General features: G+C 37.2%; 2 protein-coding genes across 7 annotated transcripts; both read left to right on the top strand.

The window, feature by feature from the left end:
- Positions 1–4,331: 4,331 nt before the first annotated feature.
- On the top strand, positions 4,332–56,078 carry vps13c (vacuolar protein sorting 13 homolog C). 5 transcript variants are annotated; one of them, XM_079867193.1, is made up of 85 exons: positions 4,332–4,574; positions 6,609–6,652; positions 7,002–7,044; positions 9,233–9,328; positions 11,113–11,214; positions 12,630–12,692; positions 12,939–13,007; positions 13,186–13,295; positions 13,427–13,486; positions 13,595–13,654; positions 13,760–13,840; positions 16,134–16,191; positions 17,182–17,309; positions 17,939–18,045; positions 18,128–18,299; positions 18,544–18,606; positions 18,690–18,825; positions 18,923–19,017; positions 19,392–19,534; positions 19,679–19,871; positions 20,097–20,211; positions 20,321–20,457; positions 20,545–20,677; positions 20,756–20,873; positions 20,944–21,079; positions 22,497–22,581; positions 22,782–22,882; positions 23,118–23,271; positions 23,375–23,454; positions 23,569–23,628; positions 24,022–24,172; positions 24,493–24,609; positions 24,749–24,852; positions 24,937–25,104; positions 25,386–25,418; positions 27,144–27,448; positions 29,202–29,349; positions 29,465–29,573; positions 29,647–29,774; positions 29,914–30,070; positions 30,211–30,290; positions 31,180–31,239; positions 31,320–31,473; positions 31,560–31,679; positions 32,004–32,107; positions 32,277–32,444; positions 32,524–32,828; positions 33,030–33,177; positions 33,902–34,052; positions 34,133–34,260; positions 34,388–34,548; positions 35,070–35,323; positions 35,825–36,048; positions 36,220–36,312; positions 36,785–37,240; positions 37,364–37,519; positions 38,012–38,270; positions 38,639–38,799; positions 38,941–39,062; positions 39,652–39,949; positions 40,801–41,190; positions 41,366–41,470; positions 41,912–42,073; positions 42,158–42,283; positions 42,371–42,504; positions 43,533–43,659; positions 43,741–43,976; positions 44,120–44,264; positions 44,348–44,488; positions 44,582–44,663; positions 44,770–44,839; positions 46,587–46,698; positions 46,896–47,009; positions 47,926–48,059; positions 48,179–48,260; positions 48,367–48,480; positions 48,697–48,772; positions 48,866–49,029; positions 49,150–49,195; positions 49,408–49,531; positions 51,661–51,775; positions 53,552–53,643; positions 53,736–53,859; positions 53,994–54,077; positions 54,362–56,078. In XM_079867193.1, exons 1-85 carry the CDS (start codon positions 4,475–4,477, stop codon positions 54,458–54,460), a joined length of 11,262 nt encoding a protein of 3,753 aa, XP_079723319.1. In that variant the 5' UTR covers positions 4,332–4,474; the 3' UTR covers positions 54,461–56,078. The 5 variants fall into 5 exon arrangements, with proteins under 5 accessions (XP_079723319.1, XP_079723321.1, XP_079723320.1 ...); XM_079867195.1 differs by lacking the exon at positions 25,386–25,418 and having other exon boundaries at positions 22,500–22,581; XM_079867194.1 differs by lacking the exon at positions 25,386–25,418.
- Positions 56,079–56,913: 835 nt separating this feature from the next.
- On the top strand, positions 56,914–107,687 carry rorab (RAR-related orphan receptor A, paralog b). Of its 2 annotated transcripts, XM_079867201.1 has the most exons (11): positions 56,914–57,236; positions 86,175–86,204; positions 97,983–98,068; positions 99,757–99,898; positions 100,749–101,165; positions 101,682–101,803; positions 102,575–102,707; positions 102,827–102,934; positions 103,028–103,138; positions 104,291–104,403; positions 106,015–107,687. In XM_079867201.1, the coding sequence occupies exons 1-11, from the start codon at positions 57,077–57,079 to the stop codon at positions 106,177–106,179; spliced, it is 1,587 nt and encodes a 528-aa protein (XP_079723327.1). In that variant the 5' UTR covers positions 56,914–57,076; the 3' UTR covers positions 106,180–107,687. The 2 variants fall into 2 exon arrangements, with proteins under 2 accessions (XP_079723327.1, XP_079723328.1); XM_079867202.1 differs by lacking the exons at positions 56,914–57,236; positions 86,175–86,204 and adding an exon at positions 92,144–92,353.
- Positions 107,688–113,769: the final 6,082 nt, after the last annotated feature.

Raw genomic sequence — 113,769 nt, 5'->3', positions numbered from 1 at the left:
AGGCACATTTAGTTAAAAAAATCATAAAAATGATCAGTAAATAATACAAAATTTCTTAAGATGCTGTAAATGAATCTGTATATTACACAATTCCATTTGAAATAATGTCATATTGTAAAAGAATGAGCTAATTTTAAGTATCACATTGAAACCACGGGTGTGGGACATGAGCAAAAATGGTGTTTGGACCTATAAATGCTTCATAATTTTACATTAAATCATTGTTTATTCATTATTTTTTATGTCAAGGTGTGTATTGAGACTACGTTTATATTTATGAAACATCAAATGACAAATTTTAACATAAATCTAAAATTTCACTCCTGGGACTTAAAAGTGCCCGTAGTTGCAGAAACACCCATATATAAAGTATATTCTACTCTGAACCTTCACTCGTCACATTTCTCAAAGACCATGTGAAAAAGATCTTTGCATACGGAGGCAGAACATTTCACATTATATTTGCACCTTTCTAAGCATAACTTTTGGGTAGACTTTGCACCGCTTCCTTTGTTTTTGCCATCAGCTGTCCTTGTAGCTTTTCTTTATATGCATCTGAAATTGCATACTGTCTGAGTAGGTTCTTCATTTGAGAACTTTGTGAGAATCGTGACTGTTAAAAAAGTATTCATGTGTAGGCCGACAGTATGAATAAAGTATTATCAAGCATGAATGTTTATAATATGAATGCATATCTGATGCTACATCCGCTATGTTAGCATTGTGATCATGAGCTATAGAATGAGTTGCATTGTTTCCCTACTCATTTCCCATAGTCATGTGTAAAGTGTCCATTAGATGTGAACTTGAGAATCATGGCAGAAGCAGTAGTTCATCCAGGTACTTTTTTGCCTATACTGTTTTACAAGTACTGTGAATTCAGACATACTTAATTTCAGATACAGCTTTTCAGCTGCTATGCCTAGTAAGGAGATAGGCTATTCATATTAAGACACAGGATTGGTATCTGAGGCAAATTCTTGGCTCAGAGCATTTTTTTTAAGTAATCCATAAAGTTTCAAGAAAATAAATATTATTATTGACAAAAATGTATCCAAAAATACAGTCAAAATTCCATAGGAAATGAATACAAGTCAATTTGACCCCCTTTAAGCATTCTTAGAGTAGGTTAGTGATACAAAAGTTATTTTCCCCCAGTCTTGTCTTTCTCTTTCTCACTGTATTAGGCCTACTCTCTGTTTTTGATGTACAGTTGTAAATCATCTGCTCAGTTTTAGAGGATCTAGCCTCAAGCAGTCATGGATTGTGTGGTCAGTCACCTGGAATGTGTTACAGAAGTGTTGACCCAAAAAAGCTCAAACAGGGGTGAGCCCACAACAGCATTCCACACATTCTATGGAGAACACCTATCCGGCCCTAAAAACTCAAAATTCCTCTCTATCACCCTTTTGAACACTCTATCACGCTCTATCATGAAATATGTGGCTTTCAAAACAATACTGACAACCTTGTAGGAATTTCTGCTGATCCTTATCTCTACAGTATAAAATGTACTTTGAATCCCAGACCATTAGACCACTTTAGTTTGTGTCTCTTAGTGCCTAAATGCTGCTCTCTATGGATCAAAGTGTTGTATTACAGCAAGGGTTTTTGTTTTTCTTATGACTTTACCATGGTGGTCAAGGCTGTGCAGGCAGCTTCATGGTCTTTCTACACCACAATTCTGAAATGATGACTAGTATGAATTTAACACAGGAAATAATGTAATTTCTCAATAATCAAACATTCAAATTTAGGAATATTTAGGTGCAGATGCCTGGTTTATGACCCCTTATGCAATTTAATAACTGTGTTGCAGGAAACAGGTAGGCCTACATCTTTGACTTCACCTTCCTGAACTTGGAATAACTTTAAAATTACTTTGTTTAATATGACTGTCAAAAATTGTGTAGCCAGTAAAAAAAACAAAAAATACATAAGGAGTATATTCAGGGCCGGATTAACCATTAGGGCAACTGGGCACTTGCCCAGGGGCCCATGACATCTAGGGGGCCCTGACAGGTAGGAAATACACAGAAATTTAATAAAGTTATCAAACTCTTTACAGTCTTCACTGCATAAACTGCATCTACGCGGGTTCACGCAGACTTTCCTCCCTCCCCGCTGAACGCCAGCGATTACTAATTCGTGAAATGCACTCCCGCTGGTTGAGCGCGGTAAAGTTCGTTTCAGGTTCGATATTAGCCGGAAATTTGTTCTACAGGGTCGGTAGTCTAACAAAGATATAAATAGCAAGCATAGTTTTAACATTATGTGACCATTGTATATCGACATGATGAAATATTCGTTCAAAATCATTCATGCATTAATGCTGCATAATTATACCTGACGCGTTTCCACAGCGCACGATGCTAAAAGGGAACGTCTGCCAATTCCACCAACTGCGTTAAACGTAGTCTATAATTTGTATTATTTAAAATTACTTTTAACATTTAAAAACAGACGTTTTCAAATCCCAAAGCTTGCAGAAGGTTCCTAATGACAATACTGACTTAGGCTACAGCTTTACTGGTAGTCTTGAGTAAATTAACATGTCTAAGAAAATTATTCATAAAACGTATAAATATCAGTTGAGCCTATAGGCTCTGACACAGACGAAAATTAAAAGACTATCAGTCAAAGTTCAGCTTTAGGAGAGGTAGAAATAGGCCAGGATAAGAATACTGAGAGAATAAGAAATATGAAGATGAGGAGAGAGCAGGTATTGACAAATAATCTAATGACAAGGTTTTAAAGCTAGCCTATTTCTTATAATTTTTTGGCCTTCAAAAGTCCTAAATTGCACATATGTAGGTCAGAGAAATCCAAATTTTCTCGGGGGAGCATGCCCCCCCAACCCCGGGGGGCCTTGAGTCTGGTTGCCCAGGGCACAGGAAATTCTTAATCCGGCCCTGAGTATATTTGTAAAATGATGATGTGATTTTAAGACAACTTTAAATAATTCTCCAGTCATTAAGAATTGTACTCAAATGAATGTCCAACCCTATTGTAACTAGTCATTCTCTTACTTTATGGCATCGATATTTTAGAATAAAAACGTAAAATTTTAAATGTGTGTCTGAAAATGTACAGACTAAACCCCTGGTTTAGTGTTTTTATTTTTCAAACTTGACCGAAAAGGCTCTTACATCCATTCACCCGTAGATGGGGCTGTTGCTCTCATCTTATTCTTGAATAAGGAAGCACCAACTGTTATTTCCATTACAATGAACTTAGTGGTGGGGGAGAATTCATTTAATTAAAGGTGTGGATTTGTTATTTGTCATTCAAAGCCCCACACAGATTATTTTCATTGTAGCATATACGTGGCTTGTGGGTGGGGAAGCTAAACGAAACACACAAACAAAACAAAACAGTGGAGCAGAAAAGAACAGGCACAGAGACATTATATAGCTAAACATGAGAACATTTTTCATTATCAGGTAAAACTATAACTTACATTTGACTTTATTACCTGATAATGAAATACTTTGCTAATATATGAAATCTGTGAGAAGCTGTTCATTAGTAGTTTTTCGTGCATTGTTTGCCAACATTCTGCATACCCTAATGAATTTTTATCTTAGGAATAGTTATTCATGCATTTGTTAATCGGATGATTAATTATTAAGGTCTGTGCCTAAATTAAATTTTGTAATTGAACATCTGTGCATGCAATATGGATACCAAGTCTGAAGTCTTGTTTACAGACAACAGCTTACAGTGTATCTTTCAGTATACTGTTACAGGTTTGAGATCCTAGACAACATGTTTGGGGCTAAAAGATTCAGCACAAAGACAAAAAGCCTCTATGTGCTCAAACATCATAAGATCAACTTGCAACCAGATTCCCAGAGGACCACGTGGACCAATCTGTCTGAAGAGCCTGGAAACTTCCCTAAGGAAAACCACAGCCAGGGGACAAAGGGGAGTTTGATGGATAGGCTACATGTGAGGTGGGAAAATGCCATCACAGTTAGGCTACAGTCAGGCCGCCGCCCCTCCATCTTTATTTCAGCTAACAAATTAACTATATATGCAGGCTATATCAAAGTATTTCCTATTAATTCAGTCAGTAAATGTAAATAGTTAATGATTAATACATGTTTTCATATTTCAGAATATATTTACATTTAGGTAAATTGAATAATATGAATGTCCCACAGAGACAAATTAAAGTAAACAGTAATTTTATATCTTGCTAATCTTCTTTAGGCGTCTCTCATTTGGCATACAAATGAACATTAGTCACCAGTACACTTTCACTTTGCAAACATTGTTCTACAATCAACTAGCCGGCCTGTTTATAATGTAATCGCGCGACCCCAGATGCAGACAGTGTGAGTGGATCACCGAATGAGTCGATCTTGGTGTAAACGCCTGTCACACAAGGAGGGAAGTAACCTTATCAAATGCGTATTGTGGCATTTTAGCGTGTTGTCTGCGACAGTGTCGCTGTCGTTCTCGACTCACCATGGTGTTTGAGTCTTTAGTCAGTGATCTCTTGAACAGGTTTATTGGAGATTATGTGGAAAACCTGGACAAGTCGCAGCTTAAGATTGGCATATGGGGAGGTAAGCGTGCATTCGTCAAACAGCTCGTCAACAACGAACGCTCGTCTTTTCCTCTGGTTTGTTTTCTGTTGCAAAACGTCCTATTCCGATATGTAGTGCAAGCTAGGTGTACATGTACTGCAGTGTCCATTAATGCCATTAATGTTTGATTGGTTTCTGTTCTGTAAGAATTGGCAGTCTGTCAAATTGTTTGGACGGAGGCGATGAAAACAACCATTATTTATACGGTTTACTTATATTATTCATAGAGTTTCCGCCCTATTATGTAGTATGTATCACAGTCATAAACATTATTTAAGCCTGTTAATTTCACATTATGTATGCTCGCGCGCGTCACACACACACACACACACGCGCGCGCGCGCACAGTTGTCTTATAGATAAGACACAGAAAATGGTTTGAAGTGCACCTTTATAGATAGATAATAATACGTTTAAACGTAAATCATTTTCCTAAAAACTTTTGTTCTTTTAATTTTGAAGGGGCTGCTTTACACTTACTCTGCAAAATTCATACTGAGTGGAATTCAGTATTCAATTCAGAGTGTTACATTGTAGGAACAGATTCAAAATATCTTGGAAAAATTCCAAATATCTATTTGGAAAAACCTTGAGCACTACATTTCACTACAGATAAACATCAATGGCTCTATGACCCAAATCACTCCTATCATTACAATACTAATGATTCCACTTTAGAGTTTTAGCATGTAAACTTTTGTACATTATGTACACAATTTACTGTACAATTGGTTGTATATCTTAAAAATAATAATAATAATAATGACCTAATTTTATTTATTTATCCACATTTTCAAATATTGCAGCTGTGGTTCAAGTGTAACATTTGCTATAATTAATCAAATCAATGTGCAATAATTATTCAAAATAAGAATTAATTAGAAATATTATTGGTGGGGTGAGGTCCATCTATTATTCCCATTACCACTGATGGAAACATGACCCTCTCAATTCCCATAAAATTCCCATCTGTGCTTAATCTTTCTTTTTGTGGACAATGTATTGTTAATATCCTGTAGGTTTTGTGCAAATATGTGTGTTCGTTCAGTTGAGTTAATCTTTTAGTATATGCTTTGAAAGGAGTCATATATCAAATTTCTGTCATTCTGCTGTGTTATTATAGTCACGTTACTGGATGTGTCACTCCCGGAACAACTCCAACTAGATTCTTTCAGTTACATGTATATCTTATATTTAAAAATAAATAAAAATCACCTGGCAATTTTTAATCAATTTCATTACCGGATCTTCCGGAAGAGTTCTCTCTGGTGACGTATGCAGGATTTCTCCAACCATTTAGTCTGCTTAAACTGCCGCCCCTGCAAGCTGACGTTCATCTGCCACAGTTTTTGAGTGCAAAAATTTTAACTAACAACCAATGCATAGAAGAGTCCCTTCCCTACGTTTTTTACTTTTCCGATAATCCGTTAGAATCTGATTTACGCCCCAATATGGAAATAGTAGAAGTATATCTGTTGTTACTTTCATTTTATTGCAAGTTTAAAATTGTCAGCTGTTTTTAAAAGGAGAGAAGGAGAGGAGGGAACCGTTTTACTATATTAAACAGTCAGCTTTCATAGGTGTGAGAGACTCCACAGGGGTTTAGACAATCCTTGGCCAGATCAGGATGGGTGCCCTGTTATTTTGTCTGCATGCCGTTTGATAAGGTGACATCTTTATCCCAGCACCAGATAGGCTGCTCTGGTTGACATTTATTTATTTTCTGTGATGCTAGTCCAATTAGCGTCAATGTAAAAAGTGGCCATTCATATCTGGATTCATTTATTTATGTGTTCCGTGGTAGTGTTTCTTATCTTTGACACTGGCAGAGTGACGAGGTTCTGGTATTTCGGTGGATGGATATACTGTATTATTCCATAAAAGTCAAATTGCATTGTCAAAAATTGAACACAGACCACATAATACAAATACAGTCTGCAATACACATGCCATTGAATACCTAAATATATAAAATGTACAATAAGTAATTTTTCTCTTTTTTTTTTTTTTAAGGAAATGTGGTGTTGGAAAATCTGAGGGTGAAAGAAAATGCTTTGGTAAGTTTGTATTCGACAATGTTAACCTCATTCACCAAGTTTAATTACTTGTTAGATATAATTTGTATGTTATTTATTAACAATGTCATGTCTCAAAACTTAAAGGATATAGTAAAAAACATGAAAGAACCAGAGAGCGTTTGTGTATGTAACACTGTGGTCACCTCTTGAGCGCCTGTGGCTTCTGCTAAATCAAGAGTGTTAACACAATGAGATTTGCTGATGTTTCCACAACTAAATTATAATAACTAGAGTTTTTATATGTATATGTGCACAAAATGGTGTTTTAATATTGTTTGCTTGAAATATGCATTCAAACCCATTTGCCCATTTTATCTTTGTTCTTTAGAGCGAGTTTGATGTCCCTTTTAAAGTGAAGGCTGGTCAGATTGGTGAGTATTCAACTTTCTCTTTATCAGGGATATTGTGCTGTAGCATGTGTTTTGTTATGAAAAAAGTATGAAATTTGTACTTCCTAATATTCTGCCTTGCGTGTTGATAACCTGTAACCAAGGAGATTGAAGTAGAAAAAAAGTTGCAGTGTTCGGTGTGATGAATTGCATTTCCCATATTGTGCTACTCAAGACTGAACTTTGCAATAAAAGTCAAATAAAAGTGAAAGTTTAAAGTTTGTGGTCTGCTTTCACAGTTTTTTTTTTCTTCAACAGATTTGTCTGTTGAGTTGAATCAGTTTTAACAGATAGGCTACTTATAATTCAGCAAACATTGCAGCACAGATGCCTTGCCAATAAGAAGGAGCTTGTTAAAACAATCATCAGTTCATGTTATCACATGATCCTGTCAGATGACTTTAAACATCTGCTGGACAGTGTGCCTAGATGTCAAGTTGTAAAAAGTAATTGGTTAACAAGGACAACATGCTAGTCTGAGAATTTCAGTGAAATTCTCTGCATATTTACTACATTTAAGAAAATCTTAAAGGGTTAGTTCACCCAAAAATGAAAATTCTGTCAGTAATTACTCACCCTCATGTTGTTCCAACCCCGTAAGACCTTCGTTCATCTTCGGAACACAAATTAAGATATTTTTTATGAAATCTGAGAGCTGATCACTCCTCCATAGGCTTCTAAGGGATTGAAACTTGCTGGCCCAGAAAAGTTATTAAAGAGATCGTTAATATAGTCCAAGTGACTCCAGTGGCTCAATCTTAAGTTTATCAAGCGACGAGAATACTTTTTGTGCGCAAAAACAAACAAAAATAACGACTTTATTCCACTATTCATTTCCTTCTCTCTGGGCCTCGTAGTGTTTTTGCGTAGCGCGTCTGTGTTGCACGTCATCACGTATCACACACATGACAAGCGTCGACCAATAGTGAGCCTACGTGGTGACGTGCAACACAGACGCGCTACCCAAAAACACTACGTAAACTAACTCGAGGCTCAGAGAGAAGGAAATGAATAGTAGAATAAAGTCGTTATTTTTGTTTGTTTTTGCGCACAAAAAGTATTCTCGTCGCTTGATAAACTTAAGATTGAGCCACTGGAGTCACTTGGACTATATTAACGATCTCTTTAATAACTTTTCCGGGCCAGCAAGTTTCAATCACTTAGAAGCCTATGGAGGAGTGATCAGCTCTCAGATTTCATCAAAAATATCTTAATTTGTGCTCCGAAGATGAACGAAGGTCTTACGGGGTTGGAACAACATGAGGGTGAGTAATTACTGACAGAATTTTCATTTTTGGGTGAACTAACCCTTTAAATTAAAAAGGTCTATTCTGCTTATTATATGTCCTCGTTCAAAAGATTTCTAGACATGTCACCCAATAATCCAACAACTTACATGTTTACATTTTTCGAGAAGGAATCTATGATCAACTGCTCTTGTTATTTTTAACTGACTCTGATTCTGCCTAATAACCATGTTTATATTGTTTAATGTGTGTCATAAGGCCACCATTACATCTGGTCCCTTCACGTCACGTGTTTTTACTGATCGGATAGCTATCTGATTTGTTAAAATTGCTCCATTGACACTTGGCCACATAAATATGTCTCTGCAAAACATATAAATCTGATCTTCGATCCCCACGCTATTTGCAAAAGCAACAGATATGAGTTGCTACTGCATTTTATTTATCATCAGATAATTTCAAGATCAAAGACTGCAATAGGAGAAAGAGCAGCATCAGCACTGGTACTTTTAATGAAGATGATTGTGTGCCTTACTTTCACTTTCATTTGTGTCAGTTTGTGCGTTGGCTTGCTGAAGAGCTACTCATCTGCGGCGATACGTTTTGCAGTAGCCCTTGTCATATCTGACTAACATGTCATATAGCCACGCTCTCACACGTACATTTTTTAAATTTAGTTAAAATTTACATATGTGGTTTCAACACCTAGATGCATTTACACTTGTCAAGTTTCATTTGGAATGCGTCTCAAACCACATCCTGAGTCCTGAAGTGGCTTGAGTGATCGGATTTAAATCCGTCTTGAAAGCGTTTCAGAGGGGATTTACTCCTGGTCTTTTTCATGATTGGATAGCTAGGTGACAAGGTGTAAACAGGCCCTTACTTTTAACTGAAACATTGAATTGCAAATGTCTGCTCTTTAGGTAAACTGACTCTGAAGATCCCTTGGAAAAACCTTTACAATGAAGCAGTGGTGGCCACATTAGATGGATTATACCTTCTGGTGGTTCCTGGTGCAAGTACGTGCTTATAGTTTTTTGTTTTACTTAAAATGTTCTTAATGCAACGCATCTCTTAAAGTGGAAGTTTAAATGTTTTATATATCTAGGCTGAAGCATCATGCTGTTTATTTCATGGCACTTTACTGCAGTCATTTGCATAATTCTTTCATTTCTTGTTATAACATCTCCTCTTTAGAATAATTGCATGATTTATTTATAACCTAGATGGTTTCCTGCCTTTTAACAGAGGGTGTATACAGTTACTGAATTCGGAACCACATACTAGTATAATGCTCTTACTACTTTTACAATTTCTATGACAGAAGTAGTAGAAGTAGTATGCTAGTTTATGGTTCTGAATTCACCAAGCGTCTTGCATTATACACTACTTTTCACTGAACAAAGAAACTTTAATTATTAGTGAAGATTGTATTAATGAAAACTAGACACAAAATACTGTATACTTATACATTTGATATTTGTAATCAAATAATTTGGGGTGTTATCCATTGACAATGAACAATGCCTAAAAACTCTTGAACCATTTTACTATCTAAGACTCATTTAAAAACTGTGGATGTTATTTTAATGCCTAATAAAGCAGCAGTTACAAACATACTGAATAACTGAATTTCTTTTTATACAGTATATATCTTCTATTTCTACTGAGCTGCTTCAACTGACATTGTCTTTTACATGTTACAGCTGAGTCTAAGTTATTTTCCTCACCTTACAATGGTAAGCCAGGTGTAGAAGGTGGGTAGCAGGGTGGTGGTTTGGGACCCGGACCAATAAGCTGCTCTTGTGTGTATCTGACTCTTTGATTATTGTGGCAAACTTTATTTTTTACCCGCGGTTACAATGTCTAATCATATAAATACAAGTGTTTGTTTTGGTGAGCCTTTGATAGCATGTATTGAAAGTCTCTTAATCAAGTGGTCAAATTTTTTACCCCATATTTCTTTTGTGCTCTGCTTTATCTTATAAACCGATCAATTGTGTATAATGCATGTAAGTAAAACGCAGTAATCAAATTATTTTTAAAGCATGAAAGTCTGTCTCTGTCTCTGGGAATGAAGACAGTCAAGTTCTAAATGCTAATCAAACGTTGTTGGTTTTTTAAGATATACATAAGCTTTTCTCTTTGGGAGCATATGTTTAAGCCACATACTCTAAACAACATTGTGGAAAGATGTGCTGTGAAGTTTGATCGCTTCAGAATGAGATAACAGAATGAATACACTATCTCTCTAATGGACTGAATTGCCTCAGGAACTCCTCAAACCCTTTTGGTCTGTCTAGAACAAAAATAAGCAATGGCATTTTTTCATTTTTTTTTTATCTAGGGCTACTTTGCAATTGTCTCTGTTATTACTCTAATGAAGAAGGATAAACAGTGCCAGCATGCACAAGCTTTTTGTTTCTCATCGATTCGTCTAAAACCAGTCTTTCCTGGTAGAGCTTTACGAGTGGTTGCCAAAGCAGAGAATATAGCCGCAATATAAATCTTAAGTCTGCTTGAATGAGCAGCATTGGACTTCAGCTACTTATGAGTCACAGTGCAAAGAGAGAGAGGTGGTCATTGTAAATTACTTTTCTGTTATTACATGGTTGACCGCTCACAGTGTGTGAATCTATACTTGTTTTTTTTCACGTGTACATCTGTGCGTATCTGAAGACAATGTTAGGTGGCAGTTGTAAAAACTGTTTAGTAATAAATGAAAGACTTCTGAGGTGTGAATGATATTAATGTTGTCTGTGATGTTCGTTTGCCTCTAACTGTGTGTGTTGTGTGTTTGAAGCGATTAAGTATGATGCAGTTAAAGAAGAGCGTTACCTTCAGGAGGCCAAACAGAAGGAGCTTCAGCGCATTGAGGAGACCCTTCAGCTGGTCGCTCGCAGAGGTGAGAAACCACTTGTCTGTTTGTTTACACCGGATGTAATAATTTCTTGAACTTGTGCATAGTCAATTTTTGCTAGCTCTCTCCTTATGGCTCCTTAAGTGTTGGACGTATAACTTCATTAACGGATGTTCATTAATTAATTTATCCCCATCCATCCATTCATGGTCTTCAGTCTTTTCAATCTCATTCATCATTCATTCATCCATTTATTTAAGGTTGCTCAATAAATGTGAATTGCTTCTGGCTGTTTTGAGGTTTATATCATCATCTAGCACCAACTTAAAGGGATAGTAGTAGTATATGGCAAACCTTTAAGATTGCTTTCTCTTTAAGATCACATGTAGAGGGAGTTGTTAGGTGTCTGTGCATAAAAATGGGTTGTTTATTTATTGAAGAAAAAAAAAAAAACATCAACAGTTATTAATTATTCTGAAATGTGCTTAAACTCTCTTATAGTTTTTCTGGGACTGTCTAACCAGCACCCTGGGGTCCCTATTATTAGCACTTATTTTTCCTAATTCAAACTGTATGTTCTTTTTTATAGCAGATTTCTAAATAAATATTTATCCATCTTTCATATTGAACATTATAATGTTATGATGTCTAAATAAAAGTATTTACACTAAGTTTGGGGTCAGTAAGATTTTATTAATGAATACTCTGCATGAAACGGAAGCCTTTTCTTCGCTATTGTGACCTATTTTCGAGTGAAACAGCTTCTCCAATGACAGTGTTGTGATTTGCTATTGGAGTGATCATGTGAGTGATAGGTTGTCCAGCCCTCGTCATCAGAGAAGAGATGATGCTGCTAGAGGGAGGAGAAGTTATTTTGATTAAAGAATATGAGGGCACTTGTTTTTAAAAAACAATGATGTGCACACTGCACAGATAAATTATTTATAATAATTACTGCAGTATTACAGGAAAAAATAAGAATTGTCCATTTTGAAGTCATGGCGACTTTAAGCAGCACAACTGTTTTAAAATTTCATCTTGCTATCACAGTAATGCATTACATTTTAAAATACAGTATATAAAAATAGAAAACAATTATTTTACATAGTTATAATATTTTACAATATTATGTTTTACTGTATTTTGACCAAATAAATGCAGCCTTGGTGAGATAAGAGACTTTTGAAGTTAGGTTTTGATAGTGTGTTTTTTATATAGATTTATAATATTGTCCATTTATCTGTGAGTGGCCACAGCATGACAGAATATCAATAGAGTTTCAATATCGGTGCATCCCTGCATTCATTGAATCACATCAATCCTTCAATCAATTCAACATCCATCCACCCACCCTTACATTCATTCATGTACCAATCCGTCCATCTGTCCGTCTGTACATTCAGATCTCTATACTTAACGGCTGTGTGTATTTGCTTTGTGCTGCATCTGATGGACCGCAGGCTCTCAGGCTGGAGAGTTTGTGTTTGATCTGGAGAATTATGTGTATAAGAATCCACCACGGGGTACGTACAGACCCATTCTTACAGCAGGCCAATCAGACACCCGTCTTCTATTCAAAGAGATATACTTTTTTTTTTTTTTTGAGTGTTTACTGAGGGTGTACATGTGTACATGTGCTCACTGCTTGGTGTGCTTTTGTGCATTTTAATGCAAGTGTGTGTTTATTGCAAGGGTGAGTGTTTATTGCTGCACTATGATTCTTTTCTACTTCACCAACTTTTCTCTCTCCCCCAATGCTGCGCTCTAAGACAAAGGACGTAAGCTTAAAAAGCATAAAAAACCCTTTAGGAGATCTAAAAAGTATGAACATAAAGCAGGTGGGTGGCCCGAAGCGACTGTGATCGACTCATCGTGGCAAATATGAGCAAACTTTATTCTGTTTGTTGAATTAAATATGTTTACATAAGTGTTGGAATAAGGGATTAGAATGACAAATAGGATGGGGTTAAGATAAACCCTTCATTCATGTTTACTGAATTATTTTTTTAATTTCAGAGAAGCCTCAGGAGGAAAAGAAAGACACGTTCACTGAGAAACTGGCTACACAAGTTATCAAAAATCTCCAGGTCAAAATCACCAGCATTCACATCAGATATGAGGATGATGTAAGTGTCGACTCTCCATACATGTCTTCAGTTACGTGTATTTTTGAATGCAGATGTGGCTTTTAATTGTGTAATTTAATGGTACAAGTTTGTTGAACTCATGTGTCATGCATTTTCTCGCTGTGCTTCAGGTGTCAGATCCACAAAAACCTCTTTCTATGGGCCTGACTCTTTCAGAACTCAGTCTACAGGTGCTCTCTCAAAATACTTTCATATAAATGTCACAAAGTGAAACAGGCTCTATTACAATTCATTTGAGCACACTCTAGTCTTTAAGTATCAGTTTTTCTCTCTTATAGACAGCAGATGAGAACTGGAAGACTTGTATTCTAAATGAAGCTGCCAAGATCATCTATAAAGTAAGCCAACAGTGTACATATCTTATATTCCATAATAATAAGATTTCACACAACAACTGTGGTTGTGTGTCTTATGTGTGTGTCTGCGTGTATTCTCTACATAAGCTGGGCCGCCTGGAGTGTTTTTGTGCCTATTGGAACGTGAACAGCCCAATATTCTACAGAGGCTCCTGGGAAGAGATAGTGGTAATGTGCCTTTCATATTTCATAACAGCATCATAGTATTGATCTAGTATTGAAGACTGCTATGTTGTCGTCAGGCATTGTAAATGGTGCATCATATTGAACAGTTTAAAATCTGATCTGATCAATCAGATTAAATTCTGATAAAAATTCTGTCATCAATTACCCTCACATTGTTCCAAACTGATAAGACTTTCATTAATCTTCAAAACACAAATGAAGATTATTTTTAATGAAACTTGAAAGATTTCTGTCCCTCCATTGAAAGTTCATGCAACCAAAAATTTGACACTTCATAAAGACATTGTAAAAGTAATCTTTTTAATAAATATATTGGTTTAATCCAAGTCTTATGAAGATATACAATTACTTTATATGATAAACAGATTTCATTTAGGTTTTTATTCAGGTATAAACATTGATTAATGCACATACATTGAGTGCATTAAATATGATAAACGGAAGCTCAGCTGTACTGGTTTGATGCACGATAATCAATGAGATTTGATCTTGATCGTGTCACGCAAGCATGTTTACAATTTCACAGTTACAGTTACACTCCCTTTTACCATATTTGATGTTCTTGACCTACGTGTGCTGATTTATATTTATATGTGAGTAAAAACCTGCATTAAATCTGTTCATCATATAAAGTGAGTGTGTCTCTTCAGAAGACTTTGATTAAACCACTGGATTCATATGAATTGTTTACAACATCTTTATGAACTTTTTGAAGTTCTTTTAGAGTTTCAATCGAGGGGCAAAAATATCTTGGGTTTCATTAAGAAAAATCTTCATTTTTGTTTTGACGATGAACAAAAGTGGAATGACATGAGGGTGAGTAATTGATGACAGAATTTCCATTTTTGGGTCTACTAAACTTTTAATTTAGAAGAAGCTCATGCAGGAAGCATGAATTGCATTCGGTTCTCTGAAATCTTGCCATTTATATTGGTTAGCAGTTACATTGTAAAACTGGGGCTGTACTGTAGGTATTATAAAAGAAGGACAATCAAAGTTGATAGTAAGAGTTGTTAAGACACATAATAAAATATCAAATACATTTGAACTTTTATTATTTAATAGTGTGACGAGTATTTATTTATGATCATATCAGGAAGAAAAATTGTCGATTGTAGTTTATCATGAATGTCTATACTGAAGATCTTTGATGTTGACATTAACTCAGCAGCTGAAAGCTCTTACGGTTAGTTTGTGAGTCAGTCTGAAGACTCTTTAGCTGGAGGCATTATTTGACTCATCTCTAACCAAGGCGTGTGACTTCTAAGTAAATGCAGTGATGGTTGAATTTGCTTGGATCCTAGCACTTTTTTATCTTTTAATCTCTCCCTCTCACACACTTTTAATCTCTCTCTTATATCTCTTAGTCTCTCAGAGAGGCAAAAGCAGTATTTGAACTTGCTCTCAGTGGTTTTTGCAATCAGCTTAACACAGACTGCCTCAAACATATAACAGTATAACTGACTCTTGTATGCACATGCTCTTTGTCTAACTGTCCAGGCCTGAATGTGCTGTCCAACTTCTATTAAAACCCCTACTACATAAAATGAAATCTAAACGTTGGTAATGTTATCTCTGTTTATCTGTATTAACAGTACTGTGTCCCTGGTCTACCTTTTGTATCTCAAAAGAGTCTGCTTTGAGGTTTTCAGCTCTGATTGCTTTAAATAACCTCTAAATAAATACATTTACTAATATATTGGTGTATTTATAGTTTGGTAATATATATATATATATATATATATATATATATATATATATAAAATGTATGTGTCTTAAAATGGGCACGAAACTGGCTTCAAAACCGAGTAGATTTGATCTAGTTAACTAAGCAAAATGGTGTTTATTAATCATGACGGTGGTTTCTAATGGTGTGTTTGAGGGTGTGGTTTGTATAATCTGTGGGAGATGCTATGCTCACTGGTAAAGAGGATATTCTCAGTTAGTAAGAGGCCTAAGTACACACTAAAATAATGTGCTGCACAAAAATGAGATTTCAGCTGTCATCCTTATTGTGTGAGGATGGCTTTTTCAGACTTAAAAAAATACATATTTATTTTCCCCCTCCTGCAACATACATGTGTATGCAGTCGAGACCAAAGGTCTGAGACAGCATTTAAAAAATCTGGGATTTTTTTTTTCTATCTAATCCTAGAAATAGATTCTGCACGTTTCTTAGTTTTATTCATCAATTTACATTTGTAGCTAATTTGTAAAAAATATATCTAAAACATATCTAAAATCACTTGATATTGTTTTTTTTTTGTGTTTGCAGGACAAGCTGAAAGCAGGAATCAGCTCAAAAAATGAGGAACTGCGAGACTATCAATACAGTATGTATTGTCGGTAACACTACAAAAAGGTTTCATTAGTTAACATTAGTTTAATACATTACACATTTTACATACATACATTTTAATACAAAACATTAGTTTAATAAAACATTAGTTTTAGTTAACATGAACAAAGAATGAACAATACTTCTATAGAGTTTTTTAATCATAGTGCATGTTCATTTCAACATTTGATGCAATATTTTTTAACATTAGTTAATGCACTGTGAACTAACATGAACAAACAATGAAAGACTATATATTTTGTATTAACTAACATTGACAAAGATGAATAAATATTGTATCAAATGTATTGCTCATTATTAGTTCATGTTAGTTAATACATTATGAGATTTTATTGATAAGTGTTACCGTATTATCTTATCCACAGAAAATACATGGCAAATTTATTATTATCTGGCCTTGAGCTGTTTAGTTTAGCTTTGCCAGTATGTTTTGGTGTTGTGCTCAACTGAAGAGGTGTTGAAAGAATATAAATATTAGACATGACAAGGCAAAAACGAACAACATGGATGTTGAAAGCCTTATAAGAGGTAAATGGTAAATTGTAAATTGTAAAAAATTTATATGGATAAATCATGTTTCACTGTTGCTAATCCTATTGTTTTCATGCTGATTTTTCTGGGTGTGTGTGTTACCTGCCACAGTTTCTTTTTGATTTTCTATTTAAACAGGCTATGTGATCTCAAACTGCACACATGACACACCTCCTTAAAGCACACAAACTCCAGTAATCACAATGTGTACTATTTCTACTACAGCCTCATTATTACAAGTACTAAACTTAATCCACAAATGTCAGAAAGAGTGGTAATACAGTTCCAATTAACATACATATGAATGCACTGAGCGTTTGCCAGTTAGACATAATGAAATTACTTTAATGGTTAAAGGATTTATGATCAACTTAGTGTTAGTATCATAAACCATGGCACTCATCATGATGAACTGATTTGTTTCTTCATACAGTTTTCAAACCCATTTTTGCCTCTGCAAGGATGTGCATCAATCCTAATGCTGAAGTTGAGCTAAAATCACCCAAAGCAAATCTGCACCTTGAGGTTCAGAACATTGCAATTGAGATGACCAAGCCTCAGGTATTGTCATGTGTCATATTGCGTACTCTCAAATTACCATTCAAAAGTTTTGGGGTCACTAAGATATTATTATTATTTTTTTAAAGAAATGTATACTTTCATTATGTAAGAAAAGATACAATTGTGCAAAAGTGACAGTAAAGACTTACATGGTTTAAAAAAATGCTGTTCTTTTGAACTTTCTTTCAAAGAATCTTGATAAAAATGTATTGCTGTTTCCGCAAAAATATTAGGCAGCACAACATTGATAATAATAAGAAAATTCAATTTAGCTTTGCCATCACAGGAATGAGTTGAATTTTTAAATACTGTATATTTAAATAGAAAACAGTTATTTTAAGTGTAATAGTAGTATAATAATATGTTTTTACTGTATTTTTGATCAAATCTTGGTGAACCTAAGAGACTTCTTTCAAAAACATTAAACCTAAACTTTTGAATGGTAGTGTGCTTGTTGGGAAATTTACAGGACCACTCTAGATACTGTAGATAATTACAGATATATAACATAAATACATGCAAATTGTTACTCAAAATATAAATGATTCTGTTGTATAATTGAATTGGGAGTGGTGAATTATCTTGGATCAAAGCCAAGATACAACAATGTTGTTTTGGGGTGATTCTAGTACCTTTCTATGGTGGATCTGCTGGAGTCTGTAGACTGCATGGTGAAGAACGGCCCCTACAGAAAATTTAGGCCTGATGTTCCAGTGCACAGAAATGCCAGGCAATGGTAAGTACTTTAGATCTTCATATGATGATTGGCTGATTAACTGGAGCTTGTTGTTTCTTACATGGCTCTTCTGATTGGTCAGGTGGAAATACAGCATCAACAGTATACTAGAAGTGCATATCAAGCGCTTTAACCAGATGTGGAACTGGGCCAACATCAAGAAGCACAGGCAAGCGCTTAAAGCTTACAAAGCAGCATACAAAGACAAACTTACTCAGGGCAAAGTCCGAGAAGACACAGAGAAACAGATCAAGGTATTAGCTACATATGAAACCAAATACTAACAAATCAGAAATTAATTTTCAATATAACTTTTCATAGAAGCTGTTATGCTGATGAAATAGTTTATAATGGTTGAAGAAAAAAAGAAGAAGAATATTTACAATAAATATTATATATGTTTTAAATAAAAAATAAAAAAAACATTTATTTTCCACTAACAGTCTCAGACTTTTAGACCAAACTGTATATACATTTATTTTATTGTGTTTCCCTCAGGAGCTGGAGAAAGTTCTGGATGTGTTCAACATTGTATTGGCCAGACAGCAGGTTCAGATGGAGGTATGACAACATTTACCAAAACCGAATTCTTCTGATATTTTTAATCCAGTGTAGTACTGTAAGTTCACTTTCTCTCTCCACAGGTTGTTCGGTCTGGACAGAAGCTGGTTGCTAAAAAGGCCACCCCTCAGAAACAGAGTGGAGGAGGTTTCTTCAGCGGTTTTTTTGGCAAGAAAGAAGGAAAGAAAAAAGAGGAAGAGGAGGATAAAGATCCTGAGAGTGAGTGTTTAATCTCTGATATATTTGCTAAACTTGCCTTTGAATTAATTATTTTTTTGATGTACATACATATTTATGTACATGTATTTATTATCAGGTATTGATTCCATCATGACTCCTGATGAGAAAACTAAACTCTACACAGCCATTGGCTACAGCGGGAGCTCACATAACCTTGCCTTACCAAAACATGTGAGTGGAAAATATACATTTACAACACTGTGAGGGTGCAGTCACATTTAACCTTTTTTCGTGAAATCTAACCATTTCAGCAAGAATTCATGTGATCAGTATTTTCGACTGAGGGTGAAAGATTTCCCAACACATATTTCGAAATGGATTCAATTTGGTCATGTGGATTCAGCGCATTGACCAACAGACACTGTTTGACAGTGATTTTTGTGTGCTAGACTATTGACGATGGATGTTTTTTTGGCTGCGAAACTTCACTAATGTGACCGCACCTTCATAAAACTTGTTGCGCAAGATGTTTCAGATATCTTATTTTAAGCATTTCCTCCTTAGCTTGGACATATACTCAAATATATTTATGTGCTTATGTGCAGTATGTAGCTGTGATAGTCAACTTTAAACTGTTGAGCACCTCAGTAACATTCAGAGAGGAGCCTGGCGTTCCAGAGATCCTCAAAGTGCAGATGATTGACCTCAGTACGTCCATCTCACAGAGGCCAGGAGCACAGGCCATCAGGTATGCATTACGAATACATACAGGGAAACCCTTTGCATTGGCCAACAAATATATATAGGGCCTTCTATAAAGTATACAGTGTCTTTAGGAGCTCAGTTAGTTTGGTCTTGCTGTGGTTCAGTGTGAAATGTGTGTGTTGTGTAGAGTGGAGGCTAAACTGGCACACTGGTACGTGACTGGTCTGCAGCAGCAGGGGGAAGTGCCGTCTCTCATAGCGTCAGTTGGGGGCTCTGACTCCTCTCTGCTCAGCGTGCTCTTTGAGCTCAATCCACTGGACAGCACAGCTGACCAGCTACTCAGAGTTCATTCACAGCCTGTAGAGATCATCTATGATGCTGTAAGAGACAAGTGCACGCACACTAATTAAAAATGATTGAGATTTAGATCATTCGATTAAATATAATGTATTTATTCATATAAATATGTATATATTTTGTGCTTAATTTTATGTAATGAAATAATATAATTAATATATTTTTTTATTTAGATAATTAGACTAAATATAATTAGAAAGTGGTTAGCCTTACATTTTTAGCGTACCATTCATTTACCTGTTTTATAGCTGACAGTCATCAGCATAGCAGAATTCTTTAAGACGGGGAAAGGAGTTGACCTGGAGGTCATCACTTCAGCAACACTCAGCAAACTTGAGGAGATCAAAGAGAAGACAGCCAGCGGTAACACTCTCCTCATTTCCAATCATACCCAAAGAGAAATGGTCACACTGGGAGAGAGTATGTCAGGAGCCATCAGTAATACTTTCCCTTTGTCTTTAAATGAATACAGGTTTGTCTCATATCATTGAGACACGTAAGGTGCTGGACTTGAGGATCGATTTAAAACCCTCCTACTTACTGCTGCCCAAGTCTGGGTTTTATGATGGCAAATCAGACCTCATGATTGTTGACTTTGGTTACCTACAGGTGAGGGAGGGAAGTAAAAGCATGTTTAAGAGAGAAATCTTTCTGCTAATAATGTCTGACTGTACATTTGTGTGCATGTGTGTGTAGTTGAACAGTGTAGATCAGGGCAGCCATCAGCAGATATCTGCAAGTTTCTCATCACTGGAGGAAATCATGGATAGAGCATATGAAAGATATTCATTGGAGCTTCGTAGTGTCCAGATACTCTATAGCAAATCAGGTAAACACAATGCAACACAGCAAAGAACTGAACTGCCTGAACAAGCTATTTTATTCACCCGGTGGCTCTTTTTTGAAGGAGAGAAATGGAAAAATGCTCGTCTTGAAGGCTTCTCCCATCAGCACATCCTGCAGCCAATGGACTTCACGCTTCAACTCGCTAAATGTATGGTGGACAAAGATTCCCGTATGCCCAGGTTAGCGTTCGCTCTCTATCGCATGTCTCTTTTATTCCTCACACATGCATTAATATCCGTTCCTTTCCAGGTTCAAAGTATCAGGGGAGCTGCCGTTACTTCATGTGAAGATCTCTGACCAGAAGATCCAGGGTGTTCTGGAACTGGTGGACAGTATTCCTCTCCCTCAGACTACCTCAACCCCTCCTAGCACTCCCACAAAAAAGGTCAGAAAACACGACAAATGAAAAAAGACAGTCTACAACAGTAGTCTCTCTGTACTGGCTATTGTGTTGCTTCATCTCACACTTAATGAGTCATGACTCGTGAATGGTAGTTTCTTGGTAGGACTCCACAGGGATATTATTGTCATTGCTGTTGTTTTTCTGAAAGCCATGAATATTTCAAGCCTCTTAAACTAAATGCAGTGTACTTATTGTTTTCAGAGTCATGTGCTATGTCATAATCCAAAACAAAGAGTTGCTTGCTTTCATATTTAGTTCCTGAATTTGCTCTGTGAGCGTGACAGTGCAGCTTCAGTCTCCACAGATTACACAACTCAGGAAAGACATTATCAACAATCAGCATCACTGTCTCTCTACCCAATGAGCCATGTGCTGTATCTTATTAGTGGACTTGCTGCCTCAACAAGCAAGAAAAAGCCCTTACTAGTTTACTTCACAAAATTAATGTTGAAGGATGTTCTAGATATCATCATCTAGATAAATATACAATAAATATGAATAATAAATATAAAATCTACACAACTATTCAGGAGTTTGGGGTCATTAAGATTTTTTTTAAAAATTAATACTAATTTCAGCAATAAAATTAAATTAATTCTTTTCATTATCAGTATTAAATTGATAAGAAATGACTGTAAAGATATTTTTAATCATACAAAAATATATTAAAATCAACAGTATATTAAAATGTATTAAAATAAACAACAGTTTATTTATATAATGTATAAAATAAACAACAGTTATTTAAAATTTTACTGTTTTACCGCATTTTTTATCGAATAAATGCAACCTTGGCTTGGATGACATAATAGACTTAATTCAAAAACAAACAAAAAAATCTTACCGACCCCAAAACTTTTGAACAGTAGTGAATTTTTTTGGGGGAAAAATATGAAAAAGAAAAATTTATTTTATTTAAAAAAAATACTTTCTCCTTGAAATACATTCTTACATAAATGTTACCAGTTGACTACAATGCAACCAAACATATCCATTTAATCAATTATGCACATTTTCCTCCAATGTTGCCACCGTTTAGGGCCAGATTTACTAACAGCTTGTGCCAGCGCAAACCCTTTTTTGGGATTCCCTTTCTGATGCAAAATTTATGGAAGGACAATATTTAAATGCACTTGATAGATTGCGTTGGTCATTATGGAAATGATCCAGGCTGCATCTGTGTACTTTAATTTGCGCATTATTAGTAGATCACGCGCAGAACTTTCCCTTTCCTATCGGCGCTTTTATGAGATTGCTAATTTGCTCTGTTTAGTAAATCTGGCCCTTAGTTTTTGTTGAGAGTATGAGCTTTCTGCACATGTATAGGAAGCAAACAAATTGAGAAAATATATTTTTTCACCTTATAATTTGTTTGTATAATAATGATGATGTTCTTCAGAAGGTGTTGGGGATGCCGCTGTCTGATGCCAGGCCAAAGGTCTTGGGTTTAGACCCCACAGTTCTATCCTATACTGTTGCGTCAGGTCAGAATTCATATACTCGCATGTACTTTCACACAGAAGAAATCACTTCTTTCATTTAGAAAAATCAAAACATTCTTAAATGAATGCCACACCAGTCTTTTGTTTTGAATTGACTCTGTTCATATAATTATACAGATTTTCTTACTGTTTATATGCAGATAAGTATCTGTCTGTGTGTCTGATCGTGCTTGTGTGTTTAGAATCTGAGGAAGACATCAGTGAGAAGTCTGTGGATGAAGAGACTCTCAGATCAACCTCAGAGGAGCTGACCGAAGTGCAGTTTCAGTTTGAAGTCAAAGAGGTACGTTCTTCTCATTACTTTGTTCACACCATAAAATTCTCCTTTTAAAAAGGCATACCAGTTCACCAGTGGTCACAAGAGCCCCACATTTCATAAAAGCTGTCATGATCAAAAAATCTGAATTCCACTAGTTGATTACAACTATTTTGTTTATGATTCCTGTTTATGTTTATGTTGACCATTGTGTGTTTCAGTGTGAAGTTATGTATATGTGTCTATATATGTGTATATGTAGGTGTTGTTGGAGCTTACGCGGCAGGCCACTCAGGAAGATGTTGTTTTGGCTCTCAGTGTGTCTCAACTGGGTGCTGAGGGCAAGATGCGAACCTTCGATCTCACTGTCACATCTTACCTGCGCAAGATCAGCCTGGATTACTGTGAGACAAAAGGTACATGCACATACATTACGTGTGATCAACGTTTAGTTGTTTGAAGTACTTCATGTTGTTTCAGGGATGCTGTCTCTCTCATTCTTGTGTGTATATTTTTCAGATTCGCAAAATCAGCCACTTCATTTAATTACCTCTTCAGACAAGCATGGCTCTGATCTATTGAAAGTAGAGTACATCAAAGTAAGCATGAGCATCTCGCTTATCAAGCACTCTATAAAAGACTCTCTTAAATGGGTTGTTTTAGCTAAGTGGTTTGATTTGTGCTGGTCTGCGTGGCCTTTTTGTGTCCTTTAGGCTGATGTGAATGGACCCAGCTTTAACACCTTATTTAATAATACAGAACAGACGCTGAAGGTATGTTTCAGTTTTACAGTTCCAAATAATTGAATGCCAATATTCATTCAATCATTCATTCATTTTATCAAGATAAAAAAGTAAAATGAATAAATATATTTAATGTAGTAAAAAAGTTTTTATTGTATGTATTTGACTATATATATATATCATATATGTATATATTCCAATGATATCGTTCCTCTGTGCCATTATTTGTTACAGTTGTAGTGTGGCTATTCTTTTACTTTTAGAATGATTTATAAAACTATCGTTATAGTTGTAGTCTTTGGTGTGAACAGGCCTTTAGTCTTTTTTTGTTTTTCTATTCAGAAACAAATACTTAATTATTTTTCTTTTGACAAAGCTTTATTGAAAAGTTAAATTAAGTTATTGATTTATTTTATTTCACAGGTGGAGTTTTCCTCATTGGACTTCATGCTGCACACTAAAGCTTTGCTGTCTACCATCAACTACATGAATTCGGCAATACCACAAGACCTTACAGCCTCTAAAGAAAGAGAAACCAAGATACGAGACCAGAGAGCGGCAGCAGGGAAGACAGGTGGGAACGCAGGCACACACACATATTGACAATACTTGAGTGAAAACAAATGCATTTTGCTTGTCAAACTATTAGGTTGTCCCTGAATATTCCTCATGCATCCATGTTGTCTTTGTCTCCACTTTATAGGTTTTTTCATGGGTAACTAATGTTTTTTTTTTTTTAACCCTTGCACTGGTCTTGACATGACATGTACTAACAGGAGTCTGAAACAGTATCTGTTTTGCTTGTGTTAAAGCATGTTGCAGACAGTACTGGTTTCAGATTGTCACACAGTGAGTTGTTTGAGTGTTTTAACTGGAGTTTCTATGTTTTCTTAGTGTCCAAGGGTTCGAAGGACTCTGGTGTTGTGAACTTTAAACTGTCTGCTGTGCTTGGCTCCTTCAGAGTGGCTGTCTGCGATGACAGAAGCAACATTGCTGACATACGGATCCAAGGTAGAAAAAACTAAAGTGTCTGTACATCAAAGTCAGCTTTTCTTAAAATGATTACATTGCATTATATATTAATTTAAAAAAGTTTCCATAAGAACATTTTATGCAAGTTAACAAAACATGGTGCTTTCATTTATGTCAGGCATTGATGCATCTGTGGTGGTCCAGGCCAAAGAAACAGATGTTTTTGCCCGTCTGCGTGACATTGTGGTTCTTGATGTGGACCCTAAAACCATCCATAAAAAGGTAAGAGATCAGTCATATTGTTTTTGGAAGATTTACAGATGCCGAGTTTCTTTGCTCCAGTCATATTTCTGTGAATACCACCAGGCGGTGTCAATTGTTGGAGAAGAGGTGTTCAGCTTCAAGATGACCTTGTACCCTGGGGCCACTGAAGGCGAAGGCTACACTGACACCTCCAAAGTGGATGGGAAAGTTATCTTGAGACTTGGCTGTATCCAGATTGTCTACTTGCACAAGTTCCTTATGTCTTTATTGGTGAGAATTAATGCAAATGCACTTTCATATATGTGCTTAAATGCTGTCGCCTGTATTACTCTGTCATCTAAAGTTAATACCGATAGATAAGTCACTTATTGCTAAAACAAACAGGGACAAAGCTTTTGAAAATCAGTATTTCTCAGTGTCTGTATGTATTTATTTTATTTTTTTGTATTTTGTCTGGACATTTATGTCTTTCCCCCCCCCTTTTTTTTTTTTTTTGCTCCGACACTTTCCCCCCCTCATTGTTTCTGTTAACTGTGTCTTCCTCTTTTCAGGACTCTTTTAGCTATCAGTACTCTGCTGATGAGGTACAGCCTTGGGCATGCTGCATTAAAGTCTTTTGCTTTGCAGCTTAACTTCAAATGCACCTCTGCACACATTGAAATATGTCTACACCCCACTAAACTGTACTGAATTTGTTGTGCACATAATTAAACCTTTAATTTGATTGTAAGATGGAAACATTAATCAGGTTAACAACATTCACAGCGATGTTTATGACTGCCTTTGTTTTGTTTCTAGTGCAGTGATTCTCAACTAGGCCTCAGCAAACTTTCAAGGGAGCAGCTGGATGACTTAAAAGTATTTAGATTTAATACAATTCATAAAAGAAATTAAATTAATAATAATCAAAATGTTGTATCTGTATATAAAAACGAAATATTTTACTATAATCTAAATTAAAATGCTAAAAAAATAATAATATGTAAGCTGAAATCATGCTGTTTTAATAAAAACTGATGTTTTTATTAAAAAACATAGTTCTTGAAACTTCTGGAATCACAAAATGAATTAATATTAATGAATAATTATAAATAAAATAATTTATAAAAAAGTTTGGGAAAAAAAGCAGCTTTGTCATTATTGCAGCAGAAATACCGGAAGTATTGGGTGGGGGACTTTGAGTCAAAAAGGTTGAGAAACACTGTTCTAGTGGCAGGTTAATACTAATAGTTAATACTGGTTAAAAAAATAAAGAGTAATATTATAGAAAAATATATATTCTGAAAGCTGGAAAACGCTATTTAGAGTTTTTTAGCTCTGCTACTTAGTCATGAGAATTGAATTAGATTTAAACTAAAAGCAGTTTCTTGTCACTAATATTGTTAATAATATTTCAGTATTGCTTGCATTACATTTATATATATCACTGATAAACTCTTTTATAATGGGTATGAATTTTTAGTTATGCTTTACTTTTCAAATAAGGGAGTTCAAAATACCACTAGAAAGGTTTGTCTTTTTGTGCATCTCTCAAAAGATTGCATCCATACTTGAGATTGTTTAAACATTAAAACTGCAGTTTGGAATCTCTGCACCTCTTTCACCTCTTTTCTGGCACCTGCAAATGCCAAGGCTTAAGTCAATATTGAGTCAGTAACAGTTTACAATTCTGTTCGCTGCTGCTAATGTTACAGAAATGACATACTGCAGCTTTAATGCTGTTTTGTGTTTTTTGTAATTAAGTATATTAGCATTCACTACTTAGTTTTAATTGTGCGGTATTCCTGTTCTAACTGTGAGATATAGTTAAAGAAGTGGACATTAAATTATGCATATTCACGCTATGGTGTTCTTTACATGCAGTAAGGCCCAGCATATTTAAATGACTTGATCACGAATGTGTGGATTTGCATGTCTGCTTGTATCTCATAACGCACACTGAAGTAGAAATCACTGAAATCTGAGATGGAATTTCGCACGATATGGATGCCTTTATTTTACTGGTTCTAACTTTCATTCTCGACATGCTTAATAGAAACAGCTCACCTGTCATACCCAGACAATATAATCATCAACTTTACTACTTTATCTCACAAAAAAAAGACTGTTTCACACCAGCACTGCTTTTTCCACCCCTGTTGAATTTGCAACTTTTTGTTGTAAATTTGGCTTTCAGGCATTTTAAAAGACAAGAACATCCCTGCATGAACTTTTCCTACTATGGATCCCAAGCTGTCACATTAAAACCTTCCCTCACATCCATGTCAAGTCACACTAAGCTGTAACTAACTGTTGGTTGTCTTCCATAGATGTTTGTGGATAACTTCCAGACAGCTAAAGAGGCTCTCAGTGCCGCCACGGCTCAGGCCGCGGAGAAAGCAGCTTCCAGTGTGAGGGATTTTGCTCTGAGGAGCTTCAGACTTTCCATGGACATCAGACTGAAGGCCCCCCTTATCATAATCCCTCAGTCCTCCACATCATATAATGCATTTGTGGTTGACCTGGGTCTCATTACTGTGGGAAACAGCTTCTCTCTGCTGGCAGCTGAGGGCTTCCCATTGCCTGCAGTTTTGGAGACCATGGATGTAAAACTCACGCAGCTCAAACTATCTAGGTAACAAAGAAAGCTGGAGATCTTCAAAATTAATTTATGTGATTTGAAGCAGATTTTACAATCAAGTTAAAAAATAGTGCATTATATTCAGGTAATTTTAGTCTTAGTGGCAGAATTATTTTAGTATTATTAACAAACTATTAGTATTTACTAAAGTATTACAAAAACTATAATACTATAGTATTTATAATGTGTGTGTGTGTATATATATATACACTCACCTAAAGGATTATTAGGAACACCATACTAATACTGTGTTTGACCCCCTTTCGCCTTCAGAACTGCCTTAATTCTACGTGGCATTGATTCAACAAGGTGCTGAAAGCATTCTTTAGAAATGTTAGCCCATATTGATAGGATAGCATCTTGCAGTTGATGGAGATTTGTGGGATGCACATCCAGGGCACGAAGCTCCTGTTCCACCACATCCCAAAGATGCTCTATTGGGTTGAGATCTGGTGACTGTGGGGGCCATTTTAGTACAGTGAACTCATTGTCATGTTCAAGAAACCAATTTGAAATGATTCGAGCTTTGTGACATGGTGCATTATCCTGCTGGAAGTAGCCATCATGGGTACATGGTGGTCATAAAGGGATGGACATGGTCAGAAACAATGCTCAGGTAGGCCGTGGCATTTAAACGATGCCCAATTGGCACTAAGGGGCCTAAAGTGTGCCAAGAAAACATCCCCCACACCATTACACCACCACCACCAGCCTGCACAGTGGTTACAAGGCATGATGGATCCATGTTCTCATTCTGTTTACGCCAAATTCTGACTCAACCATCTGAATGTCTCAACAGAAATCGAGACTCATCAGACCAGGCAACATTTTTTCAGTCTTCAACTGTCCAATTTTGGTGAGCTCGTGCAAATTGTAGCCTCTTTTTCCTATTTGTAGTGGAGATGAGTGGTACCCGGTGGGGTCTTCTGCTGTTGTAGCCCATCCGCCTCAAGGCTCTGCGTGTTGTGGCTTCACAAATGCTTTGCTGCATACCTCGGTTGTAACGAGTGGTTATTTCAGTCAAAGTTGCTCTTCTATCAGCTTGAATCAGTCGGCCCATTCTCCTCTGACCTCTAGCATCAACAAGGCATTTTCGCCCACAGGACTGCCGCATACTGGATGTTTTTCCCTTTTCACACCATTCTTTGTAAACCCTAGAAATGGTTGTGCGTGAAAATCCCAGTAACTGAGCAGACTGTGAAATACTCAGACCGGCCCGTCTGGCACCAAGAACCATGCCACGCTCAAAATTGCTTAAATCACCTTTCTTTCCCATTCTGACATTCAGTTTGGAGTTCAGGAGATTGTCTTGACCAGGACCACACCCCTAAATGCTTGAAGCAACTGCCATGTGATTGGTTGATTAGATAATTGCATTAATGAGAAATTGAACAGGTGTTCCTAATAATCCTTTAGGTGAGTGTGTATATATATATATAATTTAAAAAAAAAAATAATTAGCTTTTAGTTTTATATTTTTAGTTTTAATTTTAAAGTTTTATGCTTGGGTATTAATGTTATTAAGTATTATATTTTGTGGGTTTGTATATACAATTTTTTTTTTATCTAGATTTATTTACTTAGCAAGGCAACATTTTGAGTAAAATCTAAGTACTTTTTAATTAATAGCTTTAGTTTATTAACAATAACAACACTGATTTTCTGAACCTGTTTGGTGTTTGATTCAGATGATTTAGAGATGGCTCCTAACTTTCTCAGTCTTATATATTTGATCTTCTTTCTCCAGGACTGTTCTGAAGCATGATGCTGCTCATCTAGATATTGAAATTCTGGAGCCCATAAATCTCGAGCTTTTAGTCAAGCGTAATTTGGCTTCCAACTGGTACAACAAAATTCCTGGAGTGGAGGTCAAAGGAGTACTTAGATCAATGAACGTGAGTTTCTTATGATGTTTTGAAAGTGTTTAATCTAAAATTTAAAATGGGAGCCAAAGATGATTGCCTGGAGTGAACTAAAGACTAAAGATTAGTACTTTTCTGTTATCTGTAGATGGCTCTTGGCCAGGAGGATTTTGGGGTCCTCATGAGAATCCTAGCAGAGAACATTGGCGAGGGAAGCAGGACCACTGCGGTGGAGGGAACAAAAACTTCTGCTAAAGGTTTATTCTGTCACTAAACTTCAGTCAGTAAAGTTTCTTTGAGTACTTCATTTGACCCTTTTTTCCTCCACAGATGAAGCTGTTATAGATGAAGGATTGATTGTGACACTTCCTGTGGGGACAGGGCTTCAACCTGAATTGACCAATGGTGCTTTTACTGAGAATGTTGTCAATGTGCTGCTCAATTTTGAAATCAAGGAGGTGATTAACCTCACTTAATTTCTTATTTTCAGTTGTCTTGCAGTAATAACTTCAAATTTGTTGACTAGAAATCTGGTGTGGACTGAGAATCCTGTACCTTTTTATCTTCTGAGAATCCTGTATCTTCCCATTTTTGTAGGTTATGCTGAAGTTGAAAAAGTCTAAAAATGGGCAAGAGTCTCCCTTTTTGGTTCTCCATGTAGCTCAGCTTGGAATTGATACCAAAGTTCGAAAATATGACATGGAGGCCACAACATACATCAAAACCATTTCCATGAAGTGCCTAGAATTCCCTGGTTTGTAGCGCTTGGTTTAAAAACCTCACAGTGCAAATCAACACAATTTTATAAATTAGTAGAATTCATTTATATTTGTGAACCTATAAACACATATTTTAAGTATATAATATAAATAAATCTTCTTTTTTTTTTTGCAGATTCAAATGGAGAGCCGCTCTGTATAATCAGTTCTTCAGCAGAGTCTGGAGCAGATCTTTTTGAAGTCAAATATTTTAAGGTATCTATTTTTTTCTGATGTACAAATGTGAGTGCACAATTTCAATCATTGCATTAGTCTATAAGCTCTAACTTTAATGATCAAACTCCCTATACAGACATTGTTAAAAACCTCCTATATTGTTAAGTGATTGAAAATATAGTCACACCTATATTGTCAAGGGGTAATTCACCCAAAAATTAAAATTTTGTCATCATTTACTCACCCTCATGTTGTTCCAAACCTGTATGAGTTTGTTTCTACTGTTGAACAAAAAAGAAGATATTTTAAAGAATGTTGGTTGGAAGTTGATAGCACCCATTAACTTACATAGTAGGAAAAAAAATACTATGGAAGTCAATGGGTGCCGTTACTGTCTGGTTACCAATATTCTTTAAAATATCTTCTTTTTTGTTCAACAGAAGTAAGAAACTCATACAGGTTTAGAACAACTTGAGGGTGAGTAAATGATGACAACATTTTTTTGTGTTTGGGTTTTAATTCAAGTCAGCACATGAATTCATAGCTTGATCAAAGCATCTGGACAATTAAATCCAGCTATTAGCTATTATGCTATTTAGTGTTTATGGAGTGCCTTTTATTTAGCTCCTGATGGCCATTTCTCTGAATTGAGACTGTCATTCATGAGTATAGTGTTAAAAGTCCAGAGACATGAATGCATAATAAAGTTCTGATGAAATGCATAGATGTGTAAATGTATAGATGGCTATGTAATATTTTCAGAAACAGTGCTAATTGATCTTTCAATATTGATTGGATTATTTTTAATGTATTCCTAGAATTAGTTGAAATCTTCATAATGGAAGACAAACAAGTAGCAGGGGTTGAGAGGTTCATGCTCCATTGAATGCATGAATGGAGATCTTAAACTTGATCCCTGTCTTTGTAGGCTGATCGAAATGGGCCCAACTTTGCTAGCGTTTACCAGAATACCGAGCAGAAGATCAATGTAAGCATCTGTAAATAATGTCAAATAATATACAGTTTTGGAAATTTATGGTGTGACAGGCCTTTGTGTGTCTTTTTTAGGTGGTATTCTCCTCCCTAGACTTGATGTTGCATACTGAGGCTCTCCTCTCTACTATGGACTTCCTGTCTGCTGCCCTGTCCACCAGCAGTCTGCCCTCGCCTGAGAGAGAGATCAAAAAGAGTGACGACATGAGAACTACCTCAGCTAAATCCAGTAAACATACTCACTGAAACTGACAAACATTGAATTCTTTCACACATTTTAAGAATGAAGTAATGAAGAATTGTTTTTTGTCTTAGCTGCATTGAGCTCTCCCTCTGATGGTGACATCATTGACCTGATGGTGAATATGCAGCTTGGTGCATTTAATGTGTTGGTGTGTGACCAGAAGAGCAACATGGCAGACATCAAGATTCAAGGTTTCAATCCATTTCTTTTTTGAAAATTAAAAAACACCATGTGTTATATATTGTTATAAAGTTACAACATTACTGTTACTGTAAAACAATAATAAATTAATACAGGCTTTAAAATGTAAGCTTTTAGTACATCATTATTATTGTATTTAGTTTTTTGCCAGAAAATGTTATAATCACGTTGTATTATTATTTTATTTTATTAAATTGTTGTATTAAAGCAACTTGTTTATTTGTTTTCTGTGCATCATCTGCTTATATATATTTCTTGTTTATTCTAAAGCTGGTTTTGTTTGGTGGTTGATTATAAAACTGCTCCTCCTGTAGGTTTGGATGGTTCTCTACAAATGCAAGGAACTCAGACACACATATCCACACGTCTGCGTGACTTCATCGTCATCAATGTGGATCCTAAAACAATTCACAAGAAGGCAAGTTAGCCAGACAGTTAATCTTATAGACTTTTACCATTCATTTAACTATTTACTCTTTTATTTACAATGATATATTTTTAAGTTGGATTTTATTTAAACAAAATACAACTGAAGTGAAAGTAAAGTGAACTGCAATATCTGTTATTTGTTATTTCTGGTTCTCTAGGCCATCTCCATCGTTGGCGATGAGGTGTTCAGCTTCAGCATGAGTCTAACACCCAAAGCCACTGAGGGGGCTGGGTATACAGACACTTCAAATGTCGATGGCAAAGTGAAACTCAACGTGGGCTGTATTCAAGTGGTCTACCTTCACAAATTTGTCATGTCATTACTGGTGAGTTTGAATTGCACCCATGGCCTCTGCTAATTCAGGCACACTAACTTACCTTTACTTTCTCTCTCTCTCTCTACAGAATTTCAGTAATAACTTCCAGACGGCTAAAGAGGCTCTCAGTGCCGCTACGGCTCAGGCCGCGGAGAAAGCAGCTTCCAGTGTGAGGGATTTTGCTCAAAAGAGCTTCAGACTTGCCATGAACATTAGACTGAAGGCCCCCCTTATCATAATCCCTCAGTCCTCCACATCCCATAATGCTGTGGAGGCGGACCTGGGTCTCATTACTGTGAGAAACAGCTTCTCTCTGCTCCCAGTGGAAGGTTGTCCGCTGCCTGCTGTCATAGATAATATGGATATCGAGCTCACTCAGCTAAAGCTGTCCAGGTAGCCCACTGCCATGAAGCTTATCTAGGATTCTCAGACTTACTTTTCACAGTATAATTATATGCAGCATATGTCCATTTAAAGATCTGATAATAAACTGAACAGAATTCATTTCATGAATTTTCAAAGCCAGCATTCTAGTTGTCCATTATACAACTTTGTAGGTTTCCTCTTATGCATCCTTTTGTTCGATATCCTCAGAATTTTCATGGAGCAGGACTCAAATCAGCCTAGTTCAAAACTGTTGGAGCCAGTCAACCTGGTTCTGTCTGTAAAACGTAACCTGGCGGCATCATGGTACCAGAAGATGGCTGCCATAGAGGTGGATGGAGATCTGAAGCCCATGAAGGTCTGTTCACATACCACATGTATGATGGCAGAACATATTCTCTGCTTTTTAAAAAGTCGCAATATAACAGAAGTAGCAAAGTATATAGAGAGTGAATTATAATTTTTTTTAACCAGGTTATTGAAAAAGTCTGGTAATTTCTCTGTAAGATCTAGTTATGATATTTTTATTAAAATAACGAAGAAAAAAAATTATAATTTGCATCGATAAATCGTTCACTCTAACATCATTAACATGCAATTAGAAAAATAAATGTTTTTACTTCATGCATTTACTCACCCTCAAGTTGTTCCAAACCTGTTCTTGTGTTTTTTCTTCTGCTGAACAAAAAATATATATTTTGAAGGATTGTGGGGATTGTATCAATTGTGGGGAACCATTGATTTCCATAAAATGAAAATAATACAATGGAAGTCAATAGTGCCCCACAACTGTTTGGTTACAAACATTCTTCAAAATATCTTCTTTTATGTTCCACATAACAAAGAAATTCATATAGGTTTTGAACAACTTGAGGGTGAGTTAATCATGACAGAATTTTCATTTTTTGGTGAACTATCCCTTTAAATGGATCTAATGTCACTGTCTGTGGAAATTACTATTTTTATAAACTATAATAATTATTATAGTTTTGGCTGGTCCATATATTCTGGGATCTGGTTATATGTAATTATAAAATTGGAGTGATTGTTGGAAAATGAATCAAGATTCTCACATGTTCCAGGTGGCTCTGTGTCAAGATGACCTGACTGTCCTGCTGCGGATTCTGATGGAGAACATCGGGGAGGCGAGCAGCCTTCAATCTGACACACCGATTGGCTCAGAGTTAGCCCTCAAACAAGAGAGTGTGCTTGTCAGAGCACGTACAGCCACTGGTGAGAGAAAACAGTTACACACAGATGTTTTATATAATGATCTTGCTTAAGAACTCAACGGATGGCCTTGTTTTGTGTAGGCTCTGATATTCTTGTGGAGAAGCTGTCTGAAAATAAACTGAAGGAGACAGAGCTTCTGGAGAGTGTCAAATTCAGCTTTAATGTTGAGTCGCTTGGCCTCATGCTCTACAGTAACGACCCTGTACAGGTGTGTATAAAGCCTACAGATTGGTGAACATCAGTGACTGTTTACAGTTACAGTCCTAAAGTGAGCATTTAAAAAAAGCATTTTATCCCCCCCCCCCCCCTCTCTCTATCTCTCTTTCTTTCTGTAGCCCTCTGTACATCAGGAGCAATTGTGTTTAGGTGAATTTATGCTGCGTAAAATGAAGACTTCAGGCAAAATGTTTAGTAATGGGAATATGGAAGTCTCCACCATCCTCACCACATGCACACTGGATGACAGGAGGAGCAGCATTCAAAGAGTCACATCCAGGTGATTTACACATAATAAAACCTAATACAATAACAAACAATTATAAAATAAACATAATTATATATATATTATTTATAATTTACAATGTGTACTACCGGTCAAAAGTTAGCAATAATTAAAACATTTTTTTAAATGTTTTTGAAAAGATCATGTGACACTGAAAACTGGAGTGTGCCACAGGAATCACAGGAATAAATGACTTTTTAAAATATATGAAAATGGAAAACAGTTCATTTAAATTGTAATAATATTTCACAATATTGCTGTTTTTTTCTTTTCTTTATTTTGATCAAATAAATCTAGCCTTGGTGAGCACAAGATAATTCTTTCAAAAACATGAAAGGAAAAAAAAAAAGTTTTAAACACTTAATTACAACTAGGAAACACTTTTATTTAATGTGACATTACATCAAATGATTGACAGAGAGAGCATTTCAGAAGAAATAAACGTCTTTTTGTGCAGTCTTGTTTCTTGGCCTCATCCCTCTGGTTTGATCGCTCGATATTATTTTTACCTATAGGATGCTGGGAAGGCGTGATGAGGAGACAACAGATCCCATGATTGATGTGAAATATTCTCAGAGTGTGGATGAGCGCTCGGTGGTCGCTGTGCTGCAGAAGCTCTATCTGTGTGCTAGCGTGGAGTTCCTGTTGGCCGTTGCCGACTTTTTTGTGCAAGCCCTACCTACCAGTTCGCCTACACAGCAAGAGAAAACCAATCAGCTGCCGCTCAAATACCTCTCAGAACCCAAAATCCAGTGTGAACCTAAAGCAGGTGTGAATGCTAATGCTGAAAAAAAATTAGCTGTTGCATGTTAAAGCTAAAATGTTGTGTGAAGCCAGTATATTGTAGATTTACACTGTGAACAACTTTTTGTCATTGAGGGTCTCAGAACAATTTGGGTTAAACCTGTACTTGCAGTTGTAAAGGTTAAGTTTGTAATTTTTTGCTACCAGCACCGTCAAACAGAACTGCAAATTGAAAAAAAATTCATGTTTGTGTCTCACAGTCCTGGAAATAAGAAATGTCAGGGAATTTCAAAAGTGTGATTTCCAGACCTGGAAAAGTCATGGAAATGAATCAAATCTTCCTGGTCATGAAAAGAGTTATAGTCAATAATATGCATTTTCTTATCAGTTCTAAAGTATTTTGGCTAGAAATACTTGAGTACAATGTCTATAAATTAAAACAAAAATATTTATCTGATCATCATTCATAACTGGGAAAATCATGGAAAATTGTGTTTTTAAAAAAAAACTTTTTTTCTGTCATCAGCCCCAGCTCCGAAAACAAAACTGCGAGCAGTTGTGATGGACCCAGAGGTTGTGTTTGTGGCTGATCTGATGAAGGCCGATGCTCCTGCTCTGGTAGCCTCATTCCAGTGTAATTTTAACCTGCTTTCTGAAGACACCGGCCAGGCCATGAAGGCCAGCGTCAAAAGCCTCAAAGTGCTCGCCTGCCCCTTCATCAGGACGGAGGGTGACAAAGCCGTGACCACAGTATGTTTATTGATTCCTACTAATGTTTTTCTGTTTTAACTCTATTTTTACAACAGGAATAAAGTTTTATGTTTGTTTTTTTCACGAGGTGCAGTGAAAATATATTGCATGTTATGTAACTGCAGTTGTCTCTTTAATGATTTGCAAACTTTGAATTTGTATTTACTGCAGGTGCTGAGACCGTGCTCTGTTGAACTTGAGACCAAAATGCCAGCCAATGCCCCATTAACTGGCTCTGTAACTGTAGAGGAGGTCATAGTAAAAGTGGGTGTTATCTGTTTGCCATATTGATATCTTGTGAAATAAATAGAGGAACATATACACTACCGTTCAATAGTTCAAGGTCGATACAATTTTTAATGTTTTTGGAAGAAGTCTCTTATGCTCTCCAAGGCTGCATTTATTTAGAAGTTCAAAGGAATTCCATTTCCAGTAGTTGAAGTAGAAATTTACAGTCACATTTAATCAATTTAATGCATCCTTGTGAATAACAGTATTGATTTCTAGTGACCCCAAACTTTTGAACGCTAATGTATTTGCTCCCTAAACTGTAAAAGACTACACCTTTTTTTGTGTGTACAAAGATGCTGTAACTGTATGTCAAGATTATGACATCTGACCTCTCTGTGTATATGTATACAGTATTATGCAAATATCTTGTTTTCATTACATATCATTTGAGTATTTGCTAATCTGTGTTGAACTAACCTGCTTTTTCTCTCTTTTGCGGTCTCAGATCTCTCCTATCATTCTTAACACTTTCATTACCATCACGGCGGCCATGGCTCCCAAACCTAAAGAAGAGCCGTCACAGCAGACGTCCGATGACCTGAACAGTCTCTGGTCTTTGATAAAAGTTGCTAATGCAAACTACTGGTTCCTTGGTGTGGACATGGCCTCCGAGGTCACTGAGAGCTTTAAGGATGTGGACAGCAGTAAGGACGGAGAGAGTTTTAAGTTGAGCGTGAAGGTGGTGCAGGTCACGTTGGAGTCAGGCTTGGGGCATCGGACTGTTCCCTTGCTGCTTGCAGAATCATCGTTCACCGGTACTGCTCAGAACTGGTCGTCATTGCTTAGTGTCTCTGCAGATATGACACTGGAGGTGAATTACTTCAACGAGACTCATGCAGTATGGGAGCCACTGCTTGAGAGAGTGGACAATGGGAAGCAGAGGTGGAAGCTCAATTTAAACGTAAGTAGAATTTCGCTTCTTTTTTCACTTCTGTCTGTGTATAAACATGAATCCACGTTCCCACCCTATCAAATATCTTGAAGGTTGTTGTGTAAGTGATTATTTGTGTGTTTCTGTGTGCAGATGAAGAATAACCCTGTTCGAGATAAAAGTCCAGGTCCTGGGGAGGATTTTATTATGTTGCCAGAACCTCGCACAGCCATCACCATATGTTCCAAAGACACCATGAACATCACAGTGTCCAAGTGCTGCCTCGGTGTCTTCAACAACCTGGCTAAGGTAAACAAAAAGTGACATTAAATTCCTTTATAATGTTCTAAAAGATTTCCATTTCAAATAAAATCATGTTGTTGTTTTTTGTACTTTTCATTCATCCAACAATCCTGAAAAAAAAGTATCATGGTTTCCACAAAACTTTTAAGTAGCACAACTGTTTTCAACATTTTATAATAATAAGAAATGTTTCATGAACACCAAATCGTCATATTAGAATGATTTCTGAAGGATTATGTGACACCGAAGACTGGAGTGATGATGCTGAAAATTCAGCAGGAAATATAAAATATATTAAAATAGAAAACTGTTATTTTAAAATGTATTCATATTTCACAATATTACTGTTTTACTGTATGTTTGTTAAATAAATGCAGCCTTGGTGAGAATAAAAGACTTCTTTCAGAAACATAAAAAGAAAAAATCCAACCAAGTGTTTAGCAAGTGTATGCTAAACATATACAAATTAAACTTGTTCATTTATTTCTCTCTTGTCAGGCATTCTCCGAGAGCACAGCCTCCACTTTTGACCATTCTCTCAAGGAGAAATCCTCGTTTACCATTCGCAATTCATTAGGCATTCCTCTCATTGTTCAGCACAGCGCTAACCTGCGTTTGGTTGGCTCATCCACACCGGGAAAACTGCATGAATTGGCTGTGGATAAAAGTGTGGATTTAGACCATTCATCGTTTGAGCGTTCATCACGACTGTCCGCACTGCAGAGGCAGGAAAGCTGCTTATTCAATCTCAGCGTAGGTCAGTAACATGGATAATATACACCTTGTAAACTATTCAAATGCCTACGGTTGCACCTCAAAACCTAGTAAGCTGCCTACCTAGATAGCATTTTTGGGCATAATAAGCACTTAGAAAGTTCAAGCATGTCTATGATGCCCAAAAATGCTGTCTTGGTAGGTTGCTCTCCAAGTTACCCATACAAGCATATAGGAAGTCAGATCTGGTTATTCTGTTTGTTATATTACCTTGAAATTACCTTGAATACTTGAAATAGTTTATTTACTTAAATAATTTTTATATTATCCTATAATATTTGAGATAGTGTAATACTTTTTAGGTCATGAAAACCCTAGCCCTAATCCTAATCATAAATGTCCTCTGTGCAGTTCCCTCAGGTTATAGTGAGATTTCAAATATCCCGTTGGGTAAGCCTGGCCGCAGACTGTATAATGTCAGAGGACCCATGCAAATGGAAGCTGTGTCTGTGCTGCTTCAGATCGATGCCAGCGAGGGCAACAAGGTCATCACAGTACGGTCCCCCCTACAGGTTCGTCTGCTCACTTTTACCTGCAGAGAGCGTACATCTGTCCACCTGTCTCGATAAAGAAATAATCATTCATGAAAACGACCTTGTTAAAATCACGGTGACATTGATATTTTATTGGACGTTAACTGTTTGTGTTAACAGATAAAGAACCATTTCTCAGTGCCTTTTGCCATTCTGAAGTACTCTTCTGAACTTGGAGTGATGGTGAATGTAGGGGTTGCTGAGCCTGAGAAGGAGTGTCATGTGCCCCTAGAAGCTTACAGGTATGGGAAAAGTGTAATTCCTTACTTTGTTTCAGTGCATTTTGAATTCACATGAGTTAAATATCATGAGTGGCAACTGCAAAGAAGATCTAATATAGTGATCTAATATAGTGATCGAATTGTAAATATGCATGATATGTAGCTACATATCATGCATATTTACAATTCGATCACTATACCAGGGGTGTCAAGTGTATTGTTTTCATGCACCAGGGGGCTTTAGATTACATTTACATATAAAATCGCCAATTAGAGAATATTAATCAAACAATCATCATTTGACAAGAAAAAGAGAAGCAACATGCTGCTCTTAGCTGGATAACTTAAGATTTAATTATACATTTCAGAGTACAAAGCGAACAAAAAGACAACCAAAACAACACATTAAAGAGTTCTGTTCTTATAAAAAATATAATATATTACAAATATACAAAATTGTAAATGATCACAAACATTTCATTCTTTTTTTGCATAATTTAGTCTTTTTTTTATCTTGAGCTTGACACCCCTGCAATATACTGTCAAATAAACTACCTGTACTTTTTTGTACTTTATAATGTAATTTTCTGTGCTATATGTATTCCATCAGGAGTCAGCTGTTCTTGCTGCCTGTTGGTCCTTTAGAAGATCTGTATCGCGCATCGTCCACATGCATCTCATGGAAGGAACAGGTGCACCTGAGCTCCGAGGTTCAAGCCGTGCTGCAGTGCCCTGCCATAGACAGCAGCTTCCTGCCACTGGTGGTGAACACACTGGCTGTTCCTGATGACCTCAGCCACATCGCCAGCCACGGGGAAGGGGACTGGGACCCTGCTTATGTTATTCACCTGCACCCAGCTGTGACTGTCAAAAACCTGCTACCTTACTCAATACGCTATCTACTGGAGGTGCGGAATATTGCAGTTTCAATACACAAATGCTAAAATCCATTTGACATACACTACCATTTAAAAGTTTGTGGTCAGTAAAGGTGATGATACACAGGGCAACTTTTTGAGCAATGTTGCTGGGCAATGTTGCCATCAACGGGCAACCAGATGAGACACAGGGCCCACGACCAATCTAAATGATCCAGATAGAAATTTATTGCCCATTTTCAATGGGAAAGTGCCCAAGCAACAATCGCTCGGCAAGATTGCCCAGCAACATTGCTCAAAAAGTTGCCCTGTGTATCATCACCTTAAGATTTGTTTAAATGTTATTAAGTCTCTTATGCTCACCAAGACTGCATTCATTTGATCAAAAATACAGTCACAACAGTAATATTGTGAAATATTATTACAATTTAAAATACCTTTTTCGTAATTTAATATATTTTAAAATGTAATTTATTCATCATGTGATGGTAAAGCTGATTTTTCAGCAGTAATTACTCCAGTCATCAGTCACATGATTCTTCAGAAATCATTCTAATGTGCTTATTTGGTGTTCATTAAACATCTGCTATTATTATCAATGTTGTTTGGAAACCATAATGCTTTTTTTTTCAGAATTCTTTGATGAATAGAAAGCTCAAAAGAACAGTCTTCGTTTGAAATAGAAATCTTTTGAATTATAAATGTCTATAGTGTCACTCTTCATCAATTTAATTTGTCCTTGCTGAATAAGAATATAATAAAAAAATCGTACTGACCCCAAACATTTGTGTATGACACGTTCATATTAAAAATCAGTATGATTTATTACCTATTTCATATTAGCCAACATACATTTATTAACCTCATCACGTCTCTCATAGGGCTCTGCTGACTTCTATGAGCTTCAAGAGGGCAGTGCGGCGGATGTGCTGAATTCGAATGTTGGCGGTGAAATAATGGAACTTGTTTTGATCAAGTACCAAGGTCGCAACTGGACTGGGCGTATGAGGGTTAGCAGAGACATGCCTGAGTTCTTCTCCGTCTGCTTCACCTGCGACACCACAGAGGGACTGACCTTGGACGTGGGTGTGCATGTGTCTCACGTGAACAGCAAAATGATCCTCTCTGTTTATAGTCCATACTGGATCATCAATAAGACGTCCCGCGTGCTGCAGTATCGTGCCGAGGATACCTGTGTGAAACACCCATCCGACTTCAGAGACGTCATTCTGTTCTCCTTTAAAAAGAAGAATCTCTTCAGCAAAAATAAGGTTGGATTGTGCTCTTTGGCAGTGTTTGAACGAAAAATCTGCACAGCTATTAGCCAAATCATGAATAAAATTGTGTTTGGGCTGTCATGTTCAGAAAGCCATGTTTTACCTGTAGATTTGAATACAAAATGTTCAGATATTCCTTTCTAAATTAACATGCTGCTCTTCCTTTCAGGTGCAACTCTGTGTGTCCACCAGCTCCTGGTCTGATGGCTTCTCATTGGACACTGTTGGCAGCTATGGATGTGTGCGCTGTCCAGACAAAGGCGGGGACTACCTGGTAAATGCTTTGAACATTTAAATTCAGCATGAAACGGTTGTTGCGATAATCTTTTCTTCCATTATTGTGACATATATCCGAGTGAAACGGCTTCTCGAACTAGAAAAATGTAGAGCGGACTTGATTTTGTCCATCTGGAATTGATTGGGTTGTTGTTGTTTTGTGGATCATAGTAGTTTGCTATTGCTGTGATGTTATGTGAGTGACAGGTTGTCCATGAATCGTCAAAGAATTTTAATATTGGTGCATCTCTCTTATATTTAATTATTTTCATGTTATGGCTGATTAGAGATGCCCGATATTAAAAATCTATACACTAAAATACATAAAAAATACAACACTAAAAACTAAAATCAATCTTTTTAAGTGCTACTGTACATGTGAATTTAGACACAACAACATTATAATGGACAGTATGGAAAATCTCATTTGATGTACCAGGTTGGGGTCAGCATCAAGATGAGCAGCTTTAATCTGACACGAATTGTTACCATGAGTCCCTTCTACACGCTGGTCAACAAGTCTTCGTTTGAGCTTGAGGTTGGAGAGGTGCAAAATAACAATGTTTTCAGCAACAAGTGGCACTACATCTCCTCCACTGAGGTCAGAGATGAATTCATCTTTTATCAAAGGCAGCAGTATGCACTCATTGTATTTGTGTTGACTGTACAATTGTGTGTGTTGCAGTGTTTGCCTTTTTGGCCTGAGTCCAGCACAGGGAAGCTGTGTGCACGAGTTGTGGGATCTGAATCTACCTCCAAATCGTTCTTCTTCAACAAGCAGGACAACGGGACTCTGCTGCGCATGGATCAGGTGAACATGCTCTGAATGTAAACAGGATGCTAAACATACTTTATTAAACCGTATTGAGCACCTAATTCTAATCTTCTTTTCCAACAGTATGGTGGCGTTATAGTGGATGTGAATATCTCAGACCACTCCACTGTCGTCAGCTTCACTGATTACTATGATGGAGCTGCACCTGCTTTGGTTGTGAACCACACGCCCGCAGCAACTGTCAACTTTAGACAGAGGTCTGACCGCTTTAATATTTTACTTCATATGACAGATGAATGAAAAGTCTGAATATGTCTGATGAGAAAGACCATGAAGATCTAATCTTTCTAAGTCTAGAAAATCTAAATCTAATCTAATCAAAGGTCTTTTGTGGAAACTAGGGTTGTCACAATACCCAGGTTTCAGTAGTCAATAAGACCAATACCATGATTTCACAAATCTCACAAAGTAATTGTTATACCACAGCAAAAACGAATTGCTATTGACAACACTGTTTTATTTAAATGTTAAATGTTGATATAAATATTAACTTAAGAGCGATGTTTACTTAATTGAGGAATACTTGAAGACTACATTCTGTTGTTTTAATTGAATTAAGCCAGTAGAAAAATAAAGACAAAAGAAAAATTACAAACAAAACAAATGAATATAAATAAATAGAATACATTTGTGGTTTGTGGTTATACTTTTATTAAGCAAGGATGCATTAAATTGATCAAAAGTGAAGATATTTATATTGTTACAAAAAATGTTCTTTCTATTTATCAAAGAATCCTTAAGAAGCAGCTATTGCAGCTAGTGTTTTAAAATATATTAAAATAAAAAAGTTGTTAAATTGTAATCATATTTTACAACATTACTGTATTTACTGTATTTTTGATCAAATACAGTCTATTGTATAGTATATACAGTGATAAATAATAATAAACTAAAAAATATAATGTTCAAAGAAAGATCTGTAAGATCTCATTTAAACTGTTTAATGCACAGATCCAAATTATTATTATTATTATTATTATTATTATTAATATTTTTACCTGGCTATTTACATAAATTCAGTTAAACCAAACCAATCGTCAAGACAAGGAATTTGATTACGAAGTGCCTTTCACATGCGAGTTGTGCACAAGTTCTCCTTTTTCGACTGTGGTACCAAAAGTACTGGTACTTTTTTTTTACATTTGTATTCTCTTATTGAGTGTTTTGGAGTGTGTGAATATGTTTCCTAACTCTAATCGGTGTCTGTGTCTCTGTGCTTGTGCAGAGGATGTGAGGAGTCTTGGGCACTGAGACCAGGTGAAGCTCAGCGTTTTGCATGGGACGATCCAGCAGGGGAGAGGAAGCTTTGCTGGAGCTGTCAAGACCACAGTGGAGAACTGGACCTTGTCAAGGTTAGAGAAGGATTCTGGGTCAGTGAATCTGCTGATCGTCTTATGTTGCTGCTCATGTCATTCCCATGTTATTGTCTTTAGGATGAGTGTGGGCAGTTTTCTTATAGCAGCTTAGTTCAGACTCACTGGGTGTCTTTCCTGGACGGCCGCCAGCGGGTGCTGATCTTCACCGAGGATGTCGGCATAGTCACAAAAGCACGGCAGGCGGAGGAGCTGGAGCAGTTTCAGCAGGAAGTCAACATCTCATTACAGAACCTGGGCCTGTCACTCATCAACAATGACATCAGGCAGGAGATTGCATATGTTGGTATCACCAGGTAAGTAAACCCACACCCTGCATTCTGTAGTGTTGTTGTAACACTAATAATTTAAAATGCTTCTAAGACTTTTAAAAGGGGAACATAAATTCCATTTGACTGTCAAGGTGATTTTTGATGATGGATTGAATTGTCTTTTTAAGTTCTGGTGTGGTTTGGGAGATGAGACCAAAGAACCGCTGGAAGTCCTTTAACAACAAGAACATCGGACTGTTGGAGAAAGCCTACCAGAACCACATCAGCAGCAAGAGTGAACCAGTCTGGACTAGACTAGAAACTGGCCTAGAGGTAATAAAGGACTTTACCAGGAAAACTTTGATTAATAAGATTGTCTATGTTGTTAGACTTTATAGTATTCTTTATTAAAACAGGTCAACTTTGGGAGATTGCCCATGTTGATGAGACAGCCAATATCCTGCCATATCAGGAGAAACTTCCTGCCAGGCATTCATGTTGAGTTGAAACAGTCGCCTCACCAGAGGAGTCTACGTGCACAACTCTATTGGCTACAGGTAACACCCACACACAATGTACTTGTTGAATATCACACTTCCGTCGTTTTTGGCAGTCGTTCAGTTATTATGTTCACCATATATTTGTTCCAGGTGGATAATCAGCTGCCGGGAGCTATATTTCCTACTGTTTTTCATCCTGTTCCTCTTCCAAAATCTATTGTTCAAGACACAGGTACAAACACCAGCTAACATATAAAGGCTGCATCTAAGCTAATACAGTTCTGAGTGCACATTCAGAGTGAGTGGACCTGAACACACCATATCCCCTTTATCTTTAGAGCCGAAGCCATTTATTGACGTGAGCATCATCACAAGGTTTAATGAGCACAGCCAAGTCATGCAGTTTAAGTAAGTGATGGCACCCTGATGTAAGTTTTTTTTTTACTTTGTGTCACAGTCTCACATGTACTAATTCAAATCAATTAACCACACTGCATTTTTCTCTCTTGTGTGAAATTAGCACTGGGCGATAAAATCTTAACGATAATTTTCACTGTATATTTTTTCTCGATATAACGATAAAAAGAGATAAATGTTTGATATAATGTTTATACGGCAAAAGCGTAACAAAAACATTTGAAACGCGTCACACTGACCATTTATCCGCTCGGCTCAATCGGGCTCGATCACGCGACAACTAAACATCGCTGTGAGATCCAGTGTGAAGCGTTTGAAATCAGTGAAGAACACAAATGTCTTGGTGATTTAAACTAATTTAAAGCCAGATGAAGATGAAACAGCGCTGACAAGCAGGAGAAAAACTGCACAACGATACAGTCAGATGGCTTTTCAATCTACAAATCGCCATCATTTACCATGGATTTACTTTTGTAACACTAACTGCACTATGGTATTGTGGCGGAAATGTGAGGTATTCATGTAAAATTGTATTATATTATTAATGTAGACATGAATTAAATGTATTAAAGGAGTGATGAAATGTAATTACTTTTTGCAATTAAGCTATAGCGTTTGTTCATTTATACTAAATGTATTTAGGCTACTGTTTTTTTATACATATACCATAGAAACTATATAGTTACATTTTACCGTGGTATTGAGGTGCTATATGCATGGTTTTAACTGCTCACAATTAACTGTCTGGTTTCTACAACTTCCACTGCCAAAATCTGCCTTAAAATTGAAATAAATAAAGATTTGACATTTATCGTGGTAATTATCGATATTGACATTAAATTGATCAAAAGTGACAGTGAAGACTTTTACATTGTTACAAAAAATAAAGTAAATGTTGTTCTTTTGAACTTTGCTCATCATTTGCTTAGCAGCCATATCACCCTGTAGACTGGTTGCCCACTGAAGCTAAGCAGCTGCTGCAAGAGGTGTTGGTGAGGCCAGCAGGGGGTGTTCACCCTGTGGTCTGTGTGGGTCCTAACACCCCAGTATAGTAATGGGGACACTATACTGTCAAAAAGCACCGTCCTTCGGATGAGACGTTAAACCGAGGTCCTGACTCTCTGAGGTCATTAAAAATCCCACTGGTTTGCCCATTGGTCTCTGTCCATCATTATGGCCTCCTAATCATCCCCATATACTGATTGGCTTCATCACTCTGTCTCCTCTCCACCAATAAGCTGGTGTGTGGTGGGCATTCTGGCGCAGTATGGCTGCCGTCGCATCATCCAGGTGGATTCTGCACACTGGTGGTGGTTGAGGAGATTCCCCCTTCTATAAAAAGAAAAGCGCTATATAAATTGAACGAATTATTCTTATTTTTATCATCATTATTAAAGAATTTTATTTTTACGGTTTCCACAATTACTTTAAATTATAATAATATTTCACAATATTACTGTTTTACTGTATTTGAAATTAAATACATGCAGCCTTGGTGAGCATAAGAGACTTCTTTTAAAAACATAAAAATGTCTTACTGTCCCCAAATTTTTGAATGGAAGTGTTGGGGGTTTTTTTGTGTTTTTTTTTTTTTTATTCAAATAAAAAAAAATTGGACACTACATAATTACCTTAATTCCATGTGTTATTTCATAGTTTTGATGACTTTATTGTTATTTGTAAGTAGAAAGAATGAGTAGATCCAAACCTTTGACTGGCAGTGCTTGTTTTTCTGTAGGTACTTTATGGCATTAGTACAGGAGATGGCAGTGAAGATCGATCAGGGTTTCTTGGGGGCAATCATCAACCTGTTAACCCCAGCCATCGAGTCCCAGGATTGTAAAGAGAAGGTAACTACTGCATCCTCCTGCTGGTGTTCACATTCTATCACATAATGTTACTAGTGAAATCAATCCACAATGATCGCAGTGGTAAACATTTCCTCCATCATTACATTCTTCTGTGTTTGTTTCACTCATGTGTGGCTTTATGAAATGTGAATGGAGAGTGGGCTGGAGATGTCAGTATGTGTTTCTCTGTGCTTCAGAATAAGCTGATAGAGAAGGATCTGGAGGCGCTGCAGGCTCAGCTGATGGAGTCCTCCATGACAGACACCTCGGGCCTGAGCTTCTTTGAGCATTTCCACATCTCCCCTATTAAAGTAATGAATCAGCACCACAGTCCACTTCAAAACACAGCACATGATCTCTTCAGGGTCACTTGTCAACAACATTTTAATTAAGACCTTCTCTCTAGTTTCAGTCTTCCACATGCTACAGCATGATTGGACAGTGACACACTACTTTTCAATAGTTTGGGGTCGATACAGTTTTTATGCTTATGCTCACAAAGGTTGCATTTATTTATCAAATATACAGTAAAACAGTAATATTTTGAAATATTAATACTGTTATTTTAATGTATTTTAAAATGTAATTTATTCCTGTAATTGCAAAGCTGAATTTTTAACATCATTACTCCAGTCTTCAGTGTCACATGATCCTTCAGAAATCATTATAATATGCCAATTTAGTGCTCTAGAAACATTTCATATTATTATCAATGTTGAAAATAGTTGTTCTTCATAATATTTTTTTGGAAATTGAGATAAAAAAATTCAGGATTCCTTGATAACTAGAAAGTTCAAAAGAACAGGATTTATTTGAAATAGACATCTTAAATATCTTTACCTTACTTTTAATGCATTATTTCTGAATTTCTTTTAAAAGGAATTTACTGACCCCAATCTTTTGAACAGTGGTGGAGTTTCATATAATTCTATTTATATTCTGTCTGTTACTTTCAAAAAACTCTGTCCATTATTAACCATTTAATGAGCAAAACAAGATCTACCAGTGTCAACCTTTCCCCCCCCAATGTTTACCCAAGTTAATGATGTGCTTGCCTGTACTTTCATATGAAAGACTAAACTGAATCAACCGAATCTTACTTGTCTACAAGCATATGAATGATTTAATAATGAGAAATTATTGATAAATTTCCTTGATGGGTAGCTGCATCAAACAAGTCATGTAATTGTTTAAGTTTAACCTGTGTGTGTTTGTGTGTGTGTATAGCTGCATCTGAGTCTGTCTCTGGGCTCCAGTGGAGATGATTCTGAGCAGGGTGATATGGTGGCCATCCAGTCCGTCAACCTCCTGCTCAAAAGCATTGGTGCCACACTCACTGATGTAGATGATCTGATTTTCAAGTAAGGCTTTCAGATGTGCATGCACTCTAATACTGACTCATATGCCTCTTTGAAAATACGACTCACTTAGGCATTGATTGACGTCTTTTTGTCTCGCTCTTTTTTTTTTTTTTTTTTAGACTTGCTTACTTTGAGGTGAAATATGAGTTCTACCGGCGAGAGAAACTGATGTGGGCGGTGATCGGACACTACACTGAACAAGTGGGTGATCTAAATACACACTCATACAATGTCAGAGGTTGTTACATGAGCATACGCTCTAACACACATCATCATTGTATCTGAAAGTCTTTTTCTCTCCTCATAGTTCTTGACGCAGATGTACGTGTTGGTTTTGGGTCTGGATGTTCTTGGAAATCCATTTGGCTTGATCCGAGGCTTATCAGAAGGAGTGGAGGCTTTCTTTTATGAGCCCATCCAGGTCAGACAAATGCTGTTAATTTATATGTTCATTCAGGCCTCATCATTTAATTCAGTACAAATGTGAGTGTGTTCTCTTTTAAATGCCAGATATAAGTACAGATTTGATGTATATTTATTTAAATCACCATTGCAGTGTCAGGTTTACAAGGTTATCAAGTTATGATTTGTGTGGTCTGAGATTGGTTACATTTGTGCTATTTGTTTGTGTGTGTAGGGGGCTGTTCAAGGACCCGAGGAATTTGCAGAAGGTTTTGTTATCGGTGTTCGAAGTTTGCTGGGCCACACAGTGGGTAAGGCACCTTGCTTTTCTCTCTAAAGCCTATATATACGCACTGAGGATCCTTACTGCACATTCTTATTTTGTTTCTACATTATCTTCCTAGGGGGCGCAGCTGGCATGGTGTCCCGTATAACAGGCTCTGTAGGTAAAGGCTTGGCTGCCATCACTATGGACAAAGAGTATCAGCAGAAACGGAGGGAGGAAATGAACAGACCCACTAAGGACTTTGGAGAAAGTCTGGCTAAAGGAGGAAAGGGTTTCCTTAAGGTACTGAAGCTCCTGACTTCTATAAAAATACATCCAAGCATTACCCTTTCTATGTTTCCATTATAAAACAAAGTTCCATTGTGTATAGCATGAATTTACTTTTGTCATGTTCTCCTTCAGGGAGTGGTTGGTGGAGTAACAGGAATTGTGACAAAACCGGTGGAAGGTATGACAGTTTACTGCTGATGCATCACCTGGGATAGATTCGATCTATTTTTGTATTCAGCTTTGGCAAAAATATTTGTAAAAATAAATAGGTAAACAGTAACAATTTATTGGCCAATTGAAAATACAGTATATAATGACAACCACTCAACAGCAGAACCTTGGACAAGAATGTATACTATACTGTTATTTAATAATCTGTCATGGGTTTAGGTGCGAAGAAAGAGGGGGCTGCAGGCTTCTTCAAGGGCATTGGGAAAGGCCTGGTTGGAGTGGTGGCCAGACCTACAGGGGGCATCATAGACATGGCAAGCAGTACTTTTCAGGGCATTCAGAGGTGAGACACACATGCACATGAATATTACATCTATATACACACATACAAACACACTGTTCAAAAGTTTGGGGTTAGTAAGATTTTAAAGAAATTAACTTTTATTCAGCAAGGATGCATTAAATTGATCAAAAGTCACAGTAAAGATATTTATAATGTCACAAAAGATTTCTATTTCAAATTAATGCTCTTTTCTTTCGAATTTCTATTCAGTCAGATAAATTTTATTAAAACAAAAGAAAATCTTACAGACCCCAAACAATTTAACTGTAGTGTATATATTCACATAGTTTCTATTTTCAATTGAAGATGTTTATTAAGCAATATTTTGAACCCAAAAACCGATATGTAGTCATAATAGGACCACAAGCGGTTTGAAGGGGATCCACATTTACTCATTGCAGAGTGGAAGTCATGAGGCCACTTCCCCCCATCCTAAGTATAGCTTGGAAATCTTGTCTACTTCCTGCTATAGGACAGAGAGAATGTTTTGATGTATCATATTATGTAAGCGCAGATGTCATTGCACTCTAAATTAAAAAATATTTATATTATCTAAGCAATCTTTTGGAAGGGAGGAAGATATTGATGATGATATCCATTCTGAAAGGACAAGAAACATGTTCTTGTGGCAAAAAATTTTTATACCGTAGACTATCAATTAAGATGTATCTACTGTATTGTGTCAGTGTCTTAATTTGTGTCTCTTTTGTATTTTGTTGTCTTGTTCTTTTTTTCTTCATGAGTGTCAACTAATTTTGTGACTCTTTCTTTCATGTTTTTCATAAGTTAATTCCTGGATGTGTTTGTTCTTTTTAGTTCAGTGAGTATTTGGACACTCATGAGTGTATGTGTACAGATGTGCGTATGAAGGTCTGGATGACTGAAGCGTGAATGTATGTGTGTTTATGCCCATGTTACCCAGAGAGATGACAGTGAATGATCCCTCTGCATTCACTCAGTTGGGTTTGCTTGTTTCCTGAGTCCAAAAAAAAAAAAAAAACTGGCAGCATGAATGAATTTTTAATCTTACAGGGTGTGAATTGTTGAAAGGTAAGTATTGCATCTTGGGATGCAAAGGATGTGAGCTGTAGCGCAGAGCATTCTGCCGTAATCTACAGTTCAAAAATCCCCTTATAACTGGATTCATCAACATGTGCCTATTTTCCCATCATTGTAACATTTGCTTCTTATATCCACACCCCTTTCACTGGTGCATTTTGGGGCCAGTGGAAAGTCTGATGAGCAGAACAGCACAGACAGGAGCAGAGATGTAATATAGAGGAGAGGAAGTACAGATAAACACATGTACTCACTTGTAACTATATTAAGGGAAGTGGTATCTTCTTTTGTGTTCTATGGAAGATAAAAGTAATGTAACAACATGAGGGCGAGTAAATAAGTTCAATTTTTTGGGGTGAACTTTGGGTGATGTCCCTCACACTCTCCGACTGCTCTGCTTGTCAGACCAAGTCCACTGCACGAGCTCACTGCACTGCTGATGCACTGGACTCTATGGTGTAACCACGCGCAATAGCAAGAGAAGCATTATGATTTTAAAGGCAGTCGATGACCAAGGCTAACCAATCACATTTTCACCCATTCCATTAATTCTGCCCTGAAAAGATGAGTTGGCAAATCTGTTATGTTTTACTGTGTTCCCACCCCTGGCTTTTTCATGCCAAACCTTTCCTGACAAGCTGGAACAGCGATGCCCCCCACCCCTCCAGTGACTCTCTAGCTTCTACATTCAATCATCCATCCATTCGTTATGCTCTCCATAACGTGATCCGAACTGATCAAGGCTAACTGTATGAACTAATCATGTTGCTTTTTCATGCTCGCACTGTAGAAGTAACCAAAGGTGAGAGAGGGCTTAAGGAATCAGACACTGCACGCAATAGCACAAAGAAACTTTGTAGGTTGACGCTTTTTAAATGACTCTTGAGATGCATTGCGTTTGATCAAGGCTGTTCGGGCATGCTCAGATGAACTTTAATTGAGTAGATTCTGTTCACTAAGAATGACTCACCCGTTGCCCACGCATTTTTACATGGATATAAAACCGCTAGATCACAGGATGTTGTCTTTGTCAGAGTTATCTAAGATGCTGTTTCTGACTTGATTTGCAGGGTAGCAGAATCAACTGAGGAGGTGACCAAATTAAGGCCAGTGCGTCTCGTACAAGAGGACGGCATCATACGGCCCTACGACAACCATGAGTCGGGGGGCTATGACCTCTTTCAGGTGAGGTCACCTGTCAACCCTAGTGACCAGGCTACTAAACCCGATGAGAAGGATTAAATTCAGCATGACCCTCTGTTTTAATTTAACAACTACTAACAGCCAAATTATTTTGAGGGATTGGAGTCAGCTTGACAGATTAAGGCAACACACTACAGGCTAAACCAATGGGGTTTTTGGTTTTTTTTTCATGCACTGGTCAATTTTGAGGATTTGGGGCTATTTTTCTTCATTACATTGTCTTCTTTCAGACTAGTGGGGAGAAAAACCCATATTTAAGTGTTTATTTTATCTATTTGTGTCTATGGATTTTGATTACAGTACATACCTTTTAAAGGCTGTTCTCAAAAAATATTTCTCATTCATTACGTATAACTTTCCTGTTTTTTGAAGTTTTTTACACATTTAATTCTTAAAAACATGATCGATTTATATATTGATAAAAAGAGATATCCAAAATCCACTCTATAAAAAACATTTAACTCTGTCGCAACAAAATAATTTTGAAACTGGTTTTATTCAATGTTCAGATATTTTTTATGATGTTTAACTGTGGTGTTTTGCCTTTAAACTCAACCAAATTCCAAATCCCCTTGTAAAAATTCTAATTGTATTCTTAATTGAAACTGACCTTAAACTCAAAAGTTGAACTGACTCCATCCCTGCTGTGAAGAAATGAATTCCTGTTTTAATATTTCGTATTTTCTCTCTTTTCTGTCTTTTCCCAAATGCAGCCTGAGGAAATGTAAAATGGGAGTGGGAGATGGGGTTGGGACTATTATCTTAAAGATCCATGTTATTAAAAACTTTTCAGATATTGTTGCACTTAAATGAACCAAACTGGATATTCAGTGCTAGATCCAGTCTAGCCTGGTCCACCTACAATGGAATGTTTAGGAAATTACATAATATCCTAAGTCTGCATCTGAAGTTGTCTGTCTTGTGCACCTTTACAGCTTTGCTACTTTTCTTATCTAGAAAACTTTTTTATTTTATTTGTCTCTATTCATTTTGCCAAAAATAATTTCACCATTATACCTCAAACATTGTTATTAGTTTTCTATCACTATATCCTTTATTTAAATTTAATTTCCTAAATTTAAGAAAACAAGGTAGTTTTAAGACCATATGATGGTAAACAATAATAGATTTTCCGTATTAATATTGAAATAATTATTGGATTTGTTTTGAATAGGATATGGAGCTGGCAAAGTTTGTCTATTTTTCTAAACTTCATGTTAATTTCTTTAAACTTATGTCTGTAAATGCATTTCCATGCATCTGAACTCTGATAAACATAAAATTACAGTCTATATAAAATATATTTATTGACATGTTTATTCTTAATCATTGTGAATACATCAAATGTGCATAATAATATATGCAACCTCAATTATATGCAATAAATAAATAGGCATTTTACAGTGCATGTTGGAATTGATGTCTGATGTATTTTCCTATATACTTTATAGTATATTTATCTTATATACATAACACATGGTTCATAATTGTCATGTAATCATTTGTTTTAATGTGGCTTTACTGTGTTGTAATTGTGTTAACTGAAGAGCTTGCTTGACTCCTGTGATTGACCTGGAATAAATCAATACTCCTCTTTGACATGAAACTATGATCATTTTATGCATTTCAGATGATTTATGATTTGTTAATTTGAAAATGATTCAGATTGTTATTGCTGAAAGAGTATACGTGCAGAGCCATAAACCAGCATGTGCCGTATCTTGTGTATAGTCCTGCATGAGTGTGTATGTCTTTCAGAGGTCTGAGATTAAACAGTTGGATGGAGAGATCTTCAGAGAACACTATGAGTACCCAGGGCACAGAAAAACAAACATCATTATCACCAACAGGTATTCCAACAACAGGAAAATGGTGAAACAGTGACATTTTCCTAATTTTCTCTTTTCCATATGCTGTGTGTATTGGTTTCTTTTTCATTCAGGAGAGTGATGTGTGTGAAGGAGATCGATGTGATTGGACATTTCAATAAAGAATGGGAATGTCAGTTTGAGAATTTCCTAAGGCCTCCAAGCGCAGAGGGAGGAGATTTGAAGATATACTACCGGGTACATAAATGCTACTTTTAGTATTAGCAGATACGGAATTACATTGATAGTAGATTGACAATTGTACAGGCTTTCTAACTGATATATGGTGAATAAGTGATCATTGCTTGACAACAATCTTGATGTTGGTGCAGGAACAGAACAAAATGAACCTCATTAGGAAGGATGGACAGCCGCTAGTGAGAGTGATACACATGAAACATGCTGACATGGCTGAGGTAAACATCACAGGCGTATGTTTTGTTTCGAAATTAAAACTGCTGTTGAAATTTTGTTGGGTTTTAATGAAAATTTCAATGCCCAATGGGTATTTTATATTTAACATGCTATTTAATAGATTTTAAGCTGTGATCAAGGTAGTTACACAGGTTGCACTAGTAATTATCCCTTTCAGGCTCACATTTGCTTTTACATTGAGCAAATAGCTATCAAAATGACTGCATTTAATTTTCTGTCAAGAACAAACTGGCCTCTTTGACCTCTTTTGCTTCACACTCCACAGAGACTACGAGAAGGAATCGACAATGCCCAGTTTTCACGCAAGCAATATCAGATGGCAAGACAGAAATCTCAGCGCTTCATCAAAATGGGCAAAATTTAAATCAGCCGAACTACGTAAACGTGTGGCCACATCTCCAAAGATTATTATCCTGCCTTGCATTCAAAGCATTAGTTACTGTATGTAAATGCTTTGGTTTGTTGGCAAATGTATTAGTTAAACTCACTGAAGTTTTAAATGTATCTCTGAAATTTTGGAGTTAGCACTAGACTTTCTTGATCTAAGCACTTTGCCTTTTGTTATCTTGTTTTGTTTTTGTCTTGAAAACAAATATGTTAAAAGAGATCATTTTGTTAATGGCACTTGCTACAAAAAAAAATAACTGCGATATACAACTGTAATGTGCAATGTGAAGCTTGTCCAGTTTAGCTCACTTACCTTGATCACAAAGAAGACAAAAAGCTGACATATATAGTACTCTCCTTTTCTTTTCTAGATCATCCTTCCACAGGTGTTGCGTAAATTTACTCAACAATGATGCATAAGATTGCTCTCCACTTAAAAATTATAACATTCAAATGTTTTGTTTTCTTTTGTATTGTTTTACAGAACACATATGCCTCTTTTGTCCCTTGCACTGCACTTGAAGACATGGTTTACTATGACTGTAGAGAAAGTGTCATTGTTGTTCCACAATTAGTTAAAATGGCAGACCACACCTGGAATTTGAGGTGGAGACTATGACATAAGCTTAGCTCTACCTCTCATGGCTACATGTTTGTTTTGTAAGTAACCATGACATGATTAAAGGGTGCGTGTCTATATGGCAAGGAAAGATTGCACTGTATTCCACAAGTTTTCCCATAAAGATGTACAGTGAATGTAGTGTCATAGCACCTGGCAATGGATCCTCTCCAAGTTGCTAAGTAACTCGGCTTCCTGGATGTGGGTGCAAGTGACCCCTATTGGCCTGGTGTGGGCAGGAAAGGAGAGGTTGGTTATCCCATGCTCTCTGCGGTGGGTCTTTCCATGTCCTCCTATTTCCTATGCATCAGAAGACCAGACATACACCCACAGGTCAATGCCACAGTGTTACAGTTACAGCTGCAACAGCTAAAGACACCAAAAACATCATAAATAATCTAATCCAATGCAAACACTAGGAATGTCAGGCTTTACATAATCATTTCCTGATCTCATCAGCTTCTCTAGATAAAAGCACATTTTTAGAAGCATACTGTGTTCTGTAACTGTGATCATGTCAATACAGCACAATAAAGCTAGTATCTGATCTAGGACCAGTCTTAGACTGAACTTTATTGTGAAAACTATGATTATGCCACTGTACATGTAAACTATAGTATTGCACCTGTAATGGGGGGGGGGGGGGGGGGGGGGTTCTTTTTGTACTAAACTTTAAAGTGTCAGTTAAAGGGCCTTTGTAGAACAGAGTTCTTATGCAAGAGCCAATACTTTGAACCAGGTGTCTATTGAGATTTTTTTTTTTTTTAAAGCTATAGGCTATAAACGTTTTTTAAACCAATGGTCTATTGTGTTTATGATTAAATGTATTATTGTAATCTAGCAAATTAGCTGTTAATGCTGATGAAAATTGGGTCTAAAGGTTGCAATTCTCAATAGTAAAAATAAAAATACACTTTTAGAAACTCGAAAAGACTGTCAGCAGCAGGATACCTAATAAAAGTTTTGGGCTTGAAATAAATCTGTTGTTTGTTTGTTTGTTTGTCTTATATATTGTGTTTCTAAATAGCCTACATATAGTCCTTCAACACAACATGACGACAACGTGAAGTCCACGCACTGCGCCTCGACTGGAACGCGTTCAGCGGAAGTACGTCAGCAGCATGTTCGCTTATCACATGTCAAGCATGCTGTCTGTCCTGTGTGTTTGTGTGTGTGATAGAGGAAATTAAAGATAGGCCTACAAGTCTAGACGAGACAGAACTTTGATTTACTGAGTAAATACCTATATTCACTAATAACTTGCATTTTGGGACAAACGACTTAAAATTTCGACAACGCAGAGGAATTGTTCAATTATTGTCACAAAGAAAATATATAAATCACCCAAATTGAGCACAAATATTGACGACATGCATTTCCCATTCAATTGTCGATGTGAGCATATCTACATTTCAAAGACTATTATTATCTTATTGTCTTATTAGTGAACGAAATCGTTCTGTTGAGTCTTTTAACTGTTTGAAACTGGTTCGTCTATTCGTTTCGAAATGAGTTTAATTAAATTGTACATAGGTAAAGTACAGGGAAATATAGTTTATTTGTTTATTTTAATGAGCATTAGCATTTTTACTTGTTCAAAATGAATTTTATTGTTGTTTATTGTAAATGCACATTATAATTTGTTCTAAATGCCTATATTTTCATTTTTCTAAGATGAGTCGTGGCTGCAAACTGAATTTGGTCGCAATAAACTGCTATGTTAATAAAACTTGAACAAAATGTGCCACATATGGCTTTACAGGAATGTTTTAGAGAGCATGTCAATAGTGTGTTTGGCGTGACCGTGTCTCGCGCTCAACAGCGCTGTCTGTGGACAGAAGAGCCACACCCGCTCCCATGAACACTAACAGATCTGTCACACGCTCAAGTGCAATCCGAACCAAAAGACGATGTAAAACGAATCCGAATTGTTCTACAAAGCGATCCTATTGTACAAGTAACTGAAAGCCGCAGATGAAGATGGAGTCTCCGCCAGAGTCCGTCACGGTGCCGCGCAAGAGCGCTTCTGAAGCGGACGCTTCGGTGGAGGACAGCCCGGTGAAACTGGACAGCAAGGCTGAAACCGACAAACCCGCTCCAGTTCGGCGGCAGAGTTGCTCAAGTACCAACAAGGGTAAGCTTGAAGAACAGAACCAAAGCCTGCTTGTGGAATATTTTCCATTTTATTCAAGTTCACGGAGATCAAATTTTGAGTTTAATCTTAAACTCCAGTCCTTGCATGTGACCTGTTTCACATTAGCTCTGAATTTACAATGGATTAAACAGATTAAATATGTTATTTTTCATATATGGAGGCCTGGTGGTATTCTAGCTAGCTCATGCACGCTTAGTGCAAATTAATCCACACATTTTGTAAGCGAGTCCACATTACTGGCCACTGGCTACCTGTCATTTCTGATCTATTACTCACATGCTGTTTACTAGTTAATCAAACTGTTGTCATTTTTCACGAGTGTATCTTCTTTATCTTCTCCTGCTCTCATTGTGTGTGTAGTCGATAGACAGCAGTGTGGCCAACGTGTCCACATGTTTTAGTTGGCTACTAATAATACACATTTGAATGCAACGTCTATTCCACTAAATGTTTTAGGTCACTATAAGCACAGATGAGAGAATATTTGCATAGCGAAGTGGTGATTTATAGTGTGTAAATAAGCATAAAGCCGTTTTTTTTTTTACATGGGACTGCCACACCCCTTTTGTATGTTTCTGATTTGGGGATACAAGTCAAAGAAAGGTCGGTTAATGTGTCATTCGGTACGGTAGACTATCATATGATACACTATATAGTTGACAGTTTAGTCAGAGCAGATTTCAGGTCCGCTTGGCTTTGGCAGTCGTGGCTGTGCTTTAAAACCTAGTGTAGCTTCCTAGCTTTGCAGTATTTTTGAGCATCATATGCTACTATGTCGCCTTCAAATGCTGTCTAAATAGGCAGCTTATTTGGTATTGAGACGCCGCCCGTGTGTCTGGCAGGCGTTTCGCTGTGCTTGCGTGTGTGTGTGGAGCGCTGTTATGTAACAGGTTAAGTCACACACAGAAGGAGAGGATATGAAGGGATATCTTCACGTTTTTACTGCTCGTGTAAACAAATGGGGTTTCAAGCCTGACTACTGCGGTTTTTAAATGTGTGTTGACACGATTGCCTCGTTTTCTCTTCGCGGATACACGGTCGCGCTGTCCGGTTACGTAACTAGAGAACGAGGGCAGGTACGCTTATGGATCCGGCCGCTCGAGGAGTTTCAGTTGGACTCAGAGAAAAAAGGGTCTGACACTCCTAACCCGCTAACCTATATTTTCAAATGCTTCTACTTGGTTAAGATAACTTTCTCTGAAATTTGGCCAAAATATTTGCCCAGTATTGAAGAATAATTTAACGGTGGTTCAAAAACATCGTTTTACACTGGGTGAGGTTTAAATCATAGCAGATAGGAATGATTTAGGATACAATTATAAAAGAAAAAAAAAAATCCACATTAAAACCCTGGATGGTCAACATAATTAATCAGCCGCTGTAATCCCTCTGGCCCTGTCCATAGTCAGTTCATGAAAATTGTTCACTGGCATATTGATCCATTTGATTTAATTTTTTTTTTGTTGTTGTTGTTGTTGTTGTTGTTGTTGTCAATGTTATCAAACATTATGCAAGTAGAGCAAAAAAGTTATCATGAAATTAAAATTCACCCTGTATATTTTGTAAATGCATCTTGTTGGTCTTATTGTGAATGATTCATCGATCCATACGTTTCATTTTTTATATTTTTTTAGCTCAATTTTTAATCAAAATGTCATAACTTACAGTGATACAACATACTTCTCTCTGGTGATATATACTGGACTTCTCCAATCATTTAGTGTGCTTAAACCCCACCCCTTTCTTACAATTAACTGCAAGCTAGCATTCAGATGCTTCCATCCTATCAACAACTGATGGATAAAAACAAGTCCCCACCCTACATTTTTTTCTATTCCATAATTTGTTTCACTCTGATATAGGGTACAACGGGGCTAAAGGCACACCTTAAAGGTCCCATTGCATGAAAAAATGAGGTTTTTTAACCTTATTATGAGTTTCCCTAGCCTGCCTATGGTCCCCCAGTGGCTAGACGTTTTGATGGGTGTAAACCAAGCCCTGGGTATTTTTGAGAAAATGAAAGCTCAGACGGGCGAATCTAGAAATCTTCCCCTTATGTCGTCATTTGAAAGAATTTGGCCCGCCCATGTGAAAATGAGCAGCGCAAGCGCGATATTGGTTTGTCCTCGAGAGACATCATGGCTTGCAAACGAGCAAAGCATGGCAGTTGCTCAGTGTGTGGATGTACAAATGAACACAAAAGTATTTTTTTAGTTCCTTCATCCAAGCCTCTGAAGAACCAGTGGGTTATGTGAATTTCTGATGTGTAATTGTTCAAGTTCAGACAGATAATCTTTCTCTCAAAGTCGTTCAGTACTGTTTATGCATCAGTAAATCAAGCCAGTGACTAAATGATCAACTTCATGTCGTTTCTCTTAGTAGGATGAAAATAATCTTACTTAAACTGTGATTAATATATATACGCGATCAAAGAACAATCCCTTTCCAGTCGCCCAAGCTGTCAATCACACAGCGCGAGTTTATCTGGACACTTGCCAAAACTCGTTATGAAATCAATGACTCTGTTACACTGCACAACGAACTCTGGCACGCTCTTACTGTTCTTACCTCATGTTTGCATTGGTGAAATCATTAGTGAGGGCAGAAACTGCATTGCAATGATAAGATCTTCATTCACGCGATCAACAGGCTGTCATCTGCTCAATAGATCTAAATACTTAAACTTCTCACGATTCGTTAATCCCGACAGCTGTAATAGTAAAAACGTATAATAGCTGTAATAGTAAAAGTTTTCGAGAGAGTTCCACATGTAATGCTAGATAATTCATATGCAAGCATGTCAGCCAATCACAGCAGTGGGCGTTTACACTGAAGTCTCACAGCAGACACGCCCCTTCAAACAGAGCGTTCATATCAGAGGCTAAAATCAGGTTAGGAAATATGCCTTTTATTTCTAAATTATAACAACTTTTGATCTAAAAAACATAAGGGCACCCCAGGAAACATTCTAAAATAATAAAATAATCCATGCAATGGGACCTTTAAGAAAAATGTGCTTTTCACTTCTTCCATAGTGTATGATTGCAGAAAAAATATGTTTGTATTGAACATTGATGGAGCAACTGATTTTGTGTGAAAATAAATCATAAAAGTGGGTTATTTTGTTTAAAAATCTTATAAATGTATGAGGTGGCAAGGTGAGCCTTTTACCCCATACCCCACGGGCTAAAAGGCTCACCAGCATGGGGCAAAAGGCACACATTATTGATACAAATACTTTAGCTAAAATATTATGTTTTGCATAAAGTCTAAGTTACAGGTTTTCTCAGTCACTTTGGTACATTTCTCGAATCATCCTCGACATTTGCAAAACAGTAAGTGCATTTCTCAAAACGATTCGTACAAATAGCCAAACACCATGGATTACCTGCAAAAGCCAGTCTCTTGCTCAAAATCCTTAGTTCATCTCTCAAAAGTAAACCTGTGTCAATGAACATGTCGGTGCCATCAGAATGACAAGTCCTTGTGTCATTGAGTACGGATAAGACAGTCAAATTGCTTAGTCATGTTGTCAATAAAACACTGCACTCTGTTAGTATTACTTGATGTAAACTATGGCAACAGTTTGGATGACAGTTACTGTATTGAAATGTACAAAGCTGCGCTTCTTCTGTATGCCAATATGTCCATTCCAAAAGTACAAATTTACACACTACTGTACGTGAGTTATTGATTGAAAGAGACTGGATAGGGTTCACAGTTACACTTTTACTAGTGGTCTGACAAAAAAAAAAACCTTACAATACTATTGTAATATACAAAAAAAAGAAATAGGTGCACAAAGGCGAAAATACAACATTAGAAAGGCAAACACAGGAAAGACCCCTTAGGCAGAACTTTGCTTTTGCATGCAGCACTGTATGCTTGCCAATTGGAGGTTCATGAGATGCAACTTTGAGCTATTTCAGAGAACTGGTTTCTCTTTGGTTGATCTACATTCTCTTCATTAGTGAAAGTCAAGATTCACCAGCACAATTCATCAATTCATGACACATTTACAAAAAGTCTAATAGAAATGTGTAGAAAATATGCTTGACAGTTTCTGACAACTAGATCAACCATTTTGCATTTAATGACTTATACGATGAACTAATGACTAGATGTTTTGAGGGGTAAGACTATTGCACAGAGAACTATTTAATACATTTTGAGCAACATGGCATTAGCAACTGATAATGTAGGAAACCGCAGACAATTGTACATAATCAATTGCAACTTGTTCAAAAGAATGAGAAACCGCTTTTATGATGTTCAACCTCCACATCATCTAGTCACTTGTGCACAAGTAGTTTTGATAATTTCATTTCTGATCTGAGAAATGCACCAAAGAGACTGAGAAAAACTGAACAATTCTCAAAACAATGTTTATCAAAGTTTGCACAATTTTGTTTATTTTGATAAATAAAATAATTTTTGTTCAATATACTGTCATTAAAATATGTTAATTTAAAAACTGAAATTATTTTAAAAAGTATAGATTCTGAAAGCATCGAAGGAGATCCCTCAGTAATTTAATATATATTTACAGTAGTAAAAATAAATTATATTTTAATATATGATATGATTAATATCATATTTTTTTAAATATGATTGTTTCATTATAAATATGGTGATTATCTCTAAAGTGGACACCCAATTTAATATATGACATTTACAATCTGAATCTAACCATGTCATGTCAACAAATGCAAAAGTCAGCCAGTTATTTATTATCATGTTAATTATTGTGCTTTTCGCCTTTACCTATTGCCTTTTACCCCAAATACCATATTTTTACATATTCTTCCGTTATTGAAAAACTGTTGCTTTATTTGCCTTGAACAAAACTGAGAACTTGCGCTGCTGCCTGCGATCGTGTCAATGATCAGCCAAAGTTCCATATGCATCTTGAAAAGCGAGTGTTTTGGAAAGTGCTGCGACAATTTTTTGTCATCTAGTGGTTTCGAGGAAAATAAAATCAAAGGAGCCTTTTACCCGGTGCGCCTTTAACCCTGTTGTGCCCTACACCACAGTACAGAAGAAATTTTTTTATTCCTCATACCCAGGCCCAACCCATGGAAATTTTGTCATTATTTACTCGCCCTCATGTCGTTTCAAACCTGCATGACTTATTTTTTTCAGAATTCTTCAAAATATCTACATTTTGTATTTGACATTTTTGGGTAAACTATCCCTTTAAGGAGTTTTCCTCAGCTCCAGCAGCTGAGACTCTTCCACTCAGCACTCACTCTAAAAGCTCCATGTTTTACACCGCACAGGGACTACCTACCCGAGATGATGTTACATAACCTCTTGTGCTTCCTCAAATTCTTCACCCCAGTGGAGTTGGTGGGCCTCAGGGTGGACAAGTGGCTACACACTAGCACTCAGCCAAAAATGTGCAAGGCCATTGCTGAGCATCTTCTGTCTACTTGAGGCTGTTGTGTAGTGAGGCGCAAGATTGTGCTCAAATGCAACAAATAAACGAGTAGAGGAGCTGTATTACATGTCTAAGCAATGGACTTCAGTTGAAGGAGAATAATGCGTTGGCTAATAACAGTGTCTACTTGAATAGAAGCGGTCATTCTGTGTAATGTTAATGTGTGTTCACACCAGCCATATTGGAATTACCAAAATTTGTGATTCCAACTTGGTCAAGTGTTCCAGTCCTCATAAAAGTCATAATTACAACCTGTATTTTCTAGGGGTGTAACAATATATTGTGTCACAATACAAAAATGCTGAGATTTTGAGATTTGGTGTCAGTACTACATTAAACTACTATATGTAATGTTGAATATAATGTATAATAACGCAATGTGGGGATATTTGTGGGTCCTGATAATGGCAAATGTCTTATATTACCAGTAAAAAGTGGCCTACATTATTTTAAATATATCTAGTCAGCGACAGAGTGCAAGCATTTTCATCTAAAATAATTCTTTATTTTCAGCTTCATAATCATGAATATTTTTATTCTGGTGTCACCATTGTCCTGTGCATTGGGTTTCCAGCACCAAGTCCAAGCCTTTTCATTTCCACCCCCAATGTAAAACCAAATTTAGCATTTTAATCAACAGTGCGTTTTTTGTTAATCTTTTACCATATGTCTTGGAGTATTGCCATAATATTGTATCATGAGTGATATGCATTGAATTGTGACATGAGGGTATCGTTACACCCTAGTATATTCTGAATTTTTGGAGAGCCCCGACTTGTACCTCCTGATCTCTGCAATGTCATGCAGAAACACTCGAAACGGCAGCGGCTTCAGCAGTAAAATGTAGTGAAACAGTTATTTCATAATATTTCTAATAATTCCTATAATTGAATATTGGTAATGTGTTAATAATCCAAGAACACATACAGATTAATGTAGCTGGCACAGAGTTGAATAACTTTCTAATGCCCTCAATGCCCTAAATAAACTATTTTTATTCATAATGTTTATTAATAAGGTATTTGCATAACAACTGTTAATTGTTGTATTATAGTTTTATCTATTAATTACTCAAATTACACAGATTCATTTTGACTTTCATGGTGTTGCCATAGAACATGAACAGCTCCAAGTAGGACGTCCCGGGTTGTCAGTAATTACGGTAATTATAGAATTTTGTGAACACAGCCTTAGTTCCAACATCTACTGCCCTGTAAATATATTGTAATTTATTCCAGTAAATATTGTGTAAAATAAGCATTATTTTCAACAGTTTTGTGCACATATGTATATATTGGCCGCCACCTTAGGTATTGATCAGGCCTTCGCTATTAAAAGGCTTGTATTGTTAACATGAATATAGGAGTGAATGAGGAAAATACTGTCTTAGGATGTGTGGGTTTCCAGTGGAATGAAATGAATATGGGCATGTTGCCTTCAACACAAGTGGGGGAATAAGGGAAGTTTCCAGAGTCCATGCAACTGGTGTTTTAGAATTGGCTTTGACAAAGTCTTGTCTGGAATTGTGGAGAAACACAGAAAAATGCACATACTCACACAGAGAGAGAAAACACCCTAGCGATAGTGCTATTGCAGTGGTGACAGTCGTAATTGGCTACAGGTGCACCCTATCTGATGCTGCCAGGTTTCTAAGTACTCTACACACCATTTAAAGCACTTGCAAAATGGCCATAACATGACGTTTGGCGAGAGGAGCTTCTAAATGATCTACTCACTCTGAGCTAATTGGCTTTTGATACCGGGCCTCACTGTAACCTGAGAATTGCTGTGGATTTAGGTGGTTCAGAAGTACAGAACATTGAACTGGTTGTAAATGGGGTTGTTGAGGAGCTGCTGAGATGAAGACGAGCTTTCAAGTAGATACAAATCATTAACTGCTCTTTTAGGTAGAGGAGAAATGCGTTGTCCATCTGTTGGAATATTTGATTACATGATACACTGATGTTTGGAATCTCACTTTACACTCATTTACCAAAGTCAGTAGTTCCAGGAAATTGTCCATTTGTCATGTAACGCTTCCATTTCTTTTCATCTAATAACATTAAGCATTTTGGCAATGCCAAATACAAAATGTGACCAAGAGACATCAGGTTCCATTCAAAACATTCAGAGTCCCGACTGTGAACATGGGAAATCTCGCAAAATCTCTCGCAGTCAAACGTGACTTTTAGAGTAAACAAACATAGATTTGGGTCGACAGGCAAGAAAAATGGCGATAATAGTGTTTGGACTGCTTTTTATGGAAAAAGTGCAGAAAAAAAAAAAGAAAAAGGTTTGGATGAAGTCATGGAGACGCTATGAACATAGACTTTACATGTTACAGCGTGAGCAGGAGGTAAGTAAAATTAGTCACAAAATACAGCCTGCCTTCTGATTGGCTATCGTTTTATTCCACGTGACAATCTACAGAGTGCGTGCATGTTTGTCCTCGGGGTTCCCCCAACACAACAGGATTTTATGTTGGATATTTATGATTTGAGATCGGTTTGGCCCTGATGTTCTTCTTAAGAGCAGATTCAATCACTTAACACACCTCACACGACAGGAAACGTTCATAAGATAATCCGTAGAACCAACAAGATAATCGGGACTTGTTGGAAGGGGAGATGACATTCACAGGATTGTTGTTGTTTTTTGGTGCTCTTTTTACCTTCTTGCTCAGTGACATTCCAGAAGAAAAGGGGCAAGCGTTCATGCTGAGTTATCTGAATACGCTGCACTGTACTCCGTGTACTCCCCGCTGGGCTGTAACCATGGATTGGGTCCCGTTGCATGCCTCATGTTTCCCCTGCAGCATGTACCAGAGAGCTACTAGATTGTTTACATTTAGAGCCTCTCCACCTCACAGGTTCCCCATGAGTCATTGTGGTACATTGTGTATTAGGGTGTTTTGATTAGTAGGTCAAAAAGTTTGCACTCCATAGGAGTGGAGCTAATTGGTTAGTGGAGTCGACTAGCTTGAAAGTCGAAAACCATAAAATTAATTGCAATTATTTTATTCTGTTGACAGCCTTAATTTTTAACAGAATTCAAAATGTTTAATTTCAGGTTTATAGCACTATTCTAATAATGTGTAGAAAAAGTAAAACACTGCATGCTGTCAAACTAAAACTGTAATATACGAAGATGGTTCACTTATATAGAAAAAATTGCATTGTGCAATATCACAGAATAAGTCCTGCCCTCTAAATAAAAGAGCCAATCGGCAATTGTTGAAGTCATCGCATCAATGCAACTGCCATAGAAATGGTCTGTGTGCTGAGATGCGCTTTTGGCATATGCGCATAACTTGAAATTTACTGTATAAGGTACATCAGATTTATGTCAGATTGTTTTGCAGATTTATGTCAGATTGTTTTGCCAATTTATGTCATTTTAATGTGGGTTTGGGAAGCAGTTTATGAGATTTCAGTATTTCCCCATTCGAGTAAATAGGTGTTGGTCTTGCATGCCGGAATTAGCTGCATATTGCAAATATGACTGCAGTGCAGACTGAACTGACTTTTCTTAAAAGAAACTAAAAACCAGCCTAATACAGGATTTCCTCAAGTCTTGGTCAGCCAACTCACCGACTAGTCAAAAATCTGCCATTTTACACGTTGTTTTGCCCAATTATACCTCAAGACAGACAAGTCTGTTAGTTGTTCAGTCAACTGACCAGTCAGCTTTGAAAATATGTAGTTGTGCACATCCCTGCTGTTTTTGAAAGTTCCTTTCTTTACAGGAATGTTTCATTGAGTGACTATTTCATCATCACTGATGATGTTCACAACTTTTTGACAGAAGATTTAAGTTCAGATGAATCATCTAATCTCTCTTTAATTTGATAAATTGTCAGTATACGCACACACACTGACCTTCCAAGAGAAGATGTTTGTGTTGAATCCTATTTTCCATTGCACCGAGTTCCAGTCTAAACAGTGTGATAATCTCAGTATCATTTGTCAGAGTGTCATGTCAAGTAGCCTGGACAAAACATCCTCCTTTCTCTTATCCAGCTGGAGTAGGGCTGCACGATATACAGTACCTGCATACGTAACGCGGTATAATGCCCGCCTATGGTCTTCATTGGCTGCCCACGAACAACGTCTACTTTGACCTTCCCTCAAACACTGTAGCTGGTTCGTGTTGTGTACATGTCAAGAAGACGCCGTTTTCTGCTCTGCAAAAGCAAATTGTCTTTGTAAACACTTCCAAAGGAAGAGAATGTGAAGAGTCAGTAGTTAAAATTACCACAGTATAACAGCTGTAGAACCTTTTTACGACGACTTCTCAAATCTCCATGAGGTCTTCTAAATGGGATTTGCAAAACGTTTATCCATTAAAGATCAGACAGTACCCACTTTATTTGGACCAACGTGTTTCTTAGAATCAGAACCTGTTGTTTTTTATATTGTGTAGGTCTTCGGCTAACCGGATAACTCGCGTTATTACTGTCTTACTGAAATAAATCTGCTATTCAGCTGTGGGCCACTACTACCTAAAACTGTGACAATTAATGCAGATTGTCTTTTGTTCTTACTACTTTGAGTAAAGATAAAGGATTGAGCAAGATTTGTTTTACAAACTCTGTTACATCAGTCATTCACGTTAGTGCTCTGCTAACGTATGCACTGTTACTGATACAGTTAAGGATACAGTTCCCACATGTGCACCGCAATAAATTAGAAATATACACATCAGTTTGTTGATGAACATAAACTTGTTGCTGATGGTAAGGAATTACAGTTGCAACATCTCATAATGTATGTGAAACTAAGTAGCGTATCACTGAGAAACGTCCTGCTCAAGTCGTCCTTGAGATGTAGGTTTTGGTTGAATAACTAGTTCTTCATCATCTGACTCGCGCTCGGATTGATATGGTAAAATCGACACCATCATTACTGTTTTAACAGTGAATACAATCGCTGAGCTTTAGAAAGCTCACAACAAAGCCAATCACAACAGACTGGGCCATCTGGCCAATCAGAGCAGAGTAGGCTCGCAGAAAGGAGGGATTTAGAGAGACTATCTTCAGAAGAGTCTTCTGAGAATCATTGAAAAATGTGATATGCAATGTATATTATGAGAAAATGAAAGTGTTTTTGAACTTTGATGCATGTAAGCCTGTTGTAGGAGACCTCCAAAACAAAGTGAGGAACCTTTAAAATAGCATAAAAGGGGCACTTTAAACCTTCAGGATGGATGCTTCCGGTTTTCCTTTAATTTTTGCCTGTGATACCTGCACAAGACAGCAATTAATGGGTTTTACAGATGCTTTTGTTCAAAGTAGCCGTGTTTCCATTACCCTTCAAATTGCGCAAATTGAAATTGTGAATTGAAAATACGCCCAATGGCAACACGTCAATTTCGCAAAAACTCCCATATATCACAAAAAAGTTTTTACGCTCGCATGAGGTGGTTTTTCAGGCAATTCGAAAAAGAAATATTTCGCAAAACTGCAATAGAAACAGTTTTTGCGCATTTGCAGGTCACCTGACGTGGCTGATGCAGTATGTTTGGACAGAATACGAGACGGAGTTCTTTATTAAATTCATAAAAGACAAAAGAATTCTAAACCTCAAAGAAATGCCACAATCAAGACCTCGAAGCAGATATGAGGGAGATTTTTTTTTTTTTTTTTTGACATTTAGAAAATATCACAAACGTTTTGCGATAATCTGTGATGGAAACGTGCCTAGAGACAAACATTGCATACATTTTATCAGTTCATGCATTCCCTGGGAATTGAACCCATGGCCTTGGTGTTGCAAGTGCCATGCTCTACTGTTTGAGCTACAGGAACACTGCAGTGCATCTAAAGACATCTGTAAAGAACGTTTAGGCTATGCTCAGAATACAATACTAGCTTAGTGCTTAAGTATAGAATAATGTGCAGTATATACTCTATTATAGCAGGCCTATTGAGGGTACAGGCCAAATCCATCCCGTTTGAAAATCAAGACTATCCATCATTTTGATGGATGTATATTTTCGCCAGAGAAGTCATTGTTCTACAAAATCTAGTAATCTTTTTAAGGTGACTTCTGTTTTTTTCTTGGATTTAACTTTTTTTTTTTTTTAGGTTAAAATGTTTCTAATGACGAAACCTTTAAAAGCTATAAATACTGACATTTTATATAGTGATCAAATATTAAACTTTATTGTAGCACTGTTATCTCATTTATAGTAGTTTTTCCATTATATAAAAAAAATCCTCTCTCGACCCACATGCCTTAAAGGTTTTTTTCCTTTTTGTTGTTAAATAGCCCTGCTGTACAATATGCAACGATTAAAAAAAAAGGTATATGAAACAACTCATTATGCAACCATAAATGTTTCACACAGTAGTATGCTACATTATAATCACATAACCCCATTATATTTCATGTTTAGTTGTCAGTGAGATTGTCCAGTTATTCTTTCTTACTTAATTTGATCCTTTGAAAATTTGCACATACAGGCCTACTAAACGTTATTTATAATTCCATATGCATAAAATCTGTTGGGTATGGATAGGTCATTTGGCCATTATGTTTGGCCTCTGCCAGGTTAGAGTAAACATCTCGTTCATTAAGCTACTGGACTGAGGCCAGGCTATTTGTCTTCTGTGACAGTTTTCCCACTGGTTTAGGCAGGTGGTTCAGCTACCCTTACACAGCACATCTGCAAGTGAGATGGTATGTGATGCACTGTAGCAGTGGTGCTCTACAGTGAGAGAACATCTGTTTTTCCATAAAGCTTTTTTTATGATCAGTGTTGTAACATACTCTGTTATAACTTGTTAAAGGACTTTGTAATTAGACCTTTTAAAATTAGACCTTATCATCTTATCTTGATAAACTTTGCGGCCAGTGTCAGGCAGGAATATTTAGTGAACCAGTTATGCAACTCATGGTGATTTATACAGTAGCAGAACTGGTTATTTACATCATCCTCTGGGTTGTTACCACAAACCTTCTTGTTGAAGTTGTGCTTTAACCACAGTAACCGTAGAGAAGTACTAGTTCATTTTTGGATAAATGTTCAGTATGTTCTGTTCTCGTGTTCTTGTTTTGTTGTTGCCTAGAAAAAAAAAAAGATACAGTTTATTGAACACTGCAGACCTTATGTAGCCCCGGCCCTTTTAAGCGCTGCGCTCATTGTGTTCTGACTTCCGGTTTGTATTTCCTCAGCATGAAGGTAACATCTTACGATTTTATGAATGAACCACTCGTTTTAAAGACTTCCTGGTGACATTTGTTATGTCATCCTCTTCAAACATTACAATTCTCATGATAATATTTGTTAACTCTACAATAAGTAAATCCACTTCACCAGCTAATTACTATTCGACAGCAATGCTATAAAAATGAACAACTACTGCAAAAACGGAAGTTCAAAGACAAAATTCTAAAGATGGCTGCGCGCTTGTTCATTAGGTGCTGTCCCATTGGGAACCTGTAAATAAATAAATATTTTAGGCTATAATAATGAGTTTACTGCATTATTTAGACGTAAAACAATTCATGAAACACAACAGCTGATTTACAAAAATAAAATCTAATCGGAAACTTATCCGGAGCACACAATTCAATTTTTGGGTCAAATGCATAATGTAGTTTACACTTCCTTCACTGTGTCCCAGTGATATTTTATTGTGTTCGCTTTAACTAAGAGCTTTAACAAATGTTTTTTTTTTTTTTTTTTGATCAAAAATTATTTTAATATTCTAATAAGTAAGCTACATGTTTGAAACCAACAAAACCACTTCAACACAAAAAAATGTCATTCAAATATGGGGTCTGTAATATTTTGTAATGTTTTTGTTTTTGAAAGTCTCTTTTGCTCACTGTTTTCTATTGTAATATTTTTGAAATGTTTTTTTTTTCTGTGTTGGCAAAGCTGAATATTAATCCAGTTTTCAGTGTCACATGATCCTTCAGAAATCATTCTAATATGCAGTTTTGGTGCTCAAGAAACATTTCTTATTATTATCAATGTTGAAAAGAATTGTGCTGCTTTATATTTTTGTGGAAATCGTGAAACTTGCAGTATTTCTCAAGTTTATTTGATGAATAAAAAAAAGTTCAGAACATAAATTGTTTAAAATTATTTTAGTAAAAAAAAATATAAAAAACTTTTTCAAAACAATGTAAGTCTTTATTGTCACTTTTTATCAATGTAATGCATCCATGCTAAAATAAGTATTAATTTCTTACAAAAACAAAAATATTTAAGTGGACAATTTGTTTAATTGGAAAACCTTACCAACAACTTCCCAGTGTGACAACTAGCCCCGGTGCCCCTTGTAACACAAATATCCAGTTAGTAAATGTATGTCTATCTCATGTCCACCCGTTTCCCCTTCTCTTTCACTTCTCTCTCTTTTTCTTTCTCTCTGCTCTTACACTAACACAGAAAATGTGAGTGAAAATAGTGATACATCTTTGTACATAACACAGGGAAAGTTTTAGGCATGACTTTAGCCACATCCAAACAGGGCAAACCAGTTGTCCCAACCAGGGCATCAGTTTAAACATGGCGTTATGTGAATGAAAAGCGTGAGCTTACCATGAGATAACATCTGAGTCAAAAGGGTTTTGTGTTGATGAGCGATCTTTGATGAACTCGAGATTGTGAGAGAGAGCGATGCTGTTGGAAGCAGACACACGACACTGTGGCCCAGGGAAATCTGCATCCAGAGTAAGACCGATGTGGAATTTTAAAACGGAGATGATGTCAATAAAGCCATTACATTTTTCCATTAAACTCATTCTCCATCCTGTTAAACACATGCAGCCAGTGGGACTGAATCTACCGGCTCTGTCTCGTTGCAGCAGTTATAAACATATGCGTCCACCTTCACCAACTAGTTTGTCAAATAAACATCTTTCAAGTGCGTTTGAGCAGAACAGCTCTTAAAGATGCCCCGTCATATCTGTCACTGTTAGGTGTCTACTTGAATTGTAATGTTATGGCTGGCTGTCGTAAGTGTGTATGTGATTTGGTGACTCAAATGCATTAGCTGCTCTGTCACACCACTTCCCTTCAGTGGGGGAAACGGCACTTTCTGATTATTTAAATGGTATCTCACTCTAAAGCGTCACAGTGCCACTAGTGGGTGCTATTAATAATATAATAATATGCGTCAGTGTACATTGTTTTTTTTTTTTTTGTTGTTGTTTTTTTTGGCAAACTAGCAAATTTCAGGAATTAAAATGGATTCTTACAGTTACACTTTATGAGATTTAATGTTTCGTTTAGTCCAGAATATCAAGTAAAAACATGAGTGCTTGTTGTCTGGAGAGGAGATGTTAGTGGAATTGTTGTTAGTGGAAACCTGGCAGTGGCGGAAATGAGTCATTTGACAGATGCAGCATCTGGATGGGAGGGAGGAGAGAGCCGAGCCATGGGTTTATGTAAGATGAAGCTAATCCTTAGTGATTGGGATTATATAAAGTCTACATTCTCTCTCTCTCTCTCTCTCTCTCTCTCTCTCTCTCTCTCTCTCTCTCTCTCTCTCTCTCTCTCTCTCTCTCTCTCTCTCTCTCTCTCTCTCTCTCTCTCTCTCTCTCTCTCTCTCTCTCTCCCTCTCTCCCTCCCTCTTTCGTAGTCGCATCTGCTATTTCTCTCACCGCCTCTCCTCCTGCACTCTTTTTTTATTACTTGGATATACTGTAAGAAATACATTATCGACAAGAGATATTCTTAATAAGAAAGAATACAACAGGTTTTACATATAAATGCTGATGTTTTCCCCGTTTTTATTCGCCTGTTTAATCATACTGCTCAGTAGTTGGTGGATTCTGAGATTGATTTGAGATTACTTGATTACATGCATTAATTTTGTGTGCCATGAGGGGGCGATGGTCTTCATAAAGCTGACAACATGACCTTTTTCTCATGCTGTGAAATGTGATCAAGTCTTTTAGTGCCGTTGAGAGTGACATCTCGTGGGTGATTCATAAAAGCAACATATTACATAAGAATCTATACTGGCATCTGCCCACTATGCATCTGTACAGTAGCAGATGGTTTTATGAACAGATTATTGACAGAACAGCAATTGCTCCTAGTTTCAGCATATACACATTGGGGGCCAAAAGTCTGAGATCATTCTGAAAATATGAGATTTCAAAATTAATTTAAGTCTGGAAATGAACAGGACGTTAGAGTATTTTGAAACATTTATAATAAAGAAACATTGACATAAAATTAAGAATACATATTTCTTATCCTACACTTTGTCTGTCAATAATTAAAGATCCATGTAAAGTTAACAGAGAATAATACAGAACATTTACAATCAGCTTTGCATTTATTAATGTCCCCCTGTGGTGAAAATCAAGTTTTTCATTTTATTTGTCTATGTGGTGTTTTTAATATGCTTTAAGACAAACCATGTGCAAATTCATAAGTCAACACCATTGCTGAGTATTTTCTCTTTAAAGGTAACATGTCATGAAAATCTGACTTTTTCCATGTTTAAGTGCTATAATTGGGTCCCTGCTGCATCTACCAACCCAGAAAACGTGAAACTGTGTTTTGGTAAGCATTTCTCTGCAAGCATGTAAAAAAATAAGCCGATTAGATTTTGCTCCCCTTCTGACGTAGGAATGGGATCTTATTATAATATTACTATAACTTGCACACTGAGTCCGAAATTCGCGTCCGAAATTTTCGCACGTTAAAAAATAAATACGACCTCACGTTATGTCAATCACACTTGTACACTGCCTCCGAAACTTTCGTCCGTCAAAAAAAATTTAGCAATAATTTTGGCATCTGCATTTAAAAGCGAGATTGGCCTAAACGAACCGCACTCCACAGGTGACTTTCTTGGCTTTAAAATAAGAGTGATGAGGGCACACCTCATCGATGGAGGGAGATGACCTTGTCGAAGAGCTTCCACATACGTTTCCAATAAAGGAGATATTAATTTCCGTGTTTTGTTATTGTATCCGAAGCTTGTGTAAGGGATCAGCCATCTTCTGGAGGTGGGGTGCAGCAGCTCATTTGCATTTAAAGGGACACACACAAAAACTGAGTGTTTTTGCTCACACCCAAAAGGGGGCAAATTTGACAATCTATAATAAATGATCTGGGGGTATTTTGAGCTGAAATTTCACAGACACATTTTGGGGACACCATAGATTTATATTACGTCTTGTGAAAAGGGCCATAATATGTCACCTTTAAAACTGCAGTGAACCAAAGACAGTCTCAAAAACGCGGTTTGAAATCGCTGGTGTTTCTGACATCACAAACTACCTTGTAACCAATCACGTCAACGTGCCAGCAGGCTTTAGCATATCATTAACCGCAAACTAGCAGGGGAGTCTGAGAGAAGCCATTCATTCTTTGTGCATAGGGGTGTGCGACATGTATTGTCTATGATGATATTGTAATCAGTTTAAACGATGTGCGAGGCACTGCGAGCTGACATCGCATTTGTCACTCATTCTTTCACTGTGTGATGTTGTATGCAGTTATAGGAATGTCCCCAAATTAGTTTTTTCTTATATTTATATCATATTATGTAGTTATATTACAATATCACATGAGCAAGAGTGCCGTTTTCCTGTGCACAATTGCAAATGTGATATTGTTCATTTAACTGTTGTATAAAATAAATAAGTTAACATTGTGAGTTACATTTTAGACACAATATTGTCAAAATTGTTTGTTTTCCCTCTGTCGCCAACGAAAATTTCAAAATGAATCCGCTGCAGAGTCTCCATGCAACAGACAGAGATGATTTTTTTTTTTTTTGACTGAATTCTGCATTTTGAACGAATCAGTTTAACAATTCAATGACTCATCACTTGCTTCTTTCCTTAATGAATCAGCCATTTGAACAAATAGGTTGAGCTTTGTTTATGCAATTATAAATGCAAATCTGATGCCGCTTCTGTGTCACCTTTGCGCAGCAATTTTGATTTAATGATTTAATTTGACTGGTAACAGTGGTACTGTGTTATTATTCTAATAGAATTTAATTTGAATGTTAGATTTTGACATAAAAGGTGATTCATACATATAATAAGTTTAGAAAAATAAAAGTCCTTAATAAAAATGTTCATTTCTGTCACTGCTATGAACTGACCACTGCATAGAATATGAAAAATATGAATATCTTCGTAAGTCAGCTGCCAACAACAGGCCTAAACCAGCCATGGTACCAGCACAAAAACACACTCAGCAAAATATCTTCTAATTATTAACAAAACTTTGAAAATATCGAGATACATTTTTGTCAATATTGCACACTCCTAATGTACAGTATTAATTTTTATTTCTTCAGGTCTTAAAAATGTCTTAAAAATCCTTAAATTTGACTTTAAAAAGTGTGCAGCAACCCTGTATTACGATGTTATGATGAACTATATGCCCTTCTCCACTGACATTCTGAGTTCTTGAAAGCGTTTCTGATTATTGTTAGAAGGCAGACTGAGATGGCGAACGGGAACATAGTTTGTGTAACATTAGCAACACATTATTAGCTGTTTGATAACATAGTCAAGCAAAAGGCTAATCATATTAATTACCGTCATGTGTCCGACATTGTAAAGAGCGATACCATTGTGCAGCGTTTACCTCAATAAGTTGGCCGAGTGAATCTTTGAGCTGTGAGTGGAGTGGGGCTAATTAGGATATTCACATTAAAAAATATTTAAATATGTCATTTTGGTGATCAAAGATGAGTTTTAAGGGATAAAATTATTGACTACATGGGGACTTGCAAATTTTTAACCTTGATCATGTGAACTTTACTCAAACATTCAGAGTTTCTTGCCTCCATTGAAGCTCAAGATTCTTATAGATCATTCTCAAATCATGCTGGAGAACAGGTTTTTGATCAGGTTGTTAAAATGTTATTTTTACAGAAACCTGTGGAGTTAGGCTTGAGTGGACTGCTGCTGTCATTAAAGCAAAAGAGGAACAAACTACTAAGAAATTCCAAAAATCTTTTCTTTTTTTTATAAAATGTTTTTTTAATTCATAATTAATTTATGTGTGTTTTATATTCCTGAATTTCATTCAAAATTAAGAATAAAAAATGAAACCTTTTTTAAAAGTTTGGCAACACTTTATTTTCATGTGTCATTGTTGCATCTATTACATGTAGTTACTTTAGTAATAACTATAAATTATGCATAATTACATGCAACTAACCCTAAACCAAACCAAACCCTAATCCTAACCCTATAGTAAGTGCATGTAGTTACTCAGTACTTATATGTATAATTATAGTATAACAAAGACACTACAACCTTTGTAACCAAAGGTTTTCTATTTTAGTATACTGGTATTTTAAAATTACAATTATTCCTTAGCCTGGAAAACCAGACCTAAATCTGAAAGATTAATGGTCTGGCATCGACTAATGAAAATCGCCCAGCTCGAGGAGCGGCACCAAGCATGCATTTGAAAATCTCACTGCACGCAATTGGATAACACTACGACCAATCACAACAAGCCTCATACGCTTAGCTATCAGCGGAGCTAACTGGTAGATTAGACTCTTGCCTTATCCGGTCGGCAAAACAGCAAAAACGCCCTTCTTGCAAAGGAACGATTCGAGCGCCGTCTTCTGTTCCTCTTTTAGATAAAAAGCCAAGTCTAACTCGTTCATTGTAGCGGCCAAAGCCGTTTCAAACAACTGGTGTTCATCCATAACCATCTTGCAATGTTTACTAATGACTTCACGTCACAGCGCTGTCGTCATCTGTTTAGCTCGCCTCTGGCCCGCCTATATCAGATACCCCGATGTGATTGCTGCAGCTCGGATACAAGGGCATATTTAATGAGCATCATTACTCGACGCCAGAATAAACTCGCTGAGCAAATTCAACTTGTGCTCTCGCGAGAACTCTGGATTTCCAGGGTAATTATTCCTATGATGTTTCATTTGATCCTTCAGAAATCATCCTAATATGCTGATTTGTGTGCTTAAACATTTCTTATGTTGAAAACTTATTTGTTTTGTAAAAACCATGAATGAATAGAAGAATAGAACAGCATGTAAATAAAAATATTTTGTGACATAAATGCCACATTCTGAGAGTTCTGTAGTTTAATTTTCATGGACTTTTAGTTTGTTTCTCTTCAGTTTCCTGTTTCCTTTGTTCTAGTTTTCCACCAGTCGTTAGTTGTCATGGACATCCATTCAATCATCATACCTGTTCATTATTTAGTCATCATCACTGTGCATTTAAGTTCCTCTTTGTTCTCAGTTGAGTTGTCCAGTATTGCCGTTCCTACACGCTGTAACGTTGCCATTCGCCTGCTAATCATTTGTGGATTACCTGAGTTTGTTTTATTTAATAAATCTTTTGTTTTGGAAAATCTTTTGGCTCTTCATCATCATCATCATCATCATCTGGACTAAATTGTGACGCAATCATTGTCCAGCACTGAGTTGTCTTCGTCACCACCATCCCTGTCCATCACAGATCCTGCTTCCACACCGAGTCTTCCTCTCCTGCACGCTCCACCGAAGCCAGCCATTCCCTTGGCTCTGCCTCCACTGACTTTCTTCAGCCCATCAGCTCCTCGCCCCCCTCGGCTCCACTGGGCTCTCTCCTCCTACCGGCCTCACCTTGGTCAGTCATTGCCCCATCATCGCCACAGACTTCCGGGCTGTCTGCTGCGCTCAATCCCTCCACCCCCACGGCTCCGTCGTCCTTCTCCATCCCTGAGGTTCCACCAAGATCCTCACTCACATAGGTGTTGCCTCAGTCCTCTGGCCCTCTGACTCCGCCTTGGTCTCCCATTCCTTCAGCATCACCTGGGATTCTCGGTCCAACGGACTCCACCTGGGCCTTTACATCTCTAGGCATCATTGCTTTTGGTTGGGCTCAAAGGACCACCTTGGCTCCTCCCTCCATCACTGCCGCCGTGGGTCGCCTCCTTCATGGCCGTCTCCTGGGTCGGCCGTCCATTCCTCCCTGGATCCTATCACCATCAACTTCTCCATGAGTCCCCCCTTCGTCAACTCCTCCATGGTTCCTCCCATCATCTCCTCCATGGCTTCTTCCGCCTTCTGCTCTTTGTTCTCAGTTGAGTTATCCAGTATTGTTGTTCCTACATGCTGTTACTTTGCCATTTGACTGCTAAGTTTGTTTTATTTAATACATATTTTGTTTTGAGAAGCCGAAAATTGCCTGTCGAATATTATAGGTTGAATTTTTAAACAGAATCAATATTTTGCAAGTGAAATCTGAAAGGTGAATATGGATTATTGAATTTTATTCATGAAAACGTGTGTGAAATATTTTGAATTGAAATATTCACAGCTTAAATATACAACCATGTTGAATTTCAGCCCATAAAAATTCAAGCCCTAAAAATGCAATGCATTAAAATGCAAGCAATGCATATTTTTTCAAGTAGTGCAATTCAACAAGCCTTTTTTTTTCTCAAAAACATTTGTCATTATTTTACTTCCATATTTAAACCTTTAAATTCAAATATCCCAGAGTCCCTGGAAACCAGATTTTATTAATCCCTTTGGAGGTTTAAGCTCTGTTATCCTGCTGCTAACATACACTCTCCATGATCTCTTTATGTGATCTCTCGCTCTCTCTCTCTCCTTCCCTTTGGTGCATAACCGTTATTTTCCTCTCCGCAGTAGGAGCTGATAGCCCCCTCATTACGCACGGCAGGGGAACATCAACATGCTTTTTCCTTGCAGAGATTAACATGCAGTGCTGGTCATAAGCAATCAAATGAGCTGGTGTTGGCAGTCCACTACATGACCAGTCGTTCCCCTCCCTTTATCTTCTTTCTTGTCTTCTCTTCCCTTCTCGTACCTCCTCAGTGTGTATTTGTTGTTCTGTGTAACACAGTACTGCTCTACTAACCCAATTTGGCATAATCTTAGTGTTGTGCTGTAATGCACAGTGGGAGTGTTTGTGTAAGTGCTGTCTGGATCTCTCTGTGTGTGTGTGTGTGTGTGTGTGTGTGTGTGTGTGTGTGTGTGTGTGTGTGTGTGTGTGTGTGTGTGTGTGTGTGTGTGTGTGTGTGTGTGTGTGTGTGTGTGTGTGTGTGTGTGTGTGTGTGTCTGTGCACTCGTGTGTGCCTATTACGTAAATGCGATCATCATCTCTTGTAAGCCTGTCAGCCAGAAATAGACTGATGGAAAAATACAAAAGAAATAGTGGTGTGAAGGATGTGAAAGCGAGAAAATGGACTGGAAAGGCGATTAAATATAATGTGAAACTCTACCTGAACCTGACTGATGCTTAATATTCTCCATTTCCTTATGCCTTTAAAGTCAGCATGAAACAGAAGTTGTGGTAGTCATTTTTCTTCCCTATTGTGACGTTTATCCCTTTGTCCCACCCTTGTGCCAAGAGATAATGCTGCAAGAGGGAGGGGAAGTTAATTTGATTAAAGATTACGAGTATTTGAAGTAAAAAAAAATTATGTGCACGGATAAATCATTTATTATAAACACTGCAATATTCCATAAAAAATACTACAACATCTGCTTTGACAACAACATCAGACAGAGGTTACTTTGTTGACATATAAACTCCACATTTTGCTTTAGTTAATTATTGATAGTTCAGTGGCCTGTAGCACGAAGCTAGCTGAACAAACTCTGAGTTCCAGAGTAGGTTTAGAGTTGACAAATCCAGATAAATCCAACTTGGTTTAGATCAGGTTCAGCGGTCTCACAAAGTTCGGCTTAAATGTTCTCTGTCAATTCAGGTTTGATCCAGAGTTTGCGCTTAACTCTGAAGCGTGTGCACCTGAAAGTGTGACAGCCAATCACACGAAACATGGAGAGCGTCCGTTTGATTCACTTCTCGGAAGAGAGACAGCACAATTTATTTCTCTTCTGAAGGGTTAAGAGATCATTTTGAAAATTATAATGAAATTAAAAGCATTTACAAGGCAGGAATAAACACTGCTGCTTCAGTGAAAGTTTGAGAAGGCAGCTGAAAGAAAATATCTGACGTTTAAAAGCATTATATATAATGTAATATGTAATTATTATATACTATATACTATATTATAATTATATGAATATATTATATGAATTAAAAAAATATGAATGTTCTTAATTACAATTCATATAATATAAATATGATAAATAATTAGCAGTAAAAGTTGAGCAATTTTGTCTCTGTTTTTATTTATATATATATATATATATATATATATATATATATATATATATATATATACACTCACCTAAAGGATTATTAGGAACACCATACTAATACTGTGTTTGACCCCCTTTCGCCTTCAGAACTGCCTTAATTCTACGTGGCATTGATTCAACAAGGTGCTGAAAGCATTCTTTAGAAATGTTGGCCCATATTGATAGGATAGCATCTTGCAGTTGATGGAGATTTGTGGGATGCACATCCAGGGCATGAAGCTCCCGTTCCACCACATCCCAAAGATGCTCTATTGGGTTGAGATCTGGTGACTGTGGGGGCCATTTTAGTACAGTGAACTCATTGTCATGTTCAAGAAACCAATTTGAAATGATTCGAGCTTTGTGGCATGGTGCATTATCCTGCTGGAAGTAGCCATCAGAGGATGGGTACATGGTGGTCATAAAGGGATGGACATGGTCAGAAACAATGCTCAGGTAGGCCGTGGCATTTAAACGATGCCCAATTGGCACTAAGGGGCCTAAAGTGTGCCAAGAAAACATCCCCCACACCATTACACCACCACCACCAGCCTGCACAGTGGTAACAAGGCATGATGGATCCATGTTCTCATTCTGTTTACGCCAAATTCTGACTCTACCATCTGAATGTCTCAAAAGAAATCGAGACTCATCAGACCAGGCAACATTTTTCCAGTCTTCAACTGTCCAATTTTGGTGAGCTTGTGCAAATTGTAGCCTCTTTTTCCTATTTGTAGTGGAGATGAGTGGTACCCGGTGGGGTCTTCTGCTGTTGTAGCCCATCCGCCTCAAGGTTGTGCGTGTTGTGGCTTCACAAATGCTTTGCTGCATACCTCGGTTGTAACGAGTGGTTATTTCAGTCAAAGTTGCTCTTCTATCAGCTTGAATCAGTCGGCCCATTCTCCTCTGACCTCTAGCATCAAGAAGGCATTTTCGCCCACAGGACTGCCGCATACTGGATGTTTTTCCCTTTTCACACCATTCTTTGTAAACCCTAGAAATGGTTGTGCGTGAAAATCCCAGTAACTGAGCAGATTGTGAAATACTCAGACCGGCCCGTCTGGCACCAACAACCATGCCACGCTCAAAATTGCTTAAATCACCTTTCTTTCCCATTCTGACATTCAGTTTGGAGTTCAGGAGATTGTCTTGACCAGGACCACACCCCTAAATGCATTGAAGCAACTGCCATGTGATTGGTTGATTAGATAATTGCATTAATGAGAAATTGAACAGGTGTTCCTAATAATCCTTTAGGTGAGTGTGTGTGTATATATATATATATATATATATATATATATATATATATATATATATATATATATATATATATATATATATATATATATATATATATATATATATATATATAAACTGCAGCTGGAGATACAGGGGGAGTGGCTTTGTTGGCAAGTGTGCTCTGTGCAGTACAAATCTGTTTCTTATTTTATTAAATAATTATAAACAATCCTTTAAATAATTCATAATGAATTCAAATTGCATATAATAGCTAATTACATTTATTGATATCAGTAATCTGAGTAAATAATTCTTCCGCAAAGTAATATAGTTCATCAGCCTAGCCTTTGTTTACACTTTCCAAACAAAGTAGAAACTTGGCACATTAATATATGTGCAGTTACAGTTATATGTTTATCTATATTAACAATGGCTATAACATGGCCCATCCAATCAGATTCCAGAGTCTGTAATATTCGTTTTATAACATTTCTTTGCTGCATCAATTTTGTTTGACGTTGATTGATTCAGGAGTTTATGATGTTTGTGTCCCAGGGAGTGTGCAGAGCTAGAGCTGTGTGAGTGTAAAGCCTGTCATGGATATCAGTGCGCTCTTCAAACCTGAGAATTTTGAAGAGAGAATACATGTCACCAGTGTAACTGACATTCACTGACTTCCATAGTATGGAAAAAACAATACAGACACTCTTCAAAATATCTTCTTTTGTGTTCAGCCGGTGAACCATTATGAAGAACTGAAATAGTCGAACAGAGTGCAAATGTGACAATCTTTATTTTTCAGAATAGCAGAATATAGACTACTATAACAACCATAGTGTTGTATGGGAATGCTTAATGTGTTAATTTGAAGAAATGCTCTCTCAATAAATAACAACTTAGAAGAATGTTGGGTAACACTTTATTTTACAGTGTTCTTATTACTATAGTTATAACTATAACCTTTGCCTAATTGCATGCAACTAAACCAAACCTAATCCTGCCCTAACCATATAGTAAGCACATATAGTTAATTAAAAATACTCAGTACTTAAATGTCTAATTACCCAGTAACAAGGACACTTTAAAATAAAGAATGTTTTTGTAAAAATAGTTTTAGATTTTTTTGCACAACACTGATGTCACTGCTTTCAATTCCATTTACATCTTTTGATCTCATTTGTTTTCTTTAATTCTAGACATATAGCCTATACACACACTAATTGACCACACGCACACACCAACTGACTTATAAGATAGATAATAACAATATAGTTTGACAGACAGACATAATGAACCATAAGTTTTTATCAATCTAAACAGCAATAAAACTCGCTGCAAGGGAATTTTTACAGGATATGACTACGAGTCGTCCGTCTGATCTTTGCTTTCCATACTGTTTCAGTGTTATTGCGGTCTAATCCTCTTCAGCCATTTTTTTTTTATGCACATCCACAAAAACATGCTCTCTGTTCATAGGAGCCAAACTCAGCATGGAATGAGAATTACAGGGAAATTTCAATATGAACAGACAGAAACAAAGAGACTCAGGGGTAGGCTGTTTGAGACTGAGACCAAGGAGTTAAACCAATTAGAAATGGATGGAAAGAACAACGACTGGAGATTCGCTGTCATTTCGCTGCTGAGTATCATCAGATCTGAAGCCCCTTCTTTACTTAGCTTTGTGAATAAAAGGAAACAAAGCGGGCTTGTTTTTTCGTGCCTCTTCAGTTTCATTTCATAAATAGATTGATAAATAAAGGTTTGCAGTCTTTTCATCATTCTGATTTTCAGCTGGAGAGGAATAATGAACGTGCCTGCTCAAAAGCCGTAAGCCAGAACATTTGTTCTAGTCCAGCTGAAAATAACACATGAAAAAGAGCTAAGAAAAGAGAAAGCTCTTCTCATCAGTTTAATGAATATGCTGGTTTAAGCATCATGTCATTATAATCTCCTTCTTAAGATCCTACAGTCATTTTACAAACAATACACATTTTAATACTGATACTTGAGGTTTTCAACATTATCACTTTCACATCTGTGATTAAAATACATTCTTGAAAAATAATCTTAAGTCTAACATATGGAAGTGCACATCATTTACCTCCTTAATATGTCTTCCACTGTATGGTTGTCAAGATTTCCGGTACTTTGGCACCAAGTCTGTACTGAATTTTTAAAGTGTGATGCTAGCAGGATTTCTGCATTACTGGTAATAGAGTACTGGGTATATTTGGTACCCACTGATAGGCTACTGCTTTCAAATGCTCCTGTGTGTATCTCTGTAAGTGCTCTGTGAAGAGTTTCAAATGTTTCTTTTTATAACGTGTTTTTGAAGCTTTGAGCAATCACAGACATATCTGTTGAGCGTGTCAACGCAATGTCCAATCAGAGGTGTTTGTTACACCGTGTCTACACCGGACGCAAGAGACATGATGTGACACGTCAAAATCAAATAGAACCCAATATAATCAGTAAATGCTGTCTACACTAGATGCGGTGCGACACTACAAATTCCCGACAGTAAACTTATGCCCCATTCTATTTCTGATGTTCTTCAGGCGCTCACGCTAATTCTGACACGAAAACGTTCGCTTCGTCGAATCTAGTGTAGACAGCCGCAAGCTGCCCATAATAACTGTCACATGTAATAACTGTCACATCCGGTGTAGATGAGGTGTTTGTCAAAATCCGCTTTTGTTCAGTGCGCACTTTATGGTGTATGTCCACTACAGCGGTAATAATCACATATACGAGCGATTACAGTTGGAAAGAAGCAAGCTTTGTTTCTGAATGCCCTAAGTAAAGATATGCTGTCAATTTTATAAACTTTTGTTAACCCAGCCTGTATAATCACAGTGATAGCATCTAAACTGCAATATTTAACATACATGATATATCATCTGCACAGCCCTAATGTGTAAACAATATGATTTACGCACTAAATCCCGCATAAACTCTGGCACAATCTATATATTTTGGTAACACTTTACACTAAGGTTAATTTGTTAACATTAGTTAATGTATTAACTAACATGAACTAACCATGAGCAATACATGTGTTACTGTATTTGTTAATCTTTGTTAACTTTAGTTAATAAAAATACAGCTTCATTGTTTGTTCATGTTAGTTCACAGTGCATTAACTAATGATAACCAGATTTTAATAAAGTATTACTAAATGTTGACATTAATAATTAATAGGTTAAAGAATGTCAAAGATTAATAAATGCTTTATAAACGCAGTTCATTATTAGTTCATGCTAACTAATGTAGTTAACTAATGAACCTTATTGTAAAATGCTCAAGAAAGACGTCACTACCTGAACCTCACAGGGAATGGCTGCCGTCTGCGTTTTTCGCTTGATATTTGCATAAAGTCGGGAACTGCCTAAAGTCCCATTCACACTGCCTGCGCCATACAGTTACAAAGCGACATGATCCCATTCATTTTCAATGGAGAGCTGGCGACACAAGCGACAGTGACCATTGGCGACAGAATGTAGGTGACGCATGTTAAATGACATGAGTTCAGAAAATGTTCATGCAAATGAGCTCACAACTTTTTCTCTGGTCCGCTGTCAATCCCACAATTCATTGCGCGAGCCTGAAGCTCAACTTCCATAGGAAGGAATTGAAAACGCTTGCTATGCTTCACAGCAATGGACACTTGTGAATTCTTTCATTATTACCAACAAAGTATACACGATTTAAGAGATTTGTTACGCTGTGTAGACAGCTTTTTTGATTATAGCGGGAGTTTTTGAAGGAGTGTAGATCTCTGTGCAGGAGCTGAACATAGTCTAAGTGATTGACGGCTTCAGTGATTATAAAGGGAGTGCTCTTTGCAAGTTTTCTGTTTATTACATGTCACACATAGTTTGAATAAAAGTTTTGTTTTTCATGCTGCTCAGTACACTGCAAAGTTTCTGGATTTACAACTGATTGGCTGTGATATACAGCAACAGGCAGGATAAAACTGTTAAAAAAAATGTTAAAATAGATGTGCATTAAGCCTTAGAGTGTAAATGCAAACTAATAGACCTGCCACTTGTTCTATGTCTATGTGTTTCTTTGTCCTTCATTTTATTACTAATTTTTTTACTTGATCTTTTTATAAACAATGTTTACTTAAACATTCAAAGGCTACATGCTGATGCTGTTTACATGTATTATTTACTTATAATAATTATTATCATCATAAATTAAACTAATTTAATTCATATTTTTATTTTCAAATAGTTCAATAAAATAGTAAAATTGTTCCAACAGTTTAGTACCGAAATTTGTACGAGAAACTGTACAATTTTACTGGTATAGGTACCAACTACTGGAATTTTGGTACAGTGACAACCCTAATGTCTTTCATGGGGGGGAAAAAAGTCAATTTATTGGTTGTCTCATTTTTCTCGTGCTGTGTTGGACGTGAACTCTTTTATTACTGAGTCTAATTTACAAGCAGATGGAAATTCATTTGGCACAAATTACTGGTTAATGCTTTGTTGATTGGCAGTTGCCATTTACCACTTGTATCTCGTTTCGACAGTATCACTAGTCATGACAGATTGTATTTCTCTCAGATGGACACTTTACATCACAATAGAGCTGGCTGTAGTACAATAGCCCTGATTAAAGGGAGTGGATGGATTAATGGTGATTGACTGCGCTGGCCTGAGTTGCCCTGAATGTAAAAGCATAAGCCAGGGCCTGTGATGACTTGGGATTACAGAGTGCCTTCAGGTCTCTTCCAAACAATTACATAAACATGAACGTGTACTTCATGCACTATATGTGTACTATATTTTATTATTTTCTTTATTATCATATTTAGCAATGTATTGACTAATGTTTGCCATTTTGAGATGATTGGCTGGTAGTCACCCTGCTCTCTAGATATTAGCATCCATCTTGAAAAATCCCTTAGCTTTTCAAGGCTAAATGTTTTGTGGTATCTAAATCAAAGTGAAATTATTCTAAAATCGCAATTGTCTTTTTGTTTGTTTGTTTGTTTGTTTGTTTTAATTTCTCATGTAGGCAGAGGTGTAAAAAGTCACACAATGTACAAGCCCTGTTTAATATGCATTTTATTTCTTATCTTTTTCAGATGTGTCCTCAGTAAAGAAAACACACACGTGTAAGTATAGTTTTCATGTAAGTGTAAATTCCTGTGGCCACAGATGTTTCTGTAACATATTCTATTTGCATTTAAGACCAAATGCTCAGGGAAGCTGTTACAAAAAAATTTAAGTGAGGAGGAGACACCAAACTTCTCGAGCATTCAAGAAATTGAGAATGTTGACACCCACTTTGACATCCATCTCACTTCGGTTTAATCAGATTTTTTGGGTTAATGTGAGAAAGCATGCTTTGATCTTCAAGAATAGACAGATCAGATGACGGTGATAAATAAATGCTGGTTTAAAAAAGTGCTCTGCCACCAACGCCCATCACTTTTCAGTAAGGTTTTATTTCTGGGTAATTGTTGCACCTCCTATAAGATTGTTTTGAGATATAGCTGCTTCTTAAAGTTGTGATTACCAGTTTGTCAGTGGTGTAACTGATCTTTCTCACCTCCTCTCCCCCCACACCATGTTTACATGTACAATCTCTCTCTCTTTTACGCAACACACACACACACTCAAACACAAACACATATATGTTTGTATGTATATGTGTATACAATACAATTTTTTTTTTCATAAATTATAATTTATTGTATCTATATTAAAGGTGAAATATTATGCCCCTTTTCACAAGATGTAATCAGTGGCTGGCGGTGCATTTCACACCTAGGCCTTCAGTGGTGTCCTACCTGAATTAATCCACCTCTTAATATGCTTTTAATAGCGCACAGACTCTATATAATTGTTGTGAAATAATGCGGTGCGTTCGGAAAAGGCCGGGTAGAGAAACGAGTGAGCGAGTTTGGCTGGTGCGTTTGTGTACAGTTGTTTTGCGTTCCGATTAAAAAGTTCCGAAACGGAGCCTCCCGTGTCTGTCGTTCATCAGATGTTATAAAAGTATGTATGTTTGAAAAAAAAGAAAAGTTTTGATCAAAAATTTACAAGAAAAATTAAAAAGTTATTTTTTATTATACTCACCAAAATCCATCCTTATTTCCTTCCTCAAGAACTTCATTTACTCTGTTGTACAGGTTATCTGTGTGTTTCAGTCCCAACAACCTTTTCTATCGCCATCGAGGCTAATGCTGAAAGTTGAGTCTGTCGCGTCATATATCTGGCATAAGTTTTAATTCGCTTTATGGCTGAGAGTGTCTGCTCGGCAGAAGCAGTAAACAGGGACAGTCACCGCAAAACATGACGATGTGTTCAGCTGACCCATGCTCTCACACAGATTTTTGAACGAAATTAATGAGATCAGCGTGACTTTTGCCTTCAAAATCAGTCATGGCATACATTACAGTCAGTTAATTCTGTTTTTACCCGGACAGATCGAATAGTGTGCCGTGACTCTGCGTTGAGCTGGATAAGGCTGAATAAGGGATTTTTTCCCGCTAGGTTTGAACCTGCTGGGGGTCTAGGAGGGAGAGAAACATTAATATGTGGGTTGAAAAACTATTACATCTACAGGAATATATTTTAGTGTATGCAGTTCGCTACAGATGCGGTTAGCTAGCTCTGACTAGTAATAGTACACGTTCTGACCATCCAATCAAAAGACGTGAAAATGCAGACGTTATTGTACACCTGCTAGATGGCCCCGCTGCAGTCAAATCGAAATCTGATTGGCTGATTAAATCTGACTGATTATCTGATTGGTTAAAGCAACTGTTTCATTGCCATTCATTTTAAGCACTGTCGATTCTGAAGGCCTCAAGGCAGTTCCCTTTCTAACGGTCAGTCGTACTGCGTCTTGCTAGACGCTAGGGGAAAACTCCTTTCTCCGAAATACTGAAGCCTTTATAAAATAACGCAGTGCTACTGCACAGCCATACAGTACTGAGGCTTACTCACACGCTATTGGCTGGTCAGTGGGAACTGTACGAACCAATGGCAGAGCGGCATAACTGCGCGAACCAATCAGTGCGAAGCCTGCCGCCCCGGGGAAATTCAAGGGGGAATTCCAGGGGACTCCACCTGTATAAAAGACGCTCGATTGCCATGGATTCAGATTTATCTCCTTCAGCGACGATCTTCTGACCTCGCTGATCTTCTCTCTCGAAGCCTACGCCTTCTCGCCGAGTCATGCAGAGCCTGGAGCGGAACAGCGAGCGAGCCAGCAGCCGGCCTGATCCAGCAGCGAGCCAGCGGCCTGACTGATCAGTGCGCTCAATCGCCAGCGATCCCGCGAGCTGTCTTGCTGTCTCTCCTGTGCTCTCCGGCAAAACACCGGCGTATCCTTTTTTTTCTCTCCTTATCATAAAAGAGCAGCGGCGTTGTTTCAAATGCTGTGCCACACATGTGGCAAATGCAGAGTCTGCATGATGACGACAATCACGGCGAGTTTGTTGTCTGCCTGGTTAAGGCCCACGCTAACGCCGCTCTCGGGTCACCATGTCTTGGTCCGTACGGACAACACGACAGTGGTTTCCTACATAAACCGCCAAGACGGACTCAGGTCGAGACGGCTATACAAACTGGCCAGAGACCTCATCCTATGGGCGAGTGGCAACCTGCACTCTCTGAGCAACACATGTGCCAGGCAGACTGAACCAGGGAGCAGACATGCTGTCCAGGGGCCAGGTGTCCCCCGGAGAATGGACTCTCCATCTTCAAAAGGTTCAATTGATATGGAGTGTTTTCGGGAGGGCAGAGGTCGACCTCTTCGCCTCCGAAGACAACTGTCATTGCCCAACATTTTTCTCGAAGAGCAGAGATTGGCCCAGCCGTCTATTTTATGCTTTTCCTCAGGTCTTGCTCCTTCCCCAGGTCTTAAAGAGGATCAGGGGAAGGCAGACATGTAGTCCTACTAGTGGCCCCTCTTTGGCGGACCCAGCCTTGGTTCCCCGAGATGATTCAGCTGCTCACAGCAGCCCTGTGGCCAATTCCTCTGAGGAAAGACCTCCTTTCCCAGGCGAACAGGATGATCTGGCACCGCTGTGTGGAAACCATAGACTGTAAAAAAAAAAAAAAAAAAAAAATGGAAACATGTAGGTTAAGGGGTGGTAATATTATAATAAGATCCCCTTCCTACCTCAGAAGGGGAGCGAAATCTGATCATCTTATTTTTTTACATGCTTGCAGAGAAAGGCTTACCTAAACAAAGTTACCGGGTTGTCACTTTTCACGTTTTCTTGGTTGGTAGATGTACTGGAGACCCAATTATAGCACTTAAACACAGAAAAAGTCAGATTTTTTATGATATGTCACCTTTAATTAAATGTATATATTATTTATATTATTATTATTAGGGCCCAAGCTCTGAAAGGGCAAAGGCCCTATTGTTTTCAGAACATACACTTTTGACAACGATTTTGATTTTAAATGGTTTAATTCGTAAACCATAAATAAATTCTGTTCTTTTATTAACTGATGTGCTCTACATGCCCTTCATAAACTAATGTAGGTGTCAAAGGAAACAGGAGAGAGTCATTTCTTATATATTCATTTCATGCTGAAACGTTTTGCCTACATGACAGAAAAATGTTGGTCAAGGTGAAAAGAGCTGCTCAAAAAAATTATTGCACACTAGTGGGATGCTTCTGTGGTTTACCAACAGAGACTTCCTGTTTGTGCACTGAATGATTTGAAATCCCCTTTACTGGCTGAGATGTCCCTTATGTACTTTGAAAATACTGGAAGCAAAGTGTTATACTTAAGAAAAGTGTGAAAAACGTTAGAACGGGTTTATGCGCTGTACTATGCCCGAGCTTAGTTGCATATTGCATTCAGATGAATTTGGTGGTTCTTAAGAGATTTTGGTGTGAGATTGTCACTGTAGGCGTTTGCACATTTGTATTTGTACGTGTGCGTGTCTTGATTTTTGTGTTGGAGACACCAAGCAAACAAGCAGCAGCTGGGAGCATGTATTAGCATGTCTGTCCTGCTGAAGTTAAACCCAGCCCAGTGAGGGCTTGTGTTCAGGATTGCAGAGAGATGCATTTCTCCATGAGAGTCTCTCACACAACAGAACCCCATCCTCACACTGCTGTCATGCCCGTGAAACATGAGACCTGCAGAAGCAGTTCCAGCATCTCTATTTCAACTATTCAGTCCTCAGTTGGACAGCATGTGGAAGATGTTTCTAGAAGGAACATGATTTAGAGACTTGTGGTTCTCAAACTGTGGTCCATGCGGTGATTGAACTAGATTGAACTAAAATGAATTAATAAATAATTAAACAAACCAAACATCAATTCATGTTTTGTGTTCCGCAGAAGAAATCCATATTGGTTTGAAGTGTGAGTAAATGTGGACAGAATTTTCATTTTGGCTGAACTGTTGCTTTAAGGTCACATAGCCGGCATCTTTGAAACATGTTTACCTGATATGGTTAGCCAGCAGGTTCTTACCTACAGCTTCTGTGTTGCGTAATAGTGATTTTCACAACCGCAGAGATGGTTTTTCTCGATACTTGGTTCAGTTAGCTGTGTGGCTTCTTCTTTGAGCAGACCTTTTGGCGATAGTGGATTGAAGAGGGTGTTGTGTTGGGTCCAGGCCAGATCATTAGCATTCAGATGGCTACGTTCCCCTAAGATTCAGCCAGACCTGTATAAGGCTACATGCGCATGTGTTTGTACCCCCCACACACATATGGGTAGAATTTCAAATAAGCCAGTTATCCTGTAGGCAAACACATGCAATTTCAAATCAGTGCTGTCCTGCTGGTGGCTTTACGGAATATACAAATAAAATACAAATACATTTATTTAAAAAAAGTATTAATTATTAATATTATGTACAATTTTTTTTAACAATCTCATCAAAATTCTCTAGCTATTAAGCTATTATTTGAATAAATATACAGAACAGATAATACACGAAATATACAACATGCAAATACATTTATACTTTAAAAAACAGTTAATAATAATCTTAATAATGTACATACAATTAAATTAACCTTTTTTTGGAACAAAATGTTATCAAACATTTCTAACATATACATTACTTTTCAGGGGTCAGTAACATTCTTTCATGATTTTGAAAGAAGTCTCTTATGCTCACCAAATCAAAATTTATTTGATCAAAAATACAGTAAAAACAACAGTACTATCGTGAAATCTAATCGTTAAATTGTAATTTATTTCTGTGATGCAAAGCTAAAATTTCATTACTCCAGTCTTTAGTCACATGATCCTTCAGAAAAATCATTGTAATATGCTCAGTTGGTGCTCAAGAAATATTTCTTATTATCAATGTTGACGATAGTTGTGCCGCTTAATATTTTTGTGGAAACCATGATTACATTTTTTTAATTATTTGATGAAAAGAAAGTTCAAAAGAACAGCATTTATTTGAAATAGAAATCTTGTGTAAGATCATAAATGTCTTGACCTTTGATCTGTTTAATGCATCATGGCTGAATAAAATCATTTATTAAAAAATCTCTTACTGACCCCAAATTTTTAAACAGTAGTATATATTCTTACATTCAACATGGATTTTTTGCATTAAACATACATGCATTTTTAAATTACTGTACTTGCAGTAAGTTAGTTAAATCAACACAAGTCTGGGTAAATTGATAACTTTTGTCAATTTAAAAAGTGCCACAAAGCACCTCCAGGGTGAAAAGTCCACTCAAAACATTTATTCAGCACATTGTATATGTCTTTAGTTCATTTCTAGATAAGATCCTTGGTAATGTATAATGTGCTAAGTAATAATAGTGATGATGTATCGTTAAAAAAGCAATCATTAGTGATGGTGTGAGAAGGGCTACAGGTAACCGATGCCTCTAATGGAGGAAGGGAAAATGTTTAGGTCTGCTTTCATAATGTGAAGCGTTAACTACAGACCACTTCCTGCATACAATATAGTATCAGTAGAACACGTTGCAGAGCAGTGCAAGGTGAGCCAACACTAACCCTTTAAACCACATAGTCATCTAAAAACTTGCTCACTAATCACCTATTGGGTGACACAGCTGTCACTCCGGGGTTGAGGGGGCGGGAAGAAAGGGTTTTAGTCCTTATGTCACGGTCACATGGATTCTCATGCGGTAGAGACGAGAGGCAGAGGGAGGCACAGCAGCGTTACAGTCAGTCGGCAGCACAACGCTTGTGTTCAAACCTGCACATGCTCTTGAGGCAAGGCTGTTGACGGTCCTCTGCATGGCCACAGAGCCTCAGGATGTACTTAATGATCACAGCCATGAAAGGTAGGAGAGGGACTTACAAGTTGGGAAAATCCATGGAAATGTGTGTGTGTGTGTGCGTGCACTTGAGAGATTGAGTGCATGAGAAATATCTCTGAGCTGTTATGTTAATGTTTCTTTAATGTGTTGAGCTCTTAATGCCTCTTGCATGTATAATGTGGCTGTTTTGCTTCCAAAACATCTCATGGACTGTCCTGTGTGCTGTTTTGCATGTTCATTTACATGTTTTCTATTTTGAATTGCAAAGTGACTATTAGATCTTTTTTGATTTGTAGTAATGCGCATTGTGTGCGTTTGAGGGAACATCTCAGTTAATCTGAAACTGCAGTGAGCATAAGTTAATAAGTCAGTAAGTGTGTGGTGGGATGGGATGTGATACGATGGCGTCTTTCTGACAGCTCGTACATGGGCGGCCATGTTGGCTGTTTGGCACGGCATGGGAATGTTGCCATGCTGGATGATTGGGGAATGTTGTTCCACTGACCTATTTATGGTAGACTGCCATAGGAGCGCATGGATTTTTATTCCACCAACGGCTGTGTTTTACTTAATCCCCCCACCCCCACTCTGAATCACCGCGCGCATATACTCGCACACACATACACAGGCAATGCAAAGTCTTGCTGGCAGCTGTCATTATCTATTAGTGATAAGGTATAGGGCAGTGGAACATCTGTGTTAGCCTCCGCTGTTTCCTTTTCAAAGAGATTAGAGATTATTTCAGCACTTCAGATGTGTCCTCCTCCACTGTTTTCAGATCAGACAAAAATGTTTGGTTATCAATGATCTTTTTTGTCTGCGAAAAAGCTAGCGGTTGTTGCCAAAGCATCTCTTTTCCTTGCATGACCTGCTGACATCCTGACCAGAGGTTAATAAGATTAAAGAGTTTCATCCTGAGACTGACATGCCAGAACTGAAACTCACTTACACATAGAACCCCATGGCTTCATTTAGTGTCAATTAAGGTTAGCCATGAATGTTAATTTGTTGAATTTAAAGGGCTTGGTCACCGTTCAGTTTGTTCTTGGAGCAGATCATTTTTAAGTGTTTATTTTCAACCTAATTACAGATAATGACAATAATGAATGTATTAGGGTAATAAGAAAATAGAGACATAATGTCTATGTGTTTGTAAAAACCTTTCAAGTTTGAGGATGGTTCAGTTTAAGACTATTTTATGTGCCAGAATGTTCTTTCCTCCTTTGTTATGATGGAGTGTTTATCTCAAGCCGATGTGAGTCAGTGTTGTCAACAGATTACAGAAGGCCCAAAGGGGGAGGGAACGCATGTGTGTGTCTGTGCGTGTGTATCTGCAGGCTTTGACATTGGTTGGGTGTTGTGTTTTATGTTTCCTACTTAGACAGCACATCAGCACTTTCACACCGGGAGAGAAACCAAACATGTTAAACCACAACATCTCATGAGGAGGAAGCGACACTAGCAAACAGAAAAAGAGAGTCTTGTGTGTTTGAAAGTCTGCGTTTGCGGATAATGGTACACGCTTGTAAAATATTGGTTGGTTTGTAGATGCTTGTCTGTAAAATGTTTCAGACAAGATAAAACATGTAGTGGTGGACCGGTATGGTTTTTTCAGTCTATTGATGTTGATGCATATATATACATTATATATAAAATGTAAATTATAAGATATCTAAATAACGTATTTATATTTTGAAAAATTATGATGCATTATTATGATGATTATGATAAAATTATGATGCAGAATATTTTCTCTCTCTCTCTCTCTCTCTCTCTCTCTCTCTCTCTCTCTCTCTCTCTCTCTCTCTCTATATATATATATATATATATATATATATATATATATATATATATATATATATATATATATATATGCATCAATATCAATAGACTGAAAAAACCATACCAGTCCACCACTACGTTTTATCTTGTCTGAAACATTTTACAGACAAGCATCTACAAACCAACCAATATTTTACAAGCGTGTACCATTATCCGCAAACGCAGACTTTCAAAAAAATTAATTATATATATAATGTATGTATATATATGTTTATTTATATATATATGTTTATTTATATGTATATGAGTCCCCACAAAGATAGCGAACCAGTGTGTGTGTGTGTGTGTGTGTGTGTGTGTGTGTGTGTGTGTGTGTGTGTGTGTGTGTGTGTGTGTGTGTGTGTGTGTGTGTGTGTGTGTGTGTGTGTGTGTCTCGATATATCAGCCAGGCCGAATAATTGTATGATATAAAAGTGTAAGTATTTTAATTTGTATTAATATATATCTAAAATAAAACACTTAGACTTTTATATCATACAATTATTTGGCCTGGCTGATATATCGGTGCTACTAAGAACAGCAATCAAATCTCTTTACACACACACACACACCCTTCTATTGTTGTGCAGTGTTCATGCGTTCACAATCCTCATCTGTATATGGCCTTCATGAACGTTCCTTTTCTGTAGTCTGAAATAGCAGCTCTGTAAGCCGTGCCCTTGCATCAGAGCCGAACAGCGGTACCTACTGCTGCAAGACTTTAGCGGCTGCTCTGGGAGAATGTGCCTTTGATGTATTAATCCATAATTCAGACCAGATTAGCGTCTTGTGCTTTGGAGTAACTAATTACTGCCGATTGGTTTTACATATCTAATGAGAGAGAGTTGAGGATGCCCTTAATGAATACGGCATGCAGAACCAAAGGGGATTAGCCCTTTCTGTAATCATGAGAAAATAGTCATTCTCAAACTCTTTGCAAATAGAGTCCGCAGATGAAAAAAAAACGTACGAGTCTAAGACCGAGAGAGAGAGAGAGAAAAGAGAGCACTCTGGTGATGAGATGCATTTTACTTTTTCATCCTCTACTGTATGCGCCTCAGGGCTGCCGGAACAACTGCATTGCTCTTCTCTAAATGGATTTCTCCTCCTGCTCTATTCCCCCAGCATCCCTCTCAACAGCCTTGCACACCATCTCTGCGTTCTCTTCCACAACCAACCGCAGCCGTGCCGCTGAGGGACTCATGCACGACTACGGCATACAATCCAGAGCACGCAGACGCTATCTCCAACTAGGAGTGCATTTTGACTTTTTTTATATATTTACTGAAATGCACCACAGCGTTATCATGAAGCAAGCTCGTGGCTTGAGGGAGGATGGCGTTGTCATACTGTTGTTAACCAAATGAATGTTGGATGTTAGGAGAGCAGATTGTACTTACAGATGATGTCAGTCCCGTGGGTGATCTCAATAGTCACAGCCATTTTTTCGGCTTGAATAAGTGGAGTGGTTTATTTTGTGCTGTCTGGATTCATTTAAAAAATGTGTGTGTAAATATATATAAATATAAAAAAAAAAATATATATATATATATATATATATATATATATATATATATATATATATATATATATATATATATATATATATATATATATATACAGTGAGGAAAATAAGTATTTGAACACCCTGCTATTTTGCAAGTTCTCCCACTTTGAAATCATGGAGGGGTCTGAAATTGTCATCGTAGGTGCATGTCCACTGTGAGAGACATAATCTAAAAAAAAAAAATCCAGAAATCACAATGTATGATTTTTTTAACTATTTATTTGTATGATACAGCTGCAAATAAGTATTTGAACACCTGAGAAAATCAATGTTAATATTTGGTACAGTAGCCTTTGTTTGCAATTACAGAAGTCAAACGTTTCCTGTAGTTTTTCACCAGGTTTGCACACACTGCAGGAGGGATTTTGGCCCACTCCTCCACACACATCTTCTCTATATCAGTCAGGTTTCTGGGCTGTCGCTGAGAAACACGGAGTTTGAGCTCCCTCCAAAGATTCTCTATTGGGTTTAGGTCTGGAGACTGGCTAGGCCACGCCAGAACCTTGATATGCTTCTTACAGAGCCACTCCTTGGTTATCCTGGCTGTGTGCTTCGGGTCATTGTCATGTTGGAAGACCCAGCCTCGACCCATCTTCAATGCTCTAACTGAGGGAAGGAGGTTGTTCCCCAAAATCTCGCAATACATGGCCCCGGTCATCCTCTCCTTAATACAGTGCAGTCGCCCTGTCCCATGTGCAGAAAAACACCCCCAAAGCATGATGCTACCACCCCCATGCTTCACAGTAGGGATGGTGTTCTTGGGATGGTACTCATCATTCTTCTTCCTCCAAACACGTTTAGTGGAATTATGACCAAAAAGTTATATTTTGGTCTCATCTGACCACATGACTTTCTCCCATGACTCCTCTGGATCATCCAAATGGTCATTGGCAAACTTAAGACGGGCCTTGACATGTGCTGGTTTAAGCAGGGGAACCTTCCGTGCCATGCATGATTTCAAACCATGACGTCTTAGTGTATTACCAACAGTAACCTTGGAAACGGTGGTCCCAGCTCTTTTCAGGTCATTGACCAGCTCCTCCCATGTAGTTCTGGGCTGATTTCTCACCTTTCTTAGGATCATTGAGACCCCAAGAGGAGAGATCTTGCATGGAGCCTCAGTCCGAGGGAGATTGACAGTCATGTTTAGCTTCTTCCATTTTCTAATGCTCCAACAGTGGACCTTTTTTCACCAAGCTGCTTGGCAATTTCCCCGTAGCCCTTTCCAGCCTTGTGGAGGTGTACAATTTTGTCTCTAGTGTCTTTGGACAGCTCTTTGGTCTTGGCCATGTTAGTAGTTGGATTCTTACTGATTGTATTGGGTGGACAGGTGTCTTTATGCAGCTAACGACCTCAAACAGGTGCATCTAATTTAGGATAATAAATGGAGTGGAGGTGGACATTTTAAAGGCAGACTAACAGGTCTTTGAGGGTCAGAATTCTAGCTGATAGACAGGTGTTCAAATACTTATTTGCAGCTGTATCATACAAATAAATAGTTAAAAAATCATATATTGTGATTGCTGGATTTTTTTTTTTTTAGATTATGTCTCTCACAGTGGACATGCACCTACGATGACAATTTCAGACCCCTCCATGATTTCCAAGTGGGAGAACTTGCAAAATAGCAGGGTGTTCAAATACTTCTTTTCCTCACTGTGTGTATATATATATATATATATATATATATATATATATATATATATATATATATATATATATATATATATATATATTACACTCTGCACAATAAACCTCAGGCCTTGTTCTCTCTGTGTTTGCTAATTCAGGAGGTCAGGAGCTGTCAGGAGTCTTGATGTGATTATGGTCTCTGCTGATCAGTTTAAATGAATAAAAACGTATTTTTTCAAGAGACAAAAACAGATAGCCAAAGAACTTTAGTCTAGATTTTACTTTGTAATTTCCGCAGCACTAAATAGAATTGTGGGGGGGAGAGTATTTTTCCCAAACAAGTTTACCAAACGCACTGCCCATTTTTAGTTGTATGGAACAAAAAGTCCAAACTCATGCCAATTGTTTGAACCAGTGTTGCTATGGATGGTTGGGCTGCTCAAACAGAGCAATGTTAAAATCCTCACAGTATTTCATGGGAAACTTACTAACAAATTTCCTTAATTGTAGCTGTCTCTGCATGTCAAGCTGGCACAGGGAAAAGTATTTTAGCATAGAAAAAGAAAATGACAACTGTTTTGTTTTTTCTCAATTTCCTAAAAGTGTCTTTCTGTCTTTTTTTTTATTTTTTAGCTCAGATTGAGAGTATTCCCTGTAAAATCTGTGGAGATAAATCATCAGGGATCCATTATGGTGTTATCACCTGTGAGGGATGCAAGGTAAGACAACCAGAAAAAGAAACATCTCAGTCGATCATTTTCTTTAAAATCATAATCTTTTTTATCCTATATTGGTGTGTTGCTGGAACAATCGGTTATCTGCAAAAATCCATACCTATTGTTTTTCCGGGTTGCGTCCGTTGCTGGAGCGGCTGGGAAGGGCCCGCTGTCATTATACAGTATAAGAGCGCCCTGTAGAGGTGAAATCACTGACACCTCGTGGTGTTTGTTTTGACACGTGAGGCTGCTCGCTGCACAAATACGGATTTAAAACATAGACAAAAAAACTATGTATACAGTAACACTACCGTACGTGTTTTCATATCAATCTAAAGTAATTAAATTGTTGACTAGATGCTTCATTAGTGGAGAACAGCATTATGTTTGGCATCGAGGCTGAGAGGATGCTAACATTAGTAGTACCTCAAGCGGTTAAAACAATGTGACAAAAACTCACGCAAACCAGACCCAAATGTTTAATGGTCACTTTTATGCATTCGGTATGCAGCAAAGTTGCATATTTAAAGCTAGTGCCTTGAGAAAGTAAACCATATCGTCATGCAACTGGCAGAAACGTATAAACAAATCAGAAATGCATTCGATTTCAGTTATTTTTTTATCGTCATTATAATACATATTTTGTTATTTTGATTAGATAATCATCAAGTGTTCTAAAATAGAAGCAAATATAGTGTGAGAGTATACATGGTAATACTTTTACTTAGCAAGGACTCATTTAATTTATCAGTGAATACATTTATAATGCTGCAAAAACATTCTACATAAATTTCAAATAAATGCTGTTTTTTGCACTTTCCATTCATAGAAGAATGCATGGTTATATTAAGCAGCTGAACTGCTTTTAACTTGGGTAATAATATGAAATGTTTCTTGAGCATCAAATCAGCAAATTAGAATGATTTCTGTAGGATCATGTGACACTGAAGACTGGAATAATGATGCTGAAAATTCAGCTTTGCCATCAGAGGAATAAATTACATTTTAAATATAATAAATATATTCTAAATTGTAATAGTATTTCACCGCATTACTGTTTTACTGTATTTTTTTTATCAAATAAATGCAGCTTTGGTGAGCATAAGAGACTGATTTCCAAAACATAAAAAAATCCCCAAAAATCCTCACCCTCAATCTTTTGGATGGTTGTGTAGATTATTAATAATATTTCAGTTACAAATATTAGAATATGTTTCTGTCCCAAATTCCTCACCTTCATTCATTTTATAATTAAAATGGCCCAAATTTTTCCAATTTACACACACACAAGTGAAACCAGAATGCTATGCCAAAGCCTTGTTTATACTTTCATGTGAGTGTGGCACGAACCACCACAGAAGGTGCATGCGCACACCATAGTGCTCTAGAGGAATTTACACTTCATGCATTCTTCATGCATCCGAGTTCATTTGGAGCTCACATAACGCACCACTGCACTGGAAAGAATGGCATAAAAATGCGCATTTCATGACATATTCCTTTAGAAGTCCCTTATTTGGATGGAAATATGCGACTGGAATGTTATGGCCACAGTAATCGGTATAGACACATGTATTATTTAGTTACTGGACTGATCAAAGAGTTAATAAATCAATCTGAATCGTGTTGTAAACGTCAAAAGTTGAAGCTAGAGGTGACCTATTGTTGTGTTCACTCTCTTTTTCTCCCAGGGTTTCTTCAGGAGGAGTCAGCAGGGCACTGTGTCATATTCATGTCCTCGGCAGAAGAGCTGTCTGATCGACCGTACCAGCAGAAACCGCTGCCAGCACTGTCGCCTGCAGAAATGCTTAGCAGTGGGCATGTCAAGAGATGGTATGCTCTCAACTCTCACAGTAGTCTGAGTGATGTGCATGTGGCTGTTGGTGTATCTAATTCTCCCCAGTTATATACAGTAGAGTGTGACAGTAGGGTTTATAATGTAAAAATCCCATTCATTTTCTTCATAGAGAACTTACCATGACCTTTGATGTTATTAAGCAATGGCATATGGTAAAGCATTTGCATTTATTCAAATATTTTGTAATTCAGTTTTCATTTCAGTTGTATCTTTTAAAGCACTGGCTTTATAGTAGAAAATTAAGTTGTCCTTTTGATGAAACCAGACACTGACACTGTTTTTCATGTTTAATACAGTAAAGCTGCTTGATTTTAAGCAATTTATTGTATAAAGTGATATATAAATTGACGTGACTTTACTAGAGTGCCGAATTGCAGAGCTCATGCAAACATATCCATGTTGCTATGTTCAATGTTTTTCTTATGCTTTTTTAAAATACTTACTGTTTTCTCAATTTTGTTGTGTGTTTATTTTGTTATTGAGAGGAAATTACACAGCACATATTTACATATTCATCTAAACGCCACTCTCAGCAGTGTGGGCGGTGTCGGATGTTTGCTAACAGTATATTGCTGTATTTCGCACTCCGTTTTACCCCTAATCAAAGAATAGAAAAGAACTTTGCCTTGAGTATATCGGGGCCTTAAAGCATTTATTAATCCTAGTTGATGTTAATCCCAACATTTACTAATACATTATTAAAATCAGAAGGGACCTTATTGTAAAGCGTTACTGATGCTTTAAAACATATAGTATGATGATAACGTCATTAATGATTAACCGACTGTTTTCATCTTGCTTGTGTGTGTGTGTGGTCACTCGCAGCTGTGAAGTTCGGTCGCATGTCTAAGAAGCAGAGGGACAGTCTTTTCGCAGAAGTTCAGAAACACCGCCAACAGCAGCAGGAGGAGAAAGTGGGTGATGAGACAGAGAAGGGGCGGGAACCTCAACCTCCAGGAGAGGCAGAGCCACTCACACCCTCTTACGCCCTGTCCACCAATGGCGTCACAGAGCTCCCCGATGACCTCAGTGGATACGTGAATGGTCAGACCCCAGAGGAGGGAAAGGCAGATCCAGCAATTGGTGGATTTTATCTGGACATTCAGCCCTCTCCAGACCAGTCAGGTCTAGACATGGATGGCATTAAACTAGAACCTGTATGCGACCTTAGCTCTGACTCTGGCCTGGATCAATATTGTTGCTATAGCAATGGAGAATCTTCACCTCCTGACAGTGATCTAGGTAACAATTAAAAAATACTAATCACTTGCAAAAATATATATTACACATAAAAAAAAAATCTTATTTCGGATGCTTGAATTCAATACATCATAGATGATATCATAGACAGAATATTTTTTTCATAGATTAACTATTAGTTATGTTGGCATCATTTGGCATGTAATTGCAAAGAAAGGAAATATCAAATTAAATTACATTATGCCGCACTAAATAATTATAAAGGCCATTACGGGCATGATTGACAGCTGTGGGGTTTGAAACAGTAGGGATATGTGAACTCACCTCCATGGACCATTTAACATGTCATTAGTAAGAAGTGCCTCATTAACACAGACCAGTCAAAGAGTACCAGAGCACTTTTTTCCCTTTTTACTGAAATTAGTCTTAATGAATTTGTTTTAGAAAATGTAATGTGGCAATAATAGTCAGCTTCAAAATGTCTGATGTGCATTTCACAAACCCAGGAATGTGTGTCAGCTCCAGCTGTTTGACTCTATTTGTGTGTTTCTAACACAGAACATCTGTCAGAGAACATCTGCAAGTCTCACCTGGAGACGTGCCAGTATCTTCGAGAGGAACTGCAGCCCAGCAACTGGCAGACAGTCTTACAGACCGACCTGGACACATACCAAAAGAAGGTGTTTGGTTATGTCTTTTAGGCTCTGTGCACACCTGGTATTAACATCTCGGGTGATCTTATCACAACTGGTCAGCCAAGACGAATCGTTTTAATTTCTCAAATGTATTAAATGACCACCACTGGACTGTATAGATTTTTCTAGTCGACTTGTAGCCATTCATTTAAGCCATTAGTCGACTAGTCGCACATTTATGACATAAATGTAACTAATTTTTAATTTAAGTGTGGTACTAATTTAGCTAGATATGCGCCTAATAATATTACACATTTATCTAGATTAACGTTAGAGCGAGCGGCCGTGTAAAGTGTCTAACATATGGCTACTACTTAAATGTTCTTAAATGATAAGCCATGTTTGAGGTTGATGAATGATATGCGAATGTTTGGATTTCCTGCCTGACATAATTACCACATGGACCATTTGTGTTAACGATCTGTCTGTCACGAACTGACATGACTTCGCCAATTCCTGTGGAATTTGGTCGACTAAGCCTTGGTTGACTTAGCCTCTTCTCATCGGCTAACGTTTGGTCGACTATAGGAGCGACTGCATGCGTCATATGCTATGTATTATGAGTAGTGTGTGCTAAAAGTTTAAAAAAGGGCACATTTGTGCTAATTAGTTTATTTCTTGTTTTCCCCACATTTCCTCTTTGTAGTTACATGTATGTATGTATGTATGAATGGATGGACAGACAGATGGATGAGTGCACTTTATGGTGAATAATCAGGTGTGTGTACTAACAGACCCTCTCTCTGCACCATCTAGTCTCAGGAGGACATGTGGCAGCTGTGTGCGGTTAAAGTCACCGAAGCTGTGCAGTATGTGGTTGAGTTTGCCAAGCGCATTGATGGATTCATGGAGCTCTGTCAGAATGATCAGATCGTGCTGCTCAAAGCAGGTACGCCTCAGATAAACCTCTAAACATATCCTAGTTCACATAACCAGCAACAGTACATCAATGAAGTGACAAACTGTGGCAGAACCACTGAAAAATGAGCGTGTTTTTCTGCTTCTCAGGTTCTTTAGAAGTTGTGTTTGTGAGGATGTGTCGGGCATATAACTCCCAGAACAACACTGTCTATTTTGACAGCAAATATGCTGGGCCGGAGGTCTTCAAAGCTCTGGGTGCGCATTAAGAACTAGATTTCTTTTTTTAAAGGAAAAGGAAATTGCAAAATGAAATGCAAAGCATTAACCACTGTTTTTATGCTTTTCTAGGCTGTGATGATCTTATCAGCTCTGTGTTCGAGTTTGCCAAGAGCCTGAACTCTCTACAGCTAAGTGAGGATGAGATTGGCCTGTTTTCATCATACGTGCTGATGTCTGCAGGTGAGGGAAGAAAAGTAAAGGCAATGTCAGAGAGATTCATTAATGGGAGTTGGGATTGTATCAGTTATGCAGAGGCTTTAATTCTGCGTTCTCTGAGTATCAGGGTTGTGCACCTTCAATAATAAAATAGAAAATTGAAATTTCTGTAAAACAGGTTGCGTCACTTCCAGTTCAGGCCTTTGGTGTGTGCTTTGTTTATTATATAGAGCCATATTACTTAAGATACCTTCAAAGGAGCGAGCAAAGATGAGCGTAACCGATGTCCATCGCATATGCGGATTAATATTTAAACGTTTTTTTATTTTTCTTCTCACTAACATTTAGATATTTAAATCAAATGACAACAATAAAAAGAACCATTTAGTTTAGCTGATTACCTTAAAAGTCCATAGCTATCGCTTTCAGTTCGTACTACGCTTAACACTCTCTGAGAAGCGGATGAAATGAGATCTGTTTTCCTTTTTATTCATGTGACATTTGGCATAAAGCCTATTTAAGTTGCAAACTTCATTCAGAATTATAATTTGAATGTTATGGTAGGTTTTGTAACAATAACAAAAATTGTTCTTTTGAACTTCCTATTCATCAAAGAATCCTGAAACAAATGAATCAGTTTCCACAAAAATATTAAGCTGTTTTCAACATTGATAATAGTAAGACATTTGTTGAGCACCAAATCAGTATATTAAAATGATTTTTGAAGGATCATGTGACACTGAAGACTGGAGTAATGATGCTGAAAATTCAGCTTTGTGATGGCAGGAATAAATTACATTTGAACATTTATTACAAAAGAAAAGAGTTCTTTAAAAATTGTAATAGTATTTTACAATATTACTGGTTTTACTGTTTTTGATCAAGTAAATGCAGCCTTCGTGAGCAAAAGAGACTACTTTCAAAAACATTGAAATAATCTTAACGACCCCAAACGTTTGAAAGGTAGTGTATATTTAATCATATTTAATAAATTCACTTTTGTGGAAGAACACTTAATTTCCCAGAACACATTACACAATTTCTTTGATTAAGTTAATTCCGCTTCCTGTCATTCCAATTGAACTTTCTCTGGGGTGTGACCAATTCAGTTCTAATTCTAATTTTTCCCAACCCTGCTGAATCTGTACAGAGGCTGAACTCTTTTTGTGTGTGTAGATCGCTCCTGGCTGCAGGAGAAGACCAGAGTGGAGAAACTCCAGCAGAAGATCAAGATCGCCTTGCAGAACCTCCTACAGAAGAACCAGAGGGATGAGGGAATTCTCACAAAGGTACATATGCACATGAATGCGGTTACGTTCATATTATACTAGTGTATATATATATATATATCCTGTATTTATATTAGTGCTGTCAAATCGATTAATTGCGATCTAACATACGTTTTTGTTTATATAGTATATATATATATATATATATATATATATATATATATATATATATATATATATATGTATATGTATATGTACAGTATACATATACAGTGCGTGCAGAATTATTAAGCTCATTGATTTTCTGATCTTTTTTTTTCCCCAGGCACATTTTACCAATTCCAAACCGCATTAATCTTAATCTTAACTACTATTAATTTTGTATTAAATAATTTATAAGTGATTTATAATTGTTCATGAAGGCTGGAAATGAAAAACGCCTTATATTCAGGTGTGCATAATTATTAGACATGTTTTCTTTTACAGATAAAATAAGCCAAAAAAGATTTAACTCAGACTGAAAAGTCAAAAATTATTAAATGCCCATGAGAAGGATGTAATACTAATGCAATACTAGAAATTGCAGTTAATGCATTGGACAGTGAAATGCTCATTGGGTCAGCAGGGTCAGACAAAAACAGGTGGAGAAGAAAAGACACATGTTAGCTGCAAAAGAATTAAGTGTGAAAGCATCAGGAACCCTTTAGTCTCCAGCGCCACCATTTTCCAGAACTGCAACCTACCTGGAGTCTCCAGAAGTGCAAGGTGTCAGGATCTCAGAGACTTGGGTTAGGTAAGGAATCCTAAAAAATGACCCCCACTTAATAAGAATCACAAGCTGAAGTGTAGGAAAAAACATGAAAAGACATGAAGATTGAGAGTGACTCTTGAAGGACCAGCACTACATCCTCTTGTACCACTGTTTGAAGAATTCATCTTCCAGAATCTGGCAGTAAGTTTTGGGTGTCAATTTTTAGTCCATCTCCTACCCTGAAGTCCGTTTGGCAGAGATGGACTTAAAAAGAACTCCCAAAACTTGGCGGTGTTGGAGACTAAAGGGTTCCTGATGCTTTCACACTTAATTCTTAATTCTTTTGCAGTTAACATGTGTCTTTTCTTCTCCACCTGTTTTTGTCTGACCCTGCTGACCCAATGAGCATTTTACTGTCCAATGGTCATGCCTTAACTGCAATTTCTACTATTGCATCCTTCTCATGGGCATTTAATACATTAAAACTCTTTTTTGGCTTATTTTATCTGTAAAAGAAAACGTGTCTAATAATTATGCACACCTGAATATAAGGCGTTTTTCATTTCCAGCCTTCATGAAAAATTATATATCACTTATAAATGATTAAATGAATAGTAGTTATTAAGATTAATGTAATTTGGAATTGGTAAAATGTACCTGGAAAAAAAATATGATCAGAAAATCAACGTGCCTAATGATTCTGCACATACTGTATGTGTAATAAATGCAGCTTTGGTGAACATGAGAGACTTCTTTCAAAAACATAAAAAAAATCTTGCAGATCCCAAACCTTTGAACGTATGTGTGTGTGAATGTGTGTATGTTGTGCACATATTTATTGGTATTCATTTGTAAAGTATTTGACTGCCTAAGTTGTCTACCCAAGTCAAATTTCTCTATTTTTGATCCCCTTCCTTCAGCTTGTCTGTAAAGTGTCCACCGTTCGGATGTTATGCCGTCGCCACATGGAGAAACTGAGCGCATTCAGAGCTCTATACCCAGAAACGGTCCAAACACGCTTCCCTCCACTCTATAAGGAGCTGTTTGGCTCAGAATTTGAGCAAGTTCTGCCTCAGGAGGCCTGATAGAGACTTATCCTAATACTGCACAAATTCAGAGAAAAAAAGACACAGAGAGAGATAATACTAACATGCTGACAAGAACTCTAATCTCACTTCAGCCTCAGTTCATGTACACTGCATTCTCACAGCACTTCTCAGAGTCCAGCTACACTTTTAACTTGCCCCATTGGCCGTGCACCGGAAGGCTGACAAGAAGAGGAAAATATAGATGCAAGGGGGGAAAAAACTGGCCGATATTTTGTAATGTGAATCAGAGCGTTCCTCAATCCCACAGCTTTATCTTTCAGCCTCCTGTTCCGACTGTATGGGAATTGCAGTGGACACGCCCACTGCATTTAACTGCCCCAGCAGCGCCCTCTACTGGCCATGGAGAGTAATGAGGTGTCTGGCTGGGGTAGACAGGGAACAGGAAATGAACGTCTGGAGCTGAAATCCCTGTCTTTCTTCTCCGATGGCTCAATGAACAGCCCATGTTGGTGCTAGCATCACAGCACTGCCCTTTACTGACCTCTTCCACTATACAAACATTCAGCAGGGACATCATTCGGCAAAACCACTGCCCCAGCCGCAGGAGAAGACAGTGGACGAGGCATGACATGGGACTCAAACTATGAGACGTGAATCACTTTCATGATCAAATGGTATATTCTGAGGCAGTGAGCTCAAATACGTGCATATATACTTGTTATATGGTTAGTTAAATCATGCAATGTATGATGTATAGAACTTAACGAAAGGTAGCACTTTGTGTTTTTCCCAGCAATAAACGATTTCAATTCATTTTGTGAAAAAAAAATCTGAAGGAACATGCAGTTATTTTTGATCTGTGAGATCTGAAATACTAGTCTGTGTTTTGTCAAATCTGTCTTTTAAAGCCAGCTCGCGTTGTCTAGACAGTGGTGTGACGCCCTGTTGTGCCATATTGATTCTGTAATTAGATTTCCGTCAAAGTGAGCTGAGTAGAGAGATGATTGACAGATGAGGGGCATGTGTTGACATTCCAGGGGATCTAGCAGTTTGTATTAAATGTCGTGGGGATGGAGGTGTTTGAGGTTGTTCCTAACTGACCCTTTTTGAGATATGTTGAGGAGAGAATAAAAATAGTCAATTTTTCGTTTCATTCTTTAATTTGCAGCTGTGTACACAGGCTTGTTGTTTTTTTTCCCCCCACAGTAACTATGTGTCAACTTTTGTGCCCCTTCACCAACACGCATTTGAACCAAATTGAATGCATTTAGCACGCAGCCTACGTACAAGGACAAGCAATAACCTTAGTAAAGATGTTCCGATCTAGCATCTCTGTTTAATGTTTTTTGTAAGGGCTGGCACTGCTTTATCTGTAGTGTTCTTGTTTGTATCTGTTCCGTGAAAGACAATCCATCCGATATCTGACCTCATTAAAGGGTATTTTGGGACTGCTCAGGGAAAATATTGTTTTATAGTTGAGGAGGAGAGTCAGAAACTGCAAGGAGACGGCGGTATAGTACAGTCGTTTGAAAAAAAAAGAAAAAGTGTAAAAAGCACAGTGAAATAGTCCTCTTCGAGCATCAGGGTCTGGTGTGTAAATGAAGAATTATCCAAAACAATACTGAGCAGAAAGCAATAATAACGGCATAATCATGTTTTGAATATGAAAATTGCATGCAAATGCTTTAAATGCAGAACTTTGTCATGTGTTTTTGTTTGCTTTGAAATTCGCTTGGTTTGGCCTCTCCCATGTCCCAGTGTCTTTATCCCCTTTCCTATTTTGATTTGGCCTATGTATTCTCTGTGGATATCTTTTTAGCAGTCCTCAATCCCACTGTTTGTGCTGGTTATATCTAACTTTTTGGTTGGCTGTTAAAGAAGTATTATGGCACTTAAATGGTTAGCAAATTAATTTCTTACATCGATTAAATGCTTTTTGATTTCTGACCTTATCAAGGTTTGGTATGAATTCTAGCTGTTTATTATTATGATGTGTAACATGTGGTATTCTCTGTGTGCTAGTCCAGAGGCCTGGAATGTTCTTTCTTTAATTTGCCAATTATCCTTTAAATGTCCATCACTAAGGCAGTATTGTATTTTTCTCTTGCTTTGGTTTTGGGGCATGAGTACTTATTCTTTCTATGTATATGTTAAAACAAGAGTATCACAGTAACACAGTCCCTTTTAAGGTTGTCATATTTTCACTGACAAATGACCAAATGTTTTCTATGATATACACACCATAATATGCTAATTTGTGAGTAATGCTGTCATTTGAGTGGATCACAGTTTGTACTGAAGAAAAACTTCATTGTTTAGAAGGTCTGGGGTTTTTCCTCTGTACATATTTCCATTCTTAATTTTTAACAGATTAACCAATGGTCTTTTGACTTAATCCACAAGCACTCTTTAACTAGTTCTCCAGTACGTCTGTAGAAAAAGTCTGTTTCTTCCTATTTGTTCGTTTTGAGGTATTTTGCCTTTGTTTTGTATATACACCTGTACAAAAAATGCAAAAGTATTGTTTTCTTTGAAATACAGTTTTCATCTAATGTTGTGATTTTTGTATTTAGAGGTTTAACCCCCTAAATTACTTTTATTAAGACGCATGTCACACATTGACAAATAGTGTGTTGAACGTGCTGAGGACAATAAAAAAAAATCCCACAGCTTGTGATGAAAATCGAAGTTGTCCTTTTTCTCTCGCTCTCATTTCCATGTTTGTTCATTCTAGGCAGCTTCAGCAAACTTGATGACTTAAAATTAAAATAAGTTACAATAACATTATAATACATAATACAACTTTTTCTAAAATTTGACATGCTAATAAAAAAAAAGGACATATTTCTTGTTTTAATTTGTCCCCTTACTAAACTAAGCCGTTTTCATAAGTTTGGAGGGAGGCTGGAAAGGTTCATTGAGTGGGTGTGATTTCTCATTTGTCACGATGTCCGAAAAGGAATATAAAGAAAGGAAAATGAATGAACTAAAAAGCAACCGGATCAAGAAGCAGCGAAATGAGCATGAACATACCTTGGAACCTTGGAAGTTGCAAACAACTTCTATAGAGGATGTATGAACCTGAGGCATTAATTATGGAATTAATATTTTAATTTTTACTCTGAATATTTGCATTTAACTTAAAGGGGGGGTACAATGGTGTTTCATGTATTCAGAGTTGTTTACAGTGTTAAAGAGATGGATTCTCATGCTTAACATGGGCAAAGTTTTAAAAAAATATTTTGGACGAATAACGGAGAATTTCTGTGCTGAAAATCTTACTTCCGGGTTGGTACAAGTTTCGGCTGGTTTTTTTTTATCGTGGATCTAATGACGTAGATCAGAGTGGAACTCCTTATATGAGCATTTCTCTCGGAAAAGCTCGCCCGCGCGCACGTCGACCAGAGGAGAGCGAGACCGCGCACATCAACGCGCTTCAACAGGAAATCATCGGCAGCCAGCGCTGCATAGGATTTGTTCAAGAATGTCTCCAAAAAAGTGTGTTTTTGGATGTGAGGGAAAGCTTACCGTGTCCACCAGCTTTCCAAAGAACCCAGTGTTACAGGAACAGTGGATGCCGTTTGTTTTTCCGGGGCAGCAACGGAGTGTAGGAAGTGCGGTTGTGTGTTCTGGCCATTTCAGTGACGAATGTTTTATTAACAAGGCTCAGGTCGACGCTGGATTTGCAAATCGTTTGCTATTAAAACGTGGAGTGGTCCCAGTGATAAAAGACCCCATTCATGTAAGTACAACTGGATCAGATTTCTGTCTTTTGCTGGAAATCAAGAACTACCGCTTGACTCTATAGCTCCGCCTCCAGGACCTCGGCTTTTTCCGGAGAGAATCGGAAAGCTGTATTTTTCCTTTATAAATATAATAAAACTAAACACTTTTTTGAGATATTAAGGATGCACTACTACTCTATAGGTACTCAAGATTAACATGAGATTAGGTGAAACTGTGCATGTTATGTAAGTTACCCTTTAAAAAAAAAAAAAAACTAAATAGTAAGTTTGATAACCAAACAACAATAATCTGAAATTCTGCTTTGTGATTGCCTGTGTTTTCCATTAAAAGGAGCTATAGGCTCATTGATTAGATCAGTCTTTCTTTCAGGACCACTATCGTAAAAACGATTGACAATTAGCATACATATAGCATACAATTCTTTTTTATATTGATATTAGTATTGGAAGACTCTGAATTTTAAAGTATTGTGTCGTTTTAAAAATGTAAGCTCATACAGTATGTAAATATTAAAGATATATGAGTGTATAGTCACTATCATTTTACTATAGGAACAGGCCTCGCATATGAACACAAAAATAATTTCAGTTCTGTTTAAGTTGAATTTGAGTTGAATGAAATAGTTTGCTTCTGATCTAAAGTGTTGTAACAATAGATCGATAGTTCAATTCAAACTCAGATTAAAATGCAAAGATTGGGATGATGATGGTATTTGCTATCACTGCGCAGATGGTCTGATCCTTTTTTATGATTATGGATTCAGTAACCTCATTATGGTAAGTCATTACTCAGTGCTTGTTGCATACGTTGCCATGGATGCAAGTCTAGAACAATGATTGCTAAGGAAACACGAACCCTAAGCAAGATGGACTTTTACTGTACATCTATTCTGAGCTACTGTAACAGTCATCCTCATTTATGTTTATTAGCTTTTGCTTTTAGTTAAGAAAGGCGAAAAGGAGAAAATCAGCAGACTAGATTGTAGTCTGCTAGTGTGAGATGTGTGTACATCAGTGTACTGTCTGCTCTCACTATAAAACCCAGCCCACTGTTATCACTGCGACTGACGGAGAGTACAGTCAGTCATTGGCAGAAACTGCTGATTGAGGAATACATCTCCACCTTAAGCAAACATACTTCCTTTGAATCCCTAAACCACTCTCATTATCCCAATACTACACATACACCATGGAGTTGTTTAATGCAACATATAGGCTATCCAAATTAACATGTTGATCCTGTTAAACATTAATGGCTGTTTAACTCACTCTTAACAATTAATCTGTAATCCATAAAATAATTGCATCAAGAAAAGACTTGATGGTTGTTTATCCATTATTCATTTTTGATAGCAAGTCAAATGTGTTTACTAATTCATTCTCAATGATTGTATGGACTACATAGCACATTGTCATTTCTGTTTTATTGTCATTGTAAATTACTGAGTGAATATGTTTGCAGAATGTTAATTTAGGAATGTTTAACTGGGATTAGTTGCTGTAGTGCTATAGTGCCTTTATTCATGCCCTCTCTGCCAAGAACATAGTGGGCAGCTCTATTTCTCATCATTCACCATAATGTAATTTTCATCCAAACTGAGTTTTTCCCATGTTTTTAAAGACATATGCTGTACATTCATACATTCATGATGAATAGGCTAGCTGAAATTCATGCACAAGACTGCAACCATGACATCAGAGATGAAGAAAAAGATTTATGCATGTCTGTGTCAGATGCAGTGTATATGGGTAACACATTACAAGTAATGTGAGTTACATAATCAGATTACTTTTGTCAAGTAACTAACATTACTTTTACATTTACAAAATAATATCTGAGTTACTTTTTCAAATAAGTAACGCAAGTTACTTTGTTTCCCCATTTATTGACTGACAGCTCTCCTGTCCCCATGTTGAGAGAAATCAGAAGTAAAGGCGCAGTAGCGTTGTGTGTGCTGTGTAAATATGATGGTTATTGTAGTTCTAGACTAAATGTGAACATTAACTTTCTCCTCTTACTTGCACAAAAACAGATTCAGTATTCCTTACTTTATGTACTTAATCTCACAGTATTAACCACCACCCTTTGCTGCTGACCTTGGATGATCCAATTCAACCGTTCTAATAAGCAAAAAATGACTTTCGATAAACCACATTTATTTATGAATTAATGAATTAATAGTGAGAAATTTTGACTGACAGCACAGCTGAAAGATTAGTTTGAGCTGCGCCCTCTACTGTACAGATATAAATTTGCATTTCCATTAGCCCGAGGGTTATTCATGTGATTTTTGGTGTGAAAAGCCTTTACATTTGCCAATAGAACTTGTTTTTGTTGTTATTATTAAACAAACAAGCAACCCGAGCCCAGGTGAGAAAAAGTAACACAACGTCACTTTCCATAAAAAAGTAAGCAGTAAGTTAAAAGTCAGCATTACTTTCCATAAAAAGTAACTTAGTAACGCAATTAGTTACTTTTTTAGGGAGTAACGCAATATTGTAATACATTACTTTTAAATGTAACTTTCCCCAACACTGGTCAGATGAGTGGGTTTGTGATTCACAATTGGAAAATCCTGGTACCTTAATAATGATGCAGATCATTAGGGGCCAAGCACCGAAGGTGCGGAGGCACCTATTGTATCTGTTCCCGTTCTTATTATTATTATTCTTCCTTCTTCCAACTGGGAGTCTATGGCAGCCCATAGAACCGAATGCGGGAAAGTTGTTTTGGTTTGACATTCTGATAGAGGACAGTCCCAACATTAAATACACCAATTTTGGTGTGTCTAAGTCATTCCCTCTAGCGCCACCACCTGTCCAAAGTTTCACTTTTATTTTGCTAATAACTTTTGAACCGTAAGGCCAATCAACAAAATTCTTTTTCTCTCTGATTCCTGAGCTCATGCTGATTCGATTGCACCCTATGACGTCATTTCCGTCATAACAATATGGCCGCCATTTTGAATTTATCTAAAAAGCTACTTTTTCGAACTCGTCCTAGACGGTTTGTCCGATTTGCACGAAAATTAAACCAGATCATCTACAGACCATGCTGACAAAAAGTTATGGAATTCAAGTTGATTCGCTTAACAGTTTTCGATAAACCCACGAATAAATTTTACGTAGCGCTTGCGAAAACAGATGTAAAGCCGTATCTCCGCAACGCTTTATCAGATTCAGACCAAAGTTGGTACATGTCATCACAAGCATGACCTGAGGCTACATGCTGTGTTTCGGCGCAGCGCCACCTACTGGTCCGAAGATATGAAAAATGGCTATTTTTGCTTATAACTTCTGAACAGTTTGTCCAAAAATCATAAAATTGGTCTCGTTAGATTCAGGGTAACATGCCGAGTCCACTGATATCCAATATTACCATATCGGCCATTTTGGCTGTCGGCCATTTTGAATTTTGTGCTAAAATGCTGTATTTTAAGAACACATGAACGGATTGTTACGGAACTTGGTATGGGTCATCAGCCCGATGTCCTGAAGGAGCGTGAGAAGTTTCGAAACAGCGCCACCTAGTGGTGAATTTTTTTTTTAAAATGCTTATAACTTTGGGTGTGGTCAACTTATTTTCACGAAACTCATCTTTTTAGACTCCTGAATCATTGCCGAGTCCTATGATACCAAACATGCTAGGTTTCGCCTTACGGTTTGTGTAGCGTTGTGATTTAGCGCTTAAAAAACATTTGGCTATATCTTCGAAACCGCTAGTCCGATCGAGACGAAACCACCGTCAGAAGTTTGGAAACATAGGTCGATAGCTATACGCCAATGCCCAAATGCGAAAATATTGATGTTTAGGGGTAGTAAATTCCAAACAAAGTCATGTGTCAGTCATTTTTTACGTGTTTTTTCATATAAATGCCTA

This window comes from Squalius cephalus (genome assembly GCF_949319135.1).
Source record: "Squalius cephalus genome assembly, chromosome: 3".
In the NCBI taxonomy this organism is placed as follows: Eukaryota; Metazoa; Chordata; class Actinopteri; order Cypriniformes; family Leuciscidae; genus Squalius; species Squalius cephalus.
The sequence above is the reverse complement of the archived record's forward strand: the minus strand, read 5'-3'. Positions and strand labels throughout refer to the sequence as shown.

Coding starts and splice junctions, on each gene's coding strand:
- vps13c (XM_079867193.1), top strand. CDS start 4,475: ATGGTGTTTGAGTCTTTAGTCAGTGATCTCTTGAACAGGTTTATTGGA. Junction 13,008..13,185: donor AAAGTATGAACATAAAGCAG/GTGGGTGGCCCG, acceptor TTTTAATTTCAG/AGAAGCCTCAGGAGGAAAAG. Junction 48,773..48,865: donor TTTGCTGGGCCACACAGTGG/GTAAGGCACCTT, acceptor TTATCTTCCTAG/GGGGCGCAGCTGGCATGGTG.
- rorab (XM_079867201.1), top strand. CDS start 57,077: ATGAAGATGGAGTCTCCGCCAGAGTCCGTCACGGTGCCGCGCAAGAGC. Junction 86,205..97,982: donor AGTAAAGAAAACACACACGT/GTAAGTATAGTT, acceptor TTTATTTTTTAG/CTCAGATTGAGAGTATTCCC. Junction 102,708..102,826: donor GATCGTGCTGCTCAAAGCAG/GTACGCCTCAGA, acceptor TCTGCTTCTCAG/GTTCTTTAGAAGTTGTGTTT.